Here is a 144,179-nt window from a genome sequence, read left to right on the forward strand (position 1 = left end):
AGCTACCCTATGACCCAGCAATGGCATTGCTAGGTATTACTCAAAGGATACAAAAATAGATCTAAAGGAGGACCTGCACCCCAATGTTTATAACAGCAATGTCTGCAATAGCCATACTTTGGAAAGAGCCCAGATGTCCACCAACAGATGAATGGATAAAGAAGATGTGGAACACAAGCGCACGCGCGCGCGCGCGCACACACACACACACACACACACACACACACACACACACACTGGAATATTACACGGCCATCAAAAAGAGAAATCTTGCCATTTGCAACAACATGGATGGACCTAGAGGATATTATGCTAACTGAAATAAGTCAATCAGAGAAAGATAATTTATCTTATGATCTCATTGATATGTGGAATTTAAGAAACAAAACAGAGGATCATGGGAGAAGAGTAGAAAAAATAAAACAAAACAAAACCAGAGAGGGAGATAAACCATAAGAAACTCTTAATCATAGGAAACAAACTGAGGGTTGCTGGAGGGGAGAAGGGTGGGGGCATAGGGTAATTTATTGATGGACGTTAAGGCAGGCATGTGATGTAATGAGCACTGGATATTATATAAGGCTGATGAATCACAGACTTGTACCTCTGAAATGAATAATACATTATATGTTAACTAATTTAAAATTTAAAAATAAAAAATAATAAAAACAAACAAAAAGGATTTTCTGGATAATTTGTGATTACCCAATCCAAGGTCAATATATAAATACCAATTGTATTCCTATATATTATCAAAAAAACTGTAACTAGACAATGGAGTTTATAGTAGTATAAAAATATTAAATGCTTAGGGATAAATGTATTCAATGATGTGCAAGATCTGTGCACTCTGCAACACTACTGAGATAAAGAAGACTGGAACACATGAAGACATTTACTGTGTTCATGTGTTAGAAAACTCCATAAAACTCCATTTTGTTGAGACTGCAGATATTTTGAAGCTTCAACTTCCTTTTACGCTGCCTTATCTCACTCTCTCTTGTCTTTGTGTCTTTAATGTGTAACTCTGTGCCTGGCACCAAATAGGGATCCAGTGTTCATTGAATAAATGAATAAGGAATAGGATTAAATGTATAGGGAATAAATGAGTAAGTGAGGGAAGCTATCAGAACTAGGTAGGAGTGCTAGAAAAGGCTTCCTTCAAGATGGACTGGAATTCCATAAGCTGTAAAGAAAAGAAGAACATCAGACATAGAAATCCTCTTATAAGTTAAACTGCATTTGTCTGTGCTAGCTTGTGGTCAGTTTGTGGGATATAGTGACCATAAATGCTTTGGGAATATGGCCTCAGTTTATCTTCTGAAGGACCCTCTAATCTGTGTTAAGGAATTTGTATCTCATTCTTCAGAATGGAGATGGCAGAGGGCACATTGTATATATTTAGTAGGAGAGTTCCCTCATTCATGTTTTAAAATACTGAACACCTGCTCTGGACCAAGGCTCGAATTCAATACTAGCATAACACTGGTTAAGACAGAAACCATCCCTGCTTCCCTTATAAAACTGTCATAGCTATTGATGAGAACTGTCTTTGTACCAGGCACAAAGTCAGATTCTTGTGTTTGTTTGTTTGTTTGTTTTTTATAACAGCTCAGTTAGACAGTTGTTATTAATTTCACGAAATGTGAGGGGTTAAAGAAACTAAGAAATGAGACTCCCATTTAAATACAGACCATGGGGGTGCCTGGGTGGCTCAGTTGGTTGGGCAACTGCCTTGGGCTGGGGTCATGATCCAGATTCCTGGGATGGAGCCCTGAGTTGGGCTCCCTGCTCAGTGGGGAGCCTGCTTCTCCCTCTCCCTCTGCTGCTCTGCCTGCTTGTGCTCTCTCCGTCTCTCTTGTCAAATAAATAAATAAATAAAATCTTTAAATAAATAAATACAGACCATGACTAAAATAAAAATTTTTTAAAAGATTTATTTATTTATTTATTTGACAGAGATCACAAGTAGGCAGAGAGGCAGGCAGAGAGAGAGACAGAGGGAAGCAGGCTCCCTGCTGAGCAGAGAGCCTGATGCAGGGCTCGATCCCAGGACCCTGAGATCATGACCTGAGCTGAAGGCAGAGGCTTTAATCCACTGAGCCATCCAGGCACCCCTAAAATAAATTTTTTTAAGATACCATTAAGAAAAAATTAAATCACAAATTTAAAATGTAGAGTTTAGGGGCACCTAGAAGGCTGGTCATTTGGGTCACTAACTCTTGCTTTCTGCTGGAGTCATGACCCCGGGGAACGGGGGGCTGCGTGAGATCAAGTTCTATCTCCCAGCTTAGTGGGGAATCTGCTTGAGATTCTTCCCCCTCCCGCTCACTCTACCCCTGTGCTCTTCCCCCTCATGTCCCTCTCTCTCTCAAATTTTTTTTAAAAATCTTTTTAAAATTCAATAAAAATAAAAATCTTTTAAAAACGTAGAATTTAATGGGTTTCCACAAATGTATATATTTTGGCATCATCACCAAGACATAAAACATTTCTATTACCCCAAGTTTCCCTTGTATCCCTCCTCAACCATTGATCTGATTTCTAACATTACTGACTAGATTTGTCTTTAACAGTGTTTCTTATAAACAGAATTATGCAGTATGTGCTCTGTGTCCTTCTGCTTTGAACTCTCATGATTCAATTTTGACTTTCAGCCATATTGTGGAGCCTATCACTATTTCATTTTTATTATTGCTGAATTTAGAGTTTTAAGAGGAAAAGATATTAAACAATCACCTAATTAAATGGTTACTTACAATAGCATTAAGTTAACCAAAGGATAAGTACAAGTGAAAATATATTACCTTGTTTGTTGACAATTCAACCAATATCATACATTGAGGGGCAGGGGTATATAAGGTTACGATCTAATTTGTGGGAAATAAATGTTATTAAAGGGTATCGTGAAAGAATCTTACGTCCTTACTTTACGTCCCTAGTTTTCAAAGTCAGGCCAGATGGAAAGTGTTATTCCTCGGCGCTTTATACCTTCCCTTCAAACACAGCAAAACAACGGCTCCGCAAGGCGCATGCGCCGCCTCCGTCAGGTGTTGGGAGCAACAGCTTCTGCAAGCGGCTTTGCCACATCCGCGCAAACCGCGGAGAGGTCGGCTGCCCGGACTTGACTCTGCTTTCGCCTACCCAATCCCGGGAGTCATGGCGATCACGTGCGCGCCGGCACCTGGCAGGCCAGGCCCCTCCCATCAACACTCGTACTCTCACCAGCCGGCCTTTGCCGCTCCATCTCCCGAGAAACTCCCGAAGAGCAGGTTGCGACTGCGCAGTGGAGCTGGTGGGCGGGGCGGGGCGGGGGAATGCGGTTGCCGGGATGGGGGGCGGCCCCACAGGCCAGGAGCCGGAGCGGCGCTGTGGAGGCGCTACGCTGCGGCGGGCTTTGGCCAAGAAGGCCCGCTTTCTTCCCTCAGCCACCGAAAATAAACTTTGCTGCTCTTTTCGCGGCGTTCTCGGATCCGCCGCCCGGCGGTCCCGCGGTCGGTGAAGAGCCTTCGTGCGTCAGGCTTTCCTTCCTTCCCTCCGCCGGTGCGGGCCCTCAACGCCATGGACGCTACGGCGCTGGAGCGGGACGCCGTGCAGTTCGCCCGGCTGGCGGTGCAGCGCGACCAGGAAGGTCGCTACTCCGAGGCGGTGTTTTACTACAAGGTAGGGCGGAGGACCGCTGCGCTGTCGGAAAGTCCAGGGGGCGGGTCCAGGTGCGGCGGCGGCCAGGCCTGCTGGGCTTTGCTTTTCCTCCTTCCTGCTCTGCTGCTCTCCTTTTCAGGGGAGAGGCGACCCGGCTCCTGCCACGGTGGGGAGGTTTGGTCGCGGCTTGGGAGCCACCACTTCTCTGGTTACAGTCTTGAATGGCAAATGCTCACGGCTGAGCTACTTAGGACAGCAGTAGTTAGGTATCGGTAGTTAACTGGCTAATTCTCGCGGTCACTTGGCCCTGATTTATGGCTAGTAGGAAGTGGTTCTGATACACACTAAAAAAATGCACGTTCGCTGAAGAAAAGAAGGTTTAGGAAAAAAATAGCACGTCTCTTGGAACTTAATACAGCGGTGCTTGTTTTTCTACGCGTATTTACGTACGCAGCTTTGAAAAAATTTGAGCATAGTTGACACTATAGTACATTAGTTTCGAGGGAACAGCATAGTGATTCAACTTCTCTATACGTAAGACAAACTTGGATTGTACCGTTTATACGATTTTTAACCTTTTCTTTGTATTTGAGCTTTTATAAACTCACTGAAGTTGCTTAATTTACTCTTACAAACAACAGATGCGCAGTACTTCCATTATGTGAATGCACCGTAATTTATTTACAAATTAATGGGCATCGGGTTCATTCTGATTTTTCAGCATCGTAGGTACTGATCCGATTAATATATTTATAACTAATGCTTTCCACATTTCTTGGCTATTTATTTTGACTAAGTTATTGGGGGCGGAATTATTAAAGAATATGATCTTCCACAGTCCTCTCTGCTCGCCAGTCCTGCGGATTTGCAAATAAACCCCTCCAGCTCGAACTATGTCCGTTGCTTCCTGGTGGAGGTAGCTGTATCCTCGTGATATTTCCCCCCCACCTTCTTCTTCTTTTTTTTTTTTTTTTTTTTAAGAAAGTAAGTCAGGCTTTGATAATAGAGTGGGGTGGGTTTTTTTGTTGTTTACATAAACGTATATGCTGTCGGTAATGTATGATTTGTTTTTCTCAGATTATTATTATGTTGCCTTCATTTTATAATCTGTATTTAGAGACTTCTGGGTGTTTCAGAATCATTTCTTTTGTACTTTTTGAGGAAGGTTTCATGAAGGCAGTATTTCTTTAAAATTCTATGTGTTTGAGTTTTGTGAAATAACTGACAAATATTCATAGGTTAAAGTAGTGCCACATAAAATAGCTTTGTGTAAAGCAAAAGAAAATACTAGGCAGTGGCTCTTGTTTTGCTGTGCGATTGCATGCATGTCATTAGGAAGATTTTTTTTATCCTTGAGAAAGTCAGAAAAGTAGTTGTGTTTCTAGGAACTGTTTATATAAACTTTACCAGATCTTTAGCATTTTTGGTCTTCATTACTGTTCTATGAGGGATTCCTTAATTGTCATTTTCAAATATAAATTAAATGAGTAAAATAAAATTGATATCAACAATTTTTTAGTTGGCTTTATTTCTTTAAAGCAAGATAATTATTTGAATGTCCGTATTTACATGCAAGGTGTAAATGGAGGTGTGACAAATATATATACACACACACACACAATATCAGTATTTAGATAATAATAGTACATAAGATAAAGTTTTTTTTTAAGATAAAATATTTAACGTTTACATGTAAAGTTATATTTTCCTCCCGTGAAATGTCTGAGTTACAGAATCTGAGAATATCATCTTTCCTACTCCCACAGCCTTTCAATGAATTTTCTTTTCATTTAATTTCATTCAATATCAGACTCTTTACTGATTTTGTTAAGTTCGTGAAACAACTCCTGCTCTAACAACTGGATTCAAAAAGGTTGGATATCCAATAGATGGCTGGCTTCTTTGGATCCAGACAGTTAGGCATCAGCCTCTGTGAAGTGCTCATGCTTAGGTTATTGCTGAGAATGTGGTGTTACTTTGGAGAAATCTCTTTGGTCCTTCTCGCTGCAACTTGGTAAGCTGTTATTCTGGAATGGTGATAGGGAGAGTGAGGCTTTCCTCACTAGCCACAGCATAACTGGCTGTGGGAGTATTAGAAAAAACTGGATGATGAATTCAGGTTTTCTTAGTTAAGTTGATTTCATACAACAAATATGCTTTAAAATGTGTCACCCTTTGGCAATATTTTCTGTGGAGAAAAAGATTTTCTTCTCGCTGTGAGATATTTAGCCTTTACAGTTTTTTAAATTTTATTTTTAGTCTTTACACTCAACATGGGCCTCAGACTTACAACCTTGCGATCAAGAGTCACATACTGTACTAACCGAGCCAGCCAGGCACCCTAACCTTTATAATTTCATATAATCTTCCTTTGGCATTTAATTTTATTTTATTTGTTATCATTAACCAGTTGACTCTTTATTATTATTAACCAATAGTAACAAGTATTATTATATACCTGTTCTTATGCTTTTCAGGTTCAATTCATATTTTCAAGGTATATGATACTAAGTCTGACTTATTGCATAAAGAAAAGGGAAAGCAGAAAATTTCATGTGAGCTAAAGCTGTTCTAAGAAAATCTCTTGTATTTGAGTTTATACATTTTCAACAGTATGAGAGTATTGAGAACTGAAGAAAAGCTGTTGGAGGGTTATATAACCCACTTGGTACTGTCTTAAAGATGTTCTTATTTTTAAATTTATAGACAGCAATAGTGAGTTAGAAAGTGGTAGAGAAAATTCAAATTGTAATTCATCTGTTAGATTCCTTTTGTTTTTGTTTTTGTTTTTTTAGGAAGCTGCACAAGCCTTAATTTATGCTGAGATGGCAGGATCAAGCCTAGAACATATTCAAGAAAAAATAAATGAGTATTTGGAAAGAGTTCAGGCTTTGCATTCAGCAGGTTAGTAAAGGACTACTAAACTTATCATTTTTTTTGTCTTCCTCTCATCACATCCTTTCCCCCATGTTTCTCTTTTTTTTTAATTTTTATTATTGAAATATAGTTGACATATGGTGTTTGTATTAGTCCCTTCTGTTTCTCTTTCTTTTTCATTTTCATCTTTGGATGTCAATCTTCACTCTTGCTGCTCATTACTTTTTTGGTAATCATGTCTTTAAAAGTCATAGTATGGAAACAAGTGATACATACGAGTAAAATAGTCTAATCTCCTAATTTCCCAGGGGTGCAGAGATAGTGAATTATATACATTGAAACTGTATCATTGTCAGAGTCAGGGTTGGGACTCTATTAAAGTCTACTTTTTAAATATCTGTCATATGCTGTTTCCTGATACTAAGATTGAATGACTGCAGCTGACCCTGAACAACAGGGATTTGACCTGTGCAGGTCCACTTACGTGGAGATTTTTTTTTTAAAGATTTTATTTATTATTATTTGAGAGAGAGAGAGGGAGAGAACACAAGGGTGTGAAGGGACGGAGGGAGAAGGACAAGGAGACTCCCGGCTGAGCAGGGAGCCCACCATCGTTGAGCTCCATCCCAGGACCCCAGAATCATGATGGGAGTTGAAGGCAGCCACTTAACCAACTGAGCCACCCAGGCACCAGATTTTTTACAGTAATGTAAATGTATTTTTTCTTCTTTATGATTTTCTTAATATTTTCTTTTGTTTAGCTTACTTTATCATAAGAATACAGCATATAACACACATAGAAAATATGTGTTAATCAACTTATGTTATTGGTAAGGCTTCCAGTCAGTAGTAGCCTATTAGTAGTTGAGTTTTGGGAGAGTCAGAAGTTATGTGCAGATTTTCATCAGTGCCTCTAAGCCCCCACATTGTTCAGGGGCTGTCTTTACTTCTCTTTAGTGTTAACGACTTCAGCAGTATGTTCATGGTCTCTTCTGTATCAGTATCCTCAACCTCAAGACCTTAGCTAATTTCTTTTTTTAAACTGTATCTTGGAAAGCATCATCTAAGTAGAGACCTGGAACAACTTGTATTTATTTTGGTAAACAGCATGGCAAATGTTGTGAAACAAGTACACAGGCTTAGTGATCAGTTTTGTTAGAGGTATGTGGCTGCTGTCAAAATTTGCTGTTGACATGGGTAGAAAAGAAAATCATTACCTACTGACATTTTGTTTTAGAAATACATTTTTCTCATTAAGAGTTCTTTTTAACCCTTTTTTTCTGTGGCTGTATAATAAACCCACAAGCAGCTTAGAGAGCTCTTTATTCAACATTGCCTGATGGACTTTGTGCTACTTTCACCACTCATTCTAAGTAGATAAGAGCAGTTATAAGCACATCGTTAGGAAAAAGGAGATTACATCACTGGATTTCTTGTTAGAAAGGATGAGGTAGTTTAGTTTAAGACAATGAGCAGAAATTGGATGTATTGAAAAGTGAACTGCCTGTGTAGCAGGGCCTCTAATGATAGAAAGTTGTATTGATTCAGGTGTCCAGAATACCATGTCATTCAAAGTAACTCCATTTTCCCAGCCAAATACATTTATAAATAAGATATTTATAGAGGTGATATTTAGGCACGGAAGGTGACAGCTCTAATCGCTTGAGGAATAAAGACTTGTCAGTGAAACAGAAATAAAGTTCAAGGAAGATTTTTAAAGCATAGCATACCTTAATTTTATTGCCAGCTTTTTGACCTGTTATGTTCAACCTGAGGAGTGTAATTTGTAGATAATTAAATGGTTTCTTTAATTAGCATTTCAGACAATGTTCAAAACAAATTTTGCTGATAGACTCTTGAGAGTTAAGTTGATTTCTGGGTGGGGAAGGGTAACACAGTTTGAAGTGCACCAGTGTTGTATAAAGAGCTCAAGACTTAGAATTAAAAGATCTAAATTGTAGCTTGTAGCTACAAAACCTTAGGCTACATCAGTCATTCTCAACTGGGAATAGTTTTGCACCTTGGGAGATTTTTGGTTTAAAGGGAGAAGTAGGGAGTATACTATGGAATCCATTTGGGTGAGGCCAGGGATCTTACTAAAAACCCTCCAGTGCACAGGCCAGTCTACAGCAAAGAATTATGCAGCTAAACATGTCAGTAGTATGAGGCTGAGAAACCCTGGGCTAGATATTTTAATGTTCTTGAGCTTTTGTGTCTTCATTTTGCAAATGGGATTAGCACATAAACTTCAGAGAGGTGTTTCTGAGAGTTAAAAGTTCTAAAAGATCACCACCGTACCTTTAAGACACAAAATGTCGTTTTGTTTTTTTTTTAAATAACAGCTTTATTGAGATACAATTCATGTACCATAAAATTCACCTTTTCAGAGTGTAGAATTCAGTGGTTTTTAGTATGTTTTCAGAGTTGTGCTACCATCACCAGTGTCTAATTTTAGAACATTTTTGTTGTCCAAAAGAAACCTCTTACCCATTAGCAGTCATTCCCCATTCCTCCCACCCTCTATCGTCTTAACAGCCACTAACCTATTTTCTGTCTCCCTGGAGTTGCCTATTCTGGATATTTCATGTAAATAGAATCATCTAATTCGTGGCCTTTGGTGTTTGCTTTTTTCATTTAACACAGTATTTTCAAGATTTACCCATGTTGTAGTAGGTATCAATCCTTCATTCCTTTCTCTGGTTGAATAATAATGCCATCATACCATATGTTGTTTGTCCATTCATCTGTTTTTTTTTTTTTTTTTAAGATTTTATTTAATTTGACAGACAGAGATCGCAGGCAGGCAGAGAGAGAGGAAGGGAAGCAGGCTCGCTGCTGAGCAGAGAGCCCGACGTGGGACTCGATCCCAGGACCCTGGGATCATGACCTGAGCTGGAGGCAGAGGCTTTAACCCACTGAGCCACCCAGGCGCCCCTGTCCATTCATCTGTTGATGGACATTGGCTTGTTCCCACCTTTTGGCTGTTATGAATAATACTGTTTTGAACATTTGTATATATGTTTTTTGTGGACATGTGTTTTTAGTTCTCTTTGATACATTCCCAGGAGTGAAATCACTGGGTCATATGGTATAGCTTGATGTGTAATTTTTTGAGAAACCATGAACTGTTTTCCAAAGTGGCAACTCCATTTTACATTTCCATCAACAATATATGGAGGTTTCATTTCCTTTATGTCCTTATCCACATTTGTTATTTTCTGTCTTTTGTCATTTTAGCCACCCAAGTGGGTGTAAAGATGACATCTTGGGTTTTGAAATGCATTTCCCTGATGGCTAATGTAGTTGAGCATCTTCTTATGGGCCAATTGGCCATATGAATATCTTCTTCAGAAAAATGGTTAATAGACCCTTTGCCCATTGTGTAAGTCAGGGTTCTCCAGAGAAAAAGAACCAGTAGGATATATATAAAGAGATTTTATATAAGGAATTGGCTTATAACGGAACCTCATTATGGAGGCTAAGAAGTCCCACACTCTGCAGTCTGCATACAGGAACGACCCAAGAAAGCCAGTGATATAGTTTATTTAGTCCAAGTCCAAAGGCCTGAGAAGCAGGGTAGTTGATGGTATAAGACCCAGTCCCAAGGGGAGGAAAAGACCAAAAAAAAAAAAAAAGGCAGTCTGGCAGAGAGGGCAAATTTTCCCTTCCTCTGTCTTTTTGCTCTGTTCATCCCACAATGGATTAGGTGATGCCCACCCACATAAGGAGGACAGTCTGCTTTTACTACCAATTCAAAGGTTAATTTCATTGAAAATCACTCTCTCTCTCTCTTTTTTTTTTTTAAAAGATTTTATTTATTTATTTGATAGAGATCACAAGTAGGCAGAGAGGCTGGCAGAGAGAGAGGGAGATGCAGGCTCCCTCCCGAGCAGAGAGCCCGATGCGGTGCTCAATCCCAGGACCCTGGGATCATGACCTGAGCCGAAGGCAGAGGCCTTAACCCACTGAGCCACCCAGGCGCCCCCAGAATCACTCTCTTAGACATACCTAGAAATCATGTCTAGCCAAATATCTGGGTACCTAGTAAAGTTGACACAAGTTGATACCATTATTCACCAACTTCATTTTCAAAACTGAAATTGTCTTTTTATTGTTTAGTTGTAAGAGATCTTTGTATATTCTTTTTTTTTTTTTAAATAAACATATAATGTATTTTTAGCCCCGGGGTACAGGTCTGTGAATCGCCAGGTTTACACACTTCACAGCACTCACCACAGCACACCCCCCCCCCAATGTCCATAACCCCACCACCCTCTCCCGACCCCCCTCCCCTCAGCAACCCTCAGTTTGTTCTTCGAGATTAAGAGTCTCTTACGGTTTGTCTCCCTCCTGATCCCATCTTGTTTCATTTATTCTTTTCCTACCCCCAAACCCCCCATGTTGCATCTCCACTTCCTCATATCAGGGAGATCATACGATAGTTGTCTTTCTCCATTGACTTACTTCGCTAAGCATAATACCCTCTAGTTCCATCCACGTCGTCGCAAATGGCAAGATTTCATTTCTTTTGATGGCTGCGTAGTATTCCATTGTATATATATATATATACACCACATCTTCTTTATCCATTCGAGATCTTTGTATATTCTTGATACAGGTCCCTTGTTGATATATACCTTTGTATTGAAAACAAATACTTATTCAAATAATCACAGTAAATATATGTGATTATTTAATCTAGACTCAGATGAATAGGAAACAGCAGGAACTTATCATTAGGGCCTAGAATATTGTATTACACAATTGTCTGTACTGAAAAAAAACTTTTAATTACCTTAAAACATAATTGAGTTTCTTTAGGCTTAAGATTTTTTAAGTTCTTTTTGTTTTGTTTTTGGGAGTGGGTATGTAAGGAGGAGGACTGGTGTTCTATTTTTTTTGAAGGAAGAAAGTGCTGGTAAGGAGAGAAATTCAGGGGAAATGTTTTAATTAATTAATTAATTTTTTAAAATTAATAATACATTTTTGGTACTTGGTCTCTTATGTGCATTGTGTTATGAGTCGAACAAGTGGGGACTTTTTTTTAGGCCTTAAAATTCAGATTGAAAGGAGAGGGTCATTTTTTTTTTTTTTTTTAATTTTATTTATTTGACAGAGAGAAATCAGAGCTAGGCAGAGAGGCAGACAGAGAGAGGGGGAAGCAGGCTCCTGCTGAGCAGAGAGCCCGATGCGGGGCCCGACCCCAGGACCCTGAGATCATGACCTGAGCCGAAGGCAGAGGCTTAAACCACTGAGCCACCCAGGCGCCCCAGGAGAGGGTCATTTTTTAAGGGTTACGAAGTTTTTATAAAGAGTGTCTTAAATGTATTAAAACGGTGTCTTGTTTACTGAGTATAAAAAATACATATATAGGTAATATCTATATGGCTTTCTTCCATCCTAGTTCAGTCAAAGAGTGCTGATCCTTTGAAATCAAAACATCAGTTGGACTTAGAACGTGCTCATTTCCTTGTTACGCAAGCTTTTGATGAAGATGAAAAAGGGAATGTCGAAGATGCTATAGAATTGTATACTGAAGCTGTAGATCTCTGTCTGAAAACCGTATGTATAGCTAATAGTTAAATTTGGTGGAATTATGCTAAGAAATTTCTCTTACTAGTGAATTTTATTTAACAGTTCCTTAAAGAAAAATAATTATCGTATCATTATAAATATGTTACTCTTCATTAAATGATGAAGAATAGAAAACTAATGATGGATTTTAATCCCTTAAAAAATTGACAAGTAAGTAATATTGAGTCATTAGGCAGTGGTTTTTTTAATTATAGGTAATTTTTTTTTAACCTGTTTAAACCCATATACCTAAAATTATCACAGGAGGAATTCATCACAAATCTATGAATTTAGAATAAACCTCCCCCTTTTAAAAAAATTTCTTACATTTAAAAATAAGGTGGTGGGGGGAAAAAAAAAAAAAGGTAGTGGTTTGGGAGAGCTTTATTCATTTGCAGTGTGAAATCTATGTGCTGAGTGGCTTTTACTGCTTCCTGAGGACCCTGGTTGGAACAGCTAAGTTTAGGGGCATCTAGTGCATAAGAGCAGTGCATTTGACAGGAATGTGAGGTGGAATGATAGAGAGTGGTGTTCTCAGTATTGTCAGAAGACTACCTTTTTGTTCAACCATCTGGCCTGAGTTTTTGAGGTAAGTGCTGGTCTCCTCAGTTTCCTGCTGCTCAGCTTTTCCATGGCACCATGTTCTTAAAATTGTAGTTCATTTATCACATGAAGTGGTCTTCAGGTTTACCTCAATGACAAGTTTTCAACACTATTTTAAATATACCTTTAAGAATGAAAACAAATTGTCATCTTTGTTTATTCTCTCATTATTTGAAGAAATACATTGCATTATAAGTTTTTTGTTAGAAATATGAATCAAGCAAAGAAAAGAATTATGCTTCAGAATGTCTGTCTCTCTTTCTCTTAAGTCTTATGAAACTGCTGATAAAACTCTGCAAAATAAACTGAAACAGTTGGCTCGACAGGCACTAGATAGGTGAGTTTTGGTCACTCAAGTTCTTATCCATGGATAGCAGTGTACTGTGTTACTTAAATTTGGCGGATTTCTCTAAATATGTCATAGAGTTCATAGTGACAAACCTCCATCTCCAAGCTGAGATCTAAAGCAAGTCTACCTTCTTCCTCTGGGTGAATTTATTCCTCCCTAGTTCCCTATTTTAAACTCAAGAAATAACAGATCAGCCAAGACGTGTTTTATTTAGTTTTTACTATGTGTAAAGCAATGATTATATTTGAAGTGGAAGACTTCCTTCTGTTGTGTAATACTAGATTTCTGGGGAGAACTTCCAGAAAGCCTTCCAGAGCTACTCTTAAAAGTAGAGAAATTGAGAGTGAGCTGGCCTTTAACCATTCACATACCCCAAATTATACAGTGTATGTAGCTCCTTCAACTCTTTGCTCAAATTGTCAACTTTTCAAAAAAGCCTGCCCTAAACATTTTATTTAAAATGGAATCTCCTCCAGTAGTTTCCTTCTACTTAATCCATTCTAATAATATTCTTTCCCAAAGCTCTTAACCACTTTCTAAGGTATATGAAAGTTTCCAGTTTATCATGTTTGTTATTAATGTCTGTGTCCCTTTGAACCCCCAATCCTCCATGTAAACTCTGTGAGTGCAGAGAAATTTTGTCTGTTTTGGTCAATGCTGTAACCACCTAGCAGAGTGCCAGACATACCGTATGTGTTCAGTAGGTATTTGAGAATGAACAGATTTGCACAAGAGAATTATACCTCTTAAAGGGTGTTATATATGAAGGAAAAAGATGGAAATTGCGTTTTTAGTTAGAGCGTGAATTAATAAAATTACCTCCTTTTGAGGGTCTGATTTGGTAACTGTACCACCCCAGTCCTTTTTTTTTTAATTTAGGTTTAAGTCATCCTTCATTTTCATTGTTATCTAACATTTAGTTTGTCTCTCCAGATTCATGAGGATATGGGCACTTGACACATGGTTATCATGTCCATTTTCACTTTTTTCACTAGTCAGATTCAGAGGAGATGTTTATTACCTATGTGGATAACCCATCCAGTAGCCTCTGAGTGCATCCTAAACACAGAGGAGTGGGTCAGTCATTGGCTCCTCTGAGGGTCTGTTCAAAATTATGGGTCGTCTTTCTAGGAGAAATGTACATAAAATTTCTTTTGGGTGCATTTTATGTAATTTCGAAAGTGTTCACAAGATTCCTGGAGTTCATATGTGGACCTCAAGTTAAGAACTTCTGTTTTTTAGCTCACTGAACCTTTGACAAAACAAAGCCAAAATCCCCTTGAATATCATGTGAGACATTCCATGATCAACTTTTTGCCCTGGTCTCCTCTCCTGCCTCTTGTTTGTACTTTTCATAGGGCCTTCATCCTTTTTTTTTTTTTTTAAGTTATCTTAACTCATTATGCTATTTCATACTTCTGCACATGCTCTTCTCTACTCAGAATGCTCCCTTACTCCCCGGGTGGACTTCTCTGCAGCTCAAACATCAATTCAGAATAACCTCCCCTGACTCTCTTTTCTTGGTCATTAAGTTAATACTATCTGCCTGTATGGTTACTCACATACAGTACTTCCGGCATCTGTCACTTTAGATGCAGTTGTCTTTCTTTCCTCCTCAAAACGGTGAACACCTTAAGAGCAGAGATTGCATTTTATACCTTCTTGTATCCCCTTACCTTGCATAGTTTCTGACATGCAGTTTGTGCTGAATTAATGTTAGCAGCAATATTATCAATTACTGTAGATCAGTTGTGAAATACTTATTTTTGGAAGTAGCTTAAGAAGTGAGCTGCTGATTGGTATGTATGAATCTTCTATACTAATTTTACATTAGGAGTGCTTGACTGATTCTTGAAATAAGTTTTATTTTCTGGAAAGCTTAAATGTGAGAAGAAAAACTAGAACAGTTTTTCTGTACCTCTTTCTGTTACAGAGCAGAAGCGTTGAGTGAGCCTTTAACAAAACCGTTATGCAAAATCAAGTCAACAAATATCAAACCAAAGCCACCTCCAACAAGAGCACATTTTCCTCTAGGGACTAGTCCTTTCCTGGAAAGACCTCAACCCTTTATAAGTCCACAGTCATGTGATGCACAAGGACAGAGATATACAGCAGAAGAAATAGAAGTTCTCAGGTAAGTAATTTTATGATTCATTGTAATGAATAATTTTGTTAACATAATCAGTGCAGATAATTTTATTTTCATTAGGTTTCCTGAGTTGTAATCATATCTTTGTTAAATGGTATGTTGTGCTTTTATTATGAAATTAAAAATTATATTGTCATATAGCCTTAACTTGAAATAGTTAAAATGTGTTGTAGTATATTTTAATATTAGCATTTCTACCAGACATGTGTTTTCCTAAAAATTCTGGCATACTTTAAAATTGAACACTAAAGGTCAAACAGCAGAACAGAGCTATGGTGGACCACTTATCATCTCTGCAGCTGGTTACCAGAGACCTGACAGGGAGAAAACTGTTAACCTTGAAATAGTGTAGGCCTGGGTCAGCAAAGGGAAGCCTGAAGTTTTGACTAGTTTTTACATTTCTTTAGAGGATTATACAAAAGAAGACAAACAAAAAACAGAAGAATATGTGACAAAGACCTCATTGCAAAGCCAAAACAATGTACTGTCTGGTCCTGTATAAAAAAACATTTGCTAACTCAGGGTCTAGAAGCAGCCTCAGGGTATATTATAAATGCAAACAACAAAGATGAGGAAATCCTCTTGATTGCATTCCGAGCCAGGGTAGATGGGATATATCTCTGAGCCAGTGTCAGTTGGAGGAGATCCAGGCTGCTTAGTGCTGTGCAAGTCATACAGTTGCTCACTTTTAATTTCCTAAAATTGTGCTGAAAGGGTTCCTTCGTTTGTAGCAGCCACCTGAGGGCATTTTTTTTTTTTCCTACTGAAGATTTTAATTCTTCTAATGTGTCTCATTTTGCCTGGAAAAATTGCATATGAACCCCCCACAACACACAGCAAGGCAAAGACAGGTAGGTTTTGGAGCTGAGAGACAGGACCAGTCTAACACTGAGGCTACTTAGCATCCATGTGCTCCTTTCTACACACATTTGAATTTCATGCTGCAACAAAACAATAATATTTCTACCTAACAGAATTCAGCTATCCTTCATACAGGTGAAAAGTTCTCATCCTCAAAAATGAGGATACACAGTCATTGTATCTGTTGCTCACTGTATTAATTAGTTCTAAAAGTCAGTCACAGTCTCACTGAATATTGTTACCTAAAGGCTAAGTCGTGAAACTACCCTGTAAGTACTTCTAAATAAAATGAGGGAAAGAAGCAGAAGGAGGAAATAGTTGATATATACTACTGAACATACACGTAAAACATGCAAAGCTACTATAAGCCACATTTATTTAATTTGTCATGTGGCTATAGCTTCCTTCTTGCACTACACATTCCTCATTTTCATAACCAGAAAATAGGAAGAACATGTTTTCCAGAACTGTAATTGTCATGTTTTTTTAAATCCCAAAGTAACTAAAGCAATTGCTTTCTCCCTTTGAGCTTAGGATAGAATTCATTTTGTGTCTTGGTGTCAAGGATACTCTCAATACCTATAGTACAGGCTTATCTTGAGACCATAGTTTAGTTGTAAAGGATGTAAGCCTTAAGACTAAGTCTTACTGAATTGAATTGAGTTGTTTATTTTTTGGCATTCAACTAATTTTGTGAAAATTTTATTCAAATAAAGATATCAACAACATGAGATTGTCAATGTTATTATAGTGCCATACTTTGTCATATAAATTTCAGATAAGATTGGTAGTTAAGGTAAACTTAGATATTTACTTTAGGTTTTTTTTCCTTGTATTTTATAGGACAACATCAAAAATAAATGGTATAGAATATGTTCCTTTCATGAGTATTGATCTGAGGGAACGTTTTGCCTATCCAATGCCTTTCTGGTAAGTAAGCACTATTGTACTTTTTACTTCCAAGATGATTCTAATTTTTCAGTAGTTTTTCCATACTCTGAAATCCAGTTTAGCTCATAGCCTTGAAATCAAAATTTGTAATAAAAAAGTTTGGAAGAGAGGTACAGCTGTGGGAAAAACATAAGGCAACATAGCAAGAGTATCTGTGTGGTCATTTGCCTGGTAATGGGCACATATGGATCTTCTTTTCCTACCATTAGACTAGCACAGTACCTGGCACAAAGTAAATATTTGTTGAATCGGTGTTTGAATCACAACAGCAAAGTCGGTAAAGAAAGAATTGAATGGAAAAGTGGAATGGAATGATAATGGCGTCATTATTTATATTAAAAAGTCCAGTTCTGGAAAGGGTTAATTATGAAAAATGTTCGTTAGCACAGCCTTCCAGGACAGTGACAGCTTGTGTCAAGAGCCTTAAAAATGGGGGTGCCTGGGTGACTCAGTGGGCTAAGCCTCTGCCTTCGGCTCAGGTCATGATCCCAGGGTCCTAGGATCCAGCCCTGCATCGGGCTCTCTGCTCATCATGGAACCTGCTTCTCCCTCTCTCTCTGCCTGCCTCTCTGCCTGCTTATGATCTCTGTCTGTCAAATAAATAAATAAAATCTTTGAAAAAAAAAAAAAGCCTTAAAAATGTTACTTGGTTCATGACTCCCAGCATCTACTAATTCTAAGGAAATAAAAATTTGAATAAAGATGTGCATAATAAGGGCATTCATCAATGAATGAAATGAATGAATGAAACAAACTAAATAGCCAACAGTATGAGAATGAATAAATAATGGCACATCTATATTATTATAGTAAGTGTGTATGCTACCAATAAAAAATACATCTTTGAAAGATGTAGAGAAAATGCTTTCAATATAGTGAATCTAAAAATAGAAAATTTGGATGTTATGTGTGTATTTTTCTTTCATTTCTTATGTTTATAGATAAATAGAAAAAATGATGTAAAGGTGCATATCAGATATTTACAGTGGTTGTCTCTAGATAGCAAAACTGGGTGATTTAACTTTTTAAAATATTTCAAAACTTTTGCAATGAGCATGTTCTAAAAAAAAATTTAGAGTTGATATTTATTACATACCAATTGTATAAAAGGCTCTGTAAAAAACAAAAGAGCTGCTTTCCCATTTTCTAGTGTTTTGCTATTCTTACATGAGCAAAAATTAGACGTCTAGCCGGTGAGTTGTCAACCTAATTTTTTTCACCCAGGCAATGATGTGATGCTAGTCACTGATTGGAGTCTAAGAAATTTTTATATCTGAGGAGCTCTATAGCATTGATCAATACTAAGGGCACAGATTCTAGAGCTAAACTGTCCAGTTTTGTAAGCTGTATGACACTGGGCAAGTTATTAAATCTCAGATTTTAAAATCAGAATACAAGCTACCTCATAGTGTTATTGCTATTAAATTAACTAATAAAATATAAAGCAGGGGCACCTGGGTAGCTCAGTGGGTTAAAGCCTCTGCCTTCAGCTCAGGTCATGATCCTGGGGTCCTGGGATTGAGGCCCGCATCGGGCTCTCTGCTCATCAGGGAGACTGCTTCCCTACCCCCGCCTCCCTGGTCTACTTGTGATCTCTGTTAAATAAATAAAGAAAATCTTTTTTAAAAAGTATAAAGCACTTAGTAGTGCTTGTTATATTGTTATATAATAAGGGTTAACTTAGAAAAATAATTATCTTGTTAAATTCTAAATTATATTACAAAGTTTGTACATTTCAGATACTTTTCCCTTTTGTTCTTTACAGAGCCTTTTATACAATTGGTATGTAATATCAACTCTGATTTTTTTCTAATAAATAGAACATGCTCATTGCAAAAGTTTTGAAATATTTTAAAAAGGTAAAATCACCCAGTTTGGCTATCTGGAGACAACCACTGTAAATATCTGATACGTCATTTTTTCTATTTATCTATATGTCATTTTTTCTATTTATCTATAAATATGTCATTTTTTACATCATTTTTTCTATTTATAAATACAAGAAATGAAAGAAAAAATGTTTAAACAAACAAGCAAACAAAAAGTTTATCCCTTTGACCAGTAATTTCACTTCAGGAGACCAATTTGAAAAAATGTTCGTAGATATAGTCAAAGATTTATATAAAAGTCATCAATATTGTAATATTACAATATGTATTGTAATTGTATTTTCAATACAATTGTATTTACAGTGTATTACATTTGTAATTGTAAAATTACAATATTGTAATTGTGGAAGTGTGAATGTATTAGAATAATACATTCTTCAATGGTTATATCCAAGTAGGGATATAAACTTGTAGTTCTAATCTTTGTATAATAAATTAAGATAAATCGTGTTTTTAGTGCTCGTACAACAAAACATCTATAAGAATAATACTATAGTGCCATGAACAATCGAGTTTTGGAGAAATTGAATAACATGGGAAAATGCTTACAATATAATCAAACAGTAAAATACGATGCCATGCAAACTCCTTTAATTTAGGCATAGCACTGGTGACAATTGGACTTTTATATGTTTTATATAAGATTACTTAGTGCCAGTCCTCCACACTGGATTATGTTTCATAAGGACATAGATTATGTCTGTTTTAATTATGCTCCAGTGCATACTGCAGTGTCTGGCACCTAGTAGGTACTCAGTAAGTACTTGCTGAATTAAGTGAATTTGGAGAAAAATCAAGGATAAATACTAGATTACTCTAGCAAGATTTTTCCATTCTTGTTTTTCTAGATTATTTTACAGTAGAATAATCAGAAGAAAAAGTAACAGTAAATATTTCAAAACTCAAAGGTAACAGACTGATAAAAAAGGACTCCACAGTTTATGAATCTTTGGTGAGAAAGATTGAGTAATTTTTAAACCTTTTTTTTTTCTATTCGGGTCATGTATTTTTAAATCCTAAAGTGAATATAAATTATATTTATAAAATACTTTGAATATCTTTAAAGTTACAAGAAAACACTGAATTTGATAACTTAGTGGTGACTTTTGAGAGAATAGATATTAAGGAATCTGTATTCTTAATACAGCAGGTTAATAATACAATATAATTATAGATTTGAATTGACTTTATATATTTCCCTAAAATTTTTTAAAATTTAAATTCTTCTAAATTCATTCAACTTACTTTCTATTTAGTCAGCTACTGTTCCTAAACAGGTACCAAATGACACCAGAACACTAGTGGTTCTATGAAATGATCATCAGAAAGTTTGAGAAGTGTTATGTATAATAGTCTAAGAAATTTACATAAATCTTGCTTTATTAAACATTTACAGATGTCCTCTAATGAAGACAATGTGTAGGAGTTTGTAGATAACACCTGACCACAAAACCACCTTTCTCCTAGTGTCAATATATTTTTTTTTAAATCATGTTATAGGGGCGCCTGGGTAGCTCAGTGGGTTAAGCCTCTGCCTTCAGCTCAGGTCATGATCTCAGGGTCCTGGGATCAAACCCAGCATCAGGCTCTCTGCTCAGCGGGGAGCCTGCTCCCCCCGCCCCCAGCCCCGGCTCCCTGCCTCTCTGCCTACTTGTGATCTCTCTCTGTCAAATAAATAAAATTTTTTTAAAAAATGTTATATTTGCTTCAGTTTTCATATCATAAACTTTGTATTACCCTAGAACTCTTATGAAATCTCAAGACTATTACCCTTGTTCTAGAAGAGGTTTGAGGAAAGGTAGATATTTTTTATCTTGTGCTATATATCAGTCTTCGAGAAATACCGCACAACATATTCTCAACACACAGTCATAGGGTAATGGATAAGAATGGTGGATCTGGCACCCTAGACCTGGATTCAAATGCCAGTTCTGCCACTTTTTGGGTATGTGACCTTGGCAAGTTATTAAATCACTTTTAAGTCTTTTCCAGAAACATTTGCTTTAATGGAATTATCTTAAAGTTTAAATGAACAGCATATATAAAATACTTTAGCATGATATCTGGCACATGGTTATTAATCAGTAATTAGCTACTCTCAATGTTAGCCTTGCAGAGAAGAGTTTATCAAGACCCATCATAAGGATCTGTAGCTTCCTAGGTCCTTTTGAATTGAATCAGCTTTTATTATTATTAATGGTTCCATTTTACTGAAACTGAATTTCTTAAATATGCTAATGTAAACTTTTAAAGTATATTCTTAAAGTAAATATGAGTGAATTTAAGTTTCTTTCCTTTTTGCAGTTATAAATTTATATTTTTCTAATTGAGAAGAATGAGCACATTGACTGGATTCATGGTGAAGTGTAAAGAGCCAGATTTTACCGGAGCATTATTTTAGGATGATACAATAGCTATGATCATTATACCAAAAAAATAAATGAATAAATCTCTAGGAAATTTAATTTTGTTTTGTGTCATTTTTAAAGATTAACTGTAGTAGTAGTAGTATTTAATTTTTATTATTACCTCAGTGATAGATGGGGCAAGCTACCATTATCACCTAAACAAAAAGCTACATTTTCCAAATGGGTACGACCAGAAGACCTCACCAACAATCCTACAATGATTTATACTGTGTCCAGTTTTAGCATAAAGCAGGTAAACATTTTATATGCTTTTATATGAAAGCTAACGTTTTGAAGTAATTTGAATATAGATTTGGGGGTTTTCTTAGTTTTTATTATGTATCAAGATGGATAAGTATAATTGGAAAAATTCTGTACACTTTGCATACTGAGATAATATGAGTATGAATAACTGATTTGAGGAATTGCAGATTTTTATATAGACCCTTTTTATCAGTATATTCTTGCAGATGAGAAAGTTGAGGATCTCAGCCTCACCTTAATAAGAGAATAGATTTTTTTTTTTTAAGATTTTATTTGGGAGAGAGAGAACACAAGTGGGAGAGGAGAGGGAGAAATAGGGGGAGAGAGTACTTCATGCAGACTCCATGCTGAGCATGGAGCCCAGGACGGGGCTTGGTCTCATGACCTGAGCTGAAATCAAGAGTCGGAGGCTTAACCCACTGAGCCACCAAGGCAGCCCGAGAATAGATATTTTTTAAAAAGGAAGATATTAAGCTTATTCAAAAAACTTCAATGTTGTGACAACAATATGGCTTTATTGCAAACTTTATTCAGTTAAGTTTTGCATTGACGTACAGATGTCTTCCAGTTAGTATAAAAATAATGGTCCTGGGGTACCTGGATGGCTCATCGGTTAAGCATCTGCCTTCAGCTCAGGTCATGATCTCAGTGTCCTGCGATCGCTTTGGGTTCCCTGCTCAGTGGGGAGTCTGTTTCTTCCTCTGCCCCTCCCAGGGGAAGTCTGGGAAGTCCTCTGCCCACCCCCCAGTCCTGCTTGTGCTCACTGTCTCTCTCTAATAAGTAAATACAATCCTAAAAAAATTAAAAAGTAATGGTCCTGAAATACTATGATTCAAGAATCTTTTGATGTGCATATTCAGTTTAGTTGGTCATATTATAATAAGCTTTTTAAAAAATGCCTTTAAATTATCATTAAAAACTTGTGGGTTCAGTGAGTATGCTTTTATCCATGTAAGAAATACATTGTATTTATTCTAAATTAACTTTATTGAAGTATTTTACTCAATTTTTCTGGAATTTATTTGAAGAAAATATGTATGAGTTTGCAATATAGAATTTCTGTTCATTTTGGTATTCAAGCAGCGGTTAACTCAGTATAAAAAGTTGGTGGCATAGGTGTAGTGCTTAAATATTGTTGTAATGTTGAAATTACATGAATGAATTAATATATTAATACATTCTTATTAACAGACAATAGTATCAGATTGTTCCTTTGTGGCATCACTGGCTATCAGTGCAGCTTATGAAAGACGATTTAATAAGAAGTTGATTACCAGGTAAAATTTTGTATTTGTCCCTTTAGCCCTTTTCATATAATTGTTTCTTGACTAGAAGTTATCAGCTTTGGTTTTATCTGCATAGAAAGTGAAGAAGGCATATCACTTAGAATATTGTGGCCCTATATGTTAAACAGATGACTTGTGAATGTGAAAAGATTTCCTAAAATAGTCTTAAGAATGTATATACATGTGTTAATATATATGAAGTAGGTATGTTTTGAAATAAATAAAATTGGTCAAAGTAAAATCATACCATATTTATAATTATATTATGCTATATGGTAGCCACTAGCCACATGTGGATATTGTGTACTTGAAAAGGGCTAGTCTGAATCAAAATGAGCTGTTAATGTAAAATGCATCAGATTTTGAAAACTAAGCACAAAAAAAATATAAAATTGGAAGATACCTCAAATTTTTATAGTGATTACACACTGAAATAATATTTTGGATAAGTTTGGTTAAATAAAATATATTAAAATGTCACCTTTTTAACTTTTAATATGGCACCTGGAAAATAGAAAATATTTCTTTTGGCTAAAACTGCTTTAGAATGTACTGAAATGTTACTGAAATAGTAACTGAAATGTTACTGAAATAGTTTTTCCTCTCAATTTTTTAAAGTTTTATTAGCTAAAGATCATTTATTATACAAATTAAGCATTATAATATTTCATGCTTCTTTTCCTTAGTGGTTTGTATGTAAGTCCTGAGATCACAAAGATAAATTAAACACAGATCTTAGTTTTAAGCTATTTGCCATCTTGGATAAATAGATCATATAAGTAAATAATATGTAGTGTAAAAATAATTGATACTTATACAAATGTCTTACTAGATAATTTTGTGTAGCTTTATCAGAATTGTGTTAACTTTATCTCTGTCAGAGTCGTAGTTAGTTGTCTTAGTTCTTATTAATTGAAATGATCTCTTCTTGAGCTAGTGAGAGAAGATTATTTCAACTGGCATAAAATATATCCAATTATTAGAAAATTTATTAGAGTTTATAATTAAAAACTTAGTATTTTTCAGAGTATTGTGAAATTTGTGCCCTGCTCTATGATCTCATAAGATATTTTCTTTATATTAAATAAGTACTTTGATTAGGGTGAAATTCTTTTCCTAGGCCTATCACAGAAAAATATTCTGTTTGTTTTTATAAAATTGCCAAGACAATAGCATATGTCTAAAGAAAATATAATATCCTGCATAGTAGTTTATATTGAATATTAATTTGGTATTTCAATATTTATTTTCCTTACAAAAGCATAATTTACCCTCAGAATAAGGATGGTGAGCCAGAATACAATCCATGTGGAAAGTATATGGTAAAACTTCACCTCAATGGTGTCCCAAGAAAGGTGAATAATACCTCTCCCCACCCCAACCCCTTCTCTCTCTCCTTCCCCACCTTTGAATATTGAGTAGAATCATTAAGAAATGTTATTTTTGTAACCTTTAAAAAGAGTTTGAGTCTGGTGTTATGCATATTGCTACCAGTGACATCGTATGTTAATAATTAAAAATAAAAATTAAGAAAGTCTTTTTAAAAATGATTTTGGGAAATTTATAGAAAGTTTCAAAAAGTAACATTGAGCTAATGATTACTAATGCTTAAACTTTAATCTGATAGTTCTTAATTGATTAAAAGGGAAAGGAAATCGGGCAAACTATAAGGTCACAAGAGTTTATATATATAGTCATAACCTCAAACCTAAGAAGTCTTTTTTTTTATTTTAATTTTTTTTTCTAAGAAGTCTTTCAAATTATGTTTTCTTTTGTGAAATATATACAGTCTGAAATTACACTGCTTTCTTTAAGAACTATGAACTTATGTAATGGCCTGGCATTGTTGGGATTCCCTAGCTCTTACTACTCAGGTCCATGGATCAACATTAGCACTTATCTGAGAACTTGTTAGAATTGCAAAATTTAATGTCTTCCTGAACCTACTGAATCAGAATCTATATTTAAACAAATCCTCTGATGCTTTCAGTCTGAGAAGTTGCTCAGTGGCTCAGTAATACTCAAATTTTGGTATGTATAAAATCACGTGGAGGGCTTAAAACACAAATTGCTGTCCTCCACCCCTCAGTTTGTGGGGTGGGGCCACAATTTGCATTTCTGACAAGTTTCCAGATGATGCCGGTGTTGCTAAGAAAACCCTGTGAGAACCGCTGCTCTAGATGATTACTTAAAAATTAAGCAAAATCATTGAGAATGATTTTTTTGTAGTCTTTAACCCATTGTTTAAAGAATTATTGAAAATGTAGTTGCATAATGCTCTTGTTAGTGTTAGATCAGAATTTTTCCTATTCTCATTTCCCAAATCACTTTCTATTGTGAATAGAAACTGTATCTTTGTGGTGATCACTTCCTGTATTACTTAAATGTATCTTTTGGCCATAATGTTCTACTTTTACAACTGTACATAACATGAGTCTTTTTGCAGGTTTAGGTTAAAATTACATGTCATAATATTGTTACTTAGCTTAATAGTGAGGCCCTTTTATAATTACTTTAGATAAAATGTACATTTCTAGAATCTGTAATAATTTTGATGATACAGATCCATTTAACCAGTTGGCTCAAGGTTATCACATGACAGGGAGGTTAGCCTATAAAATGGAATAAATACGTTTTTTAAAATTTTATAATTTTTATAAATTGAACAGATTCTAGAAATTTGAAGCTATCATTACTTTAATAATGGGCATATTATGTCTTTTATTTCATCTATATGAAAGGGGTTTTTTTTCCTTGATAGAAAGGGTTTTAAGATATTTTGTACCACCTAAGGAAATTAATGTTCTCTTTCTCCAGGTGATCATTGATGATCAATTACCTGTTGATCATAAGGGAGAATTGCTCTGTTCTTATTCTAACAACAAAAGTGAATTATGGGTTTCTCTCATAGAAAAAGCATATATGAAGGTCATGGGAGGATATGATTTCCCAGGATCCAATTCGGTAAGTATCAGGAGGATCCAGACACAGACTTATGCTATCTAATATGACTATTTTAAATTTGAGAGATTATGGATGATATTTTTATTTAAAGAAAAATGAAACAGAGTCTGAAAAATGTTAATCAATCACCTTATTAAGGAAAACTATTTTCTTTCACAAGGATACTGCATTGTAAAGGATTCAGGGAAGCCTAAAATGCAAGTCTGCTGTCATGTTGAGATACAAGACCAATTAGATACAGCATACCTTTCCAAAGAAGTCTCTTCAGATCAAAGGGATGTGTCATATTGTCATCCTTATGTGTGTTCTTTGGATTATAAATTCAGGTTCAAGGAGTTTGTTTTTTAGTTTTTCCCAGTCTTAACACTGCTTAACCTACAAAATCAAGGTGTGTGCCAGTGTCCTTTAGTTGGATGAGGTAGACTGAGCTTATGCCAGAAATTAGATTAGTATAACTTTGAATTAGGACACTAACCAGCCTGTGGCCTTAGAAGAGGTATGTAACCATTCCTAGCATCTTTGCTTGTCTGTAATATGAGGATAATACCCACCTTTCAGAGTTGTAAAGATTAAATGAAGTAATGTATGCAAGTTATCCATCCTCCATAGCTGATTAGTTTCCCACCTAGTAACAGGCTTTCTTCACTCTCCTGGTTCTTATAATGCTAGGCAAAGAATGTATAGATCGTACTTGAATGTAATAGGATATTAAAAATAATTCTTGGCCTACATGCTCAATTGTTCTGTTCTTCAAATATATTTATAGTTTAGTTTCTAATTAAGTGCCTTTTAATTTACCCAGTGCAGCATAGAGAGAGAAAGAATGAGAATATATGTAAGACTTTAGAAAAGTGTCTGTCCTAAGAACTCACTAAATGGTGAGTGACTGTCAATGTCATTATTAAAGCAGCTTTTATCTGTAATATGTTTTTAGTTTTCATTGTATTTAGCAGTAGGACAGTTGTTGCGTTCAGGAAAAACAACAGAGATTATAAGGAATAAACTTGTGCTTAAATCCCGGTAGGAATTTGAGTTAAATTTGGTCGAAAACAATCGATGATATTTAATAGCTACCATGGGGATTTATTAAAGAGCTTGGAAACAATATTGACAGTCCTTAAAATGTGTTTATGTTGCAGAATATTGATCTTCATGCACTGACCGGGTGGATACCAGAAAGGATTGCTATGCATTCAGATAGCCAGACTTTCAGTAAGGATAATTCTTTCAGAATGCTTTATCAAAGGTAAACATTTTCTCTCTCTTTGATAGTAAAAGAGGCAGTTTTTAAAAATTCATGCCTTAGAAGAGATAATACAGAGGCTGCATTTTTAGTTATTTAGGGAAATTCTGGTTTTATTTGTTTTTGTTTTTGTTTTTGTTTGTTTAAATAATCTACACTTAACATGGGGCTCAAACTCCACGACCCCCAGATCAAGAGTCACGTGCTCCAGCTGAGTCAGGTACCCCCAGGAAATTGTGTTTTGAAAATGGACTTCACTTTATGTACTTGCTATGGCCAGCCCTCAGTCATCCTCAGTGATAGTGACAATTAATCCAGATTATAAATAATCCAAAACATTTGAATCTGGAATATGTCATATGGGCAAATTGTTTCATACTTCTTAAGTACTTACTTTGAGGGAAAGTGGAGAAAGAGAAGTATGAGAATATAAAGAGGAAGATAGCTTTTAAGCCTTCAATGAATAATCCATAGGTAGAGATGGGAAGATTGTGCAGTAATACATATTCAGTAGTGAAACTAGAAAATTTCAAAGATTTGACAAAGTGTATTTGACATCTTCAACTTTATTTGTAAATCATTTGAAAACTTAGCATTTGCTTTCCTTCATTGGTAAGTTTCTACCTTATAATTATCTAAAACTGGAGGAGGGCGGGGCAATGTAATAATTTATCTGATACGTTGTGAAGAGAAACGTAGTTCTTGTTCTCTAAGGAGTGTTGGGAATATCCCATTTTAGAAAAGATGTCAAATTTATGGAAATTTTCATGTAAACTATTAAACTGAAGGAAAGATAGTGTGTTCTGATGGTATAAATCTGATGTTTTCTTTTAGTTATTTGTCTATTGGGGTCATTCCAGGTTTCACAAAGGGGATGTCCTCATCACTGCATCAACTGGAATGATGACTGAAGCTGAAGGAGAGAAGTGGGGTCTGGTTCCCACACATGCATATGCTGTTTTGGATATTAGAGAGTTCAAGGTTTTGCTTTACATATTTTTCTTCTTTCTCATACCTAATTGTAAGACATTGCAAGGATCCCAAATAGTGTAATAGGCTTTTTTTTTTTTTAATTTAAATTTTAGGTAGTTAACGTACAGCACAATATTGGTTTCTAGAGTAGAATTCAGTGATTCATCACTTACATACGATACCCAGTGCTCATCAATAGTATAATAGCTTTTGAATACTGACACATCAAGGTTCAGATGAAGTTTAAAAATCATTCTGCCTATTACATTAAATAATTTGACCTCGGTGATTAGAAATTATGAAATATAAAGATGGGAAATGTAATGGCGGTTATAGCAGATATTGATGACAAAACAGAAATGCCTTTTGCCTCTTTAAAGTCATTAAATTTGTCTCAAAATTTGTTGAGGTAAACACATAGCCCTCTAGGTTCTGAGCTATTTAATGATTTTGGGGATAGTCATAGCATTAGGCTCTAGAGCATGGTAGACATTCAGTAAATATTTACGAAAGGACAAAAAAATAAGGGAATCTCTATGAACAAGAAACATGCTAATGGATTTGCAAATGTTTCTCTTCCTAGCAGCCCTCACATGCCCTCAGACATTTCAGATTCTTTCTCTGCTCAGATGTTGGAATAGTTGACTTTATTACTTCTTGGGTTATTGATTACGTCTTTTTAAAGGAAAAAGAGATCTGTTCTATGGATTAGAAAATACAGAGATTGTTAAAGGAGGATTATTTATCCCTGATGATAGAGAGTACCTAAGCTATGTAGTCACTGGAAAGTTTAACTAGCCATGTGTTCACTTTCCCCTGCTTAAACGTGCAGAAGGAAGTAGTGATCGATCAGCAATGACAGTGTTCTGCTGTGTATTAATTAGATTGATTTTCTTTTATGGCATGTGGAATTATATGAAGTATGAAAGCAGTAGGGACCTGCTGCAACATCAATTTATCTAGTCTTAAGGCTTTCTAAATCAGCCACTACTGTATCCCTAACCATTGTGTATAAAATAAATAGTGTTTTCCTTTAAAAGCATAAAAATTGATTACCTAAAGCAAAAAAAAAAAAAAAAAAGTATGTGAAATTGAATAAGCTGAGAGATTTGTGCTTGGTGTAGAAATGTGTTTTAGAATGTTCCATAAACATGTGTCAAAACATTGGCCGTAACATTTGCTGTTACTTAATACTGTGTGTATGTTATTTTATTGTTAAAACATCCTTGTAGGTGACCAGGATGCCTGGGTGGCTCAGTCAGTTAAGCACCTGCCTTCGACTCAGGTCCTGGGATTGAGTCCCTCATCAGACTCCTTGCTCAGCAGGGAACCTGCTTCTCCCTTTCCCTCTGCCCCTCCCCCTGCTTGTGCTTGTGCTCTCTCTCTCTGACAAATAAAGTCTTCAAAAAAAATGGTAATTAAAAAATCCTGGTAGGTGATCAACAGTGAGGTAATAACAAGACAATTAAATTTAGATAATGAAAGTCAATATAGAAGTAAGCTTGAATTTGAAGAAATTTTCTGTGAAGATTGTGTCATTTACTTTGAATAATAAGGCTGTTTGTTGTGATTGTATAAAGGAAACCAGACAAATAACTTATGAGTGAAATGGCACCTGTGGTTTGATGTGAAAACAAAACACTTAAAAGCTTGCTGTATGTCAGTAAAGAATTTCAGGGAGCAACCGTTTTAGTTTAGTTCATCATTTTTATCTTAGTTTTGCTGTCTGTATTTTGAGATAGTTCCTTAGTCCTGACTTGAGTTTTAAAATATTTCCAAAAATATTTATCTCATTAGGCATTTATCTCTAGAACCTCTGTTGTGCAGATAGACCCAATCTTAGATAAAAGCTATTGCCAATCTTCTACGTTTGTGAATTTCTTCACTTAATAAGATTTTATTAATACAAATGTTTCCTTTTTGTTTGTCTCTAACCAGCTTGAGTATTTTACGATCTTCACACTTTTAGTCTCAGCAGTCCTTTGGGTCATTTTGTTGAGTCCTTGAGGTTATGCTCCATAGTCTATTGTGAAGCTACATCTCAGTTTCAAGCTGCTATCTCTAAGTCCAACAAGTCCTACCAAGGGATTTTTGAATCTGTCCAAGCCTTTTCATTTGCTCCCCCTTGGAAATAATTTTGAAAATGGAATGTTTTATCATAAACGAGATCCTTTTTTTAGTCTTAACATTTTTTTCCCTTACTCAGGGCCTCTGAATTGCAGGCTCTCCAAACAAAATCTACAGCTCCTTCTTAGCGTCCTTAAAATGTCAGTGATGACCAGGACCTGCCCCAAAAGAGCTTAGCAATTTTCTCTCCTTTATAGTCCTTCTTTAGAAAGTGTTAGGGTTCTGAATATACTTTTTTTTTAAAAGGTTTTATTTATTGGGGCGCCTGGGTGGCTCAGTCATTAAGCGTCTGCCTTCGGCTCAGGTCATGATCCTAGGGTCCTAGGATTGAGCCCCACATCGGGCTCCCTGATCAGTGGGAAGCCTGCTTCTCCCTCTCCTACTCCCCCTGCTTGTGTTCCCTTTCTTACTGTGTCTCTCTCTGTCAAATAAATGAAATCTTTTTTAAAAAGAAAATGATTTATTTCAGAGAGAGAAAAAGAGAGCATGAGCAGGGGGAGGGGCACAGGGAGAAACAGGCTCCCTGCTCAGCAGGGAGCCCAATGCCAGACTCATCCCAGGACCCTGGGATCAGGAGGCAGATATCCTACTTATGTAGAGCTAGGTTTTATGGGGGGGAAAAAAAGTTAAATATCTGTGTGGCAGGGGCAAGAGTGGACAAGTGGTAAGAAGAAATTGAGAAAAGGAATTGGAAGATTCCTGAGAGAAATGAATGTCCAGATATCACATCTTTCCCAGGCCATGATTTGCTACATTTAAAATAGCTGAGGACTGTATCTTTCAAAAATGTCCCCCAAATAGTTTGACATCATTCGAAAATGAATACAATTTCCTAATTTGACTGCTTGAAATAAGACAAATACTCTTTTGGATTTACAAGCTGTTTTGATTTTCTGAGTTCAAGTAATGAGTTCTGTACACACACCAAGTATTTGTTGAGCACTTACCATAACCTTAACAGTCTGTTTTATAAACTCAGTCAAGACTTCTGAAAAAGGACAGTAGTGTTACCATTTCAAGTTTACAGTCTCATTGGGGAGACAAAACTCATGCATTTGTACAAGTAGGAAACAAGATAGAATATTAATTGTTTTAAACTAAAGTAATATAGAGTATTAATGTTACAAAGTTTAGAGAAGAAGTAGTAATTAAAAGAAAACCATTACTAATTACTAAATATTTTGCATATTTTGGATATGTTAATTCATTTAATCTTCACAACAGTGTTCTAGGAGACATTATAATCTTCATTTTATGTGTGAGTAAACAAATGATCAGAGAGTAAATGACCCACCAGAGGTCCATAAAGCTAATTAATAGAGCTGACATTTGGTCCCATTTCTTTTTGACTCCAAAGTCCATGTTTTTTTCTCTTCTTCATTGCTGCAGTCTTCATTGAGAGAATCAGTGGAGAAAAAAGCTAAGGAGTATCTGAAAGGATCTTAAGGGAGGAGGGTGGTTACAAGGGATGAGAGAGGGCTTTCCAGGAAAGGGGGACAACATGGGTAAATAAGGATTATTTGTGGGGATGATGAGAGAAAAGACTAAATTAGAGCCAAGGGTATGAGTACTGGAAAATAAAGTGGGGCCAGAGCAGAGTAGGCTTTGAAAGGGTGGGAAATTCATGGTGCTCTAAGGCAGCACTTTCCAAAAGAACTTCCTACTATGATGGAAGTGTTCCGTATCTGTGCAGTGCGTAAGCCAATAGCTATACATGGTCCTTGAACACTTGAAATGTGGCTAGTGTGACTAAGGAACTGATTTTTATTTTTTTATTTAAAAAAATTAATTTTAATTACCACCTATGGGTAGTGACTACCATATGGACAGCATAGCTCTTGGGAATAGATAGGCGTCAGATATGTTATGTAGTGAAAATATTGATTAAAGAATATTGTAAGTTGATGTGGAAGGAAAAGTATTGATCAGTATTCAAAATGCAACCTCTCTTAGAAAATGCATGATATAACTAATAAAAATTTGGTAAAACTGTTTTGCAACTTTATCTTTTTTTTTTTCCCTTAATAGGGGCTGCGATTTATCCAGCTGAAAAATCCTTGGAGTCATTTACGTTGGAAAGGAAGATACAGTGAAAATGATGTAAAAAACTGGACCCCAGAGTTACAAAAATATTTAAACTTTGATCCTCGAACAGCTCAGAAAATAGACAATGGTAAATACATCTTCTCAATTTTGATACCATTCGATCTTTAACATGCTTTAGTAATATGAAATGTATTAACTGACTGAAGTCATTTGTCATTAAGATATTGTATGGATTAACAGGCATCTAATTTTCAGGAATATTTTGGATTTCGTGGGATGATCTCTGCCAGTATTATGATGTGATTTATTTGAGCTGGAATCCAGGTCTTTTTAAAGAATCAACATGTATTCATAGGTAACTTTTTTGCATATTTCAGAATATGCTTTATAGTAGTCTCCACTTTTCTCATGTAAAATATAAGGATTAACTTATGAAGATTAGCATTCTGTCATTCCTGCAAATGACTGCCATGTGATAGTTATTTTCTTTATATGCTGTTTTGGTTATGCCAAAAATTATTTAAGCAATAAAACAAAAATCCTGATAACCTAGTTGTATTAGAAACACAAAACTTTTAAAAATAGTTTGTTTTAGCTCAATGAGAAATTGAATTACTGTTTTCTTTCTTGACTTTCTCTTTTAGTACTTGGGATGCTAAGCAAGGACCTGTAAAAGATGTCTATAGTCTGGCCAACAACCCCCAGTACAAACTGGAGGTGCAGTGTCCACAAGGGGGCGCTGCAGTTTGGGTTTTGCTTAGTAGACACATAACAGACAAGGTACTGATCCCTTCTTATATGTCCCATATAGAAACTTTAAAAAATGTAATTAGACCGTTGTGAACAAGATACGTAATTTGGTCACCAGCCTGTTTCATTTATATAGATGGCTTGAAGATAGTGTTGTATTACATAAACGTGTATTTGCCTCTAAGGAAATTTATATACTTAAAATTGAAGAAAAATGTGAGTTTATGCTTGCCAGTGAGGGTTTTGAGCTTGATTATGTAGGTCTTAAGAATACTATCATTAAAATACTCTGAAGTGGGTTTGAAGATGTTAAATCATTAGGCCTGATTCTGTAAACCATAACCATAATCTTAATAGCCTCAGAGTCTTATTTAATGATTACTTTATACAATGTGGTCATCCATTGAAATGAGTTTAATTCAGAAAAGCAGTTTTTACAGCACTAAGTAGCTGAAATGCTCTTAAAATTAGAATTTTTTTCCCTACTAAGAGCATTTTGAGCCCATTTTCCTAACTATATTGGATTCTTTGTACTTTCAGGATGATTTTGCAAATAATCGAGAATTTATCACAATGGTTGTATACAAGACTGATGGGAAAAAAGTTTATTACCCAGGTATGTTTGTAGACAAACATTCAAACAAACTTTAAAATTTTATTTGCCTGATTAAAATGACAAACTTTATGTAGATAATATGCAGAAATAATGCTGATAGGCTAATAAAAACCATTCGAACGGACGTGCTGGTATTTATGCTACTTTGGTGTTTTGTTCTGATTTGTTTTTAATTTAGAGACCTCAGGAATTGGAGATTCCTGTATTCTTGCATATTGCTGTCAGAGTTTTATTTCTAAAACTTAAATCCTATCTGATCAAAAATCCTATGATTTTCTATGGGCTCCTGGATAAAATCTAAGCTCTCTGGCATGGTTTGTAAGACTTTTGATATTCTGACCTTAACCTTTCTGTTGCCTTTTATCTCAGGCCACAGCTTTTCAGTGACATACTCATTACTCCTGAACATTCCGTGCCCTTGCTTCCCCTCTTTTCATACAGTTTCTTCTCCCAAGTCTCTCTCTCCTCCCTCTCCTCTACCCATTTACTCCTCTTACCCTAGTCTATGTAATAAACATGGTTAAGATCCAGCTTATATGTTATTTCCTGTGATAACGTTTCTGCCAGGCAAAGTGAATCTTTCCCTCTATAGGGCTCCTGAGGCATTTAACATACTATATTGAAACCACTTTCCTTTCATATTAAAAAAAAAAAAGTTTACCGTATATTAAGCATAGGAACTGTTAGTTTATGTGCTTGTTGGAAAGACAGAACTAAGAAAAATACCAGTTAGTGATGTGTCTGTAAAGAAATAAGTAGGGTTATGTGTTTGTGACTGGTTGCTTTGGTTGGGTGGCCATGGAAGGCCTCTTTGAGAAGGGGTTAGAGGAAGTTTGAATGACAAAAAGGGATCAGTCATGCAAAGAAATAAAGGGAAAAGCATTATAGGCAGAGGGAATAACAAGTGGGAGGACTCTAAAATGAGGAAAAAAGAGTGTTTTTTAGAAACGAAAAAAAGCCCAGTAGGCCTGGGGTGGTATGGTATCAAGAGGTCAGAAAGGTATGCAGGCTCAGATGACGTGATGTTCTGTAAGCCACACCAGGGTTTGGATTTTGTTCTAAGTGTAATAGGAAATCTTTGGAGAGCCTTGATCAGGAAAATGACATGATACAAAATTTTTTTAAAGACCATTCTTTGTAGAATTATATTGGCCGGGGCAAAAAATGGAAAAGTACAAAATTAGTGATTTTGAGAAAGAACTTAGCATAATAGGAGGGGAGTGGAGATGAGGAGGAGTGGACAGATTTGGGTTTCAGTAGGATTGTCAGGACCTGAGTTAATTTTGGGGGGCAAAGAGAAATCAAGGATGATTTCTGTCTTTTTGGCTTACTTCATAAAAAGATGCTATAACATTTACTGAGATAGGCAAAAACTGAGTATGGGGCAGAGGAAGCAGTTTTGTTGTGGAGTAAAAGCAAAAGTTAATTTTTTTGTTGTTGTTACTTATTTAAAATACCTATTAGATATCCAGGTATAGAAGCCAAGGAAACAATTGGATTTTTGGGTAGAGTTCTGAGATAAGGTTAAGGTTATAGATGCAGATTGAAGAATCAGGGGCATATAGATGCCTTTTGAAGATAGGACTGTATACACTGCCAGTGGAGAGAGTTGTAGGTACAGAGATGAACACCCAGGACCTGACCCTTGGATTCAGACAGCTTAAGGTTGAGCAGAAGAAAGTTACTGCAGAAAAATTAGAACAGAGTACCTGAGGAAATAAAGTAAGATTTACATGACCCAAGTGAGGACAGTGTTTCATGAGGGAAAGAGCAGACAAATGCATCTATTGTTATTTTAGAGGTAAGATAGGTTAGAGAAGAAACAATTGTACTTAGCATCCTGGTAGTCATTGTTGACCTTAACAAGAACAGAGTTGGTAGAGAGGTGAGCTTAGAAGCCCAAATGGAGTGGATTGAGGAGAGACTGGGAGGTAAGGAAGCAATTATTGACTTGGAGTGGATTGAGGAGGGTCTGGGTGGTAAGGAAGCAATTATTGACAGTTCTTTCAAGAAGGCTGAGCAAAAGAAAGTGGTTTCATTAAGTCTTGTTTTTATTTAGTCAGAGAAAAACATGGTATTCATCCCCCTGACACGGGGTGAGGTGGGGAGGCGGAGGAAGCTGGGGTATAGAAACTACATGACAGGCCCTGATTCCTATCAGTCAGTCAATATCAAGAGATTTTGATATTCCAGAATGGGCATGGCACATACGATTTCAAGGATTAAAGGTAAATTAGCCAAATTTCCCATTTTTCATTATGTTGGCCACTATGCAACCAAAAAAACACAAATATTGTGAGTAGCTATTCCTAGCATTAAGATGTTTATATGGCTTTTGAACTTCAAAAATATTTTTGTTACACTTTTTTTTTTTTATTTTTAAGATTTTATTTATTTATTTAACAGAGATCACAAGTAGGCAGAAAGGCAGGCAGAGAGAGGAGGAAGCAGGCTCCCTGCAGAGCGGAGAGCCCATGTAGGGCTCGATCCCAGGACCCTGGGATCATGACCTGAGCTGAAGGCAGAGGCTTTAACCCACTGAGCCACCCAGGTGCCCCTTTGTTACACTTTTTATTTGGATTTTTTTTAAACAATGCTCCCTCTTACATATAATGATACTGCCTTTTCAGAAAAAAATTTCTGGTTTACAATTTTATTTTCATTACAACACTCAGGTGAATTAAAAAACACTCTTCTATCATTCCCATTTGACAAGAGAGTAAACTGAGGCACAGAAAGGTTAAAAATCTTGTCCAAGACTTCCATTTTTCTCCTCATACTAGATCACACCACTCTAAGCATTAGAGATTTATTACCTGTTTGAGATACTAAAATGTTTAGTTTTTTCAATAGATTATATAAGTATTCAGTGTTCCTAAATAAGCTAAATGGTATAGCATTGATTTTAAATGACATGTAATAATATCCATGCATGAAATAATTTTATTGTATTGGCTTGATTGCAATAAGACATCAGAGACTATATCATGCAGCATTGTTTGAAATAGCAAAATACTGGAAATAATCTGTGATATTGTCTGAATAACTAATGGAGATATAAATAAGTCATATTCATATGATGGTATGTCATATAGAGAGTTTTAAAAGGAATAAACCATATCTATATAGAACGTGAATCTAAAAAACATTGAGTGAAAAATGAAAGCTTTAAAATAAGACAATATGGTGTCCTTTTTTTAGATATATACCCACAGATAGAACATTTATTCATTCATTTTTAGGGATGTGTGTGTGTTCAATACTGAAAAGATGCCCAGGGGCGCCACATCAAGCCCCACATCGGGCTCTCTGCTCAGCAGGGAGCCTGCTTCCCTTCCTCTCTCTGCCTGCCTCTCTGCCTACTTGTGATCTATCTGTCAAATAAATAAAATCTTTAAAAAAAAAAAAAAAGAAAGAAAAGAAAAGATGCGCATTAATCCGTCAGAGTGGAACAGAATGAGACTAAGGGTGGTGTTTAAAAGGGACTTTGTTTTATAAGGAAGCTAGTATGACTCCCATACTTAGTTCTGAATGGTGAGGGATATAGATATATTTTTATATACTACTTTGTATCTTAAAAAATATTGCCTCAAAATAAAAAAGCACCAATCTTGATTTTAAAATCCTCTACTGGAGAAAATTCAGCACAGGGCTAGTAGGTATTATCTTCTGTCTCATTGAATGTATTCCAAAAGATAGCATTTACTTACTAGCAATTATTTAAAATTTTTAATTGTAAAGTTTTAAGTTGAAATTCCTTTGTACTATTATGTTTTAAAGATGGAATCAAGGAGGAGGGATGTCCATTCATTTAATGTTTTTTCCTATCATGACCTATAAAACTTTAATTTAGAAACTATAGAAACTGGGGCACCTGGGTGGCTCAGTGGGTTAAAGCGTCTGCCTTCGGCTCCGGTCATGATCTCGGGGTCCTGGGATCGAGCCCTGCCTCAGGTTCTCCGCTCAGCGGGGAGCCTGCTTCCTCCTCCTCTTTCTGCCTGCCTCTCTGCCTATTTGTGATCTCTGTCTGTCAAATAAATAAATAAATCTTAAAAAAAAACAAAACATGAAAACTATAGAAACTAAAGTATCCTTTTCTGTAAACCTACTTATTTGTAGGTGACCCGCCTCCATACATTGATGGTATTCGAATTAACAGCCCTCATTATTTGACTAAGATAAAGCTGACCACACCTGGGACCCATACCTTTACATTAGTGGTTTCTCAGTATGAAAAGCAGAATACAATCCATTATACTGTCCGGGTGAGTAAACCAACATACAATGACAGAATACAATAATTTCGAGTACATAATGTGCTCTGCTTCTTAGTGGGATTAGTATAGCAAAAATGTATTTCTGAAAATTGTCTGTAAATTTTTGTGTGTATGTGCTTATATTAATTCAGCATTAAATTACAATGCTTCCCAGAGAAAATAATGCTTTTGAAAAGTACTATTTTTATTTTGAATAACATATTGAATGAACAATTTTAGTTTTCAGAATAATAGTTTGGTCCTGAGATAATGTGATACATTGAAGTAATAAATTCTATTTCAGAACAAGCAGTGAAGAACTCCTTTATCCTATGTAATACTTTAATTGACTTAAAAAACACAACTTTGAACTCTGTGAAAGGAAATCAGTTGCCTATGAACATATTGCTCTCTTACAGCTGGGCGGGTTAGTTGGTTGGATGGGGTGGAAGGTTATTGTAATTTTGTTCTGCATAGGTTTTTTTTTTCCCATACATCAGTAAGGGAGCTCAACTTGAATAGATTTTTAGTGATGAAAGGGACATTGGGTGGCTGCTTCTACCCACCTTTTTTGCAGACACCAAGGCCTAGGGACATTGTCCTGAGTCACACATAGGAGCAGAGAAAGCCAGAACAAGATCCCTAGCTGCTCAATTCCCAGTTCATTAAGCCTGTGTACAGAATAATTACTTTTATGTATGCCAACTGATTTTTCAGTCTCCTAGTATATTCTTTATCACTATGTTGTTTTTATAAGAATAAACTTAGTACAATAAATTTTGTTTAAAATCTAGGTATATTCAGCCTGCAGCTTTACTTTTTCAAAGATTCCTTCACCGTACACCTTATCAAAACAGGTAAGAATTCTTTCTCTGGGTCATAATATCAGAGAACGCTTAGAATTCCCTGGTCTTTTTCTCCATTTTTCATCTTACTCACATTTAAGAATTTCTTACAAAATAAAAACATTCTGGACTTGACAGTAATACAAGGGAAATGTAAGTGGCCTCCAGTCTGGGTTGGAACACAAGATCTTCAGTGAACAACATTTAGTGATTCTGTGAAAAGAAATAAGGCGCAAAGAAAAAAGATTATGCAGACTTTGGTCATTAGGGAAGGATTCATCATGTAGATGAACCTTTATTTTATATTTATTTTTTTAAAAGATTTATTTCAGAGAGAGTGCACTAGCATGAGTTGGGGGAGGGACAAGGGGAGAAGTAGTCTCCCTGCTGAGCAGGGAGCCTACCACAGAGCTCCATCCCAGAACCCTAGCATCATGACCCAAACTTAAAGCAGATGTTTAACGACTGAGCCACCCAGGTGTCCATAGATGAACCTTGAAAGTAGAATTTGAGACTGGTTTTGCAGAGTGTGCTAGATGTCATCTCTAGAGGAAGATTTGAGGGAGAATTCTTGGCTCCCTTATCAAATATTAATTGACCATATATGCTTGGGTTTATTTCCAGGCTCTTTATTCTGTTGGCCTATATGTGGTTTTTATACTGTCAGTACTGTATTGTTTTGATGACTATAGCTTTATAGTACAGCTTGAAATCAGGAAGTGTGTTATCTCCTGCTTTGTTCTTTCTCAGGATTTCTTTGGCTATTCAGGGTCTTCTGTGGTTCTGTGTAAATGTTGAGTGTTTTTTGTGTTTAAAAAAAAAGTCATTGGAGTCCTCTGATAGGGATTGGATTGAATTTATAGATAACTTTTGGTGTATTGACATTTTAACAATATTAACTCTTCCAGTCTGTGAACATAGGATATCTTTCCATTTATTGTGTTATTTTCAATTTCTTTGATTAATGTTTAATAGTAGTTTTCAGATGATAGCTTTTATCTCCTTAAATTTATTCCTAAGTATCTTATTGTTTTTGTTGTTATTATAAATGAGATTGATTTATTTTTCAGAAACTTCATTGTTAACAGAAATGCTACTGATTTCTGTATGTTAGTTTTGTATCTTGCAGCTTTACTGAATTTGTTGGTTAGATCTAACAGTCTTTTGAGTCTTTAGGTTTTTCTATATATAAAATCATGTCATCTGCAAATAGAGACAATTTTATTTTTCCTTTCCAGTTTGCTACATTTTCTTTTTCTTGTCTGATTACACTAGCTAGGACTTCCAGAATATGTTGAATAGGAGTGGTAAGAGTGGACATTCTTGTCTTGTTCCTGATCTTAGAGGAGAAGCATTCAACTTTTCATCATTGTGTATGTTAACTGTAAGCTTGTCATATGTGGCCTTTATTATGTTAAGATATGTTCCTTCTATTCCACATTTCTTAGGGAAGCGTTTCTACCATGAATGGATGTTGAATTTTGTCAGGTGCTTTTCCTGTGTTTGTTGAGATGATTATAAGATTCTTCCATTCTGTCTATTGTGACTTATCATATTGGACTGATTAGCATGTGTTGAGCCATCCTTGCATCCCTGGGGATTGTGTGTTTTCATATAGTTCATTAAGCTTCCTTAAGGATTGTTCTGCATTCTTTGTGTTACAGTTCATAGGATCTCCATTTTTTAGGCTTATTGGAGCATTGTTCATTTTTTGGATGATGTCCCATTTACCTGATTTTTTGTGATCCTTTGTGCACATTTGAGTGATTAGGCTGACTTTCCTGCTTTGCTGTGGCAGGATTTTTTCCACCAGTTAGCTTAGTTTGGGTTTCTGGGTGTCTGCTGGTATTGTCCTTGGGCAGACTGGGCCTGCCATGATGGTCTGTTTTTGGGCAAGGCAACTGTTAGGACTCTGAGGATGGGAATGGTGGTTGTGCCATGAGCTGAGAACAGTTGGGTAGGACTGCTGGCTTGGTCCTACCCAAATGAGGCTATGAAACAGGCTCCACAGTTGCTTAGATTCTCTGGTCGGACTTACTACAAAGTCGGGACATGATACTATAATCAGTAGTAGATGGGGCTATGAATTAGTTTCCCTGCTTTGGTAGGGCAACAGAGCAGGACCCAGGGTTTGTGCATCTCTTTGTTTGGGGACCTGTACTGAATTCCCTAGTCAGGTGAGGCCACCACTTCTGCTCTGCAGACAGGGCAAACCCACAAGCTGTGCTTTTTGTTCAAGCGCCACTATGAAAGGGCTGTTGGGTTATGCAGCTCTCCGTGTGCACTGGTTTGGTTCCCTGGTCAGAGAGACTGAAGGCTGTATTCAGTGATGAGCAGGCCTACAAATCAGCAGGAGAAGCATCTCTTTGTTATCTTGACATAAGCCCCCCTACACCCCAAGCTGTAACCAGACAGGGCTCCATGAACTCTTGGTTCTGCCTACTCTTGTCCACTGGAATGCACAGCATCCAGTAGTTGTCACCAGCCCTTCTGGTCAGATGGAGCTGGAAGGCAGTGTCTGCAGCAGTTGGGGCTATGACTCAGCTCCTTGCCTGATGTGGGCAATCCAGGCTGCAAGGCCAGCAAAACCATTTGGCTATCCAAATCAGGCAGATCTGCACCCTGCCAAGCTTCTGGGTGGAAGCATACCCCTAACTTGGTTCTGCAATTACTGCTTGGGCACCTCAGGTATGAATTCAGCCTGCTGAGGTCCCCGTGCTGGTTGTTGCAAGCTCCACCCTCTTCTTTGTCGCAATTTCTCCTTTAATTCTTACGGTGCGAGATCAGGTAGGGGTTTTTGTAAAGCAAGTCACAATTCTTGGGGGGAGGTTGTTGTTCACTGAAGAATCAGAAGCTCTGAGGAGACATCACCACCTGGTGCTGGCCTTGAGACAGTGCAGTCAACATGTAGCTGTTTCTCTTGTCCTTCTAATGTAACCTGTCTTGGGCTCTGTGGTGCAGGAGGGTGCTTCTGCCTCACATCCATGTTCAGGAATTTCTCAGTGCTATTCTCTTCTGGAATAGCTATTGTCCCTGTGAATGGGAGCAAAGCAGGAGGAACCTTTGTTGCCATCTTGGTGACACCATTCCCTTTTTGAAGGGAATTCTACTTTCTTTAAAGTAGAATTGGAGAATGGGAAGTTTTGCTAATACAAAAACTTTGTTTTATTAAAGATTAATGGAAAGTGGAGTGGCCAGAGTGCTGGAGGATGTGGAAATTTCCAAGAAACTCACAAAAATAACCCCATCTACCAATTCCATATAGAAAAGACCGGGCCATTACTGATTGAGCTAAGAGGACCAAGGTTTGTGATTAAGTAACTTTTTAAAGTTAATATCATATTAAAAATGAGTTTAATGGAACAGAATAGGGTTTTGAAACAGACCTGGGCATATATAGGCACTTGATTATTGAAAAAGATGGCATTGCAGAGGAGCAGGGGAAGGATAGGCTGTTGAATAAATGTTCTGGGATAGTTGGAGTATCCGTGTGCCAAAAAGGTAATTAGACCACTTTCTCACATCAGACCTAAAAATCTATTGCAGTTGGGCTACTAATAAAGGAGATATTTTAATGACTTCAGGATAAAGAAAAAATTAAGACACAAAGAGCACATAGAAGGATTTGTAAATACTCTACACTAGTTATTAAAAAAAGAATCCACAGTTTAAAAAATGAAAGCTCGGATAGGCATGTCATAAGAGGAACAATTCAAAATGGCTGATAAACCGTTGTAAGAGCCAAACATTTGTAACAACCCAAGTGTTCATCAGTAGCATTGAAGATTATAAAATAGAGCGCTGCCTAACAATAAAAATAAATTATAGCTACCCACAACATGATGGATAAGTCTTAAAAACAATGCTGAGGAGAAGCCATACATAATAGAACATCAACTGTATGATTCCACTTAAGTGAGGAGCAAGCAAAACGAAACTACTATTTAAAGATGCGTGCTTAGGTTGTCAGACTATATAAAAGCAAGAAGGTAGGGGAGGGGGTTGGGAAATGGGTGAAATAGGTGAAGGGGATTAAGAGGTACAAACTTCCAGTTATAAAATAAGTCAGAAGGATGAAAAGTACAACAGAAAATATAGTCAATGATACTGTTGCACTGTACAGTGAGTGCACCCACTGTGGTGAGCATAACATACAGAACTTGTATCACTGTTGTACATCTGAAACTAACTTATGTCAACATACTCTTAAAGAAAGGCAAGACATTGTTAAATGTTAGCTCTGTGGGGACAGGAGCTGTAATGAGAAAGGCATGTACAGGGACTTCTATGGTGTTGAGAGTTGCGTTGATCTGGGTGGTGACGACCTGTGTGTTCACTTTATGTGTTATATAGGCTTTATGTTGTGTGTACATTGTGTTCTATTTCTCAACTTAAAAAGGTTTAAAAAACAATAAAAATAGTACTTCTAAGTAAAATTCGCCTTCATTTTGCCTCTTTATAAACACTAATAATCTTTTATATTTGGTTAAGCTAGTTTTCTAGTTTGGTAGGTGAAACAAGGTATCTAGTTGTTGCTCTTTTGTATTCAATTCGTAGATTGAAGTAAAAGGATTTGACATAAAAGTGTTTGACAGTGTGTATCTTTTGTTTTCCGTATTCATGTCTTTTGCCCATTTTTCTCTTGGAATTGTTATGGTTTTCTTAACTTTAGGCACTTATCACATATTTGCAAGTATTTTTCCCAGATCTTTTTTTTTTTTTTTCCATGTAGAGAAAATTTTCTTTTTAAAGTAATCAGATCTTTTCGGGTTTATTTTGCTATGGGTAGGAAATCTCACCCCAGTATCAGATTTGTACCATATTTTTTTCTAGGTTTTTTTGTTTTTTGCTTTTTACATCTAGATAGAATGTATTTTTATATTTGGTGTGAATACAGCGTCAGTTCTTTTTCCTAAATTTGTCACCTCCTCACCATTTAAATTTTTTTTTTAATTTATTTATTTGTTAGAGACAGCGAGCGAGCGAGCGAGCACAGGCAGACAGAGTGGTAGGCAGAGGCAGAGGGAGAAGCAGGCTCCTCACCGAGCAAGGAGCCCGATGTGGGACTCGATCCCAGGACGCTGAGATCATGACCTGAGCCGAAGGCAGCTGCTTAACCAACTGAGCCACCTAGGTGTCCCACCTCCTCACCATTTAAATAATCCTCCTTTTCCCTACTGATTTGGAATGTCATGTCTACCATATGCTAATTACTTCTGTAAATTCAGATTTCAGGCTCTCTCCTTTTTTTCTGCAAAGACGGTATTTTATCATTTAAATTTGACAGTATTCTCTGAGAGCCTGTGGTAAAAATACTGTTTCTTCTAAAGCAAGTTTAATACTAATCTTCATGGCTTCAATTTAAAAATATGAATATAAATCAATATAAAAATATAAATGGCATCTTGTATAATTAAAATAAAAAAGGTATATCCATGTGTTCCAGAGTGGTTTCCGCCTCCTAAAGCTTTAGAAAGCATATACTCGATTTAATAGTATATCTGCACTTTAGTTATTTTTAGGTATGTATTTGAGACTACTTAATAACAACAGTAATTGTTTCTTTTTATTGCCAGGCAATATAGTGTTGGATTTGAGGTTGTAACAGTATCTGTGGTGGGAGATCCTGGTCCCCATGGCTTTCAGAGGAAGTCTAGTGGTGACTATAGGTAATGTTGGCATTTTGACTGCATCTAATTTATTTTACTCTTTGTGGCATCATCTTCTGTAAACTTTGTTCTCATTTCCCTGCATATAGGTGTGGGTTTTGCTACCTGGAATTAGAAAATATACCTGCGGGGATCTACAATATCATTCCTAGTACTTTTTTGCCTAAACAAGAAGGACCTTTTTTCTTGGACTTCAATAGTATTATCCCGATCAAGACAACACAACTTCAGTGATGCAGCTTTCAGCATTTACTGGATTTTATACTTACCCAATCAGCTCTTCGAATGAGGACAGAAATCCTCAGGACACCAAACAATCAGAACAGAATTAAATCTCTCAAAATGTTACAGTGGGATCTGGTGCTGCTCAAGTCAGAGTGTTTAGAATTGTATATAGTCAGAATTACCCTAAATCCCTCAGAAGTACTATTTACATGGTTTTGTGTGTATAAAGGACTTGGTTTGCATTGTGGGGCCCCATTGTATAAACAGACTGTGGAGGATTAAAGGTTAGGCTCAGCACTGTATGGTGCCTTTACTAGAAGAGAATAGAGACTAGATAAGGGACGTGACTTATCTACTCAACTGGGTGGAACAGTAGGCTGGAATAATATTCTGAAATACTTATATTTGTCTTTTGGCAGAGCATGTTGTAAGTTAAACTTTCTTGTGTTGTGACTCTGCATCTTGGGCAGCTAATTACCAAATGAATCATGTTACCATAACAGATTTTGTGTTACGATTTTTAATGTTTGTTGCCCAGATGTTATGAAAGAATAAAGCTTTAAGAAATATTTTAACTTAGTTTACAATGAAGGTGGTTGAACTTAAGTACCTGTCTCCTATTAACTCATGTAAGGAGAGCTGAGATACATTCACTATTGCGGTTCTTACTTTTATCAGGCTAAATGAAGGTAGTAATCTGAGACACTGAAGACGTTACAATTTAGTTTGTATAGTCTTTTAAAAATTGCTCTTATGGTAACACTGAAAAAAAATACGATTGAAAATTTAATATATGGTAATTGGGGTTGTATTTGGAAAAACTGCCAAGATACTAATGCCATGTATAAATTCCCAGTTTACACAGAAATCCATGAGAGCAGAATGATGCTCAGGATTTTAAACATCTGAAAATAAGGTGGAATTTTTCATCGTCTCTACTTTATAATTATCACCAGTTATTTTGTATTTCTGCTACCTTGATTTGAAATAAAATCTTTATACTTATGGAAACTGCATAGTTTAACCTAGAGAGATTATTAAAAGGCTTCATCTAGTACATTCCATCTAAATTATTTACATGACAGTTCAGGCTTCAGTAAATCTCTTTCATATCCAGGACAGTGATTCCAGTTTGGTAAATATTTAGTACTTTCAATTTTAGATGGATTCATTCTGTGGCCCTTTAAAGAAAAATTTAAACACATAATTGGAACATTTTATGTTAAAGATATTTGTACAGGATGCAAACAAGTAAGACCTAATTCCTACCCTCAAAAACTGAATGGAGACCTACATATACCGGTTTAATCTAATATTGAATTGTTATAATAGAGCTCCAGATACGGCACTACAGATAGGAAAAAACAGCCTGAATGTCAACCTGATGCACATTAGAATCACCTGGGGGAACTTTTAAAAGTTCAGTACCTCAGGTGTATCCCACATGATCTCAGGCTCTAAGACCGGCGAACAGCCGCCTTCTTGAAGCTTCCTGGGAGACTGCAGTGCAGCAGAGGTTGGGAAGCACTCTGACATAATCTCCTTGTCTTCATTCTTCTAATGCTGCATTCTCCTTACTGCGCTTTAGTCGCAGCAGAATTATAACTCAAATCTTCATAGTTGATCCTAAATTATTAGGATCCAGGACCTTAACTGGAAGTTAGAACAGATGCCCACTACATTCCATGCTCTTCCTTGTGGCAAGAAGGTTGCCTAGAGTGGAAGATGTAGGCAACATCAGGGTTTCTTATTGGAAGACACACAAAAGTAAACATTTTCTTAAACTGTTTTTTATTACACTCAAGAAATTAAGACAAGTACAAAATAACCTTGTAATTAGGATACTGTATCAGTCATTAAAAAAGGAGAAAACACTACAGTATGAAGAGATTTACAAATGACTAAAATATACAAGCTGTGTCAGAATTAACAGACAACTTGAAATGGGGTTGCTTTTCTTTTAGAAATGCTAAAGTTTTCTTAACAAAAAAGGACAAAAAATACAGTGCTCTAAATATGTGTAACCATGAAAACATTAAAGGAAAGCAATCTTAACACGTACTACCATTAGCATAACAGACTTCATTGCTTCTATTTAACAGCCTGTGCCAACACATGCCTACTCCCTTTCCTAGCTTTAAGGAACAATTCCCTCTAAGAAATACTAATGCAGCATAACCCTTAAATAATTTTAAAGTCACAACCTACAGAGAAATTGACACTTTGTCAATCTAGATATAACAATGGCAACCATTCTTCACATGCACTTCTCTTAATTCTTAAGTCCCATGGCTGGTGGGATAAGGTTTATGCTACAGACTCTCCTCCCCCACAGCCACAAATCGCCTTCTATGGTATGTCCCTGCTACCCTCCGTCCCTCCCATCCCCACGTTGGCATTCACCTTTCCCACCCCAAAAAGTGCAGTTCATGGTGTAACGTTTATAGAAAATGGTTCTAATGGGTATACCAGCATATAGGCTTTTTTAAAAAGCCCTTCTGAATACCAGAGGTGATGAAAATTGTGTTCTTGGATTTTTTTTTTTTTTTAAGCCTTCACTGGCCCAGAAAGGTGTGTTCTGAATATTTGAGTTTGTTCTTTTTTTTCATTTCGATCCCCTGGGATATAAAGGAGACACCATCTCCATTTTCCCAAATTGAGCGTAAGAGAAAGGAAAGAGAAGCAAGCTGTTGATCCCAGTTTGGCTCAGCTTCCCAGCCCCTTTCCTGGCTCGGGTTCTTTCACAGGAACTAGTTATTGCTTCCATAACACTGTTACGGGTAATATTCCACAAAGGCTGTGACCCTGGTCACAGTCCACTGCAACAACGCCTCTGCTCTGAAAAACCAGCCCAAGAGCTCTCTCCCAGAAGAAAACTCTTCAGCCCTCAAGGTCACAACTTCATTAGTGCAGTTTAGAGTAAACGCTTAAGATTTGGCATATATTAAATGATTATTGGCACAATGTTCTCCATACAGTTTCGTGTATAAATACTGCTATGCACTTGAGCCAGGGCTTTGGATGGATCAGCCAATCTGCACCATTTTTATGTCAGCAATAATCCCGTCTCTTCCCTTCGAGCACTGGAGGGAGAGCTGCTTCATCCTGTTCTCCAAGGCCTGGCCCTCGCGGGCGGTGCTACTTTGGCTCTTGCCACTGCCGCTGCTGTTGCTGAGGCCTCGGTTGTTGTTGGCTTTGTCACTTGTTTTATTTTCTGCCCCTTCTGCCCTGTCTCCTAGAGAAATGTAAAGGTCATCGGGTGAGTACTGATAATTCCAGGAGTCGCCTGGGCCCAGGCCATCGCAGCCCTCCAGAATCTCCCAAAGTTGCCTGGCCATGCCTGTCACAGAGCTTTCTCCATCACATGATGACAGACAGCTTTTATGGCTCAAGGCATTTTAGGTATTCCTTATCTTTAGAGAGGACTGGTCCCACCCTAACAGTGGGGAAACAGCTCGCCAGCACCGACTTGTGAAGAGGACTGCTGGGGATCAAAGACAGAACTCAAAGAGGAACCATTTGGGAGCAGAGCCAGGAGCCCCCAGAACAGCAGCTGGCATCTCCATGATCAACACGGACTGCACGTTCCCAGAGGCCCGGTCACGTGGCCCTGGGGCTGCCGAGACCTGGCAAAGGTCTTCAATAGTGCGGAGCTCTGGCTGCCAAGGCAGTGCGTCATGTGGCCCAGGCACCACTGGTGAGAGGGCTGTAACTCACCTCGTTCCACCTCACACTCAGGGGAGGAGGCTCCACTGCACTCGCTGCGAGGGCCCAGTACCGGGAACATCATTCCAAACTCCGACAGAGACACAGGGCTGGGCAGATCCAGGCTGCCAGGCCTCACAGCTGCAGGGAACTGGTCAGGCATCTCGGATGGGCTTGTGGGCCCTGAACTAAAGCTGGATACAGACTGGGTTTCCGAGTCGTCTTCTGATACGAAGTTGCTGCAGCTGTCATCTTCAAAGGCCTCAGAGGCCACTAGGAGGAGAGAGGATACCGGTCAGAGGTTCTGACATGGAGCAACCTTGTTCCTGCAGCCCCTCCAGAAGCGTGCCCCGCTGGCCAACAGCCAGACATGGCCTTGGGATGGCAGAATCCCTGCCCCCGAGTGCACCTGAGTAAAGGACTGACCCTCCCAAATCTGCGCGGCCAGAGTGTCCAGCAACTTGAAGGGAAGCAGCTGGGCCCTGTGGATATTCAGTGTCCTTACGATAACTTTCTAACTCCTGCTCTGGAAAGTCAGTGTTGACTACCTAAAGGGCGAGGATAAATCAGGCCAGATCAGGGGCTTTTCTCCACCCCAGATCCGCAAGTACAGAGGAAGAAAGTGGCCCTTTGGGATGCTCGCCGAACAAAGCCAGTAAGATGTGACAGCTGTTTCCGCATAGCAGAAGGAGCTACGAGAACAAACAGTCCTGTGTAGCGTATCTGCTGGGATCCTGTGATCTCCAAATCGCATAAAACTTCCCATCACTTATAAGACACACCATTTGCTGCAAAAGGACAAAATTCATTTACAACGCTCTTAGCTTGTGCCTTACTCATTTTGTAGATCAGAATAACCAAGGCCCAGAGGACAGGCCATTCTTGTGATCTGAAAGCCACTTTCACCTTTAACTCTTTTCCCCTCAGCCTGCACATAAGCCTGCTTATTAGACCTTTCCTATTCTACTTTCCCACCCTCCTCCCTCATCTTTAAAAACAGTCTTGGTAGCATTCCCTAGAGGACTACCATCAGTGAAAAGTACTGTAATACTGAGGACAGAAAATGAGCTTGTATTTGAATTAAGATCCTGTCTCCCTTGCTGTGTAGCCTTGGTCAGGTTACTTAACCTCTCTGAGCTTCATGTTCCTCTCCGTGTGAGAGGCTGGATATTAGAGTACCTCACACATTACTGACGATCAAATTTTAGTTTCCTTTCCTTTGGGCCTGGTACTTAAACATTTGTTGACCAAATTTCAAAACTCTGGAGGAAGGACCTTGGGAGAGCACAAACAGGGATTATTCCACAGAAAAGAGAAGAAAGGAAGTGTACAAAGACAGTGCTGAAAAAGTTTTCTTGATTAGCCTAAAGGGAAAATGACCATTTTCTTTCACCATACACAAAGAAAAACTCAAAATGGACTAAAGACCTAAATGTGAGACCTGGAACCATAAAAATCCTAAAAGAGAGCACAAGCAGTAATTCAGTGACATCGGTCATCGCAGCATTTTTTGAGACAGGTCTCGTGAGGCAAAGAAAACCAAAGCAATAAACTAATGCGACTACATCAAAATAAAAAGCTTCTGCCCAGTGAAGGAAATAACAAAACTAAAAGGCAACCTACAGAATGGGAGAAGATATTTACAAACGACATATTCAATTAAGAGTATCCAAAATATATAAAGAATTTATACAAGTCAACACAAAAACAAATAATCCAATTAAAAATGGGTCAAAGACATGCACAGACATTTCTCCAAAGAAGACATAACATATGGCCAACAGACACATGAAAAGTTGCTCAACATTGCTCATCATCAGGGACATGCAAATCAAAACCACAATGAAAGGCCACCTCACACCTGTCAGAATGCCTAAAATCAAAAACACAAGAAAAAAGTGTTGGCAAGAATGTGGAAAAAAAAGGAACCCTGTGCCCTGTTGGTGGGGGGTGCAAACTGGTGCAGCCACTGTGGAAAACAGTATGGAGGTTTCTCAAAAAATTAAAAGAACTACCCTATGATCCAGAAGTTCCACTACTGAGTATTTTGCGCCCAGAAATACAAAAACACTAATTCAAAGGGACACATGCACTCCTATGTTTACAGCAGCAATATCTATAACAGCCAAGAGATATGGAAGCAACCCAGTGTCCATGGATGGACAAATGGATAAAGAAGATGTGAGACACACACACACACACACACACACAGGAGTATTACTCAGCCATCAAAAAGAATGGAATCTTGCCATTGGCAATAACGTGGATAGAGCTCAAGAGTTTTATGATAAGAGAAGTAAGTTGGAGAAAGACAAATACCATATGATTTCACTCATGTGAAATTTAAGAAACATGAGCAAAGGAAAAAACCCGAAAAACAAGAAACACTTAGCTACAGAGAACTGATGGTTACCAGAGGGGAAGAGAGTGGGGGGATGAAGGAAATAGGAAATGGGAATTAAAGAGTATACTTATCATGAGGAAAAAAATAAAATGATAGAGGAGCAGCACAGCAAACATGTACCAGTTTCCCAACAGGTGGCCTTGAGAAAAAAGGTGTCTATAGTTAGACACCAGTGAGAGTCACCATTTTCAGACTTCTGAGTGCCTGACATTATTTCATCGAATTCCAGCCTCCCCTCTACACAGTGGATACTAGGTGCTCATACTCCCTACTTTACAGCTGAAGAAACAGAGTTGAGCCCTTCCCCACATCATGTACTAGGAGGACCCAGGATTTGAATCAAATCTGTGCACACAGTCCCTATTCAGAGGCAACTCTCCTTTCCTGCAGTACTTCTCAGAGACCTGAATGTTCCCATATGTACTCTGAACGTCAGGGTGAAAGTGTAACATTTTCCAAACTCATCCACTGCAGAACCCTGACTCTGAGGAACATTCAGTAGCACCTTGATAAATACAGCAGTCCACAAAATGGGGGAAGCCACGAGAAATCACCACCTTTCTGGCCTGTCCAGCTCTGAGACCCTTCCATGATGGCGAGACAGCCCTGGAAGCAGACCACACAAGCTGCGTCATTTCCCACTTGCACATGAGCCCCCAGAACTCACCAGAAACAGCATCCGGCTCAGGTTTGCTCCCTGACAGGTCCTCCACAGACGTACTGCTGCCCTCAGCCCCCACACCACAGCCCCGAGGCCCCATGGCACTGGAACGCCGCCGCTCGTGGATCTCGTCTGAGATCATCTCCAGGTTCTTCAGGGCCGTCTTATACTCGCCTTTAGCCAGGGCCAGTTTGGCCTGCAGGTCATCCACAGTCTTCTTCAGTTGCTGGTCAAGAGAACAGGAGGCCCCGTAAGTGGAGGCAGCCCCTACTGGCCTTGCAAGGCTTCTGAATAACATGTTCAAGCAATTTCTGCCCTTCCCTCCACTTCAAAGACTTCCCCAAGACATGAGTGATGGCCTGATTTCTCTTATCCAGCTATCCACACAACAGATCCACACTCCCAGCCCCAACTCCTATCCGGATGACAAACTCATGCTAATAACCAAAAACTACCACTGGCAGAATAAACCCCATCAGAGAAAGAATGGGTGTCAAACTCACACACAAGTACCACTTTCTAGCCATTTGGTCCCTTGTACTGTGATTCTCAAACTTGAGCGTGCATCAGAACCCCCTGGAGGCCTTTTGAAAACACAGATGGCTGGGCTCACACCTGCAGTTTCTAATTCAGTAGATCTGGACGGGGTGGGGCTTGGGAAATCTGCACTTCCTAGGTGAAGCTGATGCTGGTCCCAGCAGCCCCCAAGAACCACTGGCCTGGTACAGTGCAGAAAGCGGCTGAACAGCACATGGAGAGACTGCAGACACCGCTGAGGACCCAACCAAGACCACTCTGAGACCTGAAAACTCAGTAAAGAATGGGCTTCTCTCTCCGTTCTCCTCTTGTAGCAAATACGCCATGTGAAAGCCCGTTGCCACATAAAGTGGAACCTCACAGAAAAATCCCATCAACAGCAAAGCCAAAGGCTACACGTACCTCAAGCTGCACGTAGTACTTTGCCTTGAGTTCAAAATAGGGCCTGGGGAAGACACAAGGAAGAACTGTAAGGTGACAGAATACCATGACCCCAGTGGCCACAAGAGGGCATACCCAGGGCACTAGCTATGGCCGGCAGGCCTTCTGTCCAGGATATAAACTCCAACCACGCCATGAGATGAAGAGGATACGTGTGCCTCTGGAGCCTGATGGATACAGGCGCCCGTCAGAGCTGAGCTGACAGAAGGCCCATCTCAAGATCCGCGGAACCCACACAGGTGAACACTTAACTCCTTGTACCCTGGTTCACTTTCCTCCCTGGGGGGCTATTCAAGGCCCTACAGGGTGAGCCCAGCAGCCAAGGCAGCTGGAACCCCTTCTCCTAAGGAGGAGATTGGCCCCCTCAAGACTGAAGAACAGAGGAGGAGAAGGAGCTGCCTCAGCACACACCTTCCTCTACTGGGGTCACCCAGGGAGGAGAGAAGCACCATTCACCCCTCGCCAAAAGCATGGGGGTTCAGACTGGTCCTCCTGGATTCCGACCAGGACCAGAGGCATCAGTCTGCAGACCCAACCTGGTCATGGGCAAGAGAGAGGACAAATGCTAACATTCTACTGGTCTCCACATTCTGGGCCAGTCAAAAGACCCTGGCTCTTTTTAGGAACTTTGGTGTCGAGCATTAAGAGAAGACCAGTGCTTTATTCTTGGGCTGTTCACCTCTTGTGAAGCTCTTCAAAAGCTTGGAGGCCCAGCGACTGTGAATGAAGCAGGGGGCTTGTCCCCAAGATCATTACTATATAAAAATATATAGCAGTCATGAGAAAAGCTTGCAGAAACCTCCACTACAACCAGTCTTGCACTGTCTCATCGGCTCTTGGTCCACAGAGAACGTGTACTGTGCATACAGCTCACGCCCATTATGCTGACAGAAGGACACAGCTCATCCACACTGTCCACCACAGAGCCAAGGGCACCGAGTTTCCCAAAGCCCAGCCCCAGGCCCCAGCCAATGAGCCATGCGATGGTGTGCTTTTGAAATTCTTTTTTCTGTGTCTCCCAGGTCGGTCATAGCTGGAGCAGCACTTCCTGCCTTGGGGGGTTATACAGAACTTGGGGGATTCTGAGGAGGCGGGTCCCTGAGTGCATGGAACATAAAAGGTGGAGAAGATGCCTGAGAAGAACACAATCACACAGGGCCCCAGGGTCCCACACGCCCAGACTCACTTGGACTTGTTGATGGCTCTCTTGAGCTTCTTCTCCAGCTGCCGCATACGGCCCATGGCCGCATTGTACCTGGCCGCCGTCTCCTTGTGTACCAGCTCGCTCCTCGTCTTGGTCTGCTCCGCCTCCATGACCTTCAAACGACAGCAGATGTCAGCCTGGCCAGAGAGTCCTTTGTTGGGGTATTTCCTATATCATTTTTTAAAATACTCTGAGAAGGGGCACCTGGGTGGCTCAGTTGGTTAAGCGACTGCCTTTGGCTCAGGTCATGATCCTGGAGTCCTGGGATCGAGTCCCGCATCAGGCTCCCAGCTCCATGGGGAGTCTGCTTCTCTCTCTGACCTTCTCGCCTCTCATGCTCTCTCTCACTCTCTCTCTCTCTCTCAAATAAATAAATAAGATCTTAAAAAAATAAAATAAAATAAAATAAAAATACTCTGAGGAAATCGGCGGACAGATGAAGAGTAAACTAAATTCCAAACAGAAGAGGATGCTCTTCTCTGTGAACCTGTTTCAGAAAAGTTTGGCTGTGGCCATGCCTGGGAAAGAAAACGAGGAAAAGCAAAAATCAGAGAAGAATGAAATATTCTCTGACTGAATCGATGTCCACTTCCTCCTGCTCAGCCCTCCTGCCACAAAGTGGCTCCTGCCCTGGCACGGGGGCTGATGGGCACACAAATGGGCCAACAGCCCCAGCAGGGACATCAAGGAATGGGGAGACCTCATGCAGCCAGATTTGACCGCATCGGAATGGCAAGGCAATCCCCACATCAGGCCCGTTCCCAGATATTCCTGCATTAGCCATGGTGGAGGCAAGGGGGCCACAAAAGAATCCAGGATCCAGAAGGGGCAAACTTTCCATTTAAACACACAACTATCAAGTCACTCAGATCAGATTCTGAGGTTCACAGACACCCACGATCAGGAGACCTGTCAGTGTTCTGGCAGGAAATTCTTGTGGGGACATTTCATTGAGCCTGTTGATAAAAATGAGTTTATATAACCAGCAATTGGGCTGTTGATGGCCAAAAACAAGGCAGCTGAAAGGCACACTCCCTGACACATGGAAATGATGGTCCTTTCATCTGTCACATAAAGAAAGCAGAAGAACAGGCCCGCCTTGAGGAGAGAGGAGGAAGGAGACAAATGGTGGTTTGGGCCATGTAACCAGCTCACCAGTTCCTTCCCGTCTTGTAGTTACAGCTCATACACATGTTCTCAGATGAACTGGAGAGGCAGGGGCGAGGCCAGGCTAGCACCGGAGAGGAGCCCAGAGGGCCCCCACCTCATGGGTCACTCCCTCAGACGCCAGCAGGACGATTTCGGGGAGGCCCTGCCATGCCTTTAGCTTGGGGCTGCTGCTGCATTCCCACCCCCTCAACAGCCAGTCGGCCCTCAGAGAGCTTATTTCTGCACTGACTGGTAAGACGGATTTTTTTTAAGTGTCAGGGAAAATGGTGAAAGACTCAAACAAGCATCAGAAACTGCTGGGTGTCCTGGCTAGTGTGCCCTTCCCGGTCATCTTGGGCTTACGCTGTCTTGGAGCTGTTTCATAACCCTGTATGTGTCAGAACACGGGCAGTACGGCAGAGGGGGTCTCAGCCTGCAAGTGACGATGAGCTGCATCCCAGTGGAGAGGGGTTCCAGGACGGACTGCCCCGAAAATACTGATCCATTCTGCGTGCTTGCAAATTCACGTCAGCATGCCTGACTCTCTGTGTGTTTCTTCTTTGAAATAATCACATCTTACTGATTTCCTCTTTAATTAGGGAATTAAATAACATTTTGAATGGTTTACATTTATAGTTATCATTTATGCTTTTACCTTTTTAAGAATATAAATATCTTAGCAAAGGCTTCGATGCTTGAGGTACTTTTAAACAAGAGAATTAAAACCGTGTCAGAGAAGGGAGGTACGAGGGAACTGATCTAAACTGGCCTGAGGTGATGTGCTTGCTGAAATGACTTCTCGGCTAAGCCCAAGGGGCTAAGAAACCCTCCCTCTCTGCTTCAAACATGAAAGATTTCACAATTTTGAAACAAAGTACACAAAAACCATCCCACACCTGGACACTTAGGGAAACAGCAGTAACTCTTCAGTCGTGACTTAAATCTCAAGCATTAAGGATTTGCTGGTATGACCTTCCTGAAAACTCAAAACTCCAAGATGATGAGACGATGACGCCTTCTATTGGTGGAAACTGTTGCATTATGATCAGATGTGATGCAGGGTTCCTCTTTAAGGAGTGGCGTGAGAGCACTTTAAATAGACCTTTGCATAAAAAGCTGGGATTCATGGCCATGGAGCAGGAAGAAAGCCCACAAGCAGCAGGACCCACGCCAGCTGCACACAGACCCTCATCTCTCTCAGCCCCTAGTCTGCAAAAAGAAGCCCGTCTGTCTGAAATTAAACACCCAGGAAGCTCCAAGCGCTTGGCAATATTGCCAGTGAAGACCCAGGAGGAGCCGCGTATGTCACCATCCCCCGCTTCACCCCTACCAGGCCACATCAGCGTCTCCCATCCCCATCTGCACCAACTCCCAGCTCTTGGAAGAGACCCCTCCAACCCCCAACTCCTCTTTCCGCCTCCAGGGAGAAAGTCACCATGCCACCATGGCTGCATGGCAACCAAGGAGCACTCCCCCACCCCGCCCGTCTGAAGCCCAGCATCAGGCATGAGCAATGGCAGGAAAATGGGGGGCATGGCAGCCCAGGACCGGGGGCTCTGTTAGGAAGGCCAAAGCCACAGAGAACACCAGCAAGCCACAGAAGAGAGCAACAAGGTAGTCCCTTAGCACCTCAAGGTAGCCCCAGGCTGGGCTGAGCAACCAGACAGGGGCAACTCAGAACTGGGGTACACACTGCTATCGCCCTTGCCCTCCTCCAAGCCTGGCTTGATAGCTAGCTGGTCCAGACTCTGCAATGGCCTTTTCTCTTTACCCCCCATCATTGTCACCTACAGTATGCAGAGAGCACGCTGGTGACCAAGCCGTGGATGGCCAGCCTCACGGGCACAGGTGTAGCCAGCAGCCATGGCCGCCACTCTGGGCTGTTGGGAGGGCTTGACAGCAGAGGTGGCACGGGAGCAGGTTCTTCAGGGTGGATGGCTGGGGGAACGGACGTGAAGGGGAGGAGGCGTGGCGGGCTGAACTGGGCTTTATCAGCAGAGGCTGCAGCCCTTCCCTGCATCCACCCCTCCATCCCAAAGTCCCACCCGCCACCCGAAGTAGGGTGAGCACGCAGGACTCAACAAAGGACCTCGGGCAGGGCTCAGCTTCCCGCTGTCTCTCCTGGAGCTGGAGGGCTCTCGAGGGAGCTAACCGTCCAACAGGAAGAGAGTCTGAAACTCCGTCAGGATGGCCGAGAACCTTCTCCCCAGAGAGGGCCTGTCCTGAAGATGACCCACCGGCTGTGTTCACTTCTGGGTGTGCCCACCTCAAGGTCTGTCCCAAGAGCCCAAGGACTGACCCCCAGGCCAGGGCCCAGTGGCAAGGTTTGAGGCCTGCTCGACCTGAGCATCCAGAAGCAGCACTGGAGAGGTCTGCAAGTGGGCAGCGGGCCCTGGAGGGGGCATGCAGGCCAGCAGCTACCTGTGCTCAGGATCCAGGGGAAGACAAAGGTCTTTGCCTCTCCTCCTGGGTCAGCAGGACAGAGAGCAATGTATCTCCAGGAGTGCCAGCCTGGCCACCTCCTGAAAGCCCAGGGCGGGCAGGCAGCTGGGTCCCAAAGGCCTCAGGGTCCCTACCCACAGCAGTGCACAGTAGATGCACACAGCAGATGCTCCAACAGCCGGGCCCTCCTGCCTGGATACCACAGCCACTGACTGGGTGAGCTCGCTGGGCTGGCACAGCCTCCTGGCCGGGCCCCAGGCCACCAGCACCGCCGGCACTGCCTGACTCCTCAGAGCCCTGGGTTCCGGCTTTCCCAACTCCTCTGCGAACCCCAAGCCATTGCCTGTGGGCCCCGCCACCCTCAATGTCCCTGAGCTGAAATCGGGGCCCTCCTGTCCCCAGGGAAGGCAGTTTCCTGGTCTCCTCAGAAGCTTGGCCACTGGTTCAGGCTGTTTTCAGATTCTGCTGCAGAATCCGCTTTCTCTCCACCGTGCGGGAGGCGGGTGGTGCGTACCCAGCGGCATCAGGGAAGCTGGCCTCAACAGTTCACGTCTGCCACCATAGAGGGCCTTGGATCCCCACAGCCAGGCAATGTCCAAGCCCCTGGACCTAGGGCGAGAGGCTGGCTCCATGCCCCTTCCTCTCCAGAGGCCGCCTGCTGTCTGTCCGTGGCCAGGTAATGCCTCCCCATTCCTTCTCCCTCTCTCTGCTCTCCTCTGACAGGTAGCAGAAGAGCCCATTCCTCTCCCCTCAGATACCTCGTCTCCTCTCCTGTCTGACGAAAAGCGATCACCTTCCCACAAAGGCTGCTTCAAAGCCAAAATAGTGGAGGCTGGAGGAGCCCCTGCTGCCCAAGCCCCCAAGTAGTGAGCAGCAGCGACCGCAGGCCCTGTGTCCCCAGAAGGCCACTCAAGTGCAGGCTCAGCCCGCTCGGCGCTGCCTCACCGGCTATGGCTTCTAACTCCCTCCTTGATCCTAGCACCGAGCAGAGAACTGTCCCTTTGTCTCTGTCTGTGGTGTTACATGTGGCCTAACAGAGGACAATGGGACTCCTGACATTGCTTACAGTTTCCTAGAATGCTGGTGCCAGCCATGGCTTTAGGGTATGGCTGCCCAGTGTCACCATAAGAAGTCTGAAGGGAACGAAAAGGAGACACAGACAACCCTGGACAAGGAACAAGGGTAGGTCACTACACCATCCCTCCACGGTGCCCGGGGCGGAGAGAATTACACAGCCCAAACCACTGCTGCTTCCTCAAGACAGCCCGGACCTTCCAGAGCTCTGGCTCTCTGACAAGATCATTAAGGTACTTTTTGTGGAAGAAGAGGGTGAGATGAAGTTAGCTCCCTTCTTCTGAAGAAACAGGCTTCCTGGAGTATCCAGTGTTCAGACAAGGCAGGAGACACAGTCTGTACCCCTCCTCATCTTCATCCCCATGAGGTTCGGGGAGCAGGCAACATGAGCCCCATTTGGGGAAATGCCAAATCCAGAGGGAGATCCATAGCCAAGCCCAAAAGGAGGGTCCGCACCATCCATCAGATTCAGTGTGCCCCTTTCTGAGTGAAGTTTCTCAGTAATGCAGGGACGTGGTTAGGGAAGGCCCGGCCACCAGCTCTGTCTCTTGCTGGTGCCTGTTTCCAACCTTGCTTCTTCCTCAGGAGTTCAAGCCTATGCAACCATGAAGGAATCTGGGGAAGAGAACAGGAGCCCCAGGGTGGAAATCCTGCCTGTGAGCCAGAATGCAGTGATCCTCCCATTACCAAGAAACCTCCAGTGACCTCAGTGAGCGCACACTTCAGAGGACCCTCCCCAGGCCCTTAGGAGCCCGGGTGACCTCAGGAGGCCCAGGACCATCTGGTACAGCCCCACAAGTTGTGCACTGCCCAGCCCCAAAAAGCATCACTCTCAAGGAGGATGGTATGAATGGTGCTCCCAGGAGTTGTACAGTGTGGAGGTCCTAGGGACACCTCTTCTTGACCAACCACTCACCATCCACACTAGGGCCCTGGGACTTACAAAACAGGTTTTAAAAAAAAGTCATAGACATGTTTTGTTCCTTTTTAAAGAATAAAGAGTTTCTGAAATGATTTCTTAAGGCTGATTCAGATCTCCAGTTGGGGTAGAAGGAGGGCAAAAAGAAGAACAGGCCTTTACCTAATTTCTTGGAAGGAGCTACTTTTTTTTTTTTTTTTTTTTTGGTCCTTTCCACATCTGTCAGACTGTGGCTTGTCAATTCCAACTTCTACTTTGGTTTTTCACAGGCTGACCCAGAAAAGCTATTCCAGCATGTGTATGACTCTCTGAACATCACATCCACTAGGGGGCAGGAGGCCCAAAGTCACAAGAGGCCAGGCCGGGGATCTGGGGCTTCAGGGGAAGGTGGTTCAAAGATTTGACTTAAAGTCATTTGTGTGTCAGGCTTTCTATTTAAGGAAGCACAAGGCATGCTTTAATTACCAGATCCCCTAGGACTTGAGCCGCTGTGGCAAGTGACACTGAAAAGGGAGAGGCTGCTGGCATCATTAACTCCTGACTTTTCTATTCTAGCCCCACAGGTAGCAAGACCCAGGGGGGTTACAGCTCCCAATCCCCCTCTACATCGCCCCTCCATCTAAGGCCTTTGCTGGAGCTGCTGAAGCCACGTGTCAGCTCTCCCACTCACCCTGCAGCAAATCAGCCTGGAGAAGTGGATAGGTATTCAAGAATATTCTGGGTGACTCCTAGAAAACCCAGTGGAGTTAGGTAGAGGTAACAACTCCAGCTGAGCGAAGCAGCTGTCTCGATTTTGAGCAATGTGGTCAGAGAGCAGGTCATGGGAGCTGGTAAGAAGCCAGACAATAATGGCAAAAAACCTGGAGTCAAATCAGGGTAAAGATCACACACAGCCCACTTCCGGTTCCCATGCTGGCTGCTGCATTCCCAGCCTGGCCCAAAGGCCAGACTTGAGTGCCCACTGGGTTCTGGCCTCATCTATCATGGCCCCTACCTTCCACTAACAGCACACACACCCCAAGTCCAGGCCCCACGTGGGTTGGGGCTGTTAATCAAAGTCTTCCACCTGGGATTCTAAACTCAGCCACTTCCCCTGGAACTTAGTGGGAACGGGCCCTGGAAAAAAACATGCTCCCTCTGGGAAGCCCAGTCCACAGTTAAGACCTTCAGGGACGATCTAAACCAGACAGATCTCAAGTGACGCAGGGAAGGAAGAGCTATACCCGTTACTGGGGGACCGTCACTCTGAGTGTGGCTTTGTACCAGGCCAGCAGAGACCACACGGGGAGACAACCTGTGACTTTCAGAGAGCATTTCTAGGCAACAAGTCTGGTGTCTGTCTCCTCTACTTGGGGGAACCCCCAAGGGGAACCCTGGGGAACCCAGGGCTCATCAGGACCAGAGGGGCAGTCTGGATCACATGGATGAGGGGAAGTATTAAGGATGCTCCCATGAGGGGGAGGCCCCCGATGCCCACACGTGTGCGGATACCTGCAGACACGGACACATGCTGGCGAACCAGGCAACCCTCCCCACCCCCTCCTGCAGGCGCCCGGCAGTGACTCATACCCTCTGGGTGGCGTGATTCAGCATCTCCTGCCAGGCTGAGTCGAACTGCCGCTTGTCATCCTCCAGCAGCCGCTGTTCAGCCAGGGAGATGGTTTCCTTAGCGGCACGGAGCACCTCGGTGGCCCTCTGGAAGTCCTGCGTGGCTTTCTGAGCCTCCAGCTGAGCCTGCACAAGAAAGAACCCTTGTGAGGCCTCAGAAATGGCAAAGGCCCCCTCTGGCCCACCACACCTTCCAAGAGATGAGCTTCCTGAGGGCTAGGACCTGCCCCGTCCATCTGTGCCTTTCCAAGTGGGAACAGCCCTGGTAGCCAGAGGGTCTTGTAAATGCCAGACAAGGGGACAGGTGCCAGGGAGGCAAGCAGAGGAGTCACAGGACCCAAGAGACCAGATAAACATACCAGCTCTTGGTCAGAGTTGAAGATGGCAAACCACAGGTATGGCCACCCGTGGCCTTTCACAGAGCTCTCATGTGCTGGTGAGGCCAAGGTGGACAGATACGGTGGTCCCCAGTGCCGTCTCTGCCCGGATCCATGGCCCAGTGCAATCAGGTCAGAACCAGAAGGGCCCCTGGAGATCACAAATCCAACAGCTTCATTCTACAGGTGACTCCGAGAGACCCGGTCAGGCCACACAGAGAGGGCGAGAAGCCGAGCTGCGACCGGACACCAGGCACTGCAAAGTCCCACTATGTGCTGTCACTCTGCCAGCCAGGCTCTCACACAATTCACACTCACTGACGGCAATCGGGAAGGACTGAACGGTCACAGCACGGCCCCTGCTTTCCAGGAACGTCAAGTGGGAGAAGGCATGTAAATCGTAGCAGACCATACATTGGACCGCCACCAGTCACGTGTGGCTAACAAGCATTTGAAATATCCTTGATCCGCATGGAGTGTGAAGCACCCCAAATTTTAAAGACTTCGTACCAAAAAAAGAGAACTGTCAATAATCTCAATATTTGTAATGATCACATGCGGAAATGAGAGGATTTTGGATGTACTTGGTTAAACAGAGTATCTTATTAAAATTAATTTCAACTATGTGTTTTGACTTTTTTTTTTTTACTGTAACTACCAGAAAATTTGAAATTACATAGTTGGCTCACAGTCTATAGCTTTTAGACAGTAAAACATCTCCCCGCAAGAGTGGCCCATGAGATTGCATCAGGGATCAGCAAGACAACCCTCCGACCCCCACTCTGAACTTCCCAGCAGAGCACAAGCAACTACCAAATGCTGGCCTGCGGTGTCCGACCCACCCACCCTCAGTTAACGCGATCAGTTACAAGCCCCGGGGACATCCACGGGGAAGCCCCTGGGACTCAGGAGCCAGGGGAACAACAGGAGCCCCATCCATCCCCAGAGTCTCATGTGACTTAGAGGAAGTCTTGGAGAACCACAAGACAAAGAGGGTTAAGGGGAACAAAACAGACTTGGAACACACCAGCCCCCAAGGCAAGGGACAGCACGAGTGCCACACTCTATCCTGCAGGGAACAGTGGACACAGGCTGTGTCCGACCCTCCAGGAGGACGATCTGGTCAGGGCACAGACACGGGCATGGAGAGGACACCCAGAATCTGTCCCACAGAGCTGTGTGCCCCAGAGCACCGCAGGAGAGAAGGTGATAACGGACAGTAGGAGGGTATGCAGAACAAATCACTTCCAGGAGAGGAAATTCAGGTCTGCTTCTTTGAAAAGAGGATGATCTGGAACAGAGGACTGAAGGACAAGATGACCTGAAAAATGCAGGGTTGGTGGGTGGCCAACCTTGTGAACCACAGCGTCTCCAGGAAACCTTGACAAAGATGAGAATCAAAGTTTCAAAAGGTAGAGGATGGGCACTGAGTAATGCATGGCATAGTTGAATCTTTATATCATACACCTGAAACTAACACTACACTGGAATTAAAAAACAGAATAAAATAAAATTTAAAAGATAAAAATATGTATATTGCTATTAAAAAAAAAAACGGCTTCAAAAGGAATCAAGAGTGGGGCCTGAATGAACACCAGACTAACACTTCAACCAGGCAGCCTGCCCATCTGCGGTGGACTGCTGTGTGGCCCCGGGCTACACGGCCATGCAAGTGTGCCTCCGCAACACAGTGGGGACAAGGGGCCTGGCCCTACAGAACTGACCAGCCCACCGCAAAGGAACAAGACCACACAGATGCACAGCCCCCTCTCAGCACAAGACATGCTGCTCCAGCCTCCGGACCTGCAGGCCAGGCTGGGGATGTCCCGTGAGAGGACAGCCCAGGTGGGGCCCTCGGTCTGCCTAGCTGCACTCCAGGGCAAGTAGGACGGCATGGGCACCTGCTGCTTCGAAGCTCCCACCATCTGCCTCACGGACCACCTTTGGGCCTCGAATTGACACCAGCAGATGATAATTAATCCCAGGGGATTCTAACATTTTCCAAGGTGGGATGTATATTTGTGTTTTTTAGGAACTTTTAATATTTCAATTCAGCAACATTTAAGGGTAATCTCTCTTCCCCCAGGTCTCCCCCTGCCTGAATTAGGAAGCTTTTCCTTCAAACAAATGAAAGAAAGAGGTGAAATGTGGCCACTGTACCACAGACCCGGCACCCCCTTGCCTGCTCTCTTGCATCTGATGAGTTCAAATAAAGAGGCCCGATCTCTACAAAGACGGGGGCAACGGAGGCCCATCTGAAGGGCCTTTAGAAGAATATGCTCTCTGTCAGGTCAGTGGAGTTTCTGGATTTTCCACGAGGCTCCTATGCTCCTGTATGGTATATCAGAAAGGTGCCTGCCTTGTCTTATCAAAGATCTAATATGAGGCATCGGTCAACCTTTGACCCACAAAAACGATGGCCTCTCTCCATCGCTTGCCCACCTACTCACTCATTCAAGTAAGTATTGGGTGGCTCTTCAGCACCACTGTCTGTTCTCTTCATCTTACCTGGGAAGAGAAACTGTATGTCTCAGGGTGAGGCAATGTGCCAATTAAAGAACCTAACTTCCCAGCTGTGAAGAAAGCTAGTGCCCTTCTAACTCCTAGCTAGTGAGATACAAATGGACATTGAGTGAGCCTTCCAAGAGGACTCCTTTGTCCTTCCATTGTGATAGTAACACAATGGCTGGTGCTTCAACAGCCATTTGGGGTCATGAGACAACCTCCTAAGGATAGAGGAAAAGTAAGTTAGGTCCCTGCCCTGGATTGTCTATCTCCTGAGTTTTTAAATGACTGAAAAAATAAAGGTGCACATTTAAGCCAGTTTTCCATTACATTCAGCCAAACTAAACCGAAATGATAACACATCTTCCCCTCTCTACAGCTGAGTTACTCTGCAAACCCCACAGAAGTGACTACAGCAACTAGCGTTGACTGGTCGAATCTCCCTCAATTCTTTCTGGCTGCTCCCAGCCCATTTTACTACTAATAAGCCTGAGGAGCCAACCTTTTGAAGATTCCTAAAGAATCTCAGAGCTCATGGCCTCTTTGTAAGGCATTTCATCAAACATTTTCTGAAACCACATTCACAAGGAAAGACCAGGCAGGTACACACACAAGGGGAGGGAGCATTCTATCATACCCTTGGATGTAGTCCATTCAGCATTGTTGAGGAATCTCCTGCAGACTAATGTCTGGAGGGGAGGGGTCCACCCCAAAATTAGGGGTTCCAATTCAATCAGGAAAGCAGACATGTTCAATACAAGATAGACTGTGACAGTAACAGAGGTATAAAGTGCTACGGGGTTATAGAGAAGAAAGAATGATTTGTCAATGTTTTCCCAGAGAAGACCCATCAAGGGAGAGGGTATCAGGGACCAGGCCAGGTCACGGTAATACAGGAGGCATCCATGAGTTTACACACACATCTAACTGGGGAGGACTTAGCTCCAAGATTGCTTCCCAGTGTCCTAATGGGACACATGACCTCAAAATCAGAAGCTGACTTAGCAATCCCAACAGGGGCTGGTTAACTGGTTCTCACTGATGTATGAAGGAGGACACCCAGAAATCTTGGGCACAACCAATGCCAACAAGTTTTACCTTCAAACTCTAAGAAAGGACCCAAGCCCTAGTATTAATATATTACTCCTGGTATACACAAATCAGGTGGTGGTTCTCCTAGCAGAAAACCCAGCTGGCAAACTGAAGGGCCGAGGCTCTGCTTAGAAGAGTATTGACGTGGTAAACATTGGGGGAACTGGGGTTTAGCTACAAGGTGCAACACAGGACAACTATGAACATCTTCATGACTCATGGATACTAACAAGTTTCATGGAAATAGCTCTCTGGAAAAAATGAATTAGCTTAGTGACCTTCAATAGACTCCGACCTGGGGTCAGCTGTGATTGTGAAGGCCTCACATGTGTGGGTGTTCCACAGTGTCATCAACAAGGGGAAAGGGGAGCAGAGTGGAGAGGTCCGCCATTGTCAAGGCTGCCAGGAGAAGGGAGAGGCTACAATCCCAGCTGCTACTAGACTTCCCCCCCAGTCCGTATTTGGGCTCAGGAAAGACCAAGAGCATCTGGACTTTTGCAGTGGTTGCAACAAAGGGTCAGGGTAGAAGGAAGTTTAAAGATCATGCAGCTCAATGCCTTCATTTTTCAAAAGATGACCCAAAACACAAGACAATTTGCTGAATGTCCCACCACTATTTAGTGCCTGGCCATAGCCAGGAAACCAGAGCTGCTGACCCCTAAATGTGGCTATTTCTGCTCTACCTCTAATAGGAGGCTTCAGTCTACCCTTGACCCATGGAAACCGGATAGTATCTCTCCATCACTCTACCTCCGACCTGCATAACTTTGGCAAGGACATAAGCATCAGACAATCAAACAGTCTACCTGTAACTAACAGACATCAAGAAGAGCTGATCAGGGGGGCAAAGATGAGATGAGAATTCAAAGCGTGTGTGGGACTGCTGCCTCCCACCTGTGGCTCACCAGGCACACCAGCTAGTCAGCTAAGGAAACTGGAAAGGAGTCTTGTCACACATGGCTTCCCAAAATCATGCTCCAGCTGGGGGTGGCTCCAAGTCACGGAGAGAGCACCCCCTCGATGAGACCAGTCTTGTACCTGAGTACTAGCAAACCCCAAAGGATGGACACAGATGGTTGTAAGACGGTAATGATAGCAGTTGCTTTTTGAGCATTTATCCAGACTCAGATAACGTATGAGAGGTGTTCTGAATACAGGGCCTCATTTCAATCTCAAAATTTCACTGTGAGCTCAGTCCAGTTATCATCCCTACTTTGTAAAGGAGACCAAGACTCAGAAAGGTTAAATAAATTGCTCCAAATCACACAGATAACAAGGGTGAGATCAAGCCTCAAGGCCTGAGGCTTCATTCTGGATTTCTATTAAATACCACCTGCTGGGGCTACAAATTCCTCACAAAGACGCCAAGCTAAGTTTGGTCTTAACCCCTGCACCCAAATCAAGGCCACGCCAGCCACTGCTAGAGAGATCCAAATAGGTAGGGGGCGTGCAGTGAGAAAAGAGGTCAACCACAAGGACAGCACACTGCTCCCCCCAGAGTGCACACAAGGAGCGGGCCACTGCCGTCCGAGCAGAGCACTCACAGTGAGGAGCTGGCCTGCATACAGTAGGGTCCAGAAGCTCATCCTGCATGCCCTCTGAATTGAACTTCTCCTACTGCCTAGTGCTATTTCCTTATCTGCTCTTGGGAACAATTTGGGTCCCGCTAACAGAGGAGCAAGGAAGAAGAGACACAGCGAAGCGTCTGTCAAAATCACACACACCCATTCCAGGTCCAGGCCCTCCTGGGAGTGAAAGCACTTACAGAGCAACCGGTCTTCCAGAAACCCCTGGGTGCTCGTGCATGAAAAGGAAGATATGGGGGTGTCCCACTTTCTTCTAAAGAGGCTGGAAAAGACACCTACCTGAGGGGAAGCACAGGCTGCCCAAAGCAGGAGGTCAGTGACGACCCTCCCACGAACATGGGGTCGCAGGGCACCAAAGAAAGGGAGGCCCAGCTTCTCCTGTTGGGTCCATGCTCTGGCTGGGCTGGCCCCAAAGCCCACAGGCATCAGGACACGGTCGCTGCACTAAGCAGCCATTGGCAGGGGACCCTCTGTCCTTGCTTTTTCAACTTTTCTCTTTGTAAACTGGATATGGATTTTGTCCTAGCCTCTTTATAGTGAGTGTTGTCTGCCTCTGTCCTTGCTTTTCCAACTTTTCTCTTTGTAAACTGGATACGATTTTGTCCTTGCCTCTTTATAGTGAATGTTGTCTGCACTGCTGGAAAGAACCCATCTTCCATCTAGAAGCTCATGAAGAAAAGTCCCAGATTCCTCTCTAGGCCATCTGAGGAAAACAAAACCTTTGAAGGCACAATCAAAACCCCCACTGGCCTCGGTGAGGAAGGCATGTCCGGGACGAACATCAAAGGGGACAACCAACAGGGGCATCCGTTCTCTGTGTGATTCAAGCTCTAGTTTGTTTTGCATGTATTCTGGGCACTCCTAGACATCAGCAGCTGCCAGACAGTCTGAACCTCTCAATTCTGAACACTTCCGATCCTTCCACCCACCCACCCCCACCCAACCAAACTTCAGTCTGAGGTTAACCGAAGGGTGGCCGGAGATAGGAGCCAGCCATTTTGACGAGGCCATTCGGCTCCCGAGGACATTCTGGATACAAACATTTTCATCAGAATTACCCCAGAGTCGATACATTTCCATCTGAAAGCATTGTCTACAAAAAATTCCATTAGGCCCGTTCAGTTCCTTGATCGTTTTTCATCTCCAGTGTTTCTAATTTTGTTTGCTTTTCTTTAGTCAAAGTTATTTTATCAGAATCCATTCTTTTCTACTTCAGATCAATAAATTCGATTCACTGAACGGTTTCACCCATGTCACAGTTTACTACTTACAGCCTGTGCCATAGAGCTTTTCATTTTTTCTCTCAAACTCAACTTTCCTAGAGCAATTTTGTACACACCTAAAAATCTGCTGAGTCTATGGGACAATTTTCACTCAGTCCCAACTCTTCCCAGGTACAGATGAGCCCTTTTCAGTTAGCAGTAAACTGCATAATGCAGGATATAGTACATGATATAGATAAACAAAAGGTCCACAGTGTGTATCTGTGAAAATCATGACAAGACCGTGCGTGGTTCTGAGACAGAACTTAGGGCCCGCGGCTGTTTCAGAGGACAGACCACAGAGCTCTTTAGGAGATCCTAATGTCAAAGGAACCTCCTGGGATTAGAAAAACCAAGGTCAGATCAAGTTCTGTCCTGAGGTTAAATATGAGCTGCTTAAAATTAAAAGGTAAAAAGCTATTATCAATGTTCAAAACAACACAGCGAGAAGGGAGGAGAGCTGGGTGTGGGGGGGCAGGGGGTGGTGGCGCGGGTAAGATTTGCCAAAGCTTAATCACCTTAGAAGCTGGACGAAGACTATACGGGGCTCTGTTACACTTTTCACTCTGCTTTGTGTTTGAAATTTTCTATAATACAAAGTAAAAAGGAAAATGTTATCATTTACAATTACCCCCTTAGGGTTTTCTAGAACTGCACTGTCTAGTACAGGAGGCATGGGCCACATGTGGCTATTTACATTCAAATTCATTACAATGAAATAAACTAAAATGTCATTTTCTCAGTCACTCCAGCCACATTTCTAGTGCTCCACAGCCACACGTGGCTTGTGGCTTCCATACTGGACAAGGCAGATACAGAACATTTCCAGCATCACAGAAAGTCCTTCTGGACAGCACTGGCCTAGATACTGTGCAACCCTGAAACAAAGCGCAACAACTGATCTCAGCTGCCACCCAGAGTCTTGAAGCTGCTGTGCTCATTAAAACAGCACCTGCATTCCTACCTTAGATGATTAACAATCATGCATTTAAAAACCCATCATAAAGGAACCTGGAGGATACACTGTGGCCAGACCCTGGATGTGGGGAAGGCCCAGCCACCAAGCAGGATGCTGTGACCCTGTTCCTAGTAGGACCCTCTCCCACTCCCTGTGGTCATTCAGGGCCTCACACTGACCAGGGTGGGGTCCAACTCCAGGGTTTCAGTTGGGGGCTCTGAGGAGGTTCATCCAAGATTGAGTCCACCTTGGCTGGTCTTCTGTGCGGCATCAGCCTGCAGCTCACCTCAGGATGCAAGCATACACAGCCACATTGGACCCAAGGCCATCCCCACCCACTTATGGGCCACTGTCCCTCTGCTGTAGGTTGGCACCATCTGTCACCCTCCCAAATTTCCCCAATTTGGCCAAAAGCTTCTGGCAGGAGGAAGGCACAGGCCTTGTACTTCCCCAGGGCACGGGGGCTACTTAGTCCAAATCAGCATGTCAGAGCCTGTCCGTGAGCGCAGTTCTCTGATCCCCACCCCCACGCACTCCTACCCCATTCAACTATCAGCAGCTCACACGGTCTGCCAACCATGCATGGCACACCTCGGCAGGCCCCCAGATCAAATCCATTCTGTAGCGGCAAGGACATAACAGGTGCCCAGCCTTCCCCACCCACCCCAGCTAGAAGGAAGATACCCACTTCCTCCTTGGCTTCCTCTTGCACACACACACACACACTCTGGCTGGGCAGGTGCAGCAGCTGCTGGCTACAGAACCACCAGCTGGAAAGAGTTTGGGGCCGGGCTCGAGGCAGAGGCCTGACACAGGGGACAGCAGCAGTGCCCAATGTCAAGGCCCACAGGACCCAATAGCATCCCAGGAGCAGCCTGGATCCCTGCACCACAGAATCAAATCACCGAGTGTTCGGACTCGAGGAGATGGAAACAACGTCAATCAATCATTTTCTTTTACGGAAGGAAATTCAGAGTAGGATGGCCCGCTCAAGGGCATAAATCACATACCCCATTTCTTAAATTCTTAAATTTCTTAAATTTCTTAAATTCATTTCTTAAATTCTGCAAACGCAGAGTTCCTGTGCTGTGGGGGGTTTCCCCACATTCGGCACAGCTGTACCTTCCTCTCCGCAAGTCCATTCAAATGTGTCTCCCTCCCTGCCTTGGTCCCCACACTGTCATTCCCAGGACACACAAAGCATCAGCAGCGCCCAGTCGGAAGACCAGAGAGACACATACCAACCAGGGAAGCCATTCCATCCCTTCCAGGGAAACACACAAGGTAGACCTGGGCCATGACAGGAGACATGACTTGGGGCAGACCACTGCCTGCCTCTCGAGGGGGTGGAGAGTGCTGCCTTACACTGTGGGGCAGTGGGGAGGTGAGGGGAGCCAGAACACCCTGCCTGGGGGGACTCCACAGACTCTGTAACTACATCTCCTGACAGTTCTTTGTGCTAGTTGGGAGCGGCTGTTTCCTGCGAGGAGAATGGAGAAGCAGAGAGGTGGGCGTAAGAAGCACTGTGATGCCGGAACTGGGGACAGCATCTCCCTCCCTTCAGTCACAGCCGGGGAGTCAAAGGCTAGCAGCCATGAGGTGCCCCTGGAGCAAAGCTCTGATCCCCGAGTTCTCCCCTTCCTCTCCAGGGGAGGAGTAGGGGGCTGACTGGCTGTCACGCTGGGCTCTGTCCCTGCAGGCACGGCCCTCTGTATCAACCGCTGCACACAGAGTCGCCAGCAATTTCAGGGACTGCTCTCCAGAGAGCTGTGCCTCCAACACCAGGTGAACCACCAGGACCCCCTTGCAGCTCTCCAACGCCCAGGAACCCCAGCTCTTAACAGACCACAGTGCCAACAAAAGAAACCCTCTGGAGCCCTGCCCAGACCAGAGCTGACTGAAGGGCATAGTGAGGCCGCTGTGAGGCAGCACACTATGTGCAGGGAATAGGGAGCAATAGGGTCTATTCCTGGCACCCACGATGGCCCTTGTCTTGGGTCCACAACCTTGAACAAGTCATTAGACTTCTCGGTCTGGAATGCCAAGGCCTCTGCTAACTCCCAGGGAGCCTTGCTTTCAGCACTGAGGATACGTAATTATAGCAGGGCTCACAAGGTCATCCTGGAACGCTGTGTCTGGCTTCAACAGGTGCAAACAGTCAGCAGGCAAGTTAACCACTGAGCTATTTCACTTCTGCCATCAGCATTTTTATTGTGTATGTTTGCAAATCTTCCAAAATATAAAGTTAATAAAATTGCTTCTTGAGGTGCTTCTCAGTCAGCTATCATCTTGCTCTTTATCTACCAGAGAGTTCTTTCTGTAACCTCAAAACTATGTCCCTGGATTGGGCAACAGCATAACGCAAGGGCAGAGGGGAGGTTCACACTGTCAAGTCAACACAGAACAGCTGTTGTCAGGTCAAATGCTTTAAACCGATAGCAAGAAACACATTTTTAATACAGCCAGGGAAACGTGAAGAAGGACTAGGTACTGGGGAATATCACAAGAACTTTAATTTAAATGTGATTTCTTGGAGTTTTTTATCTAGGAGAAATAAAATTTGTAAGTATTTATGGTTGAAGCTATACGATATCCGATAAAATAAAATAGGAGACATGTGATTGGCAAGATGCTGGTTGCTGATGCTGGTGATGGTACAGAGAGGTCACTGATTATTCTCTCTACCTTGCTATATATTTGTAATATCCCATCATAAAAAGTGGTCAAGAAATGTTTTTTAAAGACCTGGCTATTTACCTGCCACAAAATCACAAAACTCAAGAAAATGCTACTCACTGAAAGGACAGAGGAAGGAAAGGTATCTGTTAAAAGATGTCCTCACTAAAGGCAAAATTTAAACGAATAAGAAAAAAAAAAAACACCAGTAAGATTGCCAAGGAGGGAAAGTTAAGAGTCAGCATGTTGTCCAAGCAAGAACAGGTCTCCAAGGAAAGGGAGCCCAAGCTCTGAGAGCCCACCCTACCCATATTTGAGATATGTCAAAACATGGGGGTCCAACACTGACTTCCCAACACCGTGTTAGTGGCCAAAGCACTCCAGCTGTCCATAGGTTCTCAACTCTAAGTCTCTTCTGCTATGACTTAAAGCCCTCAGCTCTTTCTTGGTCTCTGGCAGAGACAGAGAAGGAAAAAAACACATACACTCACTTGCCACAAAGCACTTGCAAGGCGGTCTGAAACCCAACTGCAAGGACCTAAGTCCTACCCACCCCCTTGTGTCTCACTTCTATTGCCCTGAGAGAGGAAGGACAAAGGCACTGGGGCAGGCATGTTTATTAAATCCCATTGTGTGCCAGGTTTCCCTGCATCCAGGACTCCATCCTACAGCCCTGCTGGTTAAGTTATTGTACCCATTTTTCATCCAAAGAAATAGAGGTTAGGGAACTGGTCTGAGGTCACATGCTCAAGCTCTCTGACTCCAGTGACCTGGGGAGGAAAAGCAAACACACAGAGCCCTGTACTGTTCCAGTTCTCCAGTGATAAAGCTGACAAAACAGATTCCCTAGGTCTGGATGAGAAACCACAGGACCCTGTAGGCCACCCTCGGTTCGGTAAACAATCTCTACCACCCCGTCTGCACACCCAGTCTGCCGAGCCCCATGGCCAAGAGGTTTTCTCTGTATAGCACCCAAAGGCTTGACAAGCCCTGGCCCAAACCCCCTCCCCCCAGCTCTGCACCAAGGAACAAATGTGCCCTAAGGAAACCTCAGCAGGCGTTTTCAGCTTCAGTTCTTACCCTGATTATTTTACAAACTTTCCAACTCGTCTCCTAGCTTCCAGTCTCACAGAGCCAACTGAAACTCCACCTGGTACCAATTTAGACTACCCAATTGCATATAGGACACTTGGTAATCTTTCTGAAGTGCACATCTGATGACGTCACTCCCTAACACTCTCCCCACCCCCAATACAATCAGGCCACAATCAGTGACCCAGCTTCTCACTTCCCACCTACCCAGGGAGACCCAACCCCTCACCATTCCTTCAACACTCCTCACTCTTCTATGTCCCATTCCCTCCACTGGCAACACGTCCTTCCTCCTTGTCTCCAAGGAACTCCTACTCATCCCTTAAAACCCATCTCAAATACCCCATCTTCTGTGAATTCTTTTGTCACTACGGCGTGCCGGGTTCATTTGTTAAACAATCATACCTTTTTTCTTCGGACACTTCAGAGGCAAAAAAAAAAAAAAAAAAAAAAAAAGGTTCCTGTCATCCCTCAGCCTCCTCCTTGGAGGGAAGAGTCCTATTCTTCTAGAACTTCCATGTTTCCCCCCTCTTCTCAACCCCCATTCGTAAGTTTCCCAACACTTGAGAACTCATTCAGACTGAGCTGTACTGCCCAACAGCAGCAGGGCACACGAAAGTTTGCAAAACACAAGCTTCTTGAGGGTGGGAACTGTGGTTTATACCTTACCACTCACAAAGACCAGCACGGAGATGAACACACATCACAGCCCAAAGCCACTCGACCAGGCACTTGGGTTGTATCGCCTGCCACTGACCCCTGTAGCCCCTTTTGCCAAGGAAGGCCATGACCGTCCTCTGCTGACATGGGTAAGAAGACCAATGAGCCATCTCCCGTTGACCAGTTCACAAAATACCCACCATCTCCAAAACAATAATGACTCCAGCTCCTGCAAATTGCATTCAGAACTAATCCAAATCACATTCAGAAACGAATCTAAGGTGACCTGCACAACCCATGACAGAGAGAGACATCACTGATCACCACAGGGAGGCAAACTCTGGATTCCAGAGCTGGCCAGGGCTCCAGCATCCTCCTCACTGCTGCGCGGATCACGGGCCAAACTTCCACGAGCTACCTGTGCTCCTTCTGTCTCCACTTGGAGGCTGCTTTCTTAAACCACTGAGACAAATGGGTTGAAAGTCCTTAACATCCCTCTCGTCCCTGAGACACAGAATAAAAGAAATAATGGGAGCATCTGTTGATAGTCCCTTCGTCCTCAGCTGGGATCCATGAAAAGTTCTCAATTGAAGAGTTTCCTTCTATTGGCCAGCTCTGGTCTCCCACCAGCCAGCACCCCACAGCCCTTGGCTTCACTCCCATGAGGCTGCTGTCAACACGGGCAGAGGACACGCTCATTCTAGACTAAGTGACCTCCATTAACCCGAACTCACTCAGCAACCTAGAATGGACGGCTGGGAAGAAGGTTCTCAGAGCTTTCAATTTTTGGTCCAGAAGCCTGGGAGAAACCCACCGAGGGGCCCTGAAGGGCAATAAGGGAGGACAGGAAACAGTGGAACAGTTCAACGCCAGAGCCACCACCACGTGCTAAGCGATGAGAGACACGTGGCCAGTCCCCCAGATCCAGGACCCTTGAAGTCTGTGCAACAGCAGAAAAGGGCCAGGAACCACAGCGTCTCCTCTCTGCATAGTGCATGGAATTTCTATGACCTCAACAGCAGCATCACCCGTGACCCAGGACTTAGAAGAGTGGAGACTGTGTTACCGAATTATTTAATTCCCAAAACCTAGCCTAGTGCCCCGTGACTGCAGATGTTTAAGAAATGTGTTTAATTAGTGTACCAAGCTAGGCTACAAATGATAAGCCACAAACAACTCCCTCGTGGTCAATCCTTTAATGTGCTTTGTGATTGTTTTTTCCTTCTGTGGCTCACACAATCAGATTAATGTCTCTCTGGGCACAATTATCCTTGGAAATGCCCATTTACGTGATGTGAAAACTCACTTGAACAATGACCTAATGGTCTATACTCAATTGTGTGGCGTGAATGCCATTCTCTCAAGACCTAAATAATCCCCCTTCCACTCTACTTTGCCTCCTCCAAGCTAAAAGCTATATAACCTAGGTCCCAGCGGGTCTTCAGAAAATGGGTTCCTGGGTGGAATTTTACCCTCTCTGAATTCACGGGACCAAGTTTCTCTACTTATTTCAGCCGTCTGCCACATTATAAGACAGTGGATGTGGAAAAATGCCCTGAAAACTGCCCAACATTTGAACACACAGATGACACATTTCTTAAATTATTTTGCTCTTTACTTGGTCTTCTCGACGAGATTACAAGCTCCTTGATGAAAGCGATCACGTTCTGTACATCTGGGAGTCACTACCACTAGGACAATGAAGAATGTACCCTTAGAAACAGGGACAATTCCAAGCCCTGCTCAAGCCAAAGACCTTGGCTGCCCGGGGCCACCTTCTCTGAGTTCCAGGCTTCCCTGGGCCACTTGGCACTATTCACTGCCAGGTCCATTTAAGTACAGCCAGAGGAACAACCGAGTCACTGAAATGTCAAACCCCCTCCTGCAGCCCATCTTCCGCCTCTGGGGCAGCATGACTTGGCTTAATTTTGATTTCTACCTGCAGTAAGATCTCCCAAGAAATTCAAGGTCAGGGGGACGCAGACAAAAAGGAGGGCTTCCCATAAATAAGAATTAGCACAACATAGCTCCCTGCTTAGCTCAGTATATGGAAAAGATGGAGGGTCAGCTGTGAGACAGGACAAAGATGTCCCCGAGGCCACGCCCAGCAGACCCCACAGGAGCAGGCTGTCAGGAATCATGACAAGACAGAGGGGGTCCCTCTGGCCACTGGAGCCCGTGCCACTTCGAGTCACCCAGGGGTTTCTGGAAAAGACAGGAATTGCCTTGTTTCAGGACCTCGGCGGCAGCTGGGCACCCAGCTCAGGGAGACAAGGGCAGCACCCACTGGTGCAGCAGGGGTGCCCCGAGGGAGCCGGGGCTCCGGCAAACCCCTTCCCCTTCCCATCCTGTATTGCCAAGCAAGGCTGCTCAGCGGACTCGGGACCTCTCCCAGCTCTAAGGGGTCAGGAACAAATTGCAGCCAATAAAACTAAGAAAGTAAAAGCATACGACAATCAGTGTCTCATCCCAACATCCCAGAGCCAAGACGATTATGCCTTAAGCCTGTGTAACTCAATCGTAAGCATCCCTCCTTTCATCAAGCATTCATTTCACCTTTACTGTGCACCATGAAGACCTGCAAAGGATAAGAAGCAATTTCTGTCCTCAAGAAGCTCAGGTTTCTAGGGCAGGGTTCTTAGCCCTTGGTGTAGAGGTTAGGAACAGAGACTTGGAACTCGGATAGCCTGGGTCAAATCGTGGCCAGGCCACTCACCAGCTGGATGACCCTAAGTGCTTTAATTCTCTGAGCCTCAGTTTCCTCATCTGCAAAATGTAGACGACGACAGAAGCTACCATGTGGGGTTGCTCTGGGGGGCAAGTGAACACAGGCAAAGTGCTTTGACCAGGCACACAGTAGACCGCACAGAAGCATTAGCTGTAAGCAGTATGAGCATTATTCACTCAGTTATTAACCCACAGGACATGGGTGACCTTGAAGGGAACCTGATGAATACCTTTGGATCATGTTTAAGATTTATGCACCCACATGCCCAGGTTTTCGGAGGATGATGTCTGTAGCCTTCATCACATTCTCCAAAAAGCAAAGCTGGTGGGAAGCTCAGTGAGGTGGGGGAACCGCAGGGCGAGGGCAGGAGTTACACGGACCCGTGCCCTCACTTCAACCATGCAAAGGGTAAGAGCCAAGCAGCGCTGCCCAAGAGAACTCTCTGTAATGACAGAAATGTTCTCTATGTGCGCTGTCCCCAAATAGTAGCCATCGCCCACGTGTCGCTACCGGGCACTTGAAACTGGCTGGGGAGACTGAAGAAGTGAACTTCCAGTTTTATGGATTTCTGGACTTGGTCTTTTAGTAGCCACGTGTGGCTAATGGCCGCCATTCCCAACATCACGGAGCTGCTCAGGGTGGGGAGGGAAACATCCCAGGCAGAGAACAGAAACACACAACAATGCAAAACACTCCACAACATTTCCAGAAGCTGGGAGCACAGCGATAGGATGTACCCAGCACCTGGGGTGGTGGTGGGGTGAGGGAGGGGGTGCACGGGGGCACGGCACAGAGTACCCAGGGGCCAGAGTATGAGCGCCAAGCCAGACGGAAAAGCCCTGCATGCTACGCTCAGATCTGGGCCTGACGCTGGACGCAGATGGGCTGTGCAGGTCAGGGTCCTCCAGAGAAAAAAGCCCAAAGGACATGTACTCAGGCCTACAGTGCTTCACTTTACTGCACTTCAAAGACACTGTGGTTTTTTACAAACTGAAGGTCTGTGCCAACCCTCCCTCAAGGAAGTCTACCGCCGCGATTTTTCCACAGCATCTGTTCACTCCATAGTGCTGTCACATTTTGGTAATTCTCACCGTATTTCAAACGTTGTCATAATTATATTGAATTGCTATAATCTCATGATCCAACTTGAACAGGTGAGGAGTTGCTTCTTAGGGATGAGCAAAGAAAGTGGTTTATTGAGACGGAATCTACTCCTGGTGCGGATGCTGAGAACACGGCTGATAGGGCAACAAAGGATTTGGAATATTCCATAAACTTAGTTGATAAAACAGCAGCAGAGTTTGAGAGAATCAATTCCAATTTTGAAACAAGCTCTACTATTGGTAAAATGCTATTAAACAGCATCACGTACTGCAGAAAAAGCATTCATGAAAGGAAGAGTCAATTGACGTGGCAAACTTCAAATATTTTAAGAAACTGCCCCAGCCACCCCAGCCTTCGGCAACCACCACCCTGATCAGTCAGCGGCCATCAACATCAAGACAAGACCCTCTAACGAGCAAAAAGATTATGACTCACTGAAAACTCAGATGATAATGAGCACTTTTTTTTTTAGCAATGAAGTATTTTTTAATTACAGCATATACCTTTCCAGACATAATGCTATTGCACATTTAACTGACTACAATATATGGGAAACAGTTTTTATATGCAGTGGGAAACAAAAAATTTCATTTGATTTGCTTTATTGTGAATTTGCTTTACTGCAGTGGTCTGGAACCAAACCTGCAATATTTCCAAGGTATGTCTGTTCACAGAGAAAGAGATTTATGTTAAGTAATCAGCTCATGTAATCATGACGGCTGGCAAGTCCAAAACCTGCAAGGGTAGGCCAACAGGACAAAGATTCAGAGAACAGCTGATACTTCTCAAGTCCAAAGGTCATCTGCTACCAAATTCTCTCTTGGGGGCACCGGGGTGGCTCAGTCAGTTGAGCATCCAGCTCTTGGTTTCGGCTCAGGCAGGTTGTGATCTCAGGGTTGTGAGATCGAACCCAATGTCAAGCTCTGCACTCAGAGGGGAGTCTGCTTAAAATTCTTTCTCTGGGGATTGGGGGGGCTGCGTGGCTCAGTGGGTTAAAGCCGCTGCTTTCGGCTCAGGTCATGATCCCAGGGTCCTGGGATCAAGCCCCGAGTCAGGCTCTCTGCTCTGTGGAGAGCCTGCTTCCCCTCCTCTCTCTCTGCCTGCCTCTCTGCCTACTTGTGATCTCTGTCTGTCAAATAAATAAATAAAATCTTAAAAAAAAATAAAAACTAAAAAGATTCTCCCTCTCTTTCTCCCTCTGCCCCCCCTTCCACTCACTTGCTTTCTCTCAGATAAACAAATATTTTAAAATAATAATAATAATAACTCTCTCTTGTTTGGAGGACTGACTGTACAAGGCCTACCCACATTATGAAGGGCAAACTGCTTTACTCAGATCCCACTAGTTTAAATGTCTCATCCAATAAACACCTTCACAGAAGCATTCTGTGTGACCCAGCTAAGTTGACACATAAAATTAACTATTACGTGCACTGAAGTTTTGGGAGAACTGTCAGCAGAACTGATTCTGGCAAGATTCAGTTGGGAGGCAGTGGGGACAGGTGGGGGAAGGGCACTAAAAGGCAAGAATACCAATGGAAAGGCTATTTCGGTCATCCAGGTCAGACGTCAGGGCTTCTACCAGAGAGGTGGAAATGGGAAATGAGTCATTTAATTAGCATTTGTTAAAAGAAAGTATGAATGGATTCTGTGACTTGACAAAACACACACAACACAATTACACCTTCATGGGAAGCTACGATTTCCTCATAGGTCTCCAACACAATATAAAGGACAGGAAGTTTCTCCACACTCCATAAAGGGAGGGAAGTGACCTAGCAGAGAGAAACAGGGTTTACTGCATTTCCCTACTCCGAGGAGTCCTTGGCCTGCTCTGTGGGTCACATCTGTCCACCTCTAACTCCTTCCAACCCAGAGCCTTACTAAAAGATAGAAGATATTACAGCCCAGAAATGGCACAGTTAGTTAGCTGCCTCCCAATACCTCCCCTGCCTCCATCCTTAGAAACAACCCTGCTAGTGAAAAAAACTCTAAGCCAAGCCACCAGTGCAGCTACCCATGTTCCAGCAATGGAATGGAAGCAGAGTTCCAGCAATGGTTCTAGCAATGGTTCCAGCAATATTCCAGCAGGTTCCAGCAATGAAATGGAAGCAGAGTATTGTCTGAGAATTCCAAATAGACTCTTTAAAAGAGACGGGGCATATGTCCCTTCCCCATTCCTCTTTTGTCCCTTTTGCTCTGAAAGGCAGATGTGACAGCTGGAGCTCCTGCAGCTATTTTGGACCATGAGGTGGCTTTGAGCTGGAACTCACAGGACTGAGCAATACATAGGTCACTGGGTCTCAGGTGACCACAGAGTCACAGCGCCAGACTACACTAGACTGCCTACTTCAGGTCTTCTTCCAGGTGAGAGAACACATCCTAGTGTGTGCAGGCCACTGTTTTTGAGTCCTTGGTTGCTTGCAACCAAATGCAATTACTGGCTGATATTAGAGGAGGCCATCATCTTGTGCATAAGGTAATGTAAATTTCATAATTTCAGGCTGTAGAACTCAGGTGCTGGGATGAGGCCACACAGAAAAGGAATGGACAGAAACTCAATACAGTGCCTTCTCTTACGATTTCCTTCCACTTGCTCTTCAAGAACCCACTACAGGTCCCTTCAACCACCTTGGTTGAGTGCTCAGGGTCGGTGTAAATACAGACCACCTTGCCTCCTCTGTGTAAAGAGAATCTTCACTTAGTTGGCCTGACTCTGAGACCAAGAGACTTGAATTCAAGGAATGAGAGAACCTCAGGAGATTGATACACCATGACTTTTAGAAATAAAAAAGTCCACGCATCCTTTCTGCACAGTGCTTTGCCTAAGGGCTGGGGAATGCACTTTAGGCTACTAACGAACCGATGAACAGGTGGTATCCTCATTGTACTTCCATTTTACCCACTTCTTCAAAGTGAAGTACACAAAGTGAGGCTTCCTAGACATAGCTGATCACTGCCCTAAGTGCAGCGAAGAGGCATCCTTTCTGCTGGGAGAATGTAAGCTCCCTGGTGCCTGGCAAAGTCTGAAATGGAAAACTAAATAAATAAACATGAGTAAATGATCAAACTATTAAAGTCACTCAAGAATGGGGGGAAGGGGAGAAGTTCGAGGGAGGCAGACATCAGTTGGTGCCTGGATAAATGAGGGCAGAGTGGCTGAGGAACCAAATTCGGGCAGATCCTTCAGAAGAGACCTAGTTCATGTGCCTGTCCACGGAGCCCTTCAGAGTTCTGTCTGGAGCCAACCAGCTCTTAGCCATCAAGGTGGTAAGGTTGAGGGGGGCAGTGATCAGACTCAACCACTTTTCTTAGAAACCCCATTTTGGGGCACCTGGGTGGCTCAATTTGTTGACCCTCTGAGTCTTTGTTTAGGCTCAGGCCATGATCTCAGGGTCATGAGATCAAGCCTGGCGTCGGACTCCACAGGCAGCGTGGAGTCTCCTTGAGAGTCCCTTTCCCCTTCTCTCCCTCCCCCTCTGCTCCTCCCCTGCTTGCACTCTCTTTCTAAAAAACTCCATTTCTTCCTGGAAACGCTTAGGAGTTTCCAGGCTTAGGAGTGTTTAGGCTTAGGAGTGTAGAACTGTGGTGTGAGACGTTGAATACTCTCAGTTGCACTCAATACTCCTACATATTCATTCACTTGTACCTGCCCAAGGCTACCAGCTAAGGAATGGCACAGCGGGACCAGAATCTTCCCTCCACAACAACACATGCTATAAATGCAGGAACCTGAGAGGGGGTGGCGGACTCCAAAACAACTTTATCCAACTGGGTGATGACTCAACACAGCTCCCCTCCTTTGTACGGCTGCTAGATTCAGCAAATAAAAATACAGGACTCCCAGTTAAATTTGAATTTCAGGTGCGTGACAATTTTTTTTAGTTTTAGTAAGTCCCGAATATCATGTGAGACAGAGACAGCCTTAAAAAAAAAATGATCGGAAATTCAAATTTCACTGAACGTCCTATATTCCATCTGCTGCCCCTAGCTCTGCTTTATACCCCACAAGGACATCCCACCACACACACATGAACACCCTGGCTACTGCCTGAACTTGCTGCACTTCCCTCTTTCAGGAATGGGTGCGATCCCTTCACACACCTGTCCAGAAGCTCCTGCTGGGCCACAAACACCGAGCTGGGGATCCGCATTCTACAACAGGAAGCAGAGTATCCCAAGACAGGGGAAGGTTTCTAAAGCAGAACTACTCAAAGTTCCAGAGTCTGTAAATATCTAAGCCTTATCACGCATCTAATTTTTAGTGTGAATAAGGCCACCCAATTCTTCGGGGTAGATGTTAGCAGAAGGAAAGGGGTAGAATATGAAGTCACTCTGGGAGGGCAGGGGAGGGGGAAATGGAAGAGAAAAGAAGGAAAGCAGGATGGGCAGAAGGTGGATCCCCAAGGTGAGGAGAGGGAATGGAAAGGTAAGCCAAAAGTGCTCAAGAGAAATGTCACCACCTGTCGGGGACCACACCTGGCTACATGACAGCATAGAAAGGCTTAGCCGTGTTGACAACACTCATGACAAAAATACATCCCGCACTCTGATTTTCTTCAGCTGAGAAATCGGTCACTCTGCCACTCCTTCCGGGGAACAAGGCTGGTTTACAGAGGGGGAAGGAAGGGATGATCCTTAATAATGCAATCATTTTATTGAAGATGGAAGGAGAGAAAAGAAGAGACACATCCAAGGAGCCTCATAGTTTCAAATACAGAACACCCCACATCCCCCACTAACCCTCAAACTACGGTGACAAACCATGTCTGTCAGCTTTGGGCAGCGTGTGGCCCACCAAGTGGCACGTACTGGGCATCAGACATGCCCCAGAAAGGCAAAGGGGACAAGGGACAGGGAACCACCCTGACAAACCCCCAACTTACAAGGTAATGGGGGGATGGAGGGGTGTAATACTTCCAGCTTCATACTGCTTGGCTGACACCCCGTTGCAGGCCATCACCCACTGCCGGCCAGGCAGGAAGGCGTCAAAGCAAGTGGCCCAGTGCACCACCAGCAGAGAAAACCTCAAGATCAGCAACACTCCTGCTCCAGCCCCAGCAGACGATGCCCCCTGCAGGGCCAGCCAAGCAGGAGGTGCAGAGGCTCCATAGAGATGAGCCCTCCAGATTGAAGCTTCAAGACCTCCCCTGTGTAAGGAGCCTCTGACCTGGGTCAGAAGCTGCCACTAACCACACCCCCTCCATTGACCCCGTCTTGATCAGGCATCTAGGCTTCCAAAATGCAGCTGCTTCTTTGCCGGGACCTCCAAGCAAGACTACAAGACAGGATAGAGTCTTACAGGCAAGGGAGAGTTAACCGTCCATTGCCCTCTCTTGCCATAAATCAGCAGGGGCCCTGCTCTGGGACAGGAGTCCCGTCACTCACTGCCTGCCCTTACTATGGGCAACAGGGATGACGCGGTTCCCAGGAACCGGCCTGGGGCCCCCCAGTGGGAACATGCTCAGGGCCACGGGGAAGGACGTCACTGACCCAGACCTCCTCACCCGAGTCCCAGTTGAGAGCTGCCACCCAGGCAGGCCGGTGGCCCAACGGAAACGAAAGTGACTGGGAGGAAGGGAGGCACGATGAAGTTGTGCTCGAGTCCCAGGAGAAGTAGGAGGGCGTGCCACCAGGGGAAGGAGTTTCTAAGGGCCCCGGGCTGCTTGGAAAAAGAGCCTCACAGTCATCCCAGGGCAGAAAAGGCAAGGAAACTACCACACAGAGCTCAATTTCTTTCTTTGAGCCCTCCACATCCACGACTGCTCCCACCTGCCCCCTAAGAGGTGTCAGGGTGTGGCTCAGGCTTTCTGATGGTCACAAGATGCCTCGGGAAGGGGAAGCCCTGGGCAGCAGCCAGAACCAGGCAGACATGAGTTCAAATCTCTGCTCCTCTCCTCCCGAGGTCGAGTAATCTGGGGTGCCATTTCACCTCCCCGAGCCTCACTCAGTACCCCCTCCATCTGACCGTGACAGGAATGCCACCTTCAAGTTTGCTGAGCAGACATGAGAGCATGTACATAAGGGACCTACAACTCTACAGGCCTGGGGACCTAGTAGATCCTCAATCTGGAAGGACATGGAGGGCCACTTGAAGAACTCAGCTTCTCTAAACCTCACTTTCCAGCCCTGCAGAACTTAAAGGACCACCCTTCTGCTTGTGAAGCATTTAGAAAAGTGCCTGGTCCACAAAGACTGCTCAAATTCCTCTCCTCTCCCTCCTTCCCTCCATCCTGAATCTCTGACTCCGTTCTCTCCACACAATAGTTTCCCAGTAAACTGTCACCTCCATATTGACTCCCAGCTCGCCACCTCCAACGGGTCCTGCGTCCTCGTCTGTGACATTCCCACTGTGGTACCCCATCACAGCTTTAACATCCAGGAGGGCAAGCTCACCGCCTTCTCCCAAAGCTGGGTCCCCACTGTCCACATCCTATTGCCATTCAGGCTATCCAGGTCAAAACCCTGGAGTTCCCTGTGACTCTCTTGACCACTGGTTAACCACGAAGTCTGTTAAAGCTTCCCTTCCCATCCTCTCAAATTAAGCCACAACACCAGAAGGGCTTATGCAAAGGCCCAAGTGATGGTCTCTGGGCTCCAAGACCAGTTTCCTCATCTATACCAGCGGGACAAAAGGGAAAGAGAAAGACACCCCCACCCATCCACATACTCACAGAGCAGTACACATGGTGCCTAATACATAGGTAGATCTCGATGGTGCCGCCATTAACCAAAGACACAATATTTAGCAACCACGTCTAATTACCATCTCAAACAAGGTAACTTCCCACATGTAAGAGCCCCCAGCAGTTTCTCTGCAGCTTCTCAACCCAGTCTGGTGGTACTCCCTCAGCTGGCCACCACTCCTTCCCCATCTGGGCCTTCAGCTCCCAGAAGGCTTCCTTTCCACTGCCCTGGAGCTGACACACTTATCCCAGGTTACCCCCGCATGGACTTCTCCCTCAGATCGTGGCTCTTTCCTCTTTCTACCCAGACTCTCTCTTGCACTTTGGGGTTCCGGGGGGCCTTTCTGCCCAGGCTTCCCCCACGCTCCCACCCCCTAGAGTGACCTCACCCCACTGGCTTCTTCCACACGATGTCTACACAGAGGCCGTGGGGTTCAGTTCTCTAACAAATGAGCCTCCCCGGGGCGCCTGGGTGGCTCAGTGGGTTAAAGCCTCTGCCTTCAACTCAGGTCATGATCTCAGGGTCCTGGGATCGAGCTCTGCATCGGGCTCTCTGCTCCCCAGGGAGCCTGCTTCCTCCTCTCTCTCTGCCTGCCTCTCTGCCTAGTTGTGATTTCTCTCTGTCAAATAAATAAAATATTTAAAAAAAAAAATGAGCCTCCCCCTTGGGTGAGTACAAACAGTCCCCATTATTCACGGGTTCCTTATTTACAGATTTGCCTGCTCACTAAAACTTCTTTGTAACTCCAAAATCAGTATTTACAGCACTTGCAGGGTCTGGACAAATATAATACAGCAAGTACTGTAGCGAAGCAGTTCGGTCGCTCCACGTGCACCTTCCCAGCCACAGCCTAACAAGGCAACTCTCTGCCTTCCTGCTGCAGGTCTCACCCTGGAAACGACTGCCCACCCCTGTCTACTCAGTGCCACATTTCTCACATTTCTGTGCTTTTTGTCAGATTCAGCTGCTCAAATTGGCCCCCAAGCCCGGTGCTGAAGTGCTGGCTAGTGTTCCGAAGTGCAAGAAGGCTACGATATATGTGCCGTATGGAAAAAATATGTGTTTTACGGAAGCTTCATTCAGGCGTGAGTCACAGTGCTGTTGGCCATGAGTTTAATGTTAGTGAATCAACAATGCGGTACATCCAGAAAAAGGAAGAGGAAATTTGCAGATCCCCACAAGCGGCTGCTCTAGTAAGTGCTAAAGTCAAGTCGATAGCCAGTGCATGAGGAAGCCACATAAAAGTGGCTTATCTGTGGACTCCATCTGGTATCAAAGCATGGGAGATGGTGACCAGTTAAAAAAGCACAGTGGGCAACACTGTGTGATGCTGAAAGGTGACAAATTTATGATCATGTCACCTAGGGTTAGGAAAATGTTCGAACCTCCTTGGCTAGTTTCTTATTATAAGGAAATACTATACATAATTAGTTACTTGTAAGAAATATATATTAAATAAGGTGTCTTTATATTTTTTTTAAGAGTTACTTATTTATTTGAGAGAGAGAGAGAGAGAGAGAGATCATACACACGCACAGGGGAAGAGGGAGAGAAAATCTCAGGCAGGCTCCACATTGAGCATGGAGCCTGACACGGGGCTTGATCTCACCACCCTGAGCTCATGACCTAAGCTGAAATGAAGAATCTGTCACTCAACTGACTGAACCACCCAGATGCCCCTAAATAAGGTGTCTTTAAAGACAAACATACGTGAAAGAAGGTTATGTATGGATCAGTTGATGAAAATGTGACCAGAGGCTCTCAGGATCCCGACCCTCTAGTTCCCCTAGGAGTAACACCTCAATAGAATGCCTCTCTAATTCAGCACTGGTAGTGACTTTGGAGAACCTAACTACCGTGAATAAAGACAACAGACTAACTATGCCTTAAAACTACCTTGCTTGTCTATGCTGAAGGGATTCCTGGAGGATACGAACATTTTATGCTCCACAATGGCCAGCACAAAGGGGAGATACTCAGAATACTTTTTTTTTTTTTTTTGAAGATTCCATTCACTTATTTGACAGACAGAGATCACAAGTAGGCAGAGAGGCAGGCAGAGAGAGAGGAAGGGAAGCAGGCTCCCTGCTGAGCAGAGAACCCGATGTGGGACTCAATCCCAGGACCTTGGGATCATAACCTGAGCTGGAGGCAGAGGCTTTAACCCATTGAGCCACCCAGGCGCCCCCAGAAAATACTTTGAGAAACACTTCAACTCACCAATCCACTAGCCCACTGTGATCCATAGTCTTGCTCTATTTCTCAAATGGCGGGGGACCCACACGTTAAATATCAGTACCAAGATTCTACTTTTGCCCAAAACACGCCACCCCACATTCTTTTATGAGACCAAGAGTGGAATGCCTGCTCCACAGTTAGGCTCTTTGTTCTGTTCTCAACAAGTGGCTAAAACAGGGCCTGACAATAAGTAGAAAAACCCAGTAAATATCTATTGAGTAAAAGAAAATGATAAATTCAGAGGAAAAAAAATACCCAAACAGGTAAACAGAGTAATAACCCATGCCCAACATATCCTTGAGTTTATGTCCCAACTTTGTGGGACCTAGCCCTCTCTTTCTCCACTTACAGAGGGCCTTCTGCAAACAAAACCAATGTCTAGAATTTCCCAACAAAGAAAGCCTACAATGCTCTGTGACTCTACGATTAACATAAGAATTCAAGGGATTATCTGAAGCACTTGACCTGTCTCATTTCATGGGAAACAGGACTCTCCATCATTGAAGGCCCTTACCACATTATTGTCTGATAGGGCTCAGAGTGCTTGCGATCAGTGGAAAAGTCCATCAGATACCCCTCCCCCTCAACATTTGTGAGCCTCCGGCACACTTTACCCCCATAAGCAATTCAGTACTTACTCAGGTGCCTGGGGTCACCCTCCTGTCCTCAAATTCTTGACATTTGACATGTCTCCTCTCGGCCAGCACAGGCCTGCCTCCGCCATCCAACGGTCTCTAGTGCCATGGTCTGTTTTGTTTTTAAGGCAGCAGATTCACCATAGAGACACAATATTTGATAGCAAAGTACATCTGGAATAACAACTTAGATTCTTTTTCTTTGATCCAAATGCTTTACAAGTGCTAGTTTTATCACTGTGGTTAAGTTGCAGAAATGGCTACAATACTTTGCAGGCACCTTGCAGTACTGTCTTTCCCCCCACCTCTTGAGTTTGGACTGACTTACTCTAACCAGTAAGACATGAACAAATGTGACATGGGCAGAGGCTTGAAAAGGGTTTGTCCTTTTTATTCCTGGAATCCCCACACCACATGAAGAAGCCCTCGCTGGCCTGTTGGATGAGACACATGTGGTCCAGTCACCCGGGAAGCCTTAGCTGACCACTGGCCAAGTGCCTGACAGATAAAGCCATGGGAGATCAGCCAGCCCCCAGCCAACCCACCAACTGATTACATATGCATGACATCAGCCAAGCCGGAGGTTAAAAAAAAAAAACTGCCCAGCAAAATCATGAGCTCGATAAGGATTTTAAGCCACTAAGTTCAGGGTGGCTTGTGTCCCAGCAAAAGCGGACATACATGACTCCATTTTATAGATGAAGAAACTAAGGCACAGAGGTTCCATAACCCATCAAAGTCCCATGGCTATTAAAATCTCAGTTAGGATTCAGAGCCAATAGCTCTGGCTCAGAGGCCAGGCTTTGCCAGTGGTCCTACAGCTAAGTCACTCCACAAGCTTCAAATGCCTTCCCACTCGCCTTACTTTCCTGAAGGAGCTTACATGTGGGGCACAGACTTACATGGACCCATAAACACAAAACAGGCAACATCTAGCACCAAGTAACCCTATTTTGCATTTCTGTCGCTCTTCAGACTTGCAAAGTCCTCTGACACACTGCAACCACGTAAAACCAACGAGAGTTGCCCAAATGTTCATTGATGGATGAAGGAACAAAATGTGGTAGGTCCTCTTAAAAAGGAATGAAATTTTAACACGTGCTTCAACATGGACAAACCCGGGAGATGTTAGGCAAAGAGAAATAAGCCAGTCACAGAAGGACAGATACTGCCTGATTCCATTTCCATCGGGTACTTATTCACAGGGACAGAAAGTAGAACCATGGCTGCCAAGGACAGGGGGTTGGAAGGAATGAGGCATGGACATCTCATAAGTACGGAGCTGTAGTTTGGGAAGACGAGAAAGTTCTAGAGATGGATGGCGGTGGGGATGGGCCCACGACATGAATGTACTTGATGCTGCGGGATTCCACATTTGCAAATGGCTCAGATGGCAAAATGTATGTTCTGTACAGTTTCCACACCTCTTTAAAAAATAGTAATACTAAGCATGGAGAGTGACAGCGCTAAAAATGACAGGTTCAGGGTCACTGCTAGACAAGTTAGAGCCCAGGGAGCAAAGCAACCAAGAAACACTCTGGCTGTTCAGGCTTTACTGCGTCACACAGCTCAACCCCCTTGTCAGAACGTCTCCTGCCACACACTGAAGGCCATGTGGGCTGACAGATATGTCAAAGCAGCCTTACAAACAAGCGCCAGCTCAAGGACAAAAACCCTCAAATCCATCAAAGCCAGTTCCCTGCCCCCACCCCAGCTGGGCATTGTAGGGGCTGGATTCTACCTCCTCTTGGGAGAATTTGGGCTGTGTTTTCACCCTCACAGGACTGGGTCTGACTCATTCCTGATCTGACATGACACCAGGAACAATAAAGTTAATGTAAATTTTGAGAAGCAAATAGAAGTTCTATTGGCCCAACAATTACAAGCCTTCGTAATCTCCTGGAAAACCAAGCTCTTTAAGTCCCCTCTCCACTGGGACTCTGGATGGATGGACACTGGCATTTAGACAATATAAAACCACCACTACGGGATGATCTCTTATTTAAAAAAAATAATAATAACAATAGGAGATAAACATCAAACAGTAACAGAAGACAACAGGAACTTACTTTCATTTCATTTCTTTTCAAAATTTTCTACGACAAAAAGGTTTTTTCAGAGCTGAAACCTAAGCTCATGCAAGGAGTCTGCGGTCAAACACACGTTATACCTCAGTTAAATCCAAAGGCAACATCACGAGAGAGCCAGAGCTGCTCCCGTAAACCATCCCTGTCGCACAGACGAGGGTGCAGGGGCTCTGGGAGTGCAGGGCCCATGCATGATACACACGTGGAGCAGATGCTCAGCAGGCCAGCTCTGAGAGACCATCCTTGCTATACAGAGCCAGAGGGTCCGTAAATACAGACAGGAAGGGGGTGGGAATAAAAGAGAGGAAGAAAACAGGAAGGCCCACTTGGCAGTCGCTGGAGGGGTGCCCCACCCCCTTCACCATCAGGAAGGTCAGAGGATGCGGGTGCACAAACAGACTCGCCACCTGGCCCGAGCCCAGACAGCCCACTGTGTGCGCAAACGAAATGGGACATCCGCACCCAGCCTTAGCCTTTGAGCGTCCTTCCAGTTCCTCGGCTACAGACCAACAAGGTCCCTTGGGGTTGAGGGGCAGGGGTCACTCTGGGCCTTCCCTGCCCTTCTTCCTGCCCCACCTGCAAGAAGGCAGCGGTTCCCTTAACAGTCATCTTGGCCTCTGCTAGCTGAGAGTGAGTCAGTCACCCCCAGGGTCTGGGTATAATCTCAAGGGACCTGATGACTCAGTGGCTCACCCAAAGAACTCCACAACTGTCACGATCATTGTCCTCACCAGCCACAAGAAGGGAGGAGAGGAAGTTTGCAGACGCCCAGCAGCAGGACCCTGCCAAACCAGCTCCCTCCCACCTCTTTCCCCATCAAAGAGGATTTGGGTACAGAACAGAAGAGAGTGGTGTGAAATCTATCCCAGATGTGTCACAGACAACCCAGTATGTAAGATTTAAAGGAACCCCACCAAAAAAAATAAATAAATAAATAAATAAATAAATAAAAATAAAGGAACCCCACCCAGACAAAGCTGGATTTGCCACCTGTGTTCCTACCCCTCTGGTCACGCAGCCACAGGCAGGTAAGCTGGGAGTCAAGGGGCAATGGAGGAAACGCTCAGAACACCAAGGGCGGGCCAGGAGGAGCAGGGGCTCTTCTGGTGGCCTGCCAACTCATCGTCCATGCATCTGTGCGGGTATTCCTCGCAGAGCTGTGCTACTATAAACAAGTAAACAATAACAAGTCAGCTGGACAGAGTGCTATGGAGAAATGGCCAATCAAGGGATGAGGGACTGGGGTGCTAAAGATGGCAAGTGGCAGTTATGTCAATGGTAGCCCAGGAAGGCCTTGCTGATAAAGTGACACTGGAGCAGAAACCTGAAGACAAAGAGAGTGGACCATGCAAGTTCAAGGGTTAAGACAGTGACAAGCAGAGGGACCAGAAAGTTCAAAGATTCTGAGTTAAGAGCGCATGTGACAGGAGTACAGCCAAAGGTGGACACTTCCCACCAGCTGGGGCCGGTGACCTGATGGGCCAACCTCCACCGGCCCCTGAACACAGAGGTCCTTTAGCCAGGTCTGTGCTGAAACCCAAGCTCCGGGGACCAGGTGGGAAAACGTCTACCACAACTCCAAGGGAAGGCTTGCTTTAACAGTCCACTCTTAATCATCCCGAGACCTGGGCATGTGGATGGTTTTAACAGATATCTGTGGGCTCAAGAAAGGCAGAGGGCAATAAATTCAAGTGTTAAAGACTTTCAGGAAAAGAGATTTTATAACCTGCTCAGTATTCATCAATGCTTACATTAAATTTTCAAAATTTCTCCTCAAACCCAACCCAAACCCTTCATGCTGCAATTTTACATCATGGGCTACATGGAGGTGGGGGGTGGGGGAGTAAGGCCAACAATACATCCCCAACTTGGGGAGTGCCTGAAAGACTAGTGGGACACAGGCATTTTTGATAGACAGCACCTTGCGGTTCTGGAGCTCCTGGGGACTGGCCAGCACCTTTCTATCTCCCTGGAAAGCCAGAGGCCTGGGCGGGGCCCAAAGAAGGTAGAAAGCAGGGGTGGCTACTCAGAGCTGGTTGCAGACCAATGAATAATTGGGACTTTGATGTGGTACAACCCCCTCAGCTGGAAAGGGAAGGAGGCAGGGTTCAGGCAGCCATTCTGTCTAGGAATAAGGCAACATACCCGGCAGGTTCTGAACAGAAAGCTCAGTCAGGGTTCACAGTGTGAAACCCAAAAACATACCTAGAACCTCGCCAGAACCACCAAAGCATCAAGGGGAATCCCGGGATGATAAACTAGAGAGGTGCATGGAGACAGGGCAAAGGGGAAGAACGCCCAACGCCTGGCCCTGACCCTCGATGGGTCTGACCTGAACACGTTCCTCAATTTCTGGGGTTTCACCTCCCAAGGGTTCACCCTCCCGTGATCTCCCATTCCACACCCAACCACTTGCCTGTGAACATAGTAGGTGCTCAAACACCTGTCGCTCACACTTTTATACCGGTAGAGACCACAGCTTCCAACACATAAACACACACCAGGGACAGAACCCATACTCTGGACCCCTTGCTCAGGTCTGCTTGAGGTGGTGAGTCACAATGAAGAGACACAGGACTAAGAGGCTGGAGTGGGCAGAGGTACGCGAAAGTCCCCAGCCCCTGCTGGATGTTGGGGGTGTCTTTTCCTCCCCCTGTTCATGGGACCTGGCTATCAGAGGCTGGGAAGGGACACAAGCACAACACGGCACCACATCAGTGGCGACAAGGAAGACACACTGGGAAGCCAGAACTAGGTCCCACACCGCACAAGACGGCCCAGCTGCCTGGGGACTGGATCTGGGCACCAACTCGGCACCCACTCACAGGGTCCTCCAAATACCACCACCCACACTCTATTAATAGCATCAAGAGGTGGAATGGAGCAGCTTGTGGGGGGAGGGGAAAATAAAGGCTGTCTTCAAATGCAGATGGTTTCAAAGTCATGGTCCTTCTGCATCCCAGAGGCTCACACTTCTACCCTCTGGCGGTGGACACGGAAGTCAGAAGATGCACCCCAGACCTGGTTTGGGGCAGCAGGCAGGGCAGACGGTCTGCGGGGTACCTCACCTGCCTTGCCACCCTCCGTGCCTCCCAGTAGGGCTTCGAGTCCTCCACAGCTTTGCCGATTTTCTTCACCAGCTCGTCCAGTTTCACCGTTGCTTCCACCAAAACAGAACGGAACTTCTGACGAGCATCCTGCACCAAGGAGAAAATAAGGACACAGTTCACACATCAGAAGGAATCCACGAAAATCCACTTCCCCTAACCAAAAGCACCAAGGAGGGCCTGCACACAACCTTCAGGCCCTGAAATTAATACTTCTACAAGACAGTGTCTAGAGCAGCACCATCTGAAACATTCTGAGATACTGGGAATGTTCTATCACTTGCACTGCCCAGTAGAGTAGGCACTGGCCACATCTGGCTATTGAGTACTTAAAACTGGCTGACACCGAGGAAATGTGTTTCTAATTTGTTTAATTTTAATTAAATCTATTTAGGTTTTAAAAATAAGTGTGGCTAGTGACTACTATATGAAAGGGTTTTTTAAAGATTTTTAAAATTTGGCAGAAAGCACACAGGCACAAGCAGGGGAGGGGCAGAGGGAGAGGGAGAAGCAGACTCCCCACTGAGCAAGGAGCCCAAGGTGGGGCTCAATCCCAAGACCCAGGGATCATGACCTGAGCTAAAGGCAGACGCTTAACGGACTGAGCCACCCAGGCATCCCTTAGGTTTTGATTTAAAAGCTCCATCTGGGTCCTCAGAGGAAGACACCCCTGGCACCTTCAGTCCATAATGATGGCCCCATTCCCTATACTCCCAGGGGGTCCTTGACCATATGATGTAGTCCACATTAAACACTGAGTGGAAACTTCCCACATGCCAGACCCTGTGCTGGGCCTTGGGTTTGCTGCCTATCTCCAGGGCACTTCCAGTCTGGTGGGTGAGGCAGGCATTATAGCCCATTCCAGAAAAGTCTGTGCCAGGATGAGAATGGTAAAACTGGTGCCGTGGAACCCAGCGGTGGAAAACCTCATCAGGCCAGGTAAGGCGGGAGGGGGTAGCAAGAGGGAAACTTGTAGAAAACATCCAGAGGGGTAACATCTACACAGAAGCCAGAAGTGCAAATGGTCTCCTGGGGGGAGGGAGAGGAAACACCTAGCCCCAAGCGAAAGAGCCATATTCAGCAGAGAGGAGAGAAGAAGAGGCTTGGGGTTTCCCAAAAAAACCTTAATGAAGCTGGAAGTCTGGAATGTGAAGAATGGCAAGAGATAAGGGTGGCCACCACCCTGGGGATAGCTAGAGCAACCTGGGCCCCCAGTAAGAGTCTGGACGGGAGGAACAGGCAAGTGGGCGGTTCCAGGCTTAACCACGCTGTCAAAGTCAACAAACCCAGATCCATGGACTTCACAAGGAGGAAATACAATTAAAAAGAAGGACTTTAGGGGTGCCTGGGTGGCTCAACGGGTTAAGGCCTCTGCCTTCAGCTCAGGTCATGATCCCAGGGCCCTGGGATAGAGCCCTGCATTGGACTGTCTGCTCAGCGGTGAGCCTGTTTCCCTTCCTCTCTCTCTCTCTCTCTGCCTGCCTCTCTGTCTACTTGTGATCTGTCAAATAAATAAATAAAATCTTTTAAAAAAAAGGGAGGGGGGACTTTAGCCCAATGTCTAGGAAGACCTACTGAAGGGTTGGATCAGTACTTCCCAGAGCTTCCACCCCTCTACTCCTTTCCCTTCAGCATTTGCATGATTGGGGGGGGGGGTGGTCAGTGGCAGAGGGAGAGGCTCCCATTTAAAAGGGGAAATGGATACTCTGAGAAGGAACAAAACATGAACACCAGCTGTGGGGCTGTCCCAAGACCAAGCAGCCACCCTGCTGATAGGGCCCGTGTGAGCTCCACCAGCAGCAAAGGGCCCATTTCCCAAGTAACCATCTAAAATCTCTAAACATCGGATAGTGGGGGCCTCCTGGGCCAATGGGATGGCTCACGGGGGTGAAGGAGGCTCTGCTCACTTCTATTTCATTCCCCTCTATCATATGGCACCAGAGCCTGCTAGATGGCTTTGAAAAGGATGTCAGCCCCCTAACATATGATGATACTGCCTTTGCCTTGGACGGCAGTTTCTAAGGTCCTGAGCCCCAGCCCACTGCTGACACTGGCTTTGGTCCCTTCCCCCAGGCCTTTATCGTCATCGTCATCATCATCTTCACTGCCTTCTCTTCTATCTAGCCAGGCCCACAGCCACCTGCTACAGCTTCTAAAGATGAACATCATGAGCTTTGTCCTCCAGAGAATGTGGCACCAGTGCATAAGGCCATCCGGGGACTCGAAAAGCCCCACCAAGCTTCTCCCAGACTTAACTGCCAATATGTAGGAGGTAGCATGTTGTCTGAAGCCTGGGAATTTATATATATATATATATATATATATATATATATATATATATATACACATACATACATATACACACACACACACACACACATATATATATGAATGATAGATCCAATCCCATCCAAACCTCTGAGGCTCTAATCAGCTAACTTCTTTATTAATCATTTTTATTACCAGTTAAATAGCTACTTTGCATTTCATAGGGAGGGCAGTTAGAAGGAATAAAGGAGAACGCAAATGTAAAACTATCACCAGTTCCTGGACACCCAGCAGATGCTCAGTAAATGCACCCAATCCTCCCCCTACCAACACCTGGCATAAAAAGGGACCCACGTCCTATTTAAAAAAAACACCAGGGAGGTCTCTCTGAGGCAAGTGTGGCTGACAAGGATGGAAGGTGCAACCTGTTACACAGTGTAGGCAGAGACTTCACAAATAGCGCTGGCACGCATGACTGATCCCCCAAGTCCCCACCGTGGGAGGCAGTGCCAGCACTAGCCATCCTCCTCCCACCCCTCCCACCTCCATTCCCCAACCAGACAAGGGAGGTAACGGAGGGCCCAATCAGTTGGCATGTGACCCAGGGCAGATCACATCGTTTCTCTGGGCCTCTTCTGTAAAATGAGAATTGGGCCCCAAACCAGCAGCCTGTGGGCCAGTAGGCTTAGTGCCTTTGGTCTGTACTGTGTGTACTAAATGCCAGAAAAACCCATTAAAAAAAGAAGTGGATTCTCAAAACTTCTCATAAAGGAAAAGAATCTGATAATCTGACAACCCTGGGCCCCCATTCCTACCTGACACCTGCCTAGAAGTGGAATAGGAGATGCCCCTCAGAAAGAGATTGCCCCTTCCAGTCCCCAGCACCCCTGTGCCTGAATCACACTCGGCCCGCATCACTCATTGAGGTGCCCAGCCCAGCCCCTGGAGACTTAATTTGCCAAGAGGTATTCTGGGCCCTGGTGGCTAGAACCCACCCAAGTCTGTCTTTGTGAGGGAGAGGGAAGTAGAGGGCAGATGGCAATTTAGTATCTGGCAGACACTATTATAAATGCTTCCATTCCATCAATTTGCGCAATCGCTAACAACCTTAGCAGGCAGTGCTATTGCTGTACTTTGCATTTTACAAAGAGGAGAACTGAGGCACAGAGGTAGCTTGCCTGAGGCCACAGAGTTAGGAAATGGCAGAACCAAGATTTAAACTCAAGCAGTAAATAAGTGTAATGTCACATGAAAAATACCAAGACCTCAGTATACACACTGCGTGTGTAACACACATGCAACCATGAAGACCACCCAAAGTGTCATCCAAGCCAGCAGCCAAGAAAGAGGATTTGCAGATTTCCCGGACAGAACTGCAAGGGCATTAGCAGCCGGGGGCGGGGGGGGGGGGGGGGGGGGCAGGTTGGAAGAAAAGGAGGCACGTGTGCGGAGTAAGGCATTGGAACTTTATCCCACGCACAGTGGGGAGACACGGTGGATTGATTTTATATATTTAAACATAAGTCTCAATTGACCTCCCATGCCCCTGTCAGAAATGACCGAAGAATGCGTTCTACCACAAAAAGGAAAGGAATGGTAGTTTACTGGAAGGCTCCACTGTGAAGCACTTCCACAGCCGCGATCACGTGAATGCTGTATACCGACTACACCACAGCTCTGTTGGGAGGAAAGGAAGTGTTTGGAAAGGGGAGTGTCTGGGAGGACAGAGGGAGGAAAGAGATTAAAATCTCATCTTCCAAGTGGGATGCTGGCAGATGGTAACTAAAACTGACAAATCAACAAGCAGCCACACGGAGCCCACTATTTAGAGCCCTAGAAGTTACTACCTAATCAGTGAAAGTACATTAAGCTTATCTATTACACTGCCTCTAAAGGGGGAAAAAAACGGGAGTAGGGTAGAAGGATGGGACACTAACGCAGGGTTCTTTGTTGTTGTTGCTTTGTTTTCCCCTTTTTAAGAAATTGTGGTAAAATACCACCGTGAATTTTTAAGCAGAGGCATGACAGGATCAGAGCTGGGTTTTACCAAAGGGCGAACAGGGCTCCTGAGGTGATTCCAGCCAGCAGGTTCGGGGACCACCAACCTGGGTAAGTGTGTGGCCACCAAAGGGTATCGCACCCAAGAGACTTGGTCTGACACCAGCGTTCCTCTCTATCAATGAGGCTGTGTTGGTGGGGACGGTGACGCACGACTGGCTCACGTCCAACCCCCAACAAGCCTATTCATCCAAGATGCATTAAAAGCTGAACACAAAGCCAGCCTTCTCCTTGAGAAGATAAAGCAGACCCAGTTCTTTTACCATTCCACAGAGAATCATAGCCATTTGAGTAACAACTCTCCACAAATACTGGATCGTGAGAGCCCACAAACCAAAATCTCTCCTGCCCGGCCAACGTTAACAGCCCTGATTTTCTTGGGCCTCACCCAGGTCTCGGAAGTGGTCATGTGACCCAGGCCTGGCCAATCAGATTCAGATACTCCTAGCCTCCGTGAGTGGAGGGAGAGCATGTGACCCATCGGAACCAATGAGACTTCAGCCTGGGACTTCTCTGAAACTGTGAGAGGAACTGTTTTCCCTTGAGATGGCTGCGAGAATGGAATGAAAGCGTGGAGCAGATGGCAGCCATCTTGGCACCGTGAGAAGACAGTCTGAGAGAAGGAAGTCTCAGCAACACTTGAGCTTCCGGACAGAGCAGTGCTTCACAGTCTAACCCTATACAACACCTTCCCCAGGGCCAAAACAGCACACACACACCCAGCTGTCACCACTGTTTTATATTTTGTTCAAGCTAGTTGAAAATAGATTTGTCATTTGCAATAGCATGAAAACTTTAAAAAAAAAAAAAAAAGGACTGAGAAAGATGCCTTAAGGTAGTCATCAATGTAGACAGGGAAGGGAGGGTCAATCTATAGTCTATGGCAAAGCACGATAATATGGTTAACTACTGAGGTTCTTTCCCCTGACAGCAAAGTCATGCTTCTATGGAGCAGAATCTGGAACTTTAATTCAACCTAACCTGTTTAAAGCATTTCTTTAAATCCATCATAATGCCAGGTGGCCTTAACTTTAAAGACTGCTCACCACGATTGAACTTGTGCTTTCTGCCTTAGTTCCTAGTTCAAGGAAAGACGGGACCGTGGTTCTCCTAACTCCTACAATTATAGAAAAATGTGTTTCCCAAGACCAGAGTGAAGGGTTGCTTCCAGAAACACCCAGGGAGGAGAGAGAACGGACTGTTTTCCCTACAGTAAATGATCCATGAACTTCCGTAAAAACTTACCTCCCGAGAATGAGCAAACATTTCACCAGTCAAGAAAAACAAGTCATTTACCATCCAGGGCTATTTACCAGCTAATTTTTTAGATTGGCAGGTGAGGAAGTTCTAGAAGGGTTCCCTCTGCTTGGATCCCTCAGTTCTTCAAATCTGAAAACTATGTCATTTCCATTAGGTGACTCAGACTGAGGGCAATTTATTCAAGCAAGGACTGCTGAGGGCGGCACAGAACCCTGTCTGAATGTGTCAGTGTGTCAGAAATACACCCCGTATCAGGTAAACACTCTGGCTAAACCGAACCGGCCAGCGCCAACACACTGGAAACAGCGTGCCAGGCATCACCACACTGGGGATGAGTCTCTATTCTCTGGCCAATCCCCTCATCTAAGCCTCAGTTATCGTGCCTGTAAGCTGAGAATGACAGCCCTTCCCTTTCACAAAGGTGTCTCTAGAACCAAGTAACATGAAGACGGGACATCAGTTTTTAAAAATAACCATCTTATTCTTTCCCTGTGGGGACCCAGTGTGCAGTGGCTGCCAACAGTAGCCTCCTTGGTAGTGTGTGCAGCCTGGTGACTGTATGGGTTGCCTTAAGGGACCTTGGAGACAGCCCTTTCCAGTGGACAATGACGTCTGATCTCATGCTATCTCCAATCTAGGCTCCAGGCAGGGATGCAGGGTGCCCTTGGAAAGCCCCAGGGTGCGTCGGCCAAGTCATCATGTCCCTCTGGACCAAGCCACAGAACAAAGAGCATGTGATTAAGGCTCTACGCAGGGCCAAGTTCCCTGGCCGTGAGGAGATTTACATTTCCAAGAAGTGGGGCTTACTATGTACAATGCAGTTGAAATTAAAGACATGGTCGATGAAAAGTCATTCATCCCACATAGCTGTGGGGTCAAAAAAGTCCCCAATCATGGCCCCTTGGACAAACGGCAGGCTCTGCTCTCAGGAGAAGCTCACAACTGCCCCCTCCCTATTCATGCCTACCAATAAATCCTACTTCCTGTCAAAAAAAAACTCTGTCCTACAAATTACAGATGCTGCCATGCTTCAAAAGATCCTTAATAATGCCATTTATAAATACACTGCTGCTTGTAGAAAGATATCACAGGCATTAACTGAGCCTCACAATGACCCTGTAAGACGGGCTTAGCAAGAATGATGGTCCCCAGGCTGCAGGTGTCTCAGGTCACACACCAGTGCATGTCAGGCTTCAGACAGAAGCACACACTTGAGTCTTTTCATCTGACGTGGTTCACTTCACTTGTGGTTCCCAAAGAGTGGTCCAGGAAACAGTGATGGGGGTCCCTGAGGCCTTTACTGGGAGTCTGCAAAGTCAAAACCATTTTCATTATCAGGTTTGACTTATTTGCCTTTTCACCTTCATTCTCCCGTAAGTGTTTAGTGGAGTTTTCCAGAGACTACTTGGTATGTGTCATTGTGAGAGATGGAATGCAGTAGCAGAGAACTCAGCTCTTCTATTAAGCCAGACTTGGAAGAGACTTGCGAAAACAAAACAAAACAAAACAAAACAAACAAACAAAATATCAAATGATTACTTTCCTTTCACGAATTTCTATTTGGGAAAAATAGTTATTTCCGATCAAATATGTATCAATATGTAATAAGTCTTTTTAGTGTCATTTTTAATGAATTAAGACAAGTTTTTAATACTATAAAACAAGTCTTTTAATTTTTCTAACACAGCAAATATAGACATTACCCAAAAATCCAGAGCTCTCTGGGGTCCTCAGTGATTGGATTACAAGAGTGTAAAGGGAACATAAGGCCAAAAGCACCAGTCCGCTGTGTAGACTAAGCTACACTCTTCCCCTTGGGCTTGCCCTGCAAAGACCTCTTGCAAATTAGAAATACCAGTGTATTTTCAGTAACAGTGAAGCAGTTGTTCCTTCTCAGGTCTTTCTTAAATCCTTCTGTTTGGTCCAAGGAGAAGGCCCTGTTGGGTGCTAATATGTCTCTATGGCACCTTCCCACATCTTTATATTTGCTAATCTCCTTCTTAAGAAAGGGGTAGCTAGTCTAGCTCAGAGCCTTCCACAGAGAAGGGAATCTGTTAGAATTTGATAAGCAAAATAACAAATCCTCTGGAAATGAAACAGCACTGCTTTGCAAATCACCATGCTATGCCCTTATGAGTTGGGCATTTGTACATACATGTAAAATTATTCAATAAAAAAGCTTGCTTTAGGGGCACCTGGGTGGCTCAGTGGGTTAAGCCTCTGCCTTCGGCTCAGGTCATGATCTCAGGGTCCTGGGATCGAGCCCCGCATCGGGCTCTCTGTTCTGCAGGGAGCCTGCTTCCTCCTCTCTCTCTCTGCCTGTCTCTCTGCCTACTTGTGATCTCTGTCTGTCAAATAAATAAATAAAATCTTTAAAAAAAAAAAAAAAAAAAAAAGCTTGCTTTAAGAGTACACTTATAGGGGCACCTGAGTGGCTCAGTGGGTTAAGTCTCTGCCTTCGGCTCAGTTCATGATCCCAGGGTCCTAGGATCGAGTCCTGTACCAGGCACTAGTTCAGTGGGAAGCCTGCTTTTCCCTCCCCTATGCCACTGCTTGTGTTCCCTCTCTCACCGTCCCTCTCTTGGTCAAACAAAATCTTTTTTAAAAAAGTAAATTTATCATAAGCACTGAGAAATGTATAGAACTGCTGAATCACTATATTGTACATCTGAAATTAACACTATGTTAACTACACTGGAATTAAAATAAAAAATGTAATAAAACAAAAAGCTCGCTTTAAAAAAAAAGTATTTCCTTTTGATGCCTTTCCACTTACAGTCATGAAGTCTCCATTTCAAAAAAATAAAAATAAAAATGTGAGTCGATTTAAAGGAAAATATGGAATAAACAGTACATACGGAACTAGGATATGACAAAAATTATGATACTGGCAGAAGAATAACTCGAGTTAGACATGTAAAGTCTCCATTTGCATGAATGTTCTAGAATTCCATGACAAAAGGCACCACTGGAAACTGTCTGACTTACTGACCAGTTATAAGGTGACTGGAATGTTTTTAACTTTACTATAGACCGTGTTTTCCCTTCACCCCTCCAATCTCTTAAAAGCACTTGTGGCGGCTAGTAAAACACACAAAGAAAACACTTGATATAGTGTTTTTCAAGAAAACACTTGAAATAGCGCTAGGGTGAAAAGCGGTAAGAGCTCTCCAGGGCTGTCTGACAGAAATTTCTGCAAGAATGGCAATGTTCTCTATCTGTCTGTCCAACACAGAAGCCACTGGCCACATGTGGCTAAATGAAACCGTGCAAGGTGGCTAGAGCAACTACCCAGATTTTTAATTACATTGTAATGTTTAAATTATAATTTAACTAGCCACATGTGGCTCATGGTTGCTACACGGGACGGCACAAAGCTAGCTCCTGACCCTGGATTTCACTCCACTTTTCCACTCAGAGATCACGCCTCGCTCCTCGGGCCCTCCAGCGGCCTGCTTTCCTTGCCTCGGCCCAGTTTTCCTTTCCTCAGTCCCAGCTCCTGTGGGGGGAGTGGCTTTCATAGCCCTATGAGAAGAGAGGGGGCAGGACAATTTCATTTTGCCTTCAGGAATTTTGCAGCAGAGGCAGAATGGGAAAGAAGCCTCCAGGATAGAGCCGGGGCCTAGAGAGCCCACCCAGCCAGCCAAGGTTTGAGCACACAGGAGCCAGGAGGAAGCAGAAGGGGAGAGGGGAGGTGGGGAGGGCAGGGGAGCAGCAAGGAGCTGCCTCCAGCCCCCGCCGAGACATTCCCCATCACCACGCAGGCCCAATTCCACATCAGCAAGTGTCATCCAACTAGGAGAACCTGGTTAGAACAGCTCCAAAGGAATGACAACATGCATGGAAAAGAACGGGGGGAGACAAGCGTTGGGCCTTCCAGCTGGAAGAAGCCAGTCATTGCTGGGAGCCAGGTGCCTAACCCCTCTCCCTTCTGACTCCTTTTCTTTTCCACCTCAGCCTCTGACTTCAGTCACAGAGACTTCCTGGAATGTCTGCCAAACCCACCAGCTCCTTCCACGGGGACTGTCCCCCCACACTGTCCCCCCTGCATCAGGCAGAACCTTGCCATCAGATTTCTGCTACAAGACCCTCTCTCAGGGAACAGAGGAAGCCAGATGAGGAAGACAAAGAGAGGGCAGACAGTGAGCCAAGGCCAACGAGAAAACAGAGGTGGTGGCAGAGGAAGGCTTGTGGGAGATTAGCTGGGTCCCAGGCTCTAATCCCGCAATTACATGGCCAAATAAATTATTGGTCAAACCAAGGCAGTTTTGACCATGAGGTGGAACACTATTAATAACTAGGCTGGAACAAGAGGCATAAACTGACAGGTCCGGCCAATTGGCATGTTTGGGCTCCCTATGCTTAAGGCTCTACGGCGCCTCCCTCCCTCGGGTTCCATGAAAGATTCCTTCAAACTTTCAGAATATCCTCCCTTCTACTAAAGCTGTTTGAGTGGCTGTGGGCCATAGTGTAGGGGGTTCTGATCCCAGCTTGGGCACTGCCCAGCTCCAGACCCTGGGGCAAACCCTGTGCAGCCTGACTGCCTCGGAGACAAAGCCAGGTGCTGTTTCCTCTTTTCACAGCACCACACCACTTGCCCTGGTTCTGAATTATCCACCCAGAGGGAGAAAAGGAAAGTACTAAAAGATAGTGGTCAGTATGGTTTCCTGCTACAAGTTCTCCTCTTCTGAGGTTAACAGAGGTCTCAGAACTTTCTTTGGGCCCAAAGAAAACCAAGTTTCTCCTATACAGAAAGGCTGTTCTAGAGTTCTGATGTGACTCTAGAATGTTTCCAAACACACAAGTGATACCAAACCCCTCTCACAGGACATCACCGCCCACCAGAGCTGTCCCGCCAGCCCAGATCACGTGGCTTCCCTTGACGCTCTGGCCAAGATGAAGATCCCATCACCAAGGGAGGCCCCGCCATCTGGAAGCTGAGTAAGGCAACTGGCTGGCAAAACTGGGAATGAGAAAAAGGGTCCTCCTTTCAAATTTTTAATTTAAAATAATTTCAGACTTGGAAAAAAAGGAGGGTAAGATGCAGACATGATGTCCCTTACCCTGACACAGCTCAGCACATAGCTCCTAAAGATGAGGACGCTCTCTTATGTAACTCTTATGTAAAGGGCAATGATCGAAATCTGAATGTTAACACAGATAGTTACACAGAACGTTAACACAACCAATTAATCTAGTCTCTGACTTTATTCAAATTGCGTCAACTGTCTCACTATTGTCTTTTATAGTAAAGGTGAACAATCTTTGAGGATCCAATCCAGGCTTGCCAGCTTGCATTCAGTTGCCGTGTTTCTCTAGTCTCCTTTAATCCGGAACAGTCCTTCAGTCTTTTTTTGTCTTTCATGGCCTTGATATTTTTGAATAATATGAGCCAGTTACTTTGTAGAATGTCCGTTTGGAAAAGACTCACTTTCAATTCATCTTTTTTTGTTGATGTTCCATGTGCATGAGCCACAAGAATGGAATTTAACCAACTGTAAAACAGTACGTTTAAATAGCCCAAGGTCCAAAGCACCACAAAGGAAAAAGCCCATGGCCCTTCAAATCTTGGGGGTACAAGGGTCAGTCCTAGATAGTCCTGGAGGAAAGACTAAAGTTACATAACAACCCTACATTCTCACACTCTCTCTCTCTCTCTCATTCTCTCTCTCTCACACACAGACACACCTAGAAAGACTGACAGTCCCCACTGCCTTTTTATTCATGGCCAGATATAGTTTTTTTTAAACCTACAAGATTCTTTGTGTAAGAGGAGGCAGAACTGCTGAAACCATGGCATTTTCCTGAGTTCAACCACAAGTGAACTATTTCCATGCTTACAACCAAAGGCTTAACACATTTGCTCAACTTTGAGACCCACTTTTTCCAAAAATTTGCAAGTATCACATTTTGGATGGATTATACTATGCAGGTTTCTCAGGGGTAGCGTTCTGACCAAAACCCAAGTTGGAATGCAATACAAAGTCCATTTTATAGTTCACACAAGTTTTAGAATCAGGGTGATATGGTAAATTCAGGTAACCTTGGAAAGCTCAAGAGAGCAGGCTGGGCAGCCTCTATTGCAAGCATGATTCCACCCACCACAGCATTCCAGGCAAGCTGACTGTCCTACCTCCTTTGGATAACCTTTCTCCTGCCTGCAGCTCATCAGAACGGAAAGAAAGGAGGGCACGGGCTGCAAAAGAACCAAAGTCAAAATCCACCGCTATCACTTTAGAGATCCGGAAGAATCCACCAGAAGAAATAGCTAAAAGCATTAAAAGTGGTTGTTTCTAGGAATAGAACAGGGGAGTGGGAAGGAAGAGGGCAGATGACTTTCTCAGGGACTTTTCCTTACCTCTGTGCAACTAGTGTTTCAGGAAAAATAAAATGTTAAGTTTCCTGCAACACAGGTTGACCAAAGAGCTTCCGTATTGCCCCTATCATCAAGACTAAGGGGGATTCATAATTCATTCGGCATATGGCTAAAGTCAAGATCTCAGGACTTTGTCAATCATTTGGCTCAGATGCTCCCATTTCACAGATGAGGTAACTGAAGGCTGGGGAAGTAAATTCCCCTCCCAAGGATGTATACCCGGTGAGAATCAGAACAGAGGTTGAACACCTTGTCTCCTAAGTCCTACACCAGCATTCTTTCCCCCACAGTCTTGGTGGGGACCTCAGGATAGGCATCCAGAACACATATCCCAGACTACTTAAGGCCATGACCTCCAGCCTCAGACTCCTGGATTTACATCTTGGCTCTCCAACCTGCTGACCTGGGAGAAGGGACTCAACCTTTCAGCGCCTCTGTTTCTCAATGTCCTCAGGAGCTGCTGTGAGACTAGGGTAAACTATATAAAGCGCTTGCCACAACACTGAATGTGTAGTAAGCTTTTGATAAATAACGCCTTTTATATAGGTGTCCTTACTCAATAAATGACAAAAGGTAGAAAGGATCAACAGCTGAACATTACGTGCTAGGGACCGTCCCAGGCACTTTATAAACATCCCTTGTTTCATCCTTAACAGCCCTGCAAGATGGGTACTGCCCTTCCCATTTCAGAGAGAAGAAAATCAAACCCAGAAGAGCAAAACAAAACAAAACAAAACAAAAATAAAAAAAACCTTGTCAAGACTGTTCAGCTTATGAAAAGGCAGAGGCAGAATTCAAATCCAGCCCTCCTGAACCTCAAAGCCCACGCTTGCCACCATCACGTGCTAGTTGGTAAGCATCTGTTGACTCCAAAACAAGTTCCCCTACCCATTTTTGACCCTACGTTTTATAACATTAAAGTGTGGCTTGCTTTAACAACTTCCAGCTCGGGGAGTAGATCCAATTTCTAGCAAGTGCATGCGATACCAAGAGTCTATTTCCCCAGTGGGGATGAAAGCAAAACCAGGGACGAGGAAAGAAACAGCATGTCCAGAGCTGCCCAAGAAGCTTCAGAACCTCCCTCCCCACCCTCGAATTTACAAAGCCTAGCCACTGCACTTTCAGCTTTAGGCTCCCCTAATGTTTCCTAATAGGACTTGAAGCCATGGCATCATTTTCTCTTGGACAAAATTTTTAAGAAATGGGCACAGTGGCAAAGAATTCCCTAGAACAAGACCCACAGCATTGCTTAAACAAACAAACAAAACTGTTCCCTTTTGCTTTTATTGTTGCTGGCTGGCTTAAGGGTCATGGAGAACGCTAACTAAAGTCCTTGCTTGGCTAGCTGGTTAACCATTAAAGCATCTCAACGAGGCATTATGAAATGTGGTTGTTCACCAAGTAAATGCACACGGATGTCCTGCAGGCCTCAAAATGAGTCCCTGTACCCTACCACCATGAGCATGGCAGTTTGAAATGCAGATCACAGGGTGCCTGGGTGGCTCAGTCGTTGGGCATCTGCCTGGGGCTCAGGTGGTGATCCCAGTGTCCTGGGATCGAGCCCTGTGTGGGGCTCCCTGTTGCGGGGTTGGGGGAGCAGGGAACCTGCTTCTCCCTCTCCCACTCCCCCTGCTTGTGTTCCCTCTCTCGCTGTGTCTCTCTCTGTCAAATAAATAAATAAAACCTTTAAAAGAAAAAATAATGTGGCTCAAGATTCTTTGGCAGTGCTCCCCATCAAGGGATGGAATCTCTGTCCCCTCCTCTTGAATGAGGGTGACTCGTGACCTGCTTGGACCACAGAATGTGACAAAAGTGCTGCTATGGGACTCCCAAGGCTTAGAGAGAAAAAGCCACACATGATGCTTCCATAGGGTCATGCTGGGATGCTCACAGTGTGGGAGTCCAGATGCCATAGCGAGGTCAGAGGGCATGAGACATAGTGCCAGAAAGCTCAGATTCAGCACTCTGGTTGAGGACCTTGGCTGAGCTCCCAGACCCTGGAGTGGGCCTCCTCAGATGTCCTGTCCAACCAAGCCTTCAGATGACCAGAGCCCCAGCTGACATCGGACTGCAACTGCACGGACCCCGCCAGGGAGAACCACCCACCTGAGCCTTCTCCCAGGTTCCTGACCCACAGTCATGGGCAAAATACCAGCTGTTCTGGTAGAAACAGTAACAGGACAATCAGGCAGGACGACACCCCTATTTTACTGTTCTTCCCATAAAGCCAAAAGCTGGGGAAGAAAACATCAAAGATGCAGGCTGCAAACCGAGCTGGAAGCAGCAGAATCCTTGCATTCTAGCAGAAGGACAGAGTGGACGACGACCAAAGCCCATTTGTCACACCTCAGCTGAGCTTTACGCCAAACAACAGAAGAGTTTACATGAAGTGGGCTTGTCTGTGGTTACAACAAACAGCGGATGTTCCTCTCATTGTCTCCCCGTTAGCAGTTTCTCTATGTCAGAGCAAATATTAATATCTCTTGGATAATCCAGCAAAACACAGCAAAGGAAAAAAACCAGGCAAGAACAGAACAAAATTTTTTTCCATCTTCCTTTAAGGAAATTAAAGAGGCTGATGTTCCGGGACCTACAAGAGGTACTCTGCGAATTACCCTGAGACCCGTACCACACAAAGCCATACAGTCTTTACTGCTGGACACATCCAAGTGAGGCTAGGCAGCTTAAGTCACTCTCAAAGAGGAGGGCCAGGCAAAGAGAACCAGGATATCTGCCACAGGATAAGGTTCAGTAGATGTTTAAGTCATTCAGCCAAAACACACACACACCCCACTACATTGCCAGTCCCTACAGTCAACGCTCAGAGGAGAAAACAGCAGCTCTCCCGGAAAAAGCAGCAGTCCATGGGGACCACTGCTCTGACAATTTGGTGACCTGAAGCTTCTATGCACCACTGGGACAGCAACGAATCCATCGAGCCCACAGCCTGTTGTCTTTTGAGGCAGGGACACTTTGGGGCACCTCAGAGTCAGAGGGATGGCATCTTGGATAAACCTCAGGATCTGGTCGTGTCACAACGGAAAAGTTCCATTTGCATCATAACAGCAAGTGCCTATGTTCCTAAGATGGGTTCCAGCTGACTATGTAGCATCTCAATGGTCTTCACAGCTTCAAGGGAAGACTGATCTGATTTTTTTTTTTTTTAAGGCAACAGAGTCTGTACCAATATTAGATAGCCATTTCTGTGTTCTCGCCAACAGCCCAAACTAAGAGCAGTTTGCTAATGAAGAGCCAGTGAGTGAGATGGGGCAACGCAGCCTCTCTGTGCCCTCCGGCCTCATCCGCTTAAAATTCATATAGTAACTCAAATTCATGTCATAACTGAGTTTCAATATCTAAATATTCCTAATACTTGAAATGTTTCTCACTATTGTATCTTGGTGATTTTGTGTTTTATAGTAAGTGTACAAATGAGGGCTTCTTGGCTACAGACAATCCTAAAATGCCTTCACAGCACTTTTCGTGCTGCCAGGAATTACCACAATGACTGTCTAACAATACAGTAATTCACCAAGCAAACCCACTAACACCAGGGTTGGTCTACAACGAAGGCAGGGACTACCAATCGGAACATTTTTTCCCACCAGCCTTCGTAGTTGCTAAAATTCCTTCCATAGACATTCATTTCTTTGACTCATAAAGACATCTCTTTATAATAGTGCTTCATTCTCCACCCCCGTCCTTTGCTTATGAAGATGATAAAAGACAGTCATTGTGAAAAATTCAGAAAATACCGAAAAAATGAAACCTAAAAATCACCCACATTTTTAGCAACTAGCAACAGCCACTAGTCACATCTGAGGATACATTTTTTTAGAGCCATGCTTCTCAAACTATATGGTAATGGATCTTCCACCCCCCTCCCCACCCACTGTGAATCAACACTACAATAAAAAATAAGCTAGGAAAGTGAAAGGCCATGTGGAAGTCCCAGCAAGGTCAAACTGCATTTTGAAAAAAGTTTCCAAAGTCTTACTCTCAATTGCTGTATTTACTTCACCTTAACAGGTAATAAGCAATTCATAGTCTGTGGGCCACACTAGACCTTTTGTTGTCTCTCAGATGCACAGATTCTGTTTTTGTGTATCATTTTACATACGGTCTACATATAGTTTTATGTATACTTTAACTTGTATTCCCTAATTTCTTCCCACTAAACAGATCACGGCCCCTTGTCTCTATCCACATATTCCATCCCTTTTTAATGCAAAAAGCCACTCTTGAGACCCTAGCATCTTACACCCAAAACTAACAGGATATTGTTCATCAACTGTGTCTCAATTAAAAACAAGCCAACCTGTAGCATCTCCAAGTAGGGCAGAATCCTCTTCCTCCATGAGCTAAGACCTCTCTGAGCCAGGGACTTTGGGGAGAGAAAGGAGAACACAAGTTGTGTTCTACCCGTGTTGACCCTGTAACAGGGTCAGCCTAGGAACAGCCCGGGGAAAAATGCAATCCCAGAACAGGCAACTGAGAAAGGAGACCCGCCTGTTATGTAGGACAATGCCAAGAGCCATGAGTCCACAAGAACGTTTGATCCTAGCTGCAAACCAACATCCACCCATCCGGACATGCATGGCACCTATGCCGGGGCACTGAGGTGGGAGGCCCCACCCCTTCCTTCCCCGTGGGCTGGGTGAGTGGGGGAGCCAGACAAGTAAATAAGTGACAGGAATTATGAATATGCATGAGACAAGCACAGATTAAGATTAAGAGAGGCTCTGGGCACCACCCCCAGAAATTCTGATTCCCTGCTTCTGGGCAGGGCCCAAGATCCTGCAACTCTGGGGCACCTTGCAGGCTCAGTTAAAGGAGCAAGTTACTCTTGATCTCGGGATCATGAGTTCAAGCCCCACAATGGGTGTAGAGGTTACAAAAAAAAAAAAAAAAATCCTTATAAAGAAAAAGTAAAAGATTTGGCAATTCTAACAAAATCCTATGTCACACTGAGGCAGCTGGTGCAACAACGGCCATACTTGGAGGGGTTCACAACCAGGGGCAATTCTGCACCGCAGGGGACAATTCGCAAGTCCACAGGTGGCTAGTCTGTCATAGCTTGGGGTGGGAGGCGTGCTGTTGCCAGCATCCAGTGAGCAGATGTTACTACAGTGCACAGGGCAGCTCCCCCACCGCACCAGCCATGTCAGCAGAGCTGAAATGGAGCAACTGCTCTAGAGTAAGATACTTGAACTCTGTGCCTCCGTTTTTATCAGCAAAACGGAGATGATAATATCTGTTGTACAATGTTGGTCCAAGGTCTCAGGGACTTATGTACACAAAGTGTTTAGAACAGGGTCTGGCACATCGTAGGGACTACTAACGTTAGCTGTCGTGGTGACACGAAGAGTAGATAGGAGACAAAAGCAGGCAGGGAAAACATCCCAGGATGGACCGAAGTCTCCCCTACAAGCAGGGGCCACGCGGCAGCCCACAGCTGTCCTGCTTCACTAAGAACAGCCATAATACTTATTAATGGCTCACTATGCACCATCACTGGGATGGGGAAACCAAGGCCTGGGGACATTAAGTAATTTGCCCAAAGCTATGAAGGGGCAATCTGTTATTATTCATCCACTCAAATGACTACTGGGCACCACAAACTACCAGACAGATCCCAGGAGAGGACACACGCTAACAAAGCAGGGCTCCCTCAGGAAACTGATCTCCACATCCCAGCAGACCAGCCACAGAGCAAAGCCCTGTTGCTCCAGTAATTTCAAAGTCCAGCCCACCTGTAGAAGCCCTCTCTCTGGCCCCTTGCCCAGAGCCAGTCTCTGACAAAGAAATGTCATGGTGGGGTGTGGGGGAAGAGAACAGAGCCATGGCCAGAGACTGTGACAGGCCTGGCTCCAGTGGACATCCCATCAGAGATGTCTCTGCTTCTGGTGCCCCACAGGCACGAGGCCTCTCCTTCTCCCAGGCTGTGTGGTTATCAAAGCACTCCCTCTTGTCCTCCACGTCCACCCAGGACATGGGCAAGAATCACTGCCCCAGTTCACAGATGAGGTGACTCAGGTTCCAAAGGGCCAAGTGCCCCTAAAAGTCAGCAGACCTCAGATTCTACCCATGTCACCTGATACCAAGACTCTTTCCTCAACCCGCTACTTCCCTGTGACTTTGGGTTTGGGGTTTTTTCTCCTGATGACAAAGTAATACAAATTCAATGCAAATAACTCAAAACACTATAGGAAAGTATAAAGACAATAAATATTCCTCATCTCTCATCAGATAGAACATGTCTGATCTTTTCCAAACATTTTTATGCACATAAACACATTTCTTAGGATAAGACCATACTGTATGCTCTTTTGGAATCTGTTTCCATTCAGACATCTTTCTAGGTTAAGAACAGACCATGTCATCATTTTAAGGCCTAGGCTGTCAGCCACTGCCTGTCCATAGTATTCACTTTACAAATCCCCTCTTGATAGTCATTTGGATTCATAATTTTCCAACATTTTTAAACAATGCTGCAATGAACATTATTGGACCTATATCCTTGCCCAGTTATTTCCATTGGGTAAATTTGTGCAATCTCTGGGTCAAAAGTTGCTGTCCCTTGACATCCCAGCAGCAGGGAGGGGGCGCATCACTGAAGCAGGAAGTCCTAAGTCCTACCATTCTGATGGCCAAACTTCAGGCCAAAGCCGTGAGGACAGCAGCGGCTGCAGCTCCAGCTCATGTCACCCGGAGCCGCTTCCAATCCACCCTCACCGTTCCTCCCCCACCCGAGGTTCCTAGCACAAAACAATTTTTGGTTTTGGTTTTGTTTTTAAACAGAAAGTGCCTGCTGCGTTCTGGAGGGGGAGAAAGGCAGATTCTGGGTGCAGGCCTTACATAAGTTTAGGGAACACAGCTGGCATCAGAATCAAATGCTTTTTCAAACCACCCCCACCTAAGCAGTGAGGGAAAGAGCTTGAGCGTTGACAATTAACGGCTTTCCCTCCCTGGGGAAGGGCAGACTGAAAAAGTCCGCTTCTGGACAACTCAGAGCCAGAAAGGCTGTCCATGGGTAACTAGCCCTGGTCGTGGCCTTCCTCCCCTCCCTCCTCCTCTTTGACCACTTTCTGGATCCAGAACAGCCCGCCTTCCAGGCAAGCAAGGGAGACCATGAAAACACCACACATCATGGTCAAAAGTAGGTAACTGCCAGGGGAAATATTGCATCTTGATTACAATGCTTTAGAAATCCTCTGTGCCGCATCTTATTTTAACACTTAGAAACAAGCTAGTTCTAAAGAACACATATTGTAAAAGTATATTAGCACATTTACTTCTTTGGCACGGTTGTTACACATTGAATGACACATTTCTCCGAATCCTCTCCTCTCCTCTATCCATGGCTCACCCCACCCCCCAGGACGCTGGGCCCTCCCTTGCAGGGGCTCAGTCAGGCCAGGCCTTACTCAGCTTAGCACTGGCTGTTCCCTCTGGCTGGAATGCTTGTCCCCCACATGGTCCTGAGGTGCGAGGGAAGCCTTTCAAACCCACTACGTGTAACACTGCATCCTCCTGGCTCCCAAACACCCACACTGCTAGCCCCTCCTGGCCGTGGTTCTCTCCTTAGGGCACATAACCTAGTGTGTCCTTTAATTATAATTCTCTGCCCATTCTCTGCCCTGCTCTCTCCCCTTCGTGGTTCTCAGCACACAGCTGGTGCTCAATATTCAATGATTAAAGCTGACTAACCCACATATCTGTGAGAAAATACATTTATTTTCTTAATTTGAAACATCAGGCTTCTATCCAAGGGCTTCTCTGGTTAAAAGGTTACTCCTGTCACCAGTTTGAAAGGACTGGCCCTCTGATATAAATCAGAGTGCAAAGGGAATACGACATTGTTTAAACAATGGCAGAGGCAAACCGAGGTCGCAGGAAGGGGCAGATTTCCAACTGACAACATGGAAGGTGGCTGGCATCCAGAAGTCTTTTTTGGTAGTCTCCAAGTTAACGAACCGAGACAAGTGATGGGGTCCTAAGGTGTATCAGACCTGCACCCCAGCCTACCCCAGACGCAATTATGCCATGTTCTGAGGGAGGGAGCAGCTATCACAAACCTGATCACCACCATGCTTTAATCGCAGTCAGGGTCAGGAGAGCCGCTGGCCACTCCAGGTCAGAATTAAAAAGCAAAGGGAAGGGGTGCCTGGGTGGCTCAGTGGGTCAAGCCTCTGCCTTTGGCTCGGGTCGTGATCTCAGGGTCCTGGGATCAAGCCCCGCATCGGGCTCTCTGCTCAGCAGGGAGCCTGCTTCCTCCCTCTCTCTCTGCCTGCCTCTCAGCCTGCTTCTGATCTCTGTCTGTCAAATAATAAATAAAATCTTAAAAAAAAAAAAAAAAGCAAAGGGAAAAGAAATGCAGAAGCAAAAGACCCTCCTCTAGAGGCTCTGAAATTACAGCCAATCCATCCTCATTATTTGCAGATTCCATACTCACTAAAATGTATGTGTAATTCCAAAATCAATAGTCCTGGAGCTTCTCCAGTCCCTCACGGACAGGCACAGAGTGGCCAAAATGTGAGTTGCCCCATGCGCGTGTTCCCAGTGAGGCGGAACAAAGAGACATGCTCTGCCTTGTTTCAGCTCTGGTGCTGTAAACAAGTATCCTTTCATGGGCCAGCTAGTGCCACACTTTTTGCACTTTTGCTTTGTGCTGGGGAGTGGGCTGTTGGAGGCGGCCCCCAAGCCCAGGGCTGAAGGGCTGTCCAACGTCGCTGAGCCCAGGAAGGCTGGGACGGGCCTTATAGAGAATGGACCGTGGTAGCGAGGCAGGCTTGGCTCAGGCCTGAGTCACAGGCTGCTGGCCTGCGAGTCCAACATTAACGAGTCAAGGACGTCTATGAAAGAAACTGGCTCTAAACAGAAACATGCATAAAAGAAGGTACCAGACTGCTCAGCAGATGAAAGTAGTATGACCAGAGGCCCAGAGGAAGACATAATATAAGGCCTAGCAATGGCTCTGTATTCTCTACTTCAATGTTCACAGTGACTTTACAGAAAACTGTCACCACGAATAACGAGAGAAACAAGCCGATATTAAAATGGCTGTTTCCTGTCCCACATCTTTTGGCATACTCCTCTCCGCCACCCCCATGGCTCACTCCATCTGCTCCTCTTTGCACGGGGACTCTCCCGCTCGCTCACTCGCACAGTGGGCCTCTGCTCAGGTGTCTTCCAGTGACCCCGCCCCCAGAACCCGTCACCTCACTCTTCGGCTGCAGTGATGACAACCAGCAATTATTATCTACCTCTTGGTTCCTTGCCCTCAACTAAAATCATACTCCCTGAGGGCAGGCCTTTGTCTTATTCACCCACGGACCCGCACTGGCCAACCCAGTGCCCAGCCCAAGGTGGGTGCCCGGTGCTTGACGGCAGAGACATGGTCCACCTCGGGGCTTGGGCAGTGTGATGAGTGTCGGGGCACTGGCGCTGAGGGTGAAAGGCAATGCTCCTGAGTCTGACAGGAAACATATACTAGACCGGGGGCTACATGTGGCTAATCAGCACACAAACGTGGCTGGTCCAAGTTGAGATGTGCTCTAAGCGTAAAATATGCACAAGAATTTGAAGACTTAGTTTAAAAAAATACACACACACACACACACACATATATACGCGTATATATATATATATACACACACACACACGCATAAAACATCTAATTTACTACTTGTATATTCATTTCATGTTGAAATTATATTACGTTGGGTGTTCAGGGCTAAACAAAATAGATTAAAATTAATTTCCGCTATTTCTTTTTTACTTTTTAATGTGGCCACGAGGGAAGTTTTCATGACTTAGGTAGCTTGTGTCATACCTCTGTGAGTCCACCTTGGTTATAATAATACCAAGAAAAGGTCAGCCAGCAACACAAGCCCGCTCTGACTACCTCTCTGCAGAGCCTTGTGCTCTCCAGAGCAAGGCTGGAAACACCTGTCCTGCAGCTTCCTGTCACACACACGCTTAAGTGTATTCAGAAAAAGGATTGTGAAATCAGAGCTAAAAGTTTATCAGGTGAACCAATTTTAGACTCAGAAGGTAAGCACCCTGTGGAGCCTTCTTGTTCATGCCTCCCCCGCCCAAAAGCCTATTTCTGAATTGTCTATGCAGAGTTGGAAAGGCAAAACGTGAGCTAGAAGGGAGCTAGAAGGGATGTGGAAAATTGACCTGGCCCTGACACATCACTGAACCATGAGACCATGTACCTCCAACAGCCTCATCTGGAGAAAAAGCAGAGCCCACTTCCCAGAACTGTGCTCTCCAGAACTTTCTACAATGACAGAACTGTTCTCTGTTCTGTCCAATATGGTGGCTACTAGGCTCTTGAAATGTGACTACTGAATTTCTCATCTTATTTCAATTAATTTAAACGTAAAGTGCCACACATGGCCAATGGCTGCCATACTGGACAGCACAGTTCTAGGCTCCCATGACAGGAGATAAAGCTTGTAAAAATCACTTTGTAAATCCAAAGCCCTAGAGAAATGGCAGGGGTTCTGTTGTTTAATGTATTAGAAATATGAGATTCTGAGAGATTTCAATTGTCCCAAGAGACTCAATCCACTAGAAGTCAAAAAAAATTTTTTAAATAAATATGCAGGTTTTACTCCACCTGGGGGAGAAGGTCAGCCAGTGTTCGTGGATAAATATAATCAGAATAGAAGGGTGAGTGATAACCTTCACACACAACTCAGAAAACATGCTTTCAATCCTTTTTTTTTTTTTTCCACACTCAGATTCAGTGCCTCCAGGGCCTAGCCATGCAGTCAGAAATCAAGGCTGCCAGTGTCCTCCCCACAGATCATTCTTATTTCCCACACCCTCATTCTTAGGGACCAGATGTTTCCTGCCCTTTGTGGTGACCTTCCTTACTACTTCTCCTGCTACAGAAACAGGTCCTCCCAACTGCTCCCTGCAGTCCTACGGTTCTCTGAGTCATTCACCGGCTCTCAGACCCATGCGGGGCTTGTTCAGATTCGCTGATGGATGGTAAAAACCTCCACCACTAAAAAAAGGATGGGGACTAATTGGTAGCTGCAAAGAATGCTCATCTATTTACACTCACGTTGGAAGATGCTCATGAAATTCAAATCAAGTTCTAGTCTCAAGTGCCTCTCCCCAGCAGGAAAGCCCTTCCAGTCTAAACAGCTTTCTGCTACCATTAAGATCATTACATTCTACATGCAAACAGACAATAAGGAAATGAGCAAGGAAGTGGAAGGGGGGTGAATTTTTAGGACAGAAAGTCAAAACCTGTAGAAGTCTAAGGAAATACTCAGCGTTTCCAAATACAAATGTAAGGAGCCACCCTAAGATACTGGAGAACTTTTGTAAACTATTCATTCTTCTCCATTATAGAGCGCAGCTAATTCTCCCCTCAATCCTTCCAAGCTCTTCCGCAGACGCGTGAACTTTAGTGCTCCATACAGCCCTTGATTTTGGCCCCACCGAGCTCCCATGATGAAAAACATGTGAAATAGGATCCACATGTGTTCCACCCACACGCTGGGCTCAGCAGCATATTTCATTCCGTCAGACAGCGGGCTGTTGCTCAACTCCACGGAGGGGACGCCAGCAGTCATCCTCCAGCTATTAAAACAAGATCAAGCCGCTTGGTGTCAGCAGGACTAACACCACCTCACCAAAAGCAGGGACCCAGCCTCCAGTACCTCAAGTTCAGTCTCCCGTCTGTTGATGTCATCTGTGGATTGATTTAACTTCTCCAGTTCTCCCTAGTGAAGAAAAGAGAGGGAAGAAAGATTTAAGGGATTCATCTTTTGTTTCCAATACGACTGAGCTCACTCTCTGCAGAAGTACTCCAGCACAATTTGTAGGAAGAGAGATGAGTCACTATTAGTTCTCAAGGACAACAGTTGAGCCCTGGCTTGAAGAGCAAATGAATGTCAGTAATTTCCGAAATCTTTTTCTTGATGTTGATGATGTCTCTTATCAAAAATGCCTTAAGGTCCCAGAAATTTTTTTCTTAGAAAGTCAAGTATTTATTGCAGGTATGTGACTTCGGGTAAACCCACCTGTTACAAATGGTTTAGGAGTCAAATTAAAACAGTATCTCCCGCCTCCAAGCAAGAACTTTGCAGAAAAGACAATAAAAGAAAAGAAACAAGGCCAAGCTGAAACTATAAACCTAAGTGAAATTATTTACATCAAGGGCAGAATTCTGACATTAGCTCCTTTGTGGTTATTTTTCTAGAAATGAAAATCTTTTCAAACTGTCAATTAAAACTACCTAGCTGTTTTAACAAAACAAAAACTAGCTTTAATCCTGATCCTTTAAATAAACATTTATAAACTGACATTTTGTAGAAAGTACCCAGTGAGAAGTTAACTCATTTTACTCTGCAAACAAAGGATCTGGTAAGCAGAATTCCCGTACCAGGAAAACAAAATTTAGTAGTCTGAAGTAGTGATTTTAATTAATAGAATTCCTAATGCAAAGATTTTTCCACCTGATCTTTATCTTGCTAATCTGCCAAAACAATTCATTTAAATGGCAACAGCTGAGTTAAAATGGGCTTTTAATTGATCTGCGCACTGAAAAACCAATTAGGGCTCTAGAAATTGCAGAGCACGATTAAAAGCAATGTGTGTATACATATATATAGATATATAAATGATTTATGGAAAGGGTAGAAAAACGGGTCTCGGAAAGGGATTTGCTGTGCTTTTTGCCTAGAGGGTGAGGAGGTTAAGCTGTCACTCCTAGATCTTGGCTTAGAAATTGTTTTTTAATCATCTCCCTCAGAAATGGAGGCACAGAAAGCCAGGCCAATCCCCTCGCCTTCTCCCCGCGTGAGCTTTGCGCATCAGTTGTCCCCGGTTTCTGTGCACACCCCGATCTCCTAACAAGGAAAAGCTGGGTTTTCGATCATTTGAAGCCAAGCGGAGGTTTGAGCCAGTGGCGACAATAAGCCCTTCGTTAACAATGAATCAGACGAGGAGGAAGATGGATGGCTCAGACGAGCACCTCCGCCAGGTGAGGGCTCGCAACCCGGGCACGGGTGCCAGCCCACGCTGCAGGGGCGGACAACGCCCACCGTGCCCAGCGCCCACGCGGCCCGGTCGACCCCGCCGCCCCCAGCCCGGAGGCCGCGGGATGCCCGCTGCGCCGGGAGCCTGGCGGGGGGGACCCCGCCACACGCATGGCGCCCCCGCCCCCTTTTTCCCTTTGTTGCACATCCGCCCGAACCACTGGGCATGCTACGGCGACCCCCAGATCCTGCCGGGGATCTGCGGGGGCTCCCCACTATAGTCAGGCCGCATCCACGCAGGCACTGCAACCTCCCCGTGAACCCTGTGAAACTGGAAACCCGGACCCTCTCTTCTCGCCCCCGGACCTACGTGGCCACCACCGCCAGGACCGCAGGCACTGGGGGCCGCGAGGCGGGTGTAAGTGCGGATGCCCGCCTCCGCGGCGCCCCCTCCTCCCGCGAGCCCTACCTGGATCCGGGGGTCCACCTCCTCTTCCTCCTCCAGCCCCTGTTCCATTCCCTCTTCCTCGTCCTCCTCCTCCTCCAAGTCCCGGGCCGACGGCGGGAGCTCTGCCGGCTCCTCCGGGCGGTTCCGCTTCAGCGCCGCGTCCATAGGGGCAGCGAGAACGCTATCCGCGCGGGGGACTTCGGAGCGTCTGGAGGGGAGGCAGCCGCCGCGGGCTCGGCCAGAGCCGTCTCGCACCAGCCCGGCACAGTCCGGAGGCGCCGCTCGCCGATGCGGATCCTGCCGGCCCCGGCTGAGCGGAGGAAATGGGCGCGGCCGCCCCCTTTCTGCCGCGGCAGTCAGCGCAGCGGCGCCCGCTCCGCCCTCGCCCCGCTGGGCCGCCCTTGGCGCTGTGACTGTTCGCCGCCAGTCCCAGTCAGCCACCCAGGTCTCCGTCACAAAAACCCCAGCTCCCTGAACACCTTCGTGGGGATGAACCAGGAGAGCCGTCTCCCTTTGTCAACTTAGCAGCCATATCACAAACTACCCACCGTTTGGCCCCCTGCTTTCGGGGTAGCTTTCTCTCTCCCTCCTGAACCAGAGCAAATTGTATGGAAGGAAAATTTGGGGCATTTCCACTGTCTGAAGACACCTTGGGAAGCTTGGACTCGGTGACCCTGGACCAGTTTCAAGAATCGCTCAAATCCCTGTATGCCTCCAAAGCACCTTTCTCCCCTTGGGTCAACCTTGGTAAATGGATCTACCTGAAGAGTTCCTCCAAAACGGGGAAGTGGAACGTAGGCTCACGCGGACCCAGAAGTACAAAGAGGGGAGCCGAGTGCAACTTCGTGCCTGGAGTCCTTGGCCAGAGGCTAGGTGGTCCCTGATGGGCAGAGCTCCATACCCAAACACCCACGCTCTCATAGCTGTGCCATGGTCCTACCTGAATAGCCAAGAAGCATGGACAATCCATTGGTGATCAGGGATGTGGTTGGGTGGGTACAGCCTTCCCCAGGCTAGAGCCGATGTAACCTCTGGTGGTGGGCAGGCTCTGTCCAAGGATTTCTGAACTGGCAAGGTTTCCTGCCCACCTTGAATAAGGAGGGAGCTAGAGTTTGCCTGGCAAACTCAACATCTGGAAGCCAAAGAAGGAAGGGGCAGATCTGTGCTTTTATGAAATGTCAGGACCACTGTGATGTCAAGCGAACACAAATTCAGATGACCTTAGCCAAGCAGGCAAGGACACTGCCACCGGCCACAAAAATGCAGAATGTGTACACTTTCTACACAGGCTTGTGGCTCATCAACTGTGAGTTGGGAGAACAAACTCGCTTGAGGAAAAAGCTTTCTGAGAGCCTATCTTAAAAGCCACCTTTGGGAAACCTGCCTACCCTGGCTTCATTAGAAGCTGCATTGGTGGTGGGGGGTGGGTGGGGGTGTGGGTTACTCCCCCGGCAAGGTACTCCCTTACCATGCTGGCACTGTGGTCCACTGTGAAAGGAGATTCATTCTGTCTCCTGGAGGTAACACAGGTGCACACATTGAGTTTGGTTCGGAAACAGTCACACCTGGTCATCGTTCTTACAGTCAAGGGAGAGCCTGCAATTCTCTGAGTGAGGTCCTGAAACCCCTTGCTAAAAACCTAGCTGTGTTTGCTTTTTCACCAGTGTTTCCCCGGTGGCTTGGACGAAGCCTATAACTGAGCGGGTTTATCCTAGCTGTGAATAAACTGAGAGACAGAGGTCGAAAACAAGAAGAGTGAGGTCAGCCCTGACTCTTAACGTGCTTCTCAGTCAGTGGAACCCCACCCTCACCAATCTAAACCACAACCTCCCAATGAGCTTCCATTTCAGCGCAGATCTAAGGGCCATTGAGTGGTCCAGAATGCCACCACGGATATGGGGAAACTGCTCTAAAACATCCATTTGGGCTTTTTTTTGTTGTTGTTATTGTATTTTTAGGAGACCTGGGCCAGGTATAGTGTTAATCCCAATAGTGTTCGGAAGTTAAAATAAGGGAAATAAATCACAGTACTACTCCCTCTTTTTGTTTTTGTTTTTGTTTTTGTTTTTGTTTTGTTGGTACATAAATGCATAGGAACCGAAGCAGGGAATGAACTGAGGGTGACAAGGTAGAGGTCCTTGTGTGGTTACAGAAAAGGCCTCTTTGAGAAGGGTGCTTTGAGCCAAGACCTGAGAGAAATGAGAAAATGAACCCCATCTACCTTCATGGGGAGAACGCTCCAGCCACCGAAGCTGCGTGTGTAGAGGTCCCCAGGTGAAACCGTGCCTCTGGTCCTGGAGAGCCAGGGACACGAAATCTGAGATCTGCAGGTGGGTAGACCAGGGAGGGCCATGACGTGGTAAGGAGCTCGGGTTTTAGTGAGTGATATGGAATCACCATGTGTGATTCAGGTGTGGGAACTGGACTGGGGTCACTAGGGAGCTGGGGGCAGAGGGACAGAAGGAGATGAGTTAGGCCAACGGTCTAGCGGTGGTAGAGGAGAGACGCCTCTGCTGGTTGTTCCCCTTTCCCAGTGGAATGGCAGGCACAGTCAGCAGCTGAGAATAAGGGGGTGGGGGAAGGCTTGGAACAACACTGGGCACTGGAGGAGAGACACTGAAGGAGCTGGGAAGTCAGTTGACCGGGCGAATATATTCTAATTTCCATGCAGCCCTGAGGACCCACCTGTGGTTTGGGATGCTCCGGGTGGCCAGTCCGTGGGGATGAGTGGCTTTTCCCACCCAAGCTCAGCTTCCAGACACAGGTGGAGAGTAGTGAGAATGCCACTCTTAACCAGGGTTGGAACTCTCTCACCAAGGTCTTCCAGTGGCGAGAGTTGAGGGCGACTGCAGGTGTAACAACTTTTAATGATGGCCCATGGAATCAAAACTGGAGGAGTGAGGGAGAGATTAAAATACCAGGGAGCGATGTTGCAGCCCTGAGTCAAGGGAGAGAAAGAGGGAATGAATTTAAGACTGTATGGAAGTTGGTGGCTAATAATATCTGGAGAGAGAAAACTTAAAGATGATTCCAGAGTTTCTAGTTTGAGTGATTGGATGACACCATTACTTAGGACCTATGCTATAGAGATTTTGGTTGGGAAGATAACAAATTTGTTTTTTGGATGTGAAGGGGAAAACCCTAAAAGTTCAGCTATGTTGCATTTGGAAATTGGGATCCAGTTTCTCCAAGGGTTGAACAGAACTCCCCAGAAGGTCTTTCTTGTTGCCTCAATATACCTCCCTGACTTAGCAAGTGTGTTGTAGCTCCTCTGATCTTTGAGGATAAGGAAGGTTGTATTTCTCCTCCTCTGCCCGACACCTTAAGCCCAAGGGTATCAGGTACTTACACAGAGATTTTTTTTTAATGTTTTTAAAGTGAAATTTGCAAGCCGCTGTGGCCAGCAACGTGAATTCAATGTTTTTGAGCATTTACCTCATGCAGACACTATTTCAGGCCCCAATCTGAAGGCCCCAAGCATACACAACAGCAAAGTCATAGTGTCTTCTGATTTGGGGAGACACAGCCCCCACAAAAATTGTACCTCCAAATTGTGCAACCATATGAATTCCTCATTGAGAACGCTCTTTCTGTCAAACTTGAGTGTCATCAAATGAAGATTCCCTGCAACACCAATTTTTTTAAAGATTATGTGAGAGAGAGAGAGAGTGTGTGTGTGCGCGCGCACACACACACACACACACACACTAGCGCAAGTCAGGGGAAGAGCTGAGGGAGACAGGGAGCGGGAATCTCAGCAGACTCCCCACTGAGCGCAGAGGCCAATGTGTGCATAGAGCACCACCTGGGCAGAAATCAAGAGTCCAGCGCTCAACCAACTGAGCCACCCTGGGGTCCCCACCAATTTTTGAAGCCCACAAAATAGAAACTGCCTATTAACCCTTATAAAAGAGAAAACTGCTCTTCTGAACTAAGAAGACCTGAATCTGCATTCCCATCACATCCTGGGAGTGGTGACTGAAGAAACTGACAACCAGCATCTTCTCTTGGCCCACCTGTAATCTTTACACGCTGCCTTAGATCAGAGATTGCAAACCAGGACCTACTGTTTGGCTCACCCTAGGGCATGTGTGGTCTGGCTGACACAGTGTTTTATAAATCTGAGCCTGCAGTTAAAACTCCAGCAATGCGATATGAAAATTCAGACTTCCCTGCATGGAGAGAGTCCTGAGGAGACATGAGGAGTGGGTGGCCTTTTAAAAAGGTCTTGCACGCTCATGTCAACCTGAGTCCTACAGGCAGACTCTCTTCCACCAGCAGACTGCACACAGGTGAACCCCCACCTCTCTTCAGCACCCCAATGGGAAGCTGGTTCCCTCTGCCTTTCTCCCACTCTCTCTTCTCTGCCCACAGACCGCAAAGGATTATGGCACATGGCAAGATGGAAGAGAATTTTAAAGGAGACTTCAAACCCTTCAGCCCTACTTTTTGGCCCCAGATGACGGGTTGTCAGAACTCAAGAAGCTACAGAAGCCAGTTCTTGGAAAGAGATCAGGGCCTCCGCATTAGCAAGGCATCTGTTTCATTCCACGATTCAGTGACATCAGCGTGTTGCCAAATTGTCTTGCACTGTGGCCACTCCCCTCTAATGAGAACCTTTATTTGTGTCCTGAACTGAATTACACTGAAGCCTCTTGGCCCAGATGAATTACAGGCCAGAGTACTTACAGAATCCAGGAAAGAGATTTTCAATGTTTATGTGTGATCTTAGGGGACCTGCAGATACTTAAAAATGGTACTGGAATCCTGGAGACAGAAAAACGTGTTCCATTAGAAAGAAGAAAGAAGGTTTCGTACCCTGTGAACTAGTGGGCAAAACAGATTGCAGACATGATTCTAGAATGGATTTTAAAGGGGGAAAGTGCATTTGAGTGTCCCTGGAAGAAAAGTGATTGATCCCTGTGACCCCAGTTTGGGTTAGCCAAGAACAAATCATGTCAGCCATGCCCTCATTTACTTATTCCACGAGTTTATTAGTCTGTGTAAGGAAGGAAACACGCAAGACAGGAGATCTTCATTGTTCAAAGATAATGGATACAGGAAAAGGCCACTTGAAGAAATCCACTCTAAAGGAAACCCAGTTTCATATTAAATAACGAAAAAGATTTTTAGTGGGACTTAACCCTGCAAAATGAAACTTAAAATTATAAAAATAAGAGGTTTTCTTCTTCCAGTTAAAAGAACGATTTAGTTTAACCGCTACTTACTGAACATTTGTTATGTGACACCCTCTGGCAATGAAGATTTAGCAGTGAACCAACTGGACAAAAATCCCTGCCCTCATTGGGGTTTATAGTCTAAGGGAAGACAGAGAAGATGTTTTAGGTACATAAATAAGCAAAATAGTTGCAGTTAGTGATAATGACAGCGCTGAGAGCAAAAAGCCAGATAACCAAATGAAGGCGGCTGGAGAGTGGGGCTGCCTTAGACAGGAGGTGGAGAAGGCCTCTGCGGATGGCACATTCTCGCTGAGATTTGATGATGAGGAGTCAGGCAACCCTGTTCTGGAAGAAAGAGTGTCCAGACAGTGCGGACCCTGAGGAGGGAGCCCACCGACCAGCCCACACGGTGGCAAAGAATGAGCGAGGAGGAAGGAGGGGGTGTTGAAATGAGGTGCCAGCTGGGGGCACAAATCAGATGTTGTGGGGTCTGGGAGGTCACAGGAAGGAGTTTGGATCTTATTATAAATGTGATGAGAAGCCACTGGGGGGATTTTGGTTGCGGAAGGCACAACCCAGTTTATACGTTTAAAGGCTGACCGTGGCTGCCATGTGGAAACGGAATGGCCGTGAAGGCAGAGGGCAGGCCAGGAACACCAAGGCTGTCATGGGGGCCCCCTGCTGAGAGAGGTGTGGGGTGGGGGGCACTGGGCTAGGTCGGGGGTGGGGAGGTGGCATGTAGTCCATTCAGGATATAGTGGAAAGGGAAGCCCAGCAGCACTTACTACTGTGTCAGATGTGAGAGTGGGCAGGTCAGAGGAATCAGGAATGACTCTCGAGATTTTGCCCTCAGAGGAGGCTGAAGGGCACTGCCATTTACTTAGTGAGGCAGGGAGGACTTGAAGAGCAGGTTTGAAGTCAAGAGGTGTGTTTCTCAACACCTAAGTCTGAGAGGCTATTAAACACTCAGTGGATGGTAGGATACACATCTCAAGGCCAGCCAACTGCAGGCAGATGGTATTCAAAGTGCAGGGACTGGATGGGTCCCTTAGGAAAGGGGGGGGTACTGGAGGGAAGAGGCCCAGGATGAGGCTCCGAGCACACCAACATTTAGAGGTTGGGCCTTGTAGGGGGGCCTGGGTAAGTGTGCTGCCTGCAGCTCACTCTTAGAAGAGCAATAACCACCACCACAAAAACCATCAGTCAACTGTGGAGGATTTGGGGGGACATATTTTTCTGATAAAATTGAAGTTCATATAATGAGAAATTCTTCTATTAAGATTTTCACAACAGAGCCTGAGTAGCTCCGTCAGTTAAGTGTCCAATGCTTGATCTCAGCTCAGGTCTTGATCTTAGGGTTGTGAGTTCAAGCCCTGTGTTGGGCTCCATGCTAGGCCCGTGGAGCCTACTTAAAAAAAAGGAAAAAAAAAAAAGGATTTTCACAACACAGCCACAAACAGTATAATTTGACAAAAATATGTGAGATGTTTGTTAATTTTCCCAGGTGTCTTTTACCCTCTTTGATGTTAGAACCATTCTCACTTGAAGTGTCTTTTTGGTCTGCATCGTCCTCAGTTGTCTCTGGTCTAACACTGCCATTTCCTCATTTGTCAATGGCTTTGCAAATGACCAGGGCAGTTCCCCAAAACTGCTTTCCTGTTCTTGAAATCTTGCCGATCTTGCAAGACTGACCATTCCACTTTGCCATCAATTTTTATGTTATTTGCATTGTATCTGGTTTATGTTGTTGACATATGTTTGACAACTATAGAGATAATAGTGGACAAAAACTTTGACCCAGTGGAAAGGGGGAGGAACTTGGTATTAAAAGGTGTGATGGACAGTCAGGTTTTGGGTGATTAGTTTTGTGTCATGGCATGTTAGCTGCCTATCGCAGAGACCACTGGCTATTCAACGACTCCATTCTCCAGTTCTTGAAGCACTTCACTCAACAATGTTTTCCTACCTACCACGGGCTAGGTACGGCTCTGTTGACTGAGTGAGCAGCAGGGCTATGCCATTTTCAGGCCTGTCCCACGAAAGCTTCCCAGGTGTGCTTGCTTGTGTTCTTTCCTCTTCTGCGGCAGAATGCAGACGACAGTAAAGTTGAAGAACGGCGGATTCAGGAGGTGGAAAGAACCTGGATCCCCAAGAGGCTGCATGGAGGACAGCACTCCCACCAGCCCGAGCACCCTGAATTGTTGTTGCCTATGCTACAGATGACAGGCCATTGTGGTTAGCCATTTCAACCTTGGGTCTATTTGTTACTATGGCATAGCCAATCCTAAATAACACACTGTTCCACCTAACTTCAAGAATGGGATAATAAGGAGCCCTGTAGACATTCTGGCAACAGCCTTAGCTGGGATCGGGCAAGTTTCTGTGGACAAGCTGAGAAACACAGCTGGTTGCTAGCCCACGTCAGAGAAGTAGTGACGGACCAGACAAACAACCAAAAGGCTAATGAGTCGCTGTCCAAGCATACACATCCCTTTGGGCTTGATTCTTGACTCTGTCCTTTTCAACGTCTATAGTAATGACTCAGAGGAATATAGAGGAGGCACGATCTTCAAACTGGCAGGGAACACGATGCTGACAGGGGTCCCTTGGATTGCACAACTCTGATCTCGGCACTAAGTTTTCATTAGCTTGTGGTATCATGACAATCACAGAGAAAATAATTGACAAACACTTTGATCCAAAGGGCAGGGGCAGGAGCTTGGCTTTTAAAAGAAGGGACAGTGAGTCACATAGTACACAGTGAAATCCACTGGAGCTAAACACCAGGGCGTGAACTGAGTTTGAGATGAACTAGAACAAGATGGAGAAGACAGGGCTTGAGACATCACATTTTTTAAAAAGATTTAGATGTTTTAGGCTGCATTACCAAAAGTATTGTGTCTAGAATGAAGACGTAATAATCCCATTTTTTTCTCTACCTCAGGGAGACTGCCCCAGAGTTTTTCAGTCAAGTGCTACACTAGACATAAAACATGTTCAGAGGAGAGCACCCAGGTATATGAAAGGGACAGGAATATGAATTTAGTCTTGGGAAAATGATTTTGTAGGGGTGCCTGGCTTAGTATACTAAATGGCTGACTCTTGATTTCAGCTCAGGTCATGATCTCAGAGTCCTGGGATCCCGCCCCACGCCGGGTTCTGTGCTCCACAGGGAGTCTGCTTGAGGACTCTCTCTCCACCTCCCTTTGACCCTCACCACACTCATGCTCTCTCTCTCTTTCTCTCTCAAATAAATAAATAAATCTTTTAAAAAATCAAAGAGAATTTTCATTTTGTTAAGTCTGTCTAATTTTTAATTTAGCCAGCATAATAAGTAGTGAGTTCCCAGTCTCTGGAGATGTTCAAATAAATTAGCCATATAAAATTACTGATATTCAGTTACTTTTGACCCACAAGAAAAGCAATTTTGTATGGTGCAACCTAACTTTTGCTGGAAATGGTGGAGGGGGTGTCAAGCAATTAATGTTATTTTAAGAGCAAGTGACAGAACTACGACTCAAACTGGCTTAAACAGAGGAAGAGAGGGGTAATAGTGAAGCAGGAGGTGTATCAGTTCATGTAACTTAAAAGTCCAAGGAAATTCTAGCTTCAAGTATGGCTGGGTCTGGAATCTATCTCTGCATCCCTCCACCTTGCCCTCCTCTGGGTTGGCTCTGCTTCCAGGCAGGCCTGCCCTTGTGGTAGATAGTTGGGCACCAGCTATCTTAAACTAGCTTAACCCAAACTAAGAGTCTTTCCTCACCAGTAACTCCCGGGACTGACTCTTAGAACTGACCGGGGTCACATGTCCATCCTTTGAATCAATAAATGAAGCTGGGTGTGTCAGGGGTGGGAGTACAATTACTGATTGGCTTGGCCTTCATTACAAGCTGATCCTGGAATCCAGATAAGGGTAGGATGAGAAGGGGGGTGGTCAGTCATGTAGCCTAAAGTAAAGAAAGGGTAGTTTTCCGAAACAAACAAACGAACAAACAAACATACTGAAATACTATGGGCCAAACTGAGTGATGAGAAGGACCAGCCAGGTGAAGATCCAAGCAGAGAGATCTGCTGGTGCCGATGGGGAAATGGCCTAAGTGGGTTTGAGGAACAGAAGGAAGGCCAGGGTTCCAGTTATCTATCGCTGTAAAACAAAGGCTTGAAACTTAATAGCTTAAGGTAATGACCATTTTCTCTCTCCTAGTTCCATAAAATGACTGGACTCAGCTCACAGTTCTCCGCTGTGTGATTCCAGCCAACTGCCTGACAAGGCTGGATTCCACGAGAAGAAGCAGAAGCTGCCCATCTTCTCAAGGCTTCAGCTCAGAAGTCTAAGACATCAATTGTACCTCATTCCATTGGCCAAAGTCGTCACGGGACCCGCATATTCAAGAGTTCTGACATTAGTACACAGGTACAGAGGGAGCTGAAGGCAGCCATCTTGGGGGACCATCTATCCCAGCCAGTGTGACTGGGCCATAGTGAAAGGCAGAACTGTGTGTGATGGAGTTGGAAAGGTAGAAAGAGACTAGATTGGGGTCAGCAAACTAACCCACACACCAAATCTACCCCATAGCCTGATTTTATAAATAAATTTTTATTGGAACACAGCCACATTTATCTGTTTATCATATTGTAGTTGGCTGCTATCTTATTATAACAGCACAGCTGAGTGGTTGCCACAGATCATATGGCTCACAAAACCTAAAAGATATACTATGTAGGCCTTTACAGAAAAGTCTGCTGACCCCCGGGCTAAGTCATGAGTGCCGGAGAATCTTGTCAAGGAATTTGAATTTACTCTGAGTGACGGAAAGCCACTGGATGGTTTTAAACCAGTGAGCCATATTCTCTGACTTCCATTTTTTAAAAGCTCTGCTCTGGGAATGGGTTAGGGGAAGACAGAAATGAAAGCAGGGAGACCAAAAGCAGGCTATGGCAGTCATCTGGATGAGAGATGGATAAGTAGAAAACTGAGAGAAGTAGATGAATTTGGCATGTGTACTGAGGAGAGGAAACCCACAGGACTTGCTGAGCCACCAGATAGGGAGATGAGAGAGAGAGAGAAATCACGCATGTCTTCTAAGTTTTTGGCTTGAGCAACTGGGCTCATGGTGGCCCCATTAAATGAAAAGAGAAAGACCCAGGGAGGAGCAGATTGGGGACAAAAAGCATCAAGACTTCCATTTTTGCACATCCTAAGTTTACGACGTCTGTCAGGCATCCAAATGGCAAAATTAAGTAAGCAGTTAAATACTTGAGTCTGGAGTTCAGAGTATAAATTTGAGAATCATCAGTAAGACAGAGTATTAAAAGCCAGAAGCCTGGAAGGACTATCAGGTGTGGAAAGAGCCCTAGGATGGGTGAAAACTAGAAGCATCAGAGGCAGGGAATTCAATAACAGGGATTAACAAGGAGAGGCTAGTAAGGCGGGAGGAGCTGGGAGGCTGTGGTTTCACAAAAGCTAGAAAAAAAGAGTATTTCAAACTGGAAAGAGGGCTCCACTCTGTTGAATGCTTCCGGGTGGCGGAGGAACAGGTGAATTGAAAAGTCACCACCGAATTCAGCGATATGAGGTCTGAAGCCTCAACCAGAGCAATTTCAGCGAGTTGGGGGGACCCGAACACTGGCTGGGTAGGTTTGAGGAAAACATGGGATGTGGGCAAGTGGAGACAGCAAATATAGAGAGATCTTTTTTGAGAAGTTTTGCTGCCAAATGAATGGGTCAAAGTCACAGATGTCTGCTGCAGGCTCATGATTTTTTTTTTTTTCTCTCTCTCTCTTTTTTACAAGTAGGCAGAGAGGCAGGCAGAGAGAGAGAGAGAGGAAGGGAAGCAGGCTCCCCGCTGAGGAGAGAGCCCGATGCGGGGCTCGATCCCAGGACCCTGAGATCATGACCTGAGCCGAAGGCAGAGGCTTTAACCCACTGAGCCACCCAAGCACCCCCAGGCTCATGATCTTTAAAGTCCCTTTCAATCCTGAGAACCCCTGATTCCATGAAGCCCCTACTGTGTGCTTGCTCATTCCTTGTTTGCCATGCTGGTGAGAAATGGCTTCCCGGCGGCTCATGGGGAAGCTGGGTGGAGCCCAAGGGAGATCTATACCTAGAGCTTCAAGAAGAAACAAGATGAGAAAGCAAGCTTGCAGCTACCCACAGGCAACTGTAGGTTTTCAAATGGTTTCTCCATGTTGTAGGAAGACCTGCAAAGCCACCAAGCCAGCAGTTTCATTTCTGCTGGGTGTGCACACAAGCTCTTCCTTCCACACTTGCCCAAGGAAGCTCATTCATGCCAACTTCTGAAATTTGCTGCCAAATATAAATGTGTGACCCAAAGAATAAGCAGATTTCTGGAATGAGGACACAAATGCGTCTTGTAGGATGAAAGGATACATGGTATCATTTTTGTTTCAAAAATGTGTTACTTTTTTCTGGAAAACATTTAGTTTCTCATGACAAATATCTAGGACAAAACATACTCCTGCACATAGAACCTACTGTGATTTAAAAAAAATATATTTTTAAAAGTCTATTTAATCACAGGCTGTAAGGAAGGCATGGAGGTTAATTTTGTATCTAATTCTCTACCCTGATGGTCTTTTTTTTTTTAAAGGTTTTATTTATTTATTTGACAGAGAGAGAGAAATCACTAGTAGCCAGAGAGGCAGGCAGAGAGAGAGGGGGAAGCAGACTCCCTGCTGAGCAGAGAGCCCGATGTAGGGCTTGATTCTAGGACCCTGAGATCATGACCTGAGCCGAAGGCAGAGGCTTAACCCACTGAGCCACTGAGGTGCCCTCTACCCTGATGGTCTTAAAAGACGTCATCTGACCCCAAAGTCTGAGCTCTGAACCATTTTCTATTCTATATTATAGAGGTACTGCTGGCCCCTTTAGGTTGCCTGTTTTCCTGGATCTATAAAAAGATATATATATATTTTTTTTTTTTTCATTCATAACAGGAGCCATATTTCTGTCTTTGCCCATGAACTAGTTTAGAATCCCAGATCTGGTCCTTACTAAGCTGCACAGCCCTGAGTCTTTAACCTCTGGGAGCCATGATTGCCTTATTGGCCAACCGGTAATAACAGATCTACTTTGCTGTCATGTATTAAATAAGCTAACATAAACAAAGGTCTGTGTAACTATTCTGAGTACAACAAATGGTAGCCATCATGAGGAGTAATAGCTAGGAGTATAACCAATCCTTATTTCAAAGGCCACCCTACATCATGAACCACCAAGAAGAGTCCCAGATCCGTTGCGTTATCCTACTCCACGGTCCAGATTCCCTCTCTGTTTAGAATGATCTTGATCCTTTGGGAATCCCAGAGTTAGCAGTTCGCAGCCTTTCAATGTTCCCAAAGACTCATTCAGACTGCAGAGGAGGGGAAAGGTTCTATCCCCAAGCCCCACACGCCTCTGAATCAGCCTCCTTGAAGACTCTGGCGAAGGGTGACAACAGGCCTGGGGATGGTCATCTTTTTTCATCTGACTTTAGCAGGTGAAACCAATCTACATAGAAACACACAGGCTCTGGGAGACAAGGCACTCCAGTGAAAGGGTCCCTTGCATTGGCCCTGACCTGACCTTATGGAAGCTGGCTGTCTGAGGATCCCCTCTCCTTGGACTTGAAGAAAGAGCTGTAGAGGTTATGTTAGGTCTTAGGGATATTTCCATTTCAGTATATTTTGGTTTTGTTTCTTGACGGGGGGTAGGGAGGGAGGTGGCGGTGAGGAGGATAGCTTTCCGATACCATTCGTGAATAGTAGCTGGTACTCTCTGTGCCCACACCCCCCAGCCCCTCTGGGATTCTGGCTGCAGCAGGGTGTACATTCTCCACACACGGGCTGCACCCACCTCAAGTGCTGGTGGAGTCCCTCCACTTCTCCACCACAGGGTTCACATTAAGCTTCCATAGTTCCCTTAGCCCTTACACAGGCAGCCCCGAGTAGAGGGGGGCAGTTACCACTCCCAGGGTGGCCCTCAACCATTGGAGAGATGGAAACTCAGTGGAACACAGCCCCAGTCTCTGGTTCTTCACAGGCACAATTCTAGGGTGGGGGGTATTCTCTACCAGTTCCTCAGAGGGTCCCCAGGAAGAGTGAGCCCAGTCACCCACAGCAATAACCAGTGGATTAACACATCCCTCGCTGGCTTTTTCCTTCTCTTACCCTCCCTGATCCACCACTTGGGCATCCCAGGCTCCCATCCCAAAAAGGCTACCTGGACCCAAGACCCAAGTCCCTCTGAGCTTTTGTTTTGCAGAGAACCTAAACTAAGACAGGCATCAAGGAGCGGGATGGAAGTTTGTTCTTCCTTAAAGAAAGAGAAAGGGACTCCTTTGCTGAATAACAAAAGGGCAAGCTGTGGCTATTGGAAAAGGGAGTTGTCCTGGAAGCTGAGACTTGGGAGCTCAGTTCTGACTGCTGGTAACAAAGTTAACTAAACCTTGGAGTTGACGGCTAATACAGGCCAGGATCTGTTGGTGGGGGGTGGGGGTGGGGGTGGGGGGAGTCTGGCTGAATTCTGGGTGTGGAAGTATTTCTTTTTCACTGTCCAGTGCTGGGGGCTGGAGGCAGAACGTATGAATAGGAAAAGGCTCGGGGTTGAGACAGAGACAAGTAAATACCCAAAACAGAGCATGGAGGCCTGGAAAGCCCAAACCAAGGCTCCAGAGTCAGAGACCAAGGGACCAAGGGTGAAGACCAACGTAAAAGCTTCTATCCCATCCCAACATTTGTGTGAGATGCCAGCAGGGACCAATGCCCCTAATAATCCCAAGGCTCTAAGAACAGCACCTTCCCTGGCTATGGGTCTCTCTGTATGGGAGGAAATAAAGAGGAGACAGGGATGAAAAGCCGTCGGGGCCCCTAGGGATGCCCGCATCCCGAGGGCACTATTTTAACCCACAGGAAAGGAAGAGTGAAGGAAAAGATCGCCCTGAGCAAAGGGGGATTTCCAAGAACAATCAACAAGAACAGAGAACTCATTCACCTGCCTTCCTTCCTGCCGATTTTATGCGGTTGCTTTTTCATTTGGATTTGTGGGTCTACTGAGATGAGACAATGGCGTGTTTCTGAGGAAGGAAATATTTTTCCAGGTGCTACAGCTGGATGGTTTTTGTTCCACAAGAAGGCTGGGTGGTCAGATACGAGCGTGAAAATGGAACAGCAAATACTGTGGGGCAAATCAGATTCTCTGTAATAGAGACACAGAACACAACGATGCATTTGTAGAACAAGAATCTTGACAGTACTTCACATGGGTGTATTATCCCAAAGTGGACAACCTCCACCCTATCCCCAATCAAACCAGCCAAACAAGCCCACCTGAGACTCTCCCAAGCCGCAGGTCTTCATCTGTGATGCTAGAATTTCTAGATGGCTGCTGGTGGCTGTAGGCCAATAATTCTCACAACCAGACAGACCTATTACTGTAGATCATCACGGCTATTCCTGTGGGAGGACAGGACCACAGTTTCCTGATAAAGGATATAACCTTTCATCTCAACTAAACTCTTGTTTCAATTCCTGGTCTTGGAATGGCTCTGCAGTGTTAATCTCAAAGACGGCTGTCTATGCGGAACAAAGGGACTCAACCGCCAAACACCTAAATATGAAACCCATCGAGTACATTAAAACATTGCTCAGGCAGGGCGCCTGGGTGGCTCAGTGGGTTAAAGCCTCTGCCTTTGGCTCAGGTCATGATCTCAGGGTCCTGGGATCGAGCCCCACATCGGGCTCTCTACTCAGCAGGGAGACTGCTTCCCCCCCCTTTCTCTCTGCCTGCCTCTCTGCCTACTTGTGATCTCTCTCTGTCAAATAAATAAATAAAATCTCTAAAAAAAAAAAAATTGCTCAGGATCATGTGAAAAATTAATTTTAAAGAAAATGAGGAGCACAGAGTGCTTTCACAGAACAATTCAAGATATACTTTATACCTTTACATTTTTAATTAGCAGTGGATGCTTGCATGAAACCATTCCCTCTTTACAACTAATCTGAAGTCTTTGGATTATCATCAACAGCTGGATGCCTCTGGGCCTGCGCTGTCCACCTGTGGCTCCTGAGCACTTGAAAATGTAGCCGCTCTGAACTGAGATGTGCTGTAAGTGTGAGACCCACATCAGCTTCTGAGGATTTAGCATGAAAAAAAAATGTACTTTAAAAAAAAAAAACCAAAAAACCTGGCACGCCTGGGTGGCTCAGATGGTTAGGAGGCTGCCAGGTCATGATCTCAGGGTCCTGGAATCGAGTCCTGCATCAGGCTCCTTGCTCTGCTTCTCCTTCTGTTTGCCACCCTCCCTGTTTATTCTCTCTCTGACAAATAAATGAATAAAATCTTTTTTAAAAATGTAAAACATCTCATCAGTAAACTTTTTATATCAATTACATGCTGAAATGATAATATTTTGACATCGAATTAAAGAAAATATTTAAATGAATTTCACCTGTTTCTTTTTACATTCTACTGTGTCTACTAGAAAACTCAGAAGTACAGATGTGTGGCTCCCACTGGATTTCTGCTGGACGGTGTGGCTCTAGCGGGGGCGGGAGGGGCTGCTGCTGGAGGACAATCTGTTAGAAGGGAGGTCAGGAGGCTTGTCTTGAAGCTCCTTTGCAAAGCAAGTACAGTTTTCCCTTACAGCCCCTACACTGTGTGTTTGGGGAGGTTTACTTGTGGGGGCTGCTGGAGGTTATATATGAGGGAAGGAGCCTTTCTATCCCATAGTAACCAGAAATGGTTTTTGCTGCCGTGTCCTTGTATTTGAGAAACCCTGTGGCAGTGGATCTAACAGTTCTATTGTATAATTTATGTATTATAATACTCATAGTTTGAGGAGTTTCACTACATTTACACAGTTATGCACCGGTCACCATAATCCAATTTTCGGACAATTCTATCACCCTGAAACTTTTCTCATGCCCATTTAGATTCAATCACTGTTCCCAGCCACCACCAGGTAACCACTGATGTACTTCCATATATGTAGTTCTGCTTTTTTTTTTTTTTTTTAAGAAATTTCATGTAAATGGGATTGTACAATAGGTGGTCTTTTGTGTCTGGCTTCCTTAACATACTGTTTTTGAGGTGTATCCATGTTCACAGTGCTTCTCTTACTCACCCCCCTCCCCCCTTTTTTTGGCCTACTTTTAGAGGAAACTCAAATGCGTGGTGGAAAATCTGGGGAAAATTCCTCAGTAACTTGGTCTAAGCCTGGAAAAGTTGCCAAAGCTAACTAAAAGCATGCTAAAAATTTCATGTCACTCTCTTCTGTTTTTAGAAGAAAACTGACTGTATTGGCAAAACAATATTCATTTCCCCTTTTACCTTCCTGTTCTTGTCTATAAACTTACATCATTTACATGTTATTGCACTCATGGTGTAGATAAAGATGTGGCATTCTACATTTTCTTTACCATCAAATACATTTTCTAAATAATGATGATAAATGTCCTCTCCGGAATCCACGCTTTCTCACCTGGAAACTGAGCAGATGTAATTGCTTTTCATCAAAGTCAACACCGTGACAGTCATTCATGTAGTCAAAGAATTGCAAGTTTCCATGGCTCTACTTATACTGAAATTAAACCAGATGAATCTAACATCCCTTGGTCCTGAGATTTTGCGGCACAAGTCCTGGTGTTTGATTAACAAACAGCTAAAGAGAAACACTCCAGAATTCAGTATTCTTTGTTAATAAGCAGGTACCAGAATATTGTATATCTTCTGACACCGCCCCCTCCCCCAAATCGCTGAAAAGTTTACCCATAATAATATGAGAACTTGGAAGAGTGGGTGGTGAGAATTTCTGATAAACACACCCTTAAAGCCTGAATCACACGAACGTTGCTACAGGAACCACCCGAGAAAATCATAGACTGTGACAAGTGTGGGGGTGGGGGATAGAAGTTGAAAGTCCAGGCTCTTTCGATCTCATTTTTTAATCACATAAAGTCAAAGTGTAACTGTGTTGTGTCTTCTTTAGCTCACCGTGGCCAGGTACATTGAACTCGCCCATCCTGCTGCAGTAGACGTTGTTAGCAGAAAATCCTTCCGCACTCTGGCTTCCACCCTCAGACATCTGTGTCTCCAAGCTTGCTGGCTTTTTCTGCCTTTGGGCAGCGTGCTGGGCCTACAGCCAAGACTGGCCAGAAGTGTGGCAGAGTTGCACCCCCAGGGCAGCCCTCAAGAGATCAGGATAAAGGGCACTGCCAGGGTGGTTCCGTCGGTTAGGCAGCCAACTCCAGATCTCCGCTCAGATCTTGATCTCAGGTTCATGAGCTCAAACCCCAGGCTTGGCATGGGAGGCTACTTAAGAAATAAAAAATAAATTAATTAATATTTAAGGTCAACCCTTTTGGGTCGTCTCCCTCTTTGGGAGCTTTGTACTACCACTTGATAAACTTTGCTGCCCACCAAAAAAAAAAAAGGAGAGGAGAGAGAGAGATGAGGATAAGCCTATCAGCCCTCTCAGCTGTGCTGGGACATTTGGAGGAGTGTTCTACGCAGCCTCTCACAGGGACCCCGGCAGGACTGAGGCCCAGCCTCCCTCCAAAGTAACCTGCGCATTTCACTCTTCCCCAGCTCACTTCCCCACTTTCTCCCTCTGCTTCCTGGATCACTTCCCAAATATACTACTTACCTCAAATCCTTTGCCTCAGAGTCCGCTTTTGAGGAAGTCCAACTTAAACATCTACTAAAATTTTAGGTAAGGATGGACTTTAAAGTAATAAAATTATTACTAATTTTTAGCAGAATTTTCTGGGTCATCCTTAGGAGGACCCAAGGAAAAGGAACCAAAATAATGAGAGTTGTACCAAAGAGTGGGTCTCTTCTCAAGCAGTCTCCCCTGAGCTATCGTGCCTCCCGAATAATCACACACTGTGGGGCTGGATACCGTGCAACACTTCAGTCATATTAACTGCTTGCTTTCTCACAACACCTCCATGCAGTGAGTGCTGTCATTGTCCTCCTTTTACAGAGGAGGAAACTGGAGATTCAAGTCATTTGGTCCAAGTAAGACAGCTAGAAAAGATAGAGTCAGGATTCCAGCCCAGGCAGCCTGGTTGCAGATTCCCAGGGAATAGCCTCTGACACAGCCCTGAGTATGTGAGACGTGTTTGACAAGTGCTTGCTTGAAAATAAAGCAAGTCTTTAAAAAGGGGGAGGGGAGCACCTGGGTGGCTCAGTCTTTTGAGCGACCGACCCTCAGTTTCGATTCGCGTCCTGATTTCGGGGTTGTGGGATCAAGCCCCACATCAGGCTCTGCACTGGGCACAGAGTCTGCTTGTCCCTTTCCTTCTGCTCCTTCCCCTGCTCTCTTGCTCTCTCTCAAACAACTAAATAAAATCTTTAAAAAGAAAATGCTTGCTTGATCAGAGAATTACCACATGTAGTGAAAGGAAAGAAGATGGTTTATTAACATCTTCAAATGTTTGAGGGCTTTGATCTGTAAACCCCTTGGGTGTTTTGGTGAAGTCCATGGAGTCTTTCCCAGAATAATTTTTTCTAAGTACATAAAAGAAAACACAGGACTATAGAGAGGAAACCAATGACATTGAAATACATTTACCAAAATGCTGCCCCAAATTGTGACAGCAATTTAGGCATTCATCCTATGAGGTGATCACACCACCAGCGGTGGTGTGATCTGTCACTGGATTCCATAAATATGTCAAATCTCTGTCATTAGACCAAGTCAGGAAAGGGCTGAGCTGCCCTAGTGGTTGGGCTCAGGATAGAGGTCCACGGGTGGCTCCAGAAACCTGAACTACAAGTCCTCTTCCCTCCAAACCTGTCCCCACCTTCATTAACTTTCTAAAACACAGGTTTGATGGTATTTTTCACCAATTCTGAGCCTCTCAGTGCCCATCCTCCATTGCCCCCAGAATACAATCCGAATGCCCTGATAGCATTCAGCACCTGTATGATCTGAATCCAATAGCTTACCACACTCAACACCAACAGTGCCTCCCACGTTCCTTACGCGGAGCCACCGTGAATTCCCTGCTTCCCCGAAGCGCCCCACACTTCCAGGGGCTCCCTGTTTCCTCTCTCGGGAATGAGTGACAGCCTAAAGGCAGAGTACTTCCCCCTCAGCTTCTTGGCAAAGTCTTCCACGATAGCCCCTCTCCCAGGTAAAATTAATCACTCCACCTCTGAGTGCCCATTACTCTTTGCATATGCCTCCACTCTAGCACAATGAACACACTTGATTGTGGGTATTGTGGATGTATCTTGGGGCCTCCTACACGAACACTATCTTCAACAGGGCCCCACAGAATATCTGGGCCAGGATGAGAGTTCAGTTAATATTGGTTAAGACTGATTTGAGGTTGGGAGGTGGGTGGTTCATTTGACACACATTTGAGACTTGCATGGAATGTCTCCGGATTTCCCACCAAAGATCACGGATCTTCTGAGTCTGGGAACAAAGTTTGATGTGTCCCACCGAAATCATGAAATTTCCTTAAAGACTTGTGTCATCTTAAATATTCATGGAAGACTGGCTCCCTCTTGCATCATATGTTGTTTGTTATCAAAATTTAAGTAAAAATCGCTCAAATTTTTAAGTAAGATAGACATTCCTAAAAAGTCTGTCCTCTCTCTCGTGTGGCTTCTTGTGCTCTCTGGCCTGCCAAGAAATCCGTGGGTACAGTTACCAAGGCTGAGTGGCAGGGACCTAGAAGGTTCCTCTTCCTGACCCCAGAAGTGAGGGCTCCACTTGGCTGACTTTAAATGGAAATCCGGGAGACGCCTCCAGTCCATCCCCTCGCCCCCAGGCAGCTGGATGCTAAGTACATCGCATCTGGCCCGCCTCTACTCCCAGCAAACACTTCAGAGGAGTAATTATCCCACAACCTATCCAGTTTCTAATCTTTCTCCAGCGCCTTTCAGGGATGACTCCTTCTGTGAAGTGGAACAGCTGGCTGGGTTTTTCCAGGATGTCTCTTTCTTTGCCTTTGTTACTGTTTTGGGGATTCTCTTGTTGTTGTTGCAATTTTATCTTCTCTAACATGTGACTTCCTTCTCATCTTTATAGGGCACACTTTTTTTTCACTGAGGAGAGCCTTGAGCACGTTCCCAAGTTCCTCCCTTCTCTCTGAGTTGGATCTACTTCTTTAAACCGAGGAGTGGAGAAAGCATGGAATTTTGAGTCAGGGGAGAGCTGGTTTCAGTTTTAGTTCAGCAGCTCACTGGCTATCTAATATCTAACCAGGCACAGGGTAAATACCCAACAAATGTGAATTTTCATTTCCTTCCTTTTACCAAGAGGGAGGCAGTATCTAGTTCTGTGGTCTAAGAACCTGGCTGGGGTTGGTGCCTCACGAAAAGCCAGTAGCAATAAAATCTGAGAGCTTAAGAGTTCGCATCCCTCTTTGCTAGAAGCAAAACGAGCTTAAAATTAACTATGCTTAAAACAAGTCACGGTGGTGGGGCGCCTGGCTGGCTGGCTCAGGCAGAAGAGCATGCCACTCTTGGTCTTGGGGTTGTGAGTCTGAGCCCCACATTGGTGGTAGAGATTACTAAAAAAATAAATAAACCTTAAAATAATAATAAGTCATGGTGGGTGTGGTGCAGATGAACACTCCCCACTGACGGGTGGGCTCTCCACCCCTGGCTCTGAATCTCCAGCTCCTACCCAGCTCGGGGATTTGACAAATGTCTGTTGGGTGAATGAGTGAATAAATGGACAAAGGAATGAGCGAAGACATCCTTCCAGAATGATGGAGGGTTTGAGGTAAATAAATTATGTCAGAGTAATCCAATAATTTGTAATATGTGAAATTTACATCCCCAAACCTGTCTGATCCCTACACCTGGGACACTAATAACAAGTTTGTGGTGGAGGTCCCCCCAACGGGGGTGGAGGGGCGTGCAGAGGGTGGCAGCACCTTGAGGCGGTCACGCATCCTGTTGTGCCAGAGCAGGTGGGCTAAGGAGATGGCTGGCTTGCAGGGGTTAATTGTCAGGGCGGTCAGGAATTCGCAGGGAAGGCAGGAGGAGGAGGTGCCCTGCAATTACCATTGTTTGAGCATAAATACGTTTTTTTTTTTCTGGCACGTAATTGCTGTGTTTCTGGGTTGCAGCGGCAGGTTGTGACTGTGGAGATGTCTTGGAGGAATGACTTCGGATGACTAAGGTCGGCTTTGCATCACCAGCGGGTTTCCTGCCCTCTGGCCTCAGCAGCAGCAGCCTCCCTGCCTGTCTCCTGCTCACAGGATCGCCCCGGCAGGGTCTGCTCTGCACACCATGGCGGCAGTGACCTCTCCAAATCACAGATCAGATCATAGGAACCTCCCTGCTTAACACTTCCCGTTCCTATTTCCATGCAAACACAAGTCCCAAGGCCTGAGTGCTTAGTCCCAGCCCCTGTGTGGAGCCCTTGTTGACCGCTCTGATGCCCCCCCACCCCGAACTGTGTGCAGGCACACTGGGCTCCCATGGCTCCTCAGGTGTGCCAAGCCCATGCCACCACCGGGACCTTTCCACGAGTCCTTCCCTCCATTGGTAAAGTTCCTCCCGCTCTTCTCCACAGGCTGGCTCTTCTCCCGCCCAGCCCTCGGATCTTTCCCTTCCTGCTGCCCTTCCCTGACTTTCTGAGCTAAGTGCCTCTCTCCCGTCCTCCCAGCTTCTCTACAGACCTGTTACTTAGGACTACCTAAAATCATCTTATTATCTTTTAGGGCTATTTTGGTCCATTTCCCCTTCTCCTGATAAAATATAGGGTGTAGAGGTTTCTATCCATCTGTCCCCAGCAGGAAGTGGCCTTAATAGGTGCTCAATAATTATTCGTTCGGTGAATAAATAAACACACTCTCTTCCACAGAGAGTAAACAAGCTCCCTGTGGCACAATCTCTGCCAACTTGTCACCATCACTTGCTAGAAAGTGGGGATGGCACTGTTGTTGCAAGCAGGAGAGGAAAGGGTCTGGAGGAGGGCGCTTCCAGGCTGCCACGGTGTCGTCCCAGGAACATAACGTCTGAGGGGCAATGCCCCTGCACAACACGACTGTTCCCAGCAGCTCTTTAGGAATCCCAGAAACCTTAGCGACCCGGATGAGCAGGTGAATCTGGAAGCTGTCGGTGACCCCACAGCCCTACAACCCTGTTACAACGCCCAGAAAATGAATTTATTTGGTCACTGTCATCACAGCTGACGTGTGACGCGCGTCATCACAGCTGAACACCCATTTGGATTCCCGTACTGGTCAGCCCCCTTGGGTCAGAGTAATGGTGTTGCTCAGGAAGAGTTCAGTAGCAACGAAAATGGACTCTGGATATCGAAACAAAATAGGGATTTACTGGAAAGATAGGAGAGGCTCATGGTTCCATGGAGGGATTGGCCTGATTAAGTCAAAGAAGTAAGGAAATGCAAGGCAGAGCTCAGGTGAGCCACAGGGCACGGGAACACAGGCCTGAATGGTGCGGGGGCAGGAAGCCCTGCCCGTTTCCCAGGCACAGGAGGTGGGCCCCGGCCTTCTCTCTTTTGCTCCTTCCAGGGTTGAGAGAGGGCAAACTTGTCTGAGGCAGGATATCCAGATGAAGGAAGCGGTGCACTTTCTCCTGCCAGCTCTGCCTGTGGAAAAATGAAGAGGTGACGGCAACACCTTCGTCATTTACCCCCAAATGACACAATTAAGCCTGGGCCTTGCCAGGACCACGGGGCAAAGTGGCCCCGGCAAGTCTGGGCTAGGCCTGAGCTGGCAGCAAAGCAGGTGTCTCAAAGTCACATGCCTGCAGGGGCCGGTGGGTCAGGGGGATGTGTAAAGCTGGCTGGGTGAGCGGACAACACAGAGGGGTGACACCTCTGCCGAGTGGAGATCAAGCCTCCCCACCAAGGCATCCCCCCAACCCCCACCCGAATGTGTTTGTGCCATGAGATAGTGGTTTCTCTCTCTAACGTGCTGATGGAACGGATTCATTGGTGGCTTTCCTAACTTTGAATCAACCTCTAGTGGTGTGAGACAGCTGATGAGAGCCAACTGTTCAATTTTCAGGAGTTTTCAAGCAGGTTGAGGTCATGTTGGTAGCTTCTAGCTTCGCTAGAAGCAAAATTAGCTTAAAATTAACTATGCTTACAATTAGTCATGGTGGGAGTATTTACACCATGGGAATTGACAAAGGCTACAAATTAGACTTTTTTTTTTTTTTTTTAAATTTCCCAGAAAGCTGGTTGTTAAACCAGAACACTACAGCTTGTATTCCTGAAATAAACTGTGCTTGGTCTTATTATATTATTTTTTTTTATCATTACCTGATTTTATTTTTAATCATAAATGAAATTGGTCTGTAGTTCTTTTTTATTGGGGGGAGGTACGTTCTTTGTCAGCTTTCCATGTTTCTCTATGGCCCAGGTTAAATCTGATTCTCAATCATCTGAGGAGTATTTTATTTATTTTTTATTTTTTAAAAAAATATTTTATTTATTTATTTGACAGACAGAGATCACAAGTAGGCAGAGAGGCAGGCAGAGAGAGAGGAGGAAGCAGGCTCCCCGCTGAGCAGAGAGCCCGATGTGGGGCTCGATCCCAGGACCCTGAGATCATGACCTGAGTCGAAGGCAGAGGCTTAACCCGCTGAGCCACCCAGGTGCCCCAATCTGAGGAGTATTTTAAAATGCAGATGCCCATTGGTGGGAATGCAAGCTGGTGCAGCCACTCTGGAAAACAGCATGGAGGTTCCTCCAAAAGTTGAAAATAGAGCTACCCTACGACCCAGCAATCACACTACTGGGTATTTACCCCAAAGATACAAAGGTAGTGATCCGAAAGGGCATGTGCACCTGCATGTTTATAGCAGCAATGTCCACAATAGCCAAACTATGGAAAGAACCTAGATGTCCATCAACAGATGAATGGATAAAGAAAATGTGGTATATATATACAAAGGAATATTACACAGCCAAAAAAACGATATCTTGCTATTTGCAATGATGTGGATGGAACTAGAAGGTATTATGATAAATGAAATAACTCAGAGAACTTTATCATATGATCTCACTGATACGTGGAATTTAAGAAACAAAAGAGGATCTTAGGGGAAGAGAGGGAGAAAAAAACCAAGATGAAGCCAGAGAGAGAGACAAACCATAAGAGACTCTTAATCTCAGGAAACAAACTGAGGGTTGCTGGAGGGGAGAGGGGTGGGAGAGATGGGATTGCTGTGGAATGGACATTGGGGAGGGTATGTGTTATGATGAGTGCTGTGAATTGTGTAAGACTGATGATTCACAGACCTGTACCCCTGAAACAAATAATATATTATATGTTAATTAATTGAATTTAAATAAAAAAAATTAAAAACCACTCCTAATAGAGGACTATTTCAGAAGGCAATCGATCAATCAATCAATCAATAAAATGCAGTTGTCCAAGCCATGGACCTGATTAATTAAATCAGACTCTCTGGGGATGGGACGCAAACACTAGTATTTTTTTAAACTCCTCAGGTAATTCCCATGTTCAGCCAAGGCAACCTGGGGCGCCTGGGTGGCTCAGTGGGTTAAAGCCTCTGCCTTCGGCTCAGGTCATGATCCCAGGGTCCTGGAATCGAGCCCTGCATCAGGCTCTCTGCTCAGCAGGGAGCCTGCTTCCCTTCCTCTCTCTCTGCCTGCCTCTCTGCCCACTTGTGATCTCTGTCTGTCAAATAAATAAATGAAATCTTAAAAAAAAGGAAAGAAACACTGCCCTAGCCTAGTGCTTCTTAAACAACACAGAGCCTCATGTAGTAGGTCTGAGTGCATTTCCAATGAGCTGCCAGTGACGCTGAAGCTGCTGGGCCATGGACCACACTTTGAGTAGCCTAGAACTTGAGTCATGTGATTATCTGTATTTCAAAGGTTAGATAAGATTTAGCTATGCAGCCATTTCATCCTGATACATTTTCAACATCAAATCTCAATACCTTTCTAATCTTTTCTGTAGTCATTGATTTATTTATATCTACCACGTTTTCCTGTGTTATATTTGGTATTTTGCGTTTTTCGAGAAATCTATTTTTTCTAGGTTTTCAAATTTACTGCCACAGACTGACATTTAATAGTCTCTTATCATTTTAAGAGACTTACTATTTTAAGTCTCCTGTATAATAATTCAGATTCAAAGGTTTTAAAAATATTAAGCCAAGGGCACCTGGGTGGCTCAGTGGGTTAAAGCCTCTGCCTTCAGCTCAGGTCATGATCTCAGGTTCCTGGGATCGAGCCCCACATTGGGCTCTCTGCTCGGCAGGGAGCCTGCTTCCCCCCCACTCTCTCTGCCTGCCTCTCTGCCTGCTTGTGATCTCTGTCTGTCAAATAAATAAATAAATAATAAAATCTTAAAAAAAAAATATTAAGCCAATCAACCCAACACCTGTGACTGACTGATGGATCCTTGACTTCCAAATCGAGATCCTACCAAAGATCCCCAATTATTCCATCATTTCTCTGGCTTTTAAGTTGTTGCTGACTCCAGAAGATTCTATTAAAATAGTTACTGGAGAGTAAATCTCAGAAACAATTCCAGAACCGGTTATAATTTACCACTCTGTAACTCAATCATATATTACAGATGGAGAAACTGAGGTCCATAGAGGTGTATGACTTATCCACTTTTAGTGGAAAGATTAAAGTCAGTGCCCAGGATGTCCAGGAACCCAGTCAGGGATAGGAGGTATATCACCACTATTTCCTGAGTTAGGCTCCTACGGTTCAACAATTCAAGAACGTTCAGCAAACGTGAATGATGTATAAGGCACGGTGTTTATCTGTCACCCAAGGCCTTTGATATTCGGACTACTTTTGTCAAATTCACACCTTTTTTCATGGCCCCAAGGAGAAAGTGATGTTATTAAGAAACCGATGACCAGAACTGTCGTGAACCATTGGTGGGAACATAAAATGGTACAGCCACTGTGGAAAAGAGTATGGTGGTTCCTCAAAAACTTGAAAATATAATTGTCATATTATTCAGCAATTTCACTTCTAGGGATGTATCCAAAATATAAGAAAGCAGAGCCTCAAAGAGCTATTTGCAACCCCCACGTGCATAGCAGCGTTATTCACAAGAGCCAAAACAGGGAAGCAACCCACGTGTCCAACAACACATGAAGGGATAAGCAAAATGTGGTCTGTCCACACAATGGACTATTACTCAGCCTTCACAAGGAAGTAAATTCTGACCTAAGTACAGCCTGAAGGCGAAAGGGAGGATTTTGTCCTAGAGCCCACGAGCACAGGCTCACTCACCACCCCTGCCTCCGGAGTAATGCTACCGCCGCCGCCACCGTTAAAGTCAGTCTCTCCCCTGAGCAGAAAGCCAAAGCCCATCTGCTCATGCCATTGACATTGGTGTCAGAGCTGCTGGAGGCCTTGGTTACCCTAGCCGCCAGCATTGCCCCTGCTCCAGGACCCCGCTGGCGCACAGCCCGCAACCACCTACTACAGCCGCTGTGAATGCCACCATCGGGGGTAGGGGGAGGGTAGTGCACGTGAGGCTTTTCTCCTTCCTCCTGCCCTCCCAACCAAGTGACACAGGTGCCCCACGCCAGCAGCACCTAACTGGCACAGAATCCAGTTGGCAAGGAAGTTTGGAAAATGCCATTTCCAGGCCACCAGCCACCGAGATACCGAGACAAACGTGGAAAGGCAGGAAGGAGGCTGAAGGGCCACAGACCATAATCCGGGGGTAGCTACCAAGAGGAAGGGGTGAGGCGAGAAGGTGGGATCTGAAAGTCAAGTCTTGGAATTCCAACAGGTCCCACCAAGGAACCGTCCGCAGCCCTGACGTAAGGCAAATTCCATCTGGTGTGGCCCTTCCCTGGTCTTTCCAGAAAAACTACCCAGCCCTGAGGAGATGCTCCTCTCCTAGCCTCAGGGGGCCACAGGAGGTTGCTGAGGACCTCCAGAGGGAGAGCTCTATGCTAGGAATATTCTGATAAGCAGATGCGCCCTAGAACCTGGAGGTCCCGGCTGGCAGCTGGAACAACAGATAGTTTATTTTCACACCGTTCTGGAGGCTGGAAGTCCAAGCTTACGGGGCAGGCAGTGTGGTTCCTCCTGAGACCTCTCTCCCTGGCTTGCAGACAGCCCGGTTC

General features: G+C 44.3%; 2 protein-coding genes across 3 annotated transcripts; one reads left to right on the plus strand and one right to left on the minus strand.

Annotated features, from left to right (window-relative positions):
- Positions 1–3,343: 3,343 nt before the first annotated feature.
- Positions 3,344–45,588, plus strand: CAPN7 (calpain 7). Of its 2 annotated transcripts, XM_080808059.1 has the most exons (21): positions 3,344–3,663; positions 6,438–6,546; positions 11,924–12,081; positions 12,966–13,033; positions 14,979–15,179; positions 16,899–16,985; positions 21,430–21,556; positions 22,759–22,844; positions 24,115–24,208; positions 25,671–25,817; positions 26,957–27,063; positions 27,921–28,041; positions 32,188–32,332; positions 32,461–32,560; positions 32,850–32,985; positions 33,496–33,571; positions 37,691–37,836; positions 38,622–38,684; positions 41,847–41,977; positions 44,249–44,341; positions 44,431–45,588. In XM_080808059.1, the coding sequence occupies exons 1-21, from the start codon at positions 3,562–3,564 to the stop codon at positions 44,573–44,575; spliced, it is 2,442 nt and encodes an 813-aa protein (XP_080664185.1). In that variant the 5' UTR covers positions 3,344–3,561; the 3' UTR covers positions 44,576–45,588. The 2 variants fall into 2 exon arrangements, with proteins under 2 accessions (XP_080664185.1, XP_080664186.1); XM_080808060.1 differs by lacking the exons at positions 32,850–32,985; positions 37,691–37,836 and having other exon boundaries at positions 44,431–45,574.
- A 759-nt stretch (positions 45,589–46,347) lies between these two features.
- On the minus strand, positions 46,348–117,231 carry SH3BP5 (SH3 domain binding protein 5). Its single transcript, XM_080808074.1, has 9 exons — positions 116,943–117,231; positions 115,154–115,216; positions 91,466–91,594; positions 60,672–60,836; positions 53,501–53,631; positions 52,276–52,318; positions 51,343–51,562; positions 48,284–48,544; positions 46,348–47,801 (listed from the first exon to the last, which is right to left on the minus strand). Exons 1-9 carry the CDS (start codon positions 117,084–117,086, stop codon positions 47,593–47,595), a joined length of 1,365 nt encoding a protein of 454 aa, XP_080664200.1. The 5' UTR covers positions 117,087–117,231; the 3' UTR covers positions 46,348–47,592.
- Between the last annotated feature and the right edge of the window lie 26,948 nt (positions 117,232–144,179).

The sequence above is a fragment of the Martes martes genome, assembly GCF_963455335.1.
Source record: "Martes martes genome assembly, chromosome: 1".
NCBI lineage: Eukaryota > Metazoa > Chordata > Mammalia > Carnivora > Mustelidae > Martes > Martes martes.

Excerpts from the sequence above, each read along its gene's own strand:
- SH3BP5 (XM_080808074.1), bottom strand. The coding sequence starts at position 117,086 with ATGGACGCGGCGCTGAAGCGGAACCGCCCGGAGGAGCCGGCAGAGCTC. Across the intron at positions 60,837-91,465 it reads CACGGAGGGTGGCAAGGCAG|GCTCAGCTGGAGGCTCAGAA; the intron begins GTGAGGTACCCC and ends TTTCTTGTGCAG. Across the intron at positions 51,563-52,275 it reads AGTACTACGTGCAGCTTGAG|CAACTGAAGAAGACTGTGGA; the intron begins GTACGTGTAGCC and ends TCTCTTGACCAG.
- CAPN7 (XM_080808059.1), top strand. The coding sequence starts at position 3,562 with ATGGACGCTACGGCGCTGGAGCGGGACGCCGTGCAGTTCGCCCGGCTG. Across the intron at positions 28,042-32,187 it reads TGGATATTAGAGAGTTCAAG|GGGCTGCGATTTATCCAGCT; the intron begins GTTTTGCTTTAC and ends TTCCCTTAATAG. Across the intron at positions 41,978-44,248 it reads ATTGAGCTAAGAGGACCAAG|GCAATATAGTGTTGGATTTG; the intron begins GTTTGTGATTAA and ends TTTTATTGCCAG.